Source organism: Sturnira hondurensis, unplaced genomic scaffold (assembly GCF_014824575.4).
Source record: "Sturnira hondurensis isolate 20B ecotype Veracruz unplaced genomic scaffold, ASM1482457v3 Scaffold0021143, whole genome shotgun sequence".
Lineage (NCBI taxonomy): Eukaryota > Metazoa > Chordata > Mammalia > Chiroptera > Phyllostomidae > Sturnira > Sturnira hondurensis.
Window position 1 is genome coordinate 6,793,864 of NW_028093774.1, and position 142,491 is coordinate 6,936,354.

Consider the following 142,491-nt stretch of genomic DNA (forward strand, 5'->3'; position numbering starts at 1 on the left):
AATAAGAAATGTATTAAAAATGGCAGACCCAGAGATGGTTAAAAAACACATCACAAAATTTGAAATTGCTCTTATCCTTTAAAGTTTAGAGGTGGTCTGAGAACAACAAAAATACTGGGTGTGACTAAAAAAAACTTGTTTCTCAAAGGGTGAGTAAAGTTGAAAATGTAAATACTTTAAAAAAGGGGTTTTAAATAAATTCCCAGAGGACAAATACATCTTGTATTGCTAATGCCTACTGAAGAACTGTGAGCATTGAACGGCCTCATGACCAAGGTCAGAATGTCTGCATTCTAGTCCTGGCTTGCCTACTTGTTAATGCTAGGTGTATGCCCCTGGGCAAAGGACTGGATATTTCGAAGCCTGTCCCGACTACGGCTAAGGGTAGTTTTGACGTTCAAAAGAAGCTTTGTATTTACCAGTTTTGAGAACTAGAAGAAGCTCATCTCTGTAAATATGTTTTTGTTATTGCATCGCTGAAGTTTTCGCAAACTTCCAAACAAGAGCTATCCAGGTTAGAGTAATTTGGCTCTTCCACTGGCCACTGTGGGCTCGCCTTGGTTCTTGTCCTCCCCCGTTTATGAGGTTGTCTTGTTAAGAAAAAAAATTTGTGTCTTCAAGATTTTGTTTAACTAGCAAGGTAGTACCTGTAAAAGTACCATGTAGACAGGGCTTAAGATAAACTGCCAAACACCAAGTATGAAGACGAGACGGAAGCAGTCTCGTCTTCAAGGTTGAAGCATTGTGAGCGATCAATCAGGTCCCCGACCGCCCAATGGAAACACGAATTGAACTAGTGGTCTGGGAACGTAGTTATTATAATTCCATTCTGATATGATTTGTCACCATTTCAGGGAATAAGCACGATGGTACAATGAACTTTAAACTCTGAGCACCCAGCGCCCCAGTCCCAGGCGTGGAGGGTGAATAATGCGCTCGCACTCGGTTCCTACGACTCCCGGTGCCGCGAACGCGCCTTCCCAGCTGGCTGGTGCACGAACCACCGCTGGCCCACGTGATCCCGGGCGCGTCGACGCGGGAGAGGGCGGGTGGTCGGGCCGGCTCTGCAGCGCTGCGCAGGCGCCATGGGGCCGCACCAAGCTGAGCCCCGCCTGCTCCCTGTAGGAGTTAAAATGGCGGCGAGGGGAACCTGGAGTAGTCCCGGAGCCTGAGCCTCTGACAGGAGCGGAGAGGGCGGCGGCGGCCGCAGGAGAAGGAGGATGGCAGGGGGTGCCGGCGCCCGTGCGGACAGCGGTGCTGGCGGTGGCAGCGGCGGGGGCGACGGCCGGGGTCCCAGCAGCAGCAGCGGCAGGAGGAGCCTCCAGGGTGAGTGTCCCTCGGTGTCTCCGAGACTGTGAGCCGAGGCTGTGCCCGGCACGGGGCATCCTAGAGAGGAAGGGGCTGTGCTTGGACGGAGAGGCGGCCGTTCTGCGGCCGGGCCACCGCAGAAGGCACCGGGCCGCCGGCGGGGCAGTGGCAGTGGCAGTGGTCGGTCCGGGTTTGGGGCAACCAAACCTCAGAGGACTGGCCGGTCCCCGGTCCCCGTGCACTCCGAGGGCGGGCTTGGCTGTTCGCCGCTGTCCCGGGGGCAGAGGCTCGAGGCGTGGCACTCGGGGCGGGGAGAGAGCCCTAGGTGGCCGTGGCGGCAGCCCGGCGGGCTCCGAGCTCCAGGCTCTGGGCTCCGAGGGGCGGGACCCGCCGCTCCCGGGACGCCAGGACGGCGCTGCCGAGAGTCAGGCGCGGGTTTACCGGCTGCGGGGCTGCGACCGCGCCGGGGTGGACGTGAGACAGACCGGCTGGAATTGAAGAGGGAGCAGGCCGGGGAGCGCCGCGCCCGGGGGAGAAGTTGGATGGTGTAGGTAAGTTTGTATCTCGGGATCGGGATCGGAGTGGCACTGCGCTTTGACAGGTTGGAAGGGAAACAATACCAAGTGTTTGATAAAGGAGTCTGTGCTTGGAGAACTTGAATGGCCAAAAGCGTGCCTTTTTCTGTGTGTTATCATTTGCACAACTGTTTACTGCCCTTACCCCGGGCATGAGAACTTTCTCACCATTGTTTTCTTTCTTTTTTTTTGGGGGGGGGGGAACCTGTGAGTGTTGCTTCTCTGCTTTGAACTACAGCAACACGTCTGCACACCCCAGCACAGATAAGAAGTGCTCAGGGTTAGGCCTAATTTGCAGCGGTCTTGGGTGTCTTCACCGGGGCACTGTTCGCGCTGCGAAAACGTCCTGCTGCACTGAGGACAGAGGCATTTTCACGGGCTTGCTTAGTTTTTTCAGCTAACAAAATCTTTTGTCGTTGACTAGCATCCATTTCTTTGGAATTGCTGAAATAAATTACTCTCTTCAGGAAATGCGGAAGAAAGAGTTGAAGTTGTAAGAATCATACATGTGAGTGGCAGCTGTGGTTGAACCTGTCTTGGATTTTTGAGTCAGGAAAACCTTTAGGGATGTGGTGGGGCTTGCTTTAGAGCTGGGACACTAGGCGCAGGGAGGTAAGTGCAGCTGGTCAGGGATTGGACCCAAACAGGGCCTGGGTTTCGGGAGCCCTTCGCTGCTCTCCTGATTCTTACTCATGGATCGCATCCTGAGCGCTGATACCATCCCCGGGCCTTTGTGTAGTCAAGTTGAAGAACCTTGCTCTGATTCTGACAGCTGCCATCAGTTACCATAAGTAACTAATGATTTCCCCCCCCTAATCTGAATTTCATAAAAACTGACGTTTAAAGTTTTCACAGGCTTGGGACTACTTTTTTGCCCTATTACAGCATGCGTGGCTCATTCTTCCATGCATTCAGTAAAACTCAAAAGTCAACGTTCTGCCCCACAACCTAACTACTGTGTATTATTCTGTGTCCCAATACCAGCTTTTAAACAAGTTTTTTTTGCATCAGATTCTAATTTAGGATTCAAAACACCTGTTTTGTGTTTGCCGCGTTATAACACCTAGTTTTCATGTGTCTGGTTGAGTCACAGCAATTTTCTTTCTTGTGTCACAGGTTAACCTTTAGAAATACAATAACATTGAATGATTCTGATTTCATAATCTAGACAGTGAAATGCACACGTCCCAAGTTGTACCTTGTGTTCAGTTAAACAGGTGATCTTCGTTGTGTTTTGCGTCATGCTGCAGGAAAAAAGAAAAGAGTGGAACAAGTGGAATGTATAGACTTTACCCTCAGGAAATAAGATGTACCCGTATGAGTCTAGAAGACAATCCAGTAAGTTCCTCCAATGCAAAGAATGCTGTGGGTGTTCTGGTCAGAGGGAGATAAAGGAGGCCTCAGGAGTCTAAAGAACTTCCTGGAATGCTTGGGACCTGAGCTAGCCTCTGAGGGTTTAGATTTACAGAGAGATTGGAGCAATTACTTTTTGAGGTAAAGGCCAGAGTAGAAGGTGGAGATTCGCTTGGGGGAGGGGTATAGAGGGGAAGTAGGATGAGCTGGCTACTACATTTGGAGGATACTAAAAGGAAAACGTTAGATAGTTGGGAGATACTGGTCTGCATAAGAGATTGAGTACTGGATTGAGGAGATTTCGATTTTTTAAATTGAATGTATTGGGGTGATATTGGTTAATAAAATTATATGGGTTTAAGGTATACTGTTCTATAATACCTCATCTATAAATTGTACTGTGTGTCCACTACCCCAAGTCAAGTCTCCTTCCATCACCGTTTATCCTTTACTCTCTTCTACCTCTCCCACCCCCTTTCCCTCTGGTCATCATCACGCTGTTGCCTGTAATGGTTTTTGGTTTGTTTCCTTTAATCCCTTTACCTTTTTCACCCAGCCCTCCTACCCTCTCCCCTTTGACACCTTTGAGTCTGTTTTCCTTTCTTTAGTTTATTTTGTTCATTAAATCCCACATATAAGTGAAGTCTCATGGCATTTGTCTTTGACTGACTTACTTCATTAGATTTAGATTTGGGTCCTCTTTGCGAGTTACGGGGAGCCTTTGAAAGTTCGGAGGCCAGACGTTAATTAATATGGTAAACTAGTAAGGTGGACCTGTCAGTTATCTACAGATTGACTTAGACTGAGAAGAAACTGGGGTGAATAAACCCGGGCCGACAGTAGCTATAACAGCTGCCTGGGTATGAAGAGATGAGATCTTGGATTAGGGTAGAGTCAATAGGAAGGAGACATAGCAGGTGCTATTTTATTTTTATTGTAGTAAACACAACATAAAACTCCATTTTAACCTGATTTAAGTCTGTAGTTCTGCAGCATTAAGACGGTTGTGCAGCATCACCACCACGCGTCTCCAGAGCACTCGTCCTCTTCTCCCACGGACTCTGTGTGCCCATTAAACACTGACTCGCCGTTTCCCTTTACCCACGGCCCCGACAACCACCACTCTACCCTCTGTCTCTGATTTAAACTACTCTAGGAACCCCATGTAAGTGGGATCATACAGTGTTTCTCCCTAGGTGACGGGCTCATGTCACTTAGCATAATATCTTCAAGGTTCATCTGTCTTGTAGCATTTGTCAGAATCTCCTTCATTTTTAAGGCTGAATAATATTCCACCATATGTATATACTACATTTTGTTCATGTATTTATCTGTCGATAGATACTTGGTTTGCTTCCATTTTTTGGCTGTTGTGAATAGTGTTGCTTTGAGCCAGGGTGTACAGATATCTGAGTATGGGCTTTCATTTCTTTTAGGCATATATGTACCCATAAAATTTTACATTCCCACCAGCACTGTATAAGGGTTCCAGTTTTTACATATCCTCAGCACTTTTTTTAAATTTTTTTATTTATTTTAAATTTTATTTTTTTAAGATTTTATTTATTTATCTTTAGAGGGGAAGGAGAGAGGAAGAGAAACATCAATGTATGGTTGCCTTTCGTGCATCCCCTGCTGGGAGTTGGCCTGCAGGGAACCGGCCTGCAACCCAGGCATGTGCCCTGACTGGGAATCGAACCGTGATCCTCTGGTTCGCAGGCCTGTGCTCAATCCACTGAGCTACACCAGCCAGGGCAGCACTTTATTTTTATAATAGTCACCCTAATGGGTGTGAAGTGGCAACTCATTGTGTGTGTGTGTGTTTAATTGACTTTAGAGAGAGGAAAAAAAGCATACATTTGATTTGTTGTTCCACTTAGTTATGCATTCATTGGTTGATTCTTGTATCTGCCCTGACCTAGGATTGAACCCACAACCTTGACATATCAGAAGGATACTCTAACCAGCTGAGCTACCTGCCCAGGGCTCACTGTGATTTTGACTTGCATTTCACCGCTGATTAGTGATGTTCACATCTATGATGTTCACATCCTGTATGCTTATCAGCTGTTTGTATATCTTCTTTGGAGAAATATCTGTGTAAATTATTTAAATCAAGTTGCTTGTTTTGTTGTTGGTAGTTCTTTATAGGTCCTGGGTATCAGTTTCTTATCAGATGCATGATTTTCAGATAGTCTGTGCCATTCTGTGCATTGCCTTTTCACTCTGTTGAGTGTCCTTTGATGCACACAAGTTTTGAATTTTAATGAAGTCTAATTGATCAAACTTCTCCACTGTAAAAAGAAATAGGCAAGTGAGGGTTGTTTTAAATCTTTTTTTAATATTTTATTTATTTTTTAGAGAGAGGGGAAGGGAAGGAGAAAGAGTGGGAGAGAAACATGAATGTGTGGTTGCCTCTCACATACCCCATACTAGGGACCTGGCCTGCATCCCAGGCATGTGCCCTGACTTGGAATCAAACCAGTGACCCTTTGCTTCAACCCTTTGCTCAATCCACTGAACTACACCAGCCAGGGCACAAGTGAGTTTTTTAAAGAGGTATCTTTTTAAGAAATGAGGTAACGTTTTTCTTTTTAAGTTGATGCTCATGGAAAGAAGTTATCAGAATCCAAAATTTCAGAGAGGCATGATTTACTTTAGATTTATAATGCAATTCAGACATCCAGTACCTATTAATATTTGCAAAACAAGTTCAAAAATATTTAATGAGGTTTGTGGTTTTTAATTTTCTTGACAGTCTATAAATTTGACACTACAAATCATTTTTCGTAGCATCCTTACCACCTTAAATAATATAGACACTTAAAAGAAAACATATAATGTCAAGTTTTATAATTGGCGTTGAATTCATATAGTGAACCTTACATTAAGGTTGGAATAAATCGGAGTCATCTTATTCCAGTACACACAACATCCTTATCCTTTAAATCACAGAATTCAGAAAAAGGTCCCCTTTTTGGAGCATTGTTGGGAGTATTTATAGTTGTAATGTAATAGAACACTTGACTGGGATTCAAACCTCCATTCAGATTCTGACTTCTGTTTCTGTGAACTTAAGGAAGCCATTTAATCTGTCTGAGGCTTAATTTTCCTGATCTGTAAAACTAACCAAATAAAACATATGTATGTATTATGTATGCATAAGCAGTGTCTTACATAGCAGCTTTGCCACCTTGTAAGTATTTATTCCATTCTTTTCCTCCACGTTACCACTTCCTTACTAGTCTGGACTGCTTATTGACAGCATACCAATCAAGTCACTGCTAATTGTTCTCCAACTCTCCCGCTTTTTCTCTGGCCATTCTCTATGTTGCTACCATTCATACATTTCTAAAAAAACAAATTGGAGCATGTTACTTCCCTACAGACCTGTGTTAACTTTCTATTGTCTGTAGGACAAAGTACAAATTCATGAGTTTGAGATGGTGTCCATCCTTAGATTTCCCGTCATTCCAGCTATACCAAGCTGCTGCTTGTTTTCTGTGCTTCTGTTTTTCATGTTTATCCCAGTGTTTGTCATCCAGGAGACTGAGATGATTCATCACCCACCCCAGGGCGAGATTTTGATTACTCCAAGCCAGTCAGCTCAAGGCCTTTCTCTGCAATCTGATACTTGTCCCAGTGAGATTGAAAGGAAGGAGACATGCTGTTTCTGGGAAGAGGGTTTTTCCCATGTGACCCCAGTTGTTATCGGCATGATGAAGCATGCCCTAAGCATGGCAGAGCAGCAAGGTAGAAGGAACTTGGGTCCCTGACAGCATTATTTTAGACATGTATTGAATTGGGCCTGTGGCTTTCCCTACCATGGGACATCTCGTGACAGATAAATTTCTTATTGTTTATAAAGTCAATTCTTTGGAGTTACTTGCCATCAAAAGATCTCCTAATTGGTACAGTCCTCTTTATTCTTCTAGATCCACTTCAAACAGTACCTTTACCAGTAGTGATACACTCACTCCCTTAGTGTCTTGGACCCCTCTTCCATCCCTATTGCACTGTACTGTAATCATTTGCTTATATGTCTGACTTCTCCACATAGCTTTGTGTACTTTGAGCCAAAGCCTACAGTATATAGCAGTGTCTGGTACATTATAGATACTTAGTGAATGAATCGTTAGGATGAAATAATAACATGAAAACGTGCTTTCTAAACAATTTTTTAACAAACACGAGGTATGGTATTGTCTTTATACTAAAGTCAGTTAGACTAGACTTGTAAAGTGGTTTTTGCTTGTCCTTAATTATTTTCTAAAATTGTTCTCTTAGATCGAAAGGGTTTTTTAAATTTATTTAATTATTGTTCAAGTACAGTTTTCTGCCTTTTACTCCCATCCCATCCCAGCCCACCCCCTAAGTGGTCCCCACCTCCCTCCCATTTCCCCCCCTTCTTAGTTTTTGTCCATGTGTCCTTTATACTTGTTCCTGTGAATCCTTCCCCTTTTCCCCTGAAATTCTCTCCCCTTTCCCTTCTTGTCCCTGTCAGCCTGTTCTGTATTTCAGTGTCTTTGGTCATATTTTGCTTGCTTTTGTTTTGTTGTTTAGGTTCCTGTTAAAGGTGAGATCATATGGTATTTGTCTTTCACCGCCTGACTTATTTCACTTAGCATAATGCTTTCCAGTTCCATCCATGATGTTGCAAAGGGTAAGAGCTCCTTCTTTCTTTCTGCTGCATAGGATTCCATTGTGTAAATGTACCATAGTCTTTTGATCCATTCATTTACTGATGGGCACCTAGGTTGCTTCCAACTCTTGGCTATTGTAAATTGTGCTGCTATGAACATTGGGGTGCATAGGTTCTTTTGGATTGGTGCTTCAGGGTTCTTAGGATATACTCCTAACAGTGGAATTGCTGGGTCAAAAGGCACGTTCATTTTTAGTTTTCTGAGAAAATTCCATAGTGTTTTCCATAGTGGTTGTACCAGTCTGCAATCCCACCAACAGTGAACTAGGCTCCCTGTTTCCCCCCAACCTCTCCAACGTTTGTTGTTTGTTGCTTTGTTTATGGTGACCATTCTGACTGGTGTAAAGTGGTATTTCATTAGATCGAAAGTTTGACAGTCCCTTAAGTGTTACGAAAAAAATCTTACCTACTAAAGAGGAATCCTGGAAGGAGCAGTAAAGGAACTGTGTTGTTACTGTGTAAGCCCCACCCTCTCTTCCTTCTTTAGAAGGAGACTTGGATGCCAGAACTAACTTCAAGTATAATGTGTCTTTTTTCCCTTATATTTTGAAATTGTATTAAGCATGTTTTATCTGGGATTTATTTGTGAATTCTTTTTTAGAGGAAAATTCCATAATTTGCTTCATAAGACTTAGTTATTCTTGTCTTCAGACTTTCCCAAAATATTTTCTCCTTGCTTGAGACTAGACATGAGAATTTTCTGGTAAGCAAAAAATCTTTGTGGCAAAACAAGATGGATGAGTTTGTAGCAAATGTTAGTAAGAGTTTATGGCAAATCTCTTTTACACCTTTATTTATTAAGTCAGAGCTCCATCACGTGCTTCAGCAGTAAAGCCTGACAAAGGAAAGTTAAAATTCCCAATTCAAGAGATTGAAACCCATCAGCTGTGGTAAAATTATGAATGCATAAAATTGTTTTTAAAAAGCTTTCTGATTGCTCTGGCCTGTGCGGCTCAGCTGGTTGATGTGTCTTCCCGGAGACAGAAAGGTCCTGGATTTGATTCTCAACAGGGTACATTCCTAGGTAGCGGGTTCAATCCCTGTCAGGGCATGTAAGGGAAGCAACCAGTCAGTATTTCTCTTTCTCTCTTACCCTCTTCCTCTCTCTCAAAGTGATGATAAAAGTGATGGAAAAATGTCCTCAGGTGAGGAAATACTTACACACATACATACATACAAGCTTGCTGATCATCTTTAGAGGATGCTGGGAAGTTACTTGTTTTGAAAATCAGTAAATAAAAGTAAAGAATCATTCACTTATTCTGCCTTTTCTCTACAAACCATACAACAAACAAATATTGAGTTTCTCTTAGAGAAGTGTTCCAGTTAGTGAATAAAGAAGAAATAATACAATATCTCCATGTTGCAACCCTTAATGAATTAATGACTCTAGTTGGTGACCATTGGTAATTGCTAACATCCCAGACTGAGTAGATATTTTGTACCCGTTGTTGGGAATGCACACCCTACCTGTGAAGCAGTCTTGCCAAAATGAACTTTAAAAATACAGCAGTGATCCTGAATCTAATAAAGTCACTGGGTCTAATTATCAATTAGAGGAAGTAACAGGAGTCAGGAGGACATTTAAACTATATCATGGTGATGCATTTGCCAAAATCCAGACTATGAAAAAACTATGGATAGCCTGACTTCTTCAACAAAATTACAAGAGGGAAAAGGAGGGACATGAGAGGAACCTGTTGAAGATTTAAGAGACATAGTCATCCAGCCACAATGAACCTTATTTGGGTTCTGATTCAAAACAAAACTAAGGAAAAAAGTGAAACAATTGGGAAAATGTGAAACCCTGTCTGGGAACTTCTTAAGATAGTATTAGCCCTGGCTGGTGTGGCTCAGTGGATGGAGCACTGGCCTGCGAACCTAAGGATCGCCCTGGTTCGATTCCCCGGCTAGGGCACATGCCTGGGTTGTGGGCCAGGTCCTCAGTAGGGTGTGTGTGAGAGACAACCACACACTGATTTTTCTCGCCCTCTCTTTCTCCTCCCCTTCCCCTCTGTCTAAAAATAAATAAATAAAACCTTTTTTAAAAAAGGCATTGTTTTTTATTTTAGGTGTGATAATGGTTATTGTAGTTTTTTTTACATCCTTTCTTGCAGAGAAGCATAAGAAACTATTGACAGATGGAATAATATGTTATCTAGGACTTGTTTCAGAATAATTTAAATGGGCCCTGGTTGGTGTGACTCAGTTGGGTGCCCTCCTGCAATGTAAAAGGTGCCGGTTTGATTCCTGGTCAGGGCTCATGCCTAGGTTGTGTGTTCAGTCCCCCAGTTGGGGTTGGGTGACAATAGATCAATGTTTCTCTCTTGCATCGATGTTTCTCTTCTTTTTCTCTCTCCCTCCCCCCTCTCTAAAAAAATAAAAACAAAATAATCCAGAGGAATTAGATAGATAGTGGATTGTGGGGGTTGGTTTTACCATTCTCTTTACATTTGTATGTATTTTTTCTTCATTACAGAAATTACAAAAGTATCTTCTGTGAAGGAGGGGAAAACAAGTAATAGGAAGGAGTGAAAATAGAGAAGCATAGTCATAATTGTCTTTGCTGTTTAGATGCCAGGAGGTTGAATATAATTCACAACCCAGAAGCTTACTGTTCACCAGTGGTGCGGAGCACTAGGGATTACTTTAAGATCTGTCCTTTAGTGTTAGATGGGGCTGATAGAGTGGAAGCTGGCAGTTTAAGACTTGAGTAGCAGTCAGCAGTGCTGTAGGCATATAGAGTGAGAGAAGGAAGACATGGCTGTTCTCTTCAGAAAGGTTGGTGTAAGACTGGATACTTGTGAGATGCTTTCTTGTTTAGGACAGAAAACACTAAATTAGGGAATCAGAATACCTGAGATCTAGTTATAAAGTTTTGCCATTTTACCGTATCTATTTTACCTCGGATAAGTCATTTCACATTCTACCTTAACGACCTCATTCAGAGATATGAGAATGAAGCCTGTCCTGCTTACACTGAAGATTTAATGTGAGAATAAAATGACAAGGTGTGAAAAAGCATGTGAACTATATGTCCCTTTATAAGATACTTGCCCTACAATCATTAAAAGACTGTAAAAAAGGGAAGACGTGTCATTGCTTTTCTGTCTGTTTTAGTGAGGTTTTAAGGTTACAGTTCAAAACACACAACATAAAATTTACCATTTTAACCAGTTTTAAGTGTATAGTCCTATGGCTTTAATTTCATTGTGCAACCATCACCACCCTCTATCCCCAGAACTTTATCTTCCCCATCTGAAGCTCTGTGACCATTACATACTAACCGCCCACCCACTAGCAACTGTCACACTACTTTCTGTCTCTGATTCTGACTATGCTGGGTACCTCATATAAGTAAACACATATGATATTTATTTTTTTAAGATTTTTAAAAATTTATTTGTCTTTAGAGGGGAAGGGAAGGAGAAAGGGAGAAAAATATCAATGTATGGTTGCCTCTCATGCATCCCTTGCTGGGAACTGGCCTGCAACCCAGGCATGTGCCCTGACTGGGAATTGAAGCACAATCCTTTGGTTGGCAGGCCCGCGCTCAATCCAATGAGCTACATTAGCCAGGGTTGATATTTATCTTTCTGTGATTTGCTTTTTTCACTTAACATAATGTCCTAAAGACTTATCCATGTTTAGCATGTATCAGAATTTCCTTCCTTTTTTAAGACCTAAAAATATGCCCTTGTATATTTCACATTTTGTTCATTAGTTTACCTGTTGAAGGATGCTGAGTTTGTTTCCACCTTTTGGCTATTGTGAATAATGTGGCCATGTGCGTTCAGATATCTGAGTCCTTGTTTTTATTTTTAGAGGGTATATAGCCAGAGTTAGAATTGCTGGATTGTGTGTTGTGTTTAATTTTTCGAAGAATTTGTATTTTTTTAAATAATCACTTTATTGCAACCGAGACATGTGCCCTGACCAGGGATAAAACCAACGACCTTTCGCTTTGGGAAATGGCTCCCAGCACACTGAGCCACACCTGTCAGGGCTGCCCTTGTATATGTTTTAACATTTGCTAAATATGTTTGTGTCAGGAAATGTGATTTTTTTTGTTTTGAACGAATTTATGAGAAATTTCAGTTTTTTAAGTTCAATTTCTGTTCGTCTATTGTGTTTCTGTTTCTCTCTTCAAATCCTCTGAAATGCAGATCTAGACTCGGGTTTCTCACTGCCTTCCCTAAAACACCCAAAGTCACTTTTCTACACACCTCTAAGCCAACAGTAGAAACAGCTGTCCCAGTTAGAACAATGATTTCATTTATTCACTCACATACTGTGTGCCTGGCTTAAAAGTAGTCTCTGTCCTGAACCACATGGCCCCATTCCCTGTACGACAGTCGATCGGGCAGGTTCTGCAGTCTGTCCTGGAGGGCCTCGGTCATTCCCACCCGCGTCTGTCCGCCCGTCTTCTTGGCTCTTGGAGAAGATTGTTTTGACCCTCTCAGCTCTGTCTCGCTTTGGGGGACCTGGCTGCTGTGAGGAGAAGACAGCTGCTTAGGGCTGGGAGAGGCAGGGCCAGGCAGCCCCTGCTCCCGCTGCTGTGTTCGTCCAGGTGCAGCCCAGGCTTTCCCAGCAGTCTCAGCACTGCCAGAGGCCCGGACTGGGGGTGGGGGGGTGTGTGGGGGGTGGGGGGGTTAGCAAGGCCCAGGAGCTGAGAGTTAGGCTTTGCACCTTTCCAGCTCTCTGATCCCATTTTTTCTTACCTGTCACTTTGGGAAGATCTTAGTGAGCTGTGTGGTAAAAGTGGCAGAGTAAGAGGTCTGTGCATGTCTCTATAATGTAGCTGCATAGGTCCTTTACCCACTACTTTCCAGTAATTTGTTCTCAGCTTTAAGTGTCTAGAAACTGAGTTTTTCAAAATACTTGTACATCTCTAATATATTTCATCCAGGCCAGGTCAGACCTGGCACAAGACTGGGTTCCTCATGACATCCCTTCTCTTGTGATGAACCACTTCTGCTTTCCAGTGTTGGTCTATGTTTATCATCTTATTTTTTTAAAGATTTTTTAAATTTATTTATCTTTAGAGAGGAAGGGAAGGAGAGAAGGGGAGAAACATCAATGTATGGTTGCCTCTCATGAGTTCCCTGCTGGGAACTGGCCTGCAACCCAGGCATGTGCCCTGACTGGGAATCGAACCGTAATTGTGTGTTTCGCAGGCCCTTGCTCAATCCACTGAGCCACACCAGCCAGGGCATCATCTTATTTAACTCTTAAAACAACCTCGTAAGTAGGTGATTTGAGAATCACCCCCTCATTTTAGAGATCAGGAGAGTCTAGTCCTTATTAACACGTTCGTGGACTGTGGTAAAAATCCTCGAGTAGGTCTTCCTGCATCAAGTATCTTCTACCTTGAAGCCATTTAATAATCTTTTGGAAGCACAAATATAATGATGCTTCTTTCCTGTTCTGTGCTTTGATCCAGTAGTTCTTCTATGTGTTCTGGGTTTTTTTTTTAAGTTTTTATTGAATTTATTGGGGTGACATTGGTTAATAAAATTATATAGGTTTCAAGTGTATAGTTCTGTAATACATCATGAGTATGGCGTATTATGTGTTCACTCCATTGTGTTCTGAATGAAGGCCCAGTGCCTTAGTGTGGGATTTGAGGGTTTTTGATCCACCTCTGACCCCTACATTTAGACATGCACTCCTTAGGCCTTAGACACATTTTTTATCAATATTCATGTTACTCAAATAACTGTGTGTCTACTTTGTGTTCTGTGGTGGATGGCAAGGATCTAAGATAAATAGACTGAGTATCTACCCTCAGGAAACTTAACGGTGCAGTGTATACATACTTGTACTGCAATATTAATAGGTAATAGAGGTATAGGGTTATGAGAACTGGAAGTGGGGCGTTGACTCATTTATTTTTTCACTGTGTATCTAATAACTTAAATGACCTTTTCATTTTTACTCAGTGCACTCCTGTTCTTGAAGATCTGGATCTAAACTAGGAAGTTAAAACAGCAGTCTTTAAAAAAAATTTCCTAAGAGATCTCATTCAGGACAGAGTCGCTGGCTGCTATATTCCCAGGGCCTCACTGCCTAGCAGATGGTAGATGCTCAGAATTGGATGGATGAGTGAGTGTGTGAATGGGTGGATGATCAAGCATAGAAAAGTGTCATCCTGCCATCAAGGAACATGTAGTCTAGCTATAAATATTCAGAAAGCACTTTTGCTTTGATTTCATGAGCCATCCTTTCAGTTAAGTCATTTTTTGCTTAACACGAAAGATCCTTTTAAGTAACAAAAGTCACACTGTTAGGTGTGTACTCACTTCCCAATTCTGGAATGGAACTATATTTGTCTGCTCCGGAAATTTTTTCTCAAACATTTAGGGGGAAAAATTGCAAAGATAACATTGTTTATAAGAGCCTGAATGCCAAGAGTGGTTTTGTAATTTACCAGCTCTGTGACCTTGGTTGAGTAAAGTAAAGCCTTCCATGCCTCATTTTCCTAACTTCCCAGTCTCTTCTTGTGTGAAATGCGGATAAACCCTGGCCAGGTAGCCCAGTTGGTTAGAGTGTTGTCCTGAAATGCCAAGGTTGCAGGTTCAGTTCCTGGTCAGGGCACATACAAGGAGCAACCAAGTGAATGTATAAATAAATGGAAGAGCAAATTTATGTTTCTCTCTCTCTGTCTCTGTCTCTCTTTTAAAAATAAAATTGTTTTAAAAATTACTTCCTTTAAAAAATTAGCTGGGAAAGTGGGGATACTAGTAGACCGACTCCTCACATTATGGAGAAAATTAAAGGAGTTAATCCATGTAAATGGCTGAAAAATAGTTGGCTCATAGTATTCAACTGATGGGTGCTACAATAATCAAGTATTGTAATCACAGTATATATGTCTCTCTAGATTTTTATTCCTGTGAGAAGCTGGTAACATTTAAATGCTAGCTATAAGTTTTACACATCAAATTTAAGCATGTATTTTTTAAATATATTTTATTGATTATGCCATTACAATTGTCCCATTCCCCCCTTCACTCCTCTCCACCCTGCACACCCCTCCCCCACCATTCCCCCCCTTTCATCCATGTGTCAAAAGTTCTTTAGATTCTTGGGAATACACATTCCCACAGTATTCCTGCCCTCCCCACTTCTATTTTCTACCTACCGTCTATGCTACTTATTCTCTGTACCTTCTCCCCCCTTCTCCTCCTCCCACTGTTGCTAACCCTCCATGTGATCTCCATTTCTATGTTTCCGCTCCTGATCTAGCTATCCTCTTAGTTTGCTTTTGTTTTAGGTGTGGTTGTTAATAACTGTGAGTTTGCTGTCCTTTCACTGTTCATATTTTTTATCTTCTTTTTCTTAGATAAGTCCCTTTAACATTTCATATAATAGGGGCTTGGTGATGTTGAACTCCTTGAATTTGACCTTATCTGAGAAGCACTTTATCTGCCCTTCCATTCTAAATAAAAGCTTTGCTGGATAGAGCAATCTTGGCTGTAGGTCTTTGGATTTCATGACTTGGAATACTTCTTTCCAGCCCCTTCTTGCCTGTAAGGTTTCTTTTGAGAAATCTGCTGACAGTCTGATGGGCACTCCTTTGTAGGTAACTGTCCCCTTATCTCTCGCTGCTTCTAGAATTCTCTCCTTCATTTTCATCTTGGCTAATGTAATTATGATGTGCCTTGGTGTGTTCCTTCTTGGGTCCAACTTCTCTGGCACTCTCTGAGCTTCCTGGATTTCCTGGAAGTCTATTGCCTTTGCCAGACTGGGGAAGTTCTTCTTTATTATTTGTTCAAATAAGTTTTCTACTTGTTGCTCTTCCTCTTCTCCTTCTGGTACCCCTATAATTCGGATGTTGGAATGTTTAGAGATGTCCTGGAGGTTCCTAAACCTCTCCTCATTTTTTTTTGAATTCTTCTTTCTTTATTTTTTTCTTTTTGGTTGTTTCTTCCTTCTGGTTCACTCCCTTGATTTGAATCCCAGTTTCCTTTCCATCACTATTGGTTTTCTGTGCATTTCCCTTCATTTCAATCAGTTTAGCCTTCATATGTTCCTCTAATTTGTGGCTAAAATCAACCAATTCTGTGAGCATCCTGATCACCAGTGTTTTGAACTGTGCATCTGAAAGTTTGGCTATTTTTTTTTTGTCACTTAGATTTATAGGCTCTGGGGCTTTGAGCTGTTCTTGAGTCATAATGTTTGGTTTGTTCGCACCTATTATATATGAGGGGCAGAGCCTTAGGTGTTCACCAGGGCGGGGCGACCCAGTTGCTGGGTTGTGACACCGTATGTGGGGGCGGGGTCAGAGAGGGGAAAAAATGGCACTTTGCTCCTCTCCGCTCTCTCCCAGATCTTCATCCCCTCTGCGGCCTCCCACAAGCAAATTGGGTCCCTCTGGTGCTGGTTCCCGGGTGTGTGGGCCCGTGTACTCTCCAGCACCCTGTGCGTCTCTCCAACGAACTCTCTGTGAGCCTGGGAGCCTCTCCTGACCCCTCGACCCGGAGAAAGTCTTTCCAGTTAGTGATTTCAGGTTCTAATTCCCATTGCTGGGGCCCTAACCTGAGCGGTCTGTCTCACTGTTCACTCCTTCGCTTGGTTTATCTGCATGCAAATGTGCGACCGCAGTCAGCCAACCGCCCTGTGCCCCCACTGGGTCCACCTGTCACCACCCCACACCTGGGATCCACCAACCGCCTCTGGTTCTGGTCCTGGGTCGGTCAGACCGATCTTTCCAGCCTGACCCCACTCTGCCGCTGACTCCGCCCATCTTACCAGTCTGCCTGAGTGGTTCGTTATTGTTGGACTTCTGTACAGTTCAATTTTTACTGTTTTAGCTGTGTTTTTGTTTTTAAAACTTCGCTGTCTTTAAATTTAGTTGTGGGAGGGGGCACATTGTTTCCATCTATGCCTCCATCTTGGCCGGAAGTACTAAATTTAAGCATTTAAATATAAGCCAAAACAATTTTGATAATTCTGGAATCTGGGTAATGGAGGTTTGGTAGCTCAGTATACTATTACTCTCTTTTGTGTATTTTTGAAATTTTTTATGATACATTTTAAAATTAGAAATGTGATGATTTGAAAAAGATGATGCTAAGCAGTTCTAAAGTAAAGAAACTTATTAGGCTGTATTTAATTTTATATTTTTCAAAAATTTGGGAAGACTCCGGAAATGCTGGTCCAGGGTTTTTTTTGAGGGGAGAGTTTCTTTTTTGTTTTTTAAAAAATTGTCATGGGGTTGTTGATTCTCTCTGTCACATTCAACGTGATCCCCACCCCACCCTAGTTAGGTCTGCTACAGTCACTTATTTTAAGCCAGTTACAGTGTATCATCTGATTGAGAATGGTGAAACTAGAAAAGTAATTTACCAGCTTTCTAGGGCCATTGCATCCTGTGGGCCTTTTCTAGTCTCATAGGCCCTCTTTCTTATCATCCAAAAATTGGATTTCGTACTGTTTCGCTTAGGAGACAGGCAAAACTTGCCTGTAATGAAAACATCTCTGGAGAGATTAGACCATGATTAACTCAGTTCTAGCATGTAAAGGCAGCAGATTAGATTAATAAATAAATGACATAATATAGGATTTTGTTTGCCTAAAAAATAAATTGAGTTTGTTCCCTGAAATTTTTGAGAAATACAGCTTTAGCACTAGACCTGCACAGTCAAGGTTACCCCAGGGTTTGGAACTAGGCACGCAGGGTGCACTCAATGGTTATGTCGGATCCAGAAAAGTCCCCCCCGCCAAGTCTTTCCGAGGCCTGCCTTTCTTTTGGTGTCAGAGCTCCAGTGGGAGATGTGAATGTCACCCAGATCAGTCCATCTTGAAGGGGATTCCCATGGACTCAAAGCTACCGGGAAGAGACTCTATACCTAAGTCCCCAAAACACTTTTATTTCAAGCCACCCCTCCATGTCGAGACCCTGGCTGCCCCTGTGGTGCTTGTTATGGTGGCAAATGGCCAAAGCATCCTCATGGCAGCCTGTGACTTCCCTAGTCCTTGCTAGCTCTTCTTGTGTCTCCAGTAGGACTAATGATGTCTTGTAACCCTTTTGACTGCTTTAGATTATCTAATTGTGCTCCTCATAAAATTGAGTTTTCTTTTTTTTTTCTTTTAAGGTATTTTTGATGAGATTTAAATCTCTAATGGACCAATGTAAGTGTTTTGTGTTCCTACAAATCTTACAGATTTCTCAGGTGAAAATAATTCTCGTGTGTGTGTGCATGTGCCCACATAATGTGGTGAAGTGAAGTGAGAGTGAAAACTCAGTCTGCTGCAGTGGACACTGATTTTCCTTCGTCTGGAAGCAAGGCTCCATCCTTCCTTCTTCTGTGTCAGCAGCGTACTTTGTGCTATGTTAGTGAGTTTTTCCGCAGTCAGTAGAAATTACAAAGAAAACAAGGAAGTAGTATGGAACTTCAAGAATGAGGAAAGACGAAAAGGAGAAGAGGAAAGGAGAAGAGGACGGACGGCCACGGGAGTGACCCGGGAACACCTCACCAGCACTCTGCGTGTCCGCCGATACTTCCAGACTCACACTCCTCTTTTAAATATTGTTTTCTCATTCTTGGTATAGACTTTTGTTTTTCATAATGTTTTTATTCTGGATCATTTTTAAAATATTTCAAATCTGAGAAGGGATTATCTCTGCCATTTTTATGGTTTAAGTGTGAATCTTTAGTGACCGAAAATAGGATTTGACTTGTAAATGAGGCCACAGAGGCTTCCCAGGACCCTAATTTCTGTAGAAGAAGCCCGAACAATGCCTGAAAGAACCTTGAAACTTTTAAGGAGCTCCGTTTGAAAATAAAGATTTATTAGACTAACTTTTTAAACAAGTTTGAACTGAAATTAACCCGTGCAGATTTAGTTTCTTCTTTACAGGACTGGACAATGAAAATGAATTACAAAGGAAGGCAGCCTTTTCTGTATTTCTAGTATATAAGAATAGAAGACTGAGTTTACACTAAGCATCCCACTTTAAGAAAACTAATTTTGCTGGAAGAAGTAATTTTCTTAGACCATTTAACACTTACAAAATAGTCAGTATGTTAAACTCCCAGATTAATGAACTTGCTGGGTAGTTCTTAAAGAACGCACCGTCACGTCTCTGATGACGCATAGCCTTTCTGACTTCAGTAGCATGCACTAAAGTGAAAAGTCTCGTGTGCTCTGTTTTCCTGGATGGGCAGACACATTTCAACTAAGAAATTTGCTTGTATGGGTATGCAGTTTGATTGAAGATACTGCTACTTTGCATAATGTCTAATCAGTGGAAAGTTTCCCAGCCTTTTCTTGGACACTATAGGTAGATAAGTCTGTGCTTAAATAAATAAATTTTCGTGTACATTTTAGAAAAGGATTGAAGGAAAGCACAATGTTAATACTGATTTTCTTAAACTTGAATTCCGAAGGTTATGCTGTGTCAGTAATACTGGAAACCAAGTTCCAAGATCTTGGCACAGTTCTGTTTCCAGCAGGATTTTCTGTGATTGTGTGTTTGTGTTTTACTATGTTTGTTAAAGCACTTCATCCTTCCTTATGAAGCTAGATTAACTGCCTCCTTGTTGGTTACCTAACAGCTTTAATGATAGATTTTAAATTGTGTTTTCTCTTAAACTAGTACCTTTTTTAGTGAGATAAATTTTATATATCCAGATGCTGTAAACATTTAGAAGTATTCCTGTTACCGCTGTTCTCTCTGAGTTTCCACTCTGTGCATGTGTGGACCTCCTGCTGGCAGTTCTGAAAGTTAGGGTTTTAGAGTATAGAATTTACTCTGTAATTGTTAAATTATTTCTTACTGGTACTCCTTTGTCCATGCTAGGTCAGAATAGCAAGTAATAGAAAGAGTGTTTAACTTCCTTAAAGGCCATGGAACAAGTAACCTAAAGACACAGTGGTACCTACATCATTCCAGAGCTCATGACGAGTGCCAGAACCAACGAGAACCAAACGTCGAGGCATTTTCCCTCACAGGGCAGCGTTGTAGCTTGTACAAGTTCTAGCAAGTGCAACGAGTCCTGAGGCCCGAGCAAGCGCCAAGTGCTACAACATTTTTTCTTGTCAAAATGTGACCGGTACAGGGTTCCATGAGTTCTAAAGCTGTTGAGTACGGAGGTCTGACTACCTGGTTTCAGCCGCTCATCATTCCTCCCCCTCTTTCAGTAAAATGCCCAATTTTACAGATTAAAAATCAATTTAAGTAGTTTTACCTAAGGTAGAAAAACAATAAACCTATCATTTAATTAAATCTGCTTTTGTATATATGTACTGGTATCAGCCTCCTAAGTGTTTAAAAATTGTTTTGAATATTAGATTATAATAACTGGTGGCTGCTTCTAAGGACTAAAAAAAAATGAAAATTTTTTTCTAGTCTAAATACTTTTTTTGTGATTCTTTCCCCTGTAATTTGAATCACTTTCTATAACTGTATATTTACATTAGTCTGATATGTTGCTTTTTACTGTCAGAAAGTATAAAATTGGTATATTTTATGGCTCAAAATTACACCTAATTCTGATTCATAATTGGTGTTTAACTGTTTACATTTTCTGAAATTTTTACATGTGAATTTGACAGCATGTCATTATTTGCAAATAAATGCAGTTTTCAGTAGCTTGCTTTCTTTTACCGTGTAATTTGGGATACATTTGAAAGTATGAATAAAATTATTTTTGTTTCATGTCAAGAAATGGATGAAAAGAGGCTGCTGGATCCAGGGTTGATAGTTCATAAAGGCCTCTGGGATTACACTCTGAAGAATCAGCGGATGGAGTGCCTGAGTGACTGAAGAAAATGGGTGCTAATGCATCTAACTATCCTCATTCATGTTCCCCAAGGGTAGGGGGAAATTCTCAAGCCCAACAGACTTTTATAGGTAACTGTTTCAGTGTTTTCTAACTTTATTTTCTTTAGTGAATATAAATGGAATTGTGTTTTCAGTGGTCTTTTTGAATGAAAAGAGGATTGAGCTATGAAAAGTTGTTATAGATAATAATTCTATAGCATCCAGGGTTTTTTCCCCACAAATGTAAATTTGCTCTGTTTGCCCTATTCCTTATTTAATATAAAAATGAGTTATTTGAACTTGTATTTTTATAAAAGCAAAATCAGGGTTTTTAAAAAATGGTTCAGAAATGTCTATAAAATTTTTTAGCATGAAATATATGTTAAAGTGAATGTTGAAAATGAATGTTAAAAAAAGAAACATTTTCATTTGTTTGATTTCCTTCTTAGGGACATCATCCTATTCTCAGCAAGGCTATGGTTGTGAATCAAAATTGTATAGCCTTGACCACGGCCATGAAAAACCACAAGACAAAAAAAAGAGAACCTCTGGCCTTGCCACCCTCAAAAAGAAGTTTATTAAGCGTCGAAAATCTAATAGGTCTGCTGATCATGCCAAGCAGATGCGAGAACTCCTGTCCGGGTGGGATGTGAGAGATGTCAATGCATTAGTAGAAGAATATGAGGGAACTTCAGCCTTAAAGGAGCTTTCTCTACAAGCCAGTTTGGCTAGACCAGAAGCTCGGACATTGCAGAAAGATATGGCCGATCTTTATGAGTATAAGTATTGTACTGATGTAGACTTAATATTTCAAGAAACTTGTTTTCCTGTTCATCGTGCCATTCTGGCAGCAAGGTGTCCATTTTTTAAAACACTGCTTTCTTCCTCACCCGAGTATGGGGCAGAGATCATAATGGACATCAATACAGCTGGTATAGATATGCCTATGTTTTCTGCGTTGTTACACTACCTTTATACTGGAGAGTTTGGAATGGAGGACTCGAGGTTTCAAAATGTCGATATCCTGGTTCAGCTTAGTGAAGAATTTGGAACACCAAATTCCCTTGATGTAGATATGCGTGGACTTTTTGATTACATGTGTTATTATGATGTTGTCCTTAGTTTTTCTTCAGACTCTGAACTGGTTGAAGCTTTTGGTGGAAATCAGAACTGTTTGGATGAAGAGCTCAAAGCTCACAAGGCTGTCATTTCAGCACGGTCCCCATTTTTTCGAAATTTATTACAAAGGAGGATACGAACTGGTGAAGAAATCACAGATCGAACTTTGAGGACTCCCACAAGAATTATATTAGATGAGTCCATTATACCAAAAAAATATGCAAAAGTTATATTACACTGTATGTATACTGACGTGGTGGACCTCTCCGTTTTGCACTGTAGCCCCTCTGTGGGGAGTCTCGGTGAAGTTCAGGCTCTCGTTGCAGGGAAACCAAACATGACCAGGGCAGAAGAAGCCATGGAACTGTACCACATAGCACTGTTCTTGGAATTTAACATGCTTGCACAAGGTACGAAATTCTGATTTTTAACTTTGCTTTCTAAAATTACCCATTTGTCTTCCAAAATGAAAACATAACCAGTACATTCCATGATTTCAGTGTTTGGAGTGTGAAAGGGCCAGTTTATTTCAAATGTAGAGTTATGACATCTAAGACAGAATTAAGGGTTAGTATTAATGTGTCACTTCATTTAGTATTAAAAACAAGCATTCAAAACTAGTGACTAAGAGCAGTCAATACGTGAGACTTAAGGCTCCTTCTTCCCTAATGTAAGATGATAGGTATGGGATATATAATTACCCAGTTACCATCCACCTACACCCTGTCTGCACCCAAGTTTCGTACAGGCCATGTTTCTGGATTTCAAGGTTATACTTGATCTAGGACTTCTTGGATAACTTACTTTGTCTTATTTACACTTGGTGTCTTATAGATGCTGAAGCGTTTAGAATAAGAATGAAAGTTCATAACAACAATGAATATAGTCACAATTGGGTATATTCAAATTTATTGACTCAGAATTAGGCAGGATTTCTGATTTAAATTTTAAAATATTCTGTACCTTTTCAAGCTCAGCTTGGACTTAAAACAGCAGCTTACAGCTTGTGTGGCATGTAAAGTACAGTTAGTGCTAGATTCATGTGCCTTCTTCATTTAATTTAAGCTAAAATTTCCAAGTTAGGGCAGCACATTTTTTACTGTAGCCAAATTAATATGTGGCATTACATTAAAATAAACGCATCTGTTGGTAAACATTAGAATCTTAACATTTCCAGGCTGAAAAGAGACCCTCCGTGGGAGAGCAAAGGGTAATTGCTGACTTGACAGAGTATTCTTAGCTTTCTGTGGCCACATATTAAAAGAAAACAGGTTATATGACATGAAATTACCTGAGAAGTGTAGCTAATGAGTATTTGCTAAAAGAACATTAGAAGTTGCCAATCAGAAGAGAATGTTAATGGTTTCGGTAAAAGACCAATTTAATAAGAAAAGCTAAGCACATTTTTCTAACTTGAAAATAATGTGTATTGTATGGCAAAATTAACAAGCTAATAGGACTTTGAGAACGAAAAAATAAAATGAAGCCCCAGTTAAATAACATGTCAGGAATAAAATGAGAAGAATTATATAGAAGATAATGATAAATGTAAATGAAAAGTTGAGATTTCTACTACATAAAGAATTTTTTTTAAGATCTTATTTCACCATTGTCTTTTTAGTAATGGTACTAATCTTGTTTCTGTACTACAGTCAAAGTGTCATTAAAAGATTTTCCTATTGGTCATTATATTAATAATAGTAGACCATTTAGATGTCAGACTATGGGAATATAGTCTGACAAAAAATAGCCTATCAGCAGTGTGGCTGGGTTGCTCAGTTGGGTAGAGAATCTTCCTAATATGCCCAGGTTGTGGGTTTGATCCCTGGTCCCACATAAATGAATCAACCAGTGAAGGCATTAATAAGTGGGGAAAGCACATTGATGTTTCTCTTTCTCTCCTTCCCTTTCTCCCTAAAAAATCAGTAAATTTAGAAAAATTAAACATTAAAAGCAGAGATTTTAAAAAAAACCTAGGAGCTTGACCTTTTATTCCTTTATTGTGTAAAACCAAATTTGTCAGAAATTTCTTCTACAGAAAAATTTGATGGTTGCAACATTACCATCATACCATTATACCAAAAAGGTATAAATAATATGGTTTTATTTTTGACATGCTTAAAAAATAAGAAACTGAAGTGTATTTTACATATTTTACTATTTTTAAAAATGGGACGGGCCTGCGAACCACACAATCGCCGTTCGATTCCCAGTCAGGGCACATGCCCTGGGTTGCAGTCCCCAGCAGGCCAGCTCCCAGCAGGGGACTCACAAGAGGCAACCATACATTGATATTTCTCTCCTTCTCTCCTTCCCTTCCCCTCTAAAGATAAATAAATAAAATCTTTAAAAAAAAATGGGAAAGCATCTTTTAAATATAGATATTTTTGTTGTTTCAAGTTTTGAATGAAAAGTAAAATTGTGAGCCAGCTCTTGGATTTTAGGTAATGGTTGATCTAGAGTTCTTTTATAATAAGTGAGATAATTTTTTTAATCACCCAGCTAGAAATTTTATTATTATTATTTGGGGGGTATACACTGAGTAAACAGCTCTGAAAATGTGAGAATATACCATGGTTTTAAAATTTTTTGAGTAAAAATCCACTCTTTAGGAGAACTATAGTTTTCTCATGAACTTTAACAGCCTAATAATGGGCCTGCTGTGAGAATTTGTTGTCTTGTCACAGAATACTGTTGACCTCAAAACAAAATAGCCCAGAAATGGCACCGACATCTACATGCATATTCCATTATAGGACATTTTACAGTAGTACCCTTTAAACTGCAGACTTAATTTTTTTGTCTTAATCAAAAGGAGTTTTCTTGCAGGAGGTTGGGGGGTGAAGGTGGAAGAGGATATAAGGGCGATAAATGGTGATGGAAAAACTAATTTTAAAAAGGAAAGAAAAGGCATAGTTTCCAATCTTTGGAATATGAAATTGATAATTTTATTTCCCAAATGGACTATAATGCATTGTCCATATTTTTAGTCATAATACATATGATTATATTGAATTAAAAATCTAACAAACAACTGAAAGCAGTGACCTAATTTTTCCCCCTAGCAACTTGGTTAGATTCCAAGAGTGAGTGACCTGAAACAAATGGCAAAGACCAGCCGTCCTCACCACCTCCTCAGTTCCTCCGTCCCGACCGTCCTCTCCATTGTTCCCGGGTCAGCTCTCTTCCTCTGTCTTAGTTCGTTTGTGCTGGCAGTTCGTTTCACTTCTTCTGTAATTGTTTCCTCTTCAGCAGATTATCCCGGCTATACTTCCTAGAGAATAATGGAGCTAAGTTAGAGACGATTATCAGCAGATCAGAGTAGTAAGTATAAGTTTCAGTTAAGCATGCACTTTAGATGGGGAATTAATCTGTTTCAGGAATGGCAGTTCAAATTACTCTCAAGTTATACATCTCAAATAATGAAATTTAGCACTTATTTTTTTTACACAAAGTTATGACTAGGGTTGTAAAGTGTAATATTTAATTACATGTTTTATTTTAGAACCTGAACTGTTTTTCATGTAGATAACAGATGTTCCACTACTTTCCTTTGTCTTGAAATATTTTTGCCTTTGATCTTTAAATGGCCAAATTCTACCCTACTCTTTAAAATCAGACTTACAGCTTTCCTTGTATTGTTCTAGGCATTCCAAATTAAAGTATTTTTTACTTCCTGCAAACTTCTGAAACCCTTTCTTTTAGACTTTCTCATCTTCTGACCTGTGTTACCTGTCTTATTTCCCCTCCCTACCAGTGTGTTATATACTCTTAACTATGAAGACAAGGTCAGAGTTTTTCTCATCCTTGAATCACCCTGAGATCCTAATACAGTGTTCTGCTCTTTCAGTTACGTATTTTGAATTATCTTTCATGCCTGTGAAAAACAGGTAACTTTTCTTCTTTTAAAAAATGGAGGAATGTAATCATTGTTTAACCTTAGAAGTTTCAAATAAAAGGAAAGCACTAAACCTCAATCTAGGGGATAAAATATAAAGTATTACTTATGAAAGTAAGTTTAGATGTAGTCTAAATGGTGTATAACTCTCTACCATTAAACTTGGTTTTAAGTTAAATTTCAAATAAAATTATGTCATCAAGTCTTTACTTTTTGGGTCCATTGATATGAAATAGAATATCAGTTGGATTTAAAATATTCATAGACGATAGCCAAAGATTGATCAAGCAAACAGAAGTGATAAAGAGAAAGAACTCACAGTTACAGCAGCAGTGTGGTGATTGAGGGGTACAGGGTTATAGAGGCTGGGAGAGGGTGCAGGGGAGATAAAGGGTAATGGGGAAACGTGTGATACAACACAGGTAAGTAAGAGTTAACCAACAAAAAAGGTTCATCCAAGGTCAGTCAGTCCTTTTCTAACTTATAATTTAAATTAAAAAACTAATCATGTATCTAAAATTTCAATAATAAAAATGTGTTTATAATAACAAAACAAATATAATTTAGAATGTTAAAGTAACTTGGAAATTGTTCTAAATTAGTCATTTTTTAAACTTTTTTGTCATGTTTAATTTATTAAGGAAATATAGCATTGTAAAGGGTTGCCATTGATTCTTGTCTGTTGAAGGTAGAGTATGAATTCACCCTTATGTGAAAATTTAAAAGGCAGTGAGTGTAAATTAATATTACATCTTGTTATATGACTTTGTAAATGTCAGTGTTTATTAGGCACTTTGTAGGCATAGCCAAGAAGTGTTATTTCTAGGTACAGTTCATCTACAGTAAAGTCTATCACATGTTTTCTATTTCTTTTTATTTAATTAGAAACCTTTTCTCAGCAATAAGCAAAACCTTTTCTCTGTGATACCGAAATTCTAAGGGTGCCACAGTGGAGGGAAATGGTGAAATTGCAGAGAACTTTCAACCTCAGACGGCAAAACAGGGCCGTAGAAAAGGGTCCACAGGGCTTTCCTGCGGTGGTGGGTTCTTCGGCCCAAAGTCCCACTTTGATTCAGTTATAGTCCTTTTCTCTTAGAAACACTGACAGATGGCTTAATTGCTGCCTTTGCCTAAAGCCCCAACTTATTTTTATTTTTCTGACTCTACCATCGTGAAACCTTGAATATTCGTTTACCTTTCATTGCCAAGAAGTACAAAAACTATGCAATCCAAGAAGCAGGTTATTTGGTATAAGGAAAATAGAATCGGGGGAGGACATGAGTGATGGAGCAGGGAAATACCCGGGCTTTTTGAACTCAGTATTGAGATAGATAAAGTTTCTGCCTTAAAAATAGGTATTGTAGTTAGCTCCTAAAGTTTCAAAGTGGAAGGACTCTGAGCAGACAAAAGTCTGTCTACTTTTGGCTTTGGATGAGGCTAAAATAAAGTATTCTAAGTTAGATAGATTAGAATGACGTTATTTAGCTGTTGCTGTGTGCAGAACTCTGGGCTAAACTCTCTGTAGAACACCTCACTTAATCTTTACAGTAACCTACATAGTAGCTGCTGTCATTTTTTCCATTTTTGAGATGAGGAAACAAAATCCTTCAGTTGTTACTTCCCCAAGGTCACTTCTAGTGATCAAAGGATGGACTTCAAAACAAGAACTTACACTCAGTAGCTAAGTTTCCTATATACTTTGCATTTGTAAATAAACCATCTGCCATAGCAACTTTAAATTTGGATGATTTATTTCAAAAGCAGTTCATGTGCATCGTTGAAGAAAAGGTGTGATACAGAAACACAGCCTAAGGTATATTTCACCCACTACTACTTCTTTCCCCAAACTCTTAACTTTGAACAGTTAGGAGTTTTCTTTCCTTTTCTTTTCTTTTCTTTTTTTTTAATTTCTTAAATTTTTTTTTTTTTAGAGAGAGGGGAAGGGAAGAAGAAAGAGAGGGAGAGAAACATCAATGTGTGGTTTCCTCTCACATGGCCGCCACTGGGGACTGGGCCCACAACCCCAGGCATGTGCCCTGACTGGGAATCGAACCGTGACCCTTTGGTTCACAGCCCGCGCTCAAACCACTGAGCTACACCAGCCAAGGCCAGGAGTTTTCTTACAAACCTTTATATGTGCAGGAATGTATGTGTGTGTTTCATGTGCATATCTTATTCTGTTGTATTGGGTTGGCCAAAACATCTGTATGGTTTTTTCCATAAAAGACGCATTTTTCATTTTCACTAGTAACGTTACTAATTTGGATATTTTGAGTGTGTCTCTCGCTATCTCCCTTGAGGTATAGTGTTGATTGTTCTCCATTAATATTTTGATTTGATCCTGTCACTTCAACTGGTCTGCCCAACCATGGAGCCTCACCCAGCCAGAAATCTCCAGCAGGAAACTTCGCAAACCACTTTTGACACATTCGATCAGTCACAGCACCTTCTCCATACACTGCACAAATCATTTTTTGTGTTTCAGTTGCATTTTTACCTTTCTTGAAAAATAAAGTATGATATGCCAGAACTGTTGCATATTTTCTTCCATCTTTGGAATAAAATTTCTCCCATTCCTTCCATTAAAATGGCTACACAAAAATTTGCCAGTTTTGGTAAGTTTTTTTTTCAATGCACATTGGTGTGACAGCTGTCACAATACAATCTAACAAAATTGTTTCAAATAAAATTGAAGACACCTAAGCACTAACTAACTACTAGAGCCATCGTCTGGAAAAAACAAACATTTTGGCCAACCCAGTACAAAGAGCACCACACTATACACTTTATTATTTGTTGCTTTTGCTTTTATAAATACCTCCTAAAGGCCAGATCATAATTTGGAGTGTATTTATATGGAATCACTAAAACAGTGAATATAAGCTATTCTGACAGTTCCTTGCCTCCAACTATTTTTTTCATGTATTTTGATGAAAAGGAATATCAATTTCTGTTATAAATTAACATGGGCTAACCTCACTATGTCTCCATGAAGGGGATGCCTGATGCACTGAATGATTTTGAGCTCTGTTTTGGCATTTCTGCTAAAATTTTTTTGTGTACCTCATATTAGCATTGACATGTCTATAAAACTTATGATAAATGCTTTGTATGCCATGTCACTTGAAGGCGAAATATCCACCCATGTGAAAATAGTGCCAGGAAATGGAAAACACAGTTGGTGTGCTTAAATGTCTATTTCTAACCATAGTCCTCTTCAACCATGATAGAATTGGCCTATTTCAAAGTGGATTGGTTTCAAATTTACATTTCCACTGTCAGTGTTCTTCCTAATTGAAATTTTCATTCAAGAACATTGTAGAATTTTGATGTTGATTCGTGAAAATATTTCAAGAAAATGACATGGGTTTACTAAACCTGCTGATACCAGAGCTTGTAGCTGAGGTTTAGAAAACGTTCTAAGCTAAATTTTGTACTTAATAGTTTCTTTGTTATTCTTACAGCTCATATTAAATTCTGGATTGATAGGTTTTAAAGTGAAACAGTAGAAAGACCGTGTTTAAAGTCTTCCATGGTATGAACTGCTCTCCTAAACTACATTTTGGTATGAGATGTGTTGTTTTAAGGGAGCGCACGATCATATTTAAGAGATAACTAACCAGTAGATACCAAAAAATACCACTGACTTTATTTTCTGAGAATCATAACATGTTTTTACACATAAGAGCTTTGGATCTTCCTTTCACTACGATGGAATTAAAGTGCCAGCTGACGTTTTGTCACTGGTGGGAAGATGGTTTTGGGGTGGCAAACAGGTGGGGGTGTAGATGGGTATTTTTTGGTTTTAGATAAGGAGCTGTGAACCTCTGAGTTTTTCACATGCTGAGTGCTAGGGCTGTTTTTATTTAGCAGTGTAATAAATGATCTTTGAGGGGAAATTGCACGGTTGTCAGTGTTTGCTGGTCTCTGACTGCTCTTCCCTCTTTAGACCACACTCCCTTCTTAACCCCCCATCCCTCGCACGTGCCAGGCCTCGCTTCGGGGTTTGGTGCTTCAGTGCAGTGGGGCCTCACTGAGGAAATAATGACAGTGGTAGCTGAAACCGTAAGTTGAAACAGTGTACTATGTTATGAGTATATTATTCTATTTGACCCTAAAAGTAATCTGATGAAGTAAATTTTGAGGATTGGAAAACATTTTTCAGATGAGGAAATGTGAAAAATTTTACACATCACACAGTTGTGGGGAACAGGGATCTGGCCTGGTCAGTCTGACTCCAGATGTGTATTTTGCATCTGTCCTCCAGCAAGGTGCCTGCACAGGACAGCCTGTGCTCACTTTCAAGGGTTCAGGCACCCTGTAGGTCCGGTTGGAGCCCCTGCATTACACTGTAGCAGAGGCTTATTTGCGATGCCGTTGCCAGAGAAACAACATCCTATGAATACCTTTCCTTTTCGTTATGCCATTCTCACTTACCTCCCCAAACACTTAAACAGAAGTGTTAAAAGTGTGTTAGGGCCCTGGCTGGTGTGGTTCAGTGGATTGATTGCTGGCTTGCGAACCAAAGGGTCACCGGTTTGATTGCTGGTTCAATTCCCAGTCAGGGCCCAAGCCTGGGTTATGGGCCAGGTCCCCAGTAGGGAGTGCACAAGAGGAAACCAGACAGTGATGTTTCTCTCCCTCACTTTCTCCCTTCCCCTCTAAAAATGAATAAATAAAATCTTTTTAAAAAATATGTTAGGGAACATTATAAAGTAAGCATTAAAAATATATAAATCTATTTAATTAAGAATCTTAAGGGTTCTTAAATTTAGTTTTTTTGTTTCCTTTTATGGCTTAAAGAGAAATCTTCACTCTTTATCAGTGGTTGTGTGGTGTGTTTTGGCCTTCTCCTCTATTTACTAAGTTAAAGGTTATTCCCTAGAAGTTTTCAGCTTCTTTCCCATCTTTGTCTGCATTTCCCTCTCGCACAACTTGGCAAAAGCTGTAAGAATAGAGTGCAAGCACTTGGCGCACGTTTTCACACAGAGAACGCGAATCTCACTGCCGCTTTCTCATCGAAAGGGAGTCATGTTCTCAGAGTAGAGAAAATTCTCATTTCCTTTACACTATTTGCTGGATTTTGTGGTCAGTGGTTAATATTATACTGAGCCCTGAGGGAAGGAACACCCAACAACTTTCATAGTCTGATGAGTGCTTTTTGTTTTTCTTTTCTAGTAATTTGACTTTTTGAACAGGTACATTCACATGAAACAGTATTCAAAAGGTAAGAAAAAGGGATTCATTGACGAGTCCCCTGTCCTTCCAACTTTTTGTCTCCCAAACCACTCAGGTTCCCTTCACAGAGGCAAACAGTGATAGTAGTTTCTTGTGTTTTCATCCATCCAGAGAATGTCTCAGAACATACCTTTTAAAGTATATTGAAAGGAGCATAAAAAGATATTTAGAATAGGTCTATAATGTTAGTGATGCTTTCTGGCATCTAGCTATTGCAAGAGAATATTGTAACTATTAAAAGAGTCAGACACTTTAAAAAGATATACTTCCATGTAGGTAACTATGCTACACTTCGACTCTGCTTCTGTATTGCACCTCTCTACCCAACAGAGACAACCAAATTGTGAACATTGGCCAAAAGGGTTTGAGAAATAAAACCCAGAAAAACTCAGCCTACTGTTCTTTTGTAGCAAAGAGATTTAATCTAGATTTTTTCCAGCTCTATTGAGATGTAATTAACATAATATTGTGTAAGTTTACGGTGTACAGTATATTGATTTGATACATGTATGGATTGCAAGATGTTTCCCGTAAAATTCACACATCTTTTACCTCACATAATTAACATTTTGTTGTTATGGTGAGAACATTAAAGTTGTCTGCTCATAGCAGCTCTCAGATTTGCAGCGCACTGCTGTTACCTATAATCGCCACGCTGCTGTACATTAGATCCCTGGGCTGCAACCAGCCTGTAACTGGAAGTCTGCAGCCTTCGACCAGTGCCTCCCTTCCCCCGCTCTGCAGCTCCTGCAAAGCACCCTTCTCCTGCTTCTGAGTTTGACGCTTTAGATTTCACATACTCGTGAGATCGTGCACTAGTTGTCTTGCTCTGTCTGGCTTATTTCACTTAAAATAATGCAGCCAGCGTTCATTCACATTGTCACAAATGTCAGGAGTTTCTGTTTGTGGCTGAGTAATACTCCATTTTATATATGCAGGGTGAGGCGAAAGTAGGTTTACAGTTGTTTGTAAGGAAAATAATAAAATGATAATACAAAAATAAACTGTTTTTGTGTGCTCACAACTGTAAACCTACTTTTGCTCCTCCCTGTATAACACACTTTTCTTCATCCGTTCATCTGTTGGACACTTGCATCGTTTCCATGGATTGATCGGCTGCAGTGAACGTGAGAGTGCGGGTGTCTCTCCGAGGCAGTGGTTTCATCGTCTTCAGATGTGTTTACCTGTAAAGGGACCACCAGGGCACATGGTAGTTTTATTTTTAATTTTTGGGGGGACCTTTGTACGGTTTTCTGTAGTGTCTGTGTCAGTGTCTGTTTCCACTAGCAGTGCCCCAGGGTTCCCTCTTCTCCACATCCTCGCCGACACTGTCCTTTGCCTTTTTTATAATAGCCATTCCAACAGGTGAGATTATATCTCATCATAGTTTTGATTCACTTCCCCTAATGATTAGTGATGTTGAGCACCTTTTCATGTATTTGTTGGCCATTAGTGTGCCTTTGGCAAAATGTCTTTTCAAGCCTTTGGTCCATGTTTATTCAGATTGTTTGCTATTGAGTTGTATCGGTTTCTTTTTTTTATATTAACCCCTTATCAGATACATGATTTGCAAATATTTTCTCCCATTCTGTAAGTTGCCTTTCATTTTGCTGATTGTTTCTTTTTGTGTACAGAAGCTTTTTTAGTTTGATGTGGTTCCACTGGTTGATTTTTGCTTTTTAATGTCATACCCAAAAAGTCATCACCAAGACCAATTTCAAAAAGCTTTTTTCCAAAGTTTTCTTCTAAGAGTTTTACAGTTTTGGGTGCATTTAAGTTCTTACTCCATTTTGAGTTAATTTTTATGAGTGATTTAAGATAGCGGTCCAATTTCAGTGTAGGGGACAGGTTTAAAATAAAAATAGAACGATCAGCTATCGATGGTATCTTGGATATGGGCTTTGGGAAAGGGAATCAATAATAGTACTCAGGTTTGGTGACTGAGGAGATGAGATAATTCTTCTTTAAAACAGATTAGAAATGGGGTAAATAGATTTCTCAGAGAATGACTTCTGAGTTTAAGATGTCTGCAGATATCTGTGTAGAACTCTCCACTGGGAAGTTTGCGAAGTGAGTCTGGGAGTCGGCTGCGAGCTGTGGGCCAGAACTGTAGGCCTGAAAGTCATAAGGACGCAATGCGAGTTATGGGAGCGTGGAGACAGATGACGTCACCCAAGAAAGGGTGCACTGCTGGAGTCCTGTCTTCACAGGGCTCGGCCAGTAGCAGAGCATTGGAACGAACGAAGGGTTTCAAGAGTACAGTCTCATCTAACCTCCTAGCAACTCTGAGTTAGGAGTCTGATTCCAGTTTTACAAATGAGAACATTCAGGCTCAGAGGAGTTAAAAGTGAGTTAACTCTCAAAGGAGTTAAAAGTAGCATCATATCATTTTACTGAAAGTGACCCAGCTGCTAAGTGGTCAGAGTGGGATTTCAAATCCAATCTGTATGATTTCAAAGCCCTTTTTTTTCTTACCATGTCTTACTTCTTTGTAAACCTCAAGTTTAAATAGTATGGTGTTATCATTATTTTTTTCCTTCTGCCAGTATTCTGGTTTAGTAAGATTGTGGTACGTCCTTTTAAATAACCTTTTTTTTTTCTGATTTCCCCTGCTTCATCCCTGAACACATCTATCAGATTACCTTTTCTGTGAGGTTGACACATGGTACTCACCCTCCAGTCCAGTGCCTGCTTTAAAACCATGGCCTTGACAGCGGTCCTCTGCTGGCTCCCGAGAGAGGCCTGTCAGCCTGGCGTGCGAGGCTCCCCACAGACTCACGAGGACTGTTCAGAGCCTTTCCGCATTTCCTGGTTCTCATCAGTGCTTATTCATGTATTTGGATGTTGTTTACATGCAGATTTCGTTGCGATGATCTCGGTGTTCTTTATAAGGGCTTCATTTTAATGTTTAAATTAAATTTTAATCTTTAGGTTATAGTACTCTCATGTTTACTCTGTTATCATTTTTCTTTAAATGACTATCTTTGTGTTGGAAGCATCTTAAATGCCGTCTGACATGAGTCCCACATCCATTGTGGGGCTTTCTGTCCACTCATTTCTAATGTGATAAGCCAGTCTTTGCTCCTACATTTTTCTAGAAGGATCCTTTTTTTTTCCTCTTTTTTTGAGAGGAGGAGAGGAGAGCAATTCTAATCATTAGAAGTTTAAAATTAGAAATATTCTTAATATTGAGTCAGGCTCCTCCTTTTAACAGTCTGTTTCCAGGACCTGCCCCAGGAACAGCACGGAGGCTGAGTCTGGTCCTCTCTCCTTTGCCTCGTGAAGTGTCATCAGACATTTCAAGACAGTTCTCAGTCTCTCCTTAGAGACGTAAGCCAAATAATCCTATTTGCTTGGACCTTTTCTCCTATGACAGCTCTTAAATTTTCTCCTGAGGATTCTGGAGTTTTGTCGGTGCCCCATCTCAAAACATGGGTGCCGGAACACAGCACCCGACAGGAGAGCATACAATGTTCTTCCTTTGATTAGGGCCCTATGCTTGTATCTTAAAAGCCTGCGATTTCTTCAGCTTTATAGCAGCCATGTTACACTGTACATTCATTCACTTAAAATACCCGGATGTGATTTTTACACAGGTGGTGGTTACACTAGCTCTCCCCTCTCATCTACTGTGCAGTTGATTTTCTTTAACCTAGAGAACTTTCCTGCTTTCCTACTTCCCTAGGAATGTTTCCTCTTCATTTTGAACCATCATTTTAGCCAAGTATGATCATGTTATCCAGCGTGTTGTTAACCATGTTTCCCAGTTTTAGGGCATCTGGAGACTTCGAGGCATACGTTCCACGTCTCCTTTCAAGTTCTTAATAAATATCAAAAACAGAGACCCTCCGGTTCATCCGCCAAGTTAGTCAGTGCTACTTAGAATGGTTCTGTGAACCACTTTTCTGCCATCCGTCTTCATCTCCTCATCATATCTGCAAAGGTCTCATTTGTAAATTCGACAGTTTTATTTGGTACCTACCATGTGCAGAGAGATGCTAGGGAGACCGTGAAGACAGCAGTCCCTGTTCTGTGGAGCTAACAATCTAGAGAGAGCAGGAGGTATTTTGTTAAATGTTCTGCAGAAATTGGTTTATATAATTCCCTAAGATATTCTCTTTATTTGGTACCATATCAGAAAAGGAAATAATGAATCATTACTTTTTGCAGACTTTATATTGACTGCTAACGATCTGTCACCTGAAACTGGGATTCATTTCCTTTTTCTTTTCACCTTTCATGGTTTCACAGTAGTTTTCAACTCTGGAAGTCTTTGGAGTTTGGCTGGATCTTTCCAAGCCCGGAGCTCAGTCGAGAGCAGCCTGTTCAGCCACGTTTTTGTTGTTGGCTATATGAACATCTCATTTTTTCTACCCATTTTATCTGGGTCCATTTTTATTTTTTAGTAAACTTAGTTATGAAGAATTTCTGTTCAACTTTAGTCATTTTTTCTTCTACAATTTTTGTCATTCAGATTTTATATTTTTCTTTATATTTTGAAATGATTTTTCCTAAGGAGATTAACTGTTCGTAGTCTCAAATTTTCTTTTTTTTCTTTGATCTCTTAAAGTGCCATAGCCACTTTCTCCAGGATCCCGGTTCTTTTCACTTAAACTATTTATTTCTTTTTAATTCACCAGAATTAATCCCAGAAAGTTTCAAAACTGCAAAATTTTATCTCTGTTCCAAGGGATTAAACTATCAAAGTGCAAGTTCTTTTTTATTAGAGTGATATAAAGAGCAGATGTCCTCATAGTTTGTAGAAGATAGCCCACCTGTCTTCTTCGCAAGTATGGATTTTCATCATCGTTCAAGTGCCATCCGTATCTTTCTTCCGGCCAATTCCCACCATCATATCATTTACCCACTCTGTCCCCTTTGGTCCAGGATCTTCCACTACAGTGGGAGATACTCAGATTGTGGGGTTTTCATATAGATATATATATATTTTTTTAAAAGATTTTATTTATTTATCTTTAGAGAGGAAGGGAAGGAGAGAAATATCAATGTATGGTTGCCTCTAGTGAGTCCCCTGCTGGGCGGGCACTGGCCTGCAACCCAGGCATGTGCCCCGACTGGTAATCAAACCACAATCGTGTGGTTCGAAGGCCTGTGCTCAATCCACTGAGCTACGCCAGCCAGGGCAGATATATATTTTCTTAAATAATTGTAAGGATTTTCTGCCTTTTTGTATAGATCTGTCTATGAAACAGCAGAGTTCCTGTAGAGGTTAGTCCATTGTTGCTGCCCATCCCACCAAGCCTTGGTGATTTCCATGAGATTTTATCTCCTTGTTCTTTTTACTATTGCTGCTTTTAAGTGTCATGTCTAACACACTGATGTTCAATAAGTAATATTTATGATTAACCTCACAAAGTATTTGCCCTCTCTTTTAGGCTGTGAGGATATCATTGCTGAGAGCATCTCATTAGATACCTTAATTGCCATCCTCAAGTGGAGCTCTCATCCGTATGGCTCTAAATGGGTGCACCGACAAGCTTTACATTTCCTCTGTGAGGAATTTTCCCACATCATGACCTCGGATGTTTTTTATGAACTCAGCAAAGACCACCTGCTTACTGCTATCCAGTCTGACTACCTGCAGGTAATTATTTATACACTTCCCAAATTCATTGTCGTTCATATGTGCACCAAGAAACTTATCCGTACTCTATTATTCTCACATCTAGGGAGGTCAGCGCTCTTCACATTGGTACAACAAAGCCTTCTAGCTCTGGCCCTTCGTGCACTCTGGTACTATGACTCGACATTGTGAGCCATCCGTGTCCTGACTGACCACACCAGAGGGGTTGAGACAGTAGGCAGGGTCAGAAGCACGTCCCAACAGTGGTTTCCCTGGCTTCCACTAATAGTGAATTCACTATACCAGTGTCTTACTTTTGGTGGGATGTTAGGTACTTGGACTGTAGGCAGTAGCTTAAGTAGCACACATAAGAATAATAATTTCTGGTCCACTCAAATGCTCATTAAAACTCTGTATATGTGTACTGCCAATATAATGTTTATACTACGTAATGTTTTCAACTAATTTTTAATCAGAAGCAGTTTTTAGCAAATTCTGTGTTCTTGATTTATATATTCATCTAATTTGATAATTAAAACTAACAGTAGATTTTAAATATTGCAAAAATTTTCAGGTAAAGTATGTTCAAGCTTAATTTTCTTTTGCATTGGTTTTATGAATTTTATGCTGAAAATTGTACAGCAGTTTTAGTGTTATGAAAACACAAAAACCCAGTGATCCATTTCTTATTTTTTATTGTTGTGCTTGAGAAGTTATAAAATGCTTCAATCTTTGTCAGAAATTCAGTAAAGAATAAAATAACCCACTTAGCATCTGTGCTTTGATTGCAGTACAAATGTTGTCATCTTGGGTTTGGTTTTGGGGTCTGTGTCTGTTGGCTTGTTTGACTGTCCTGATCCAGACCCTGTGCATTATTGGGAGTTAGGGTTTGCCAATGTTCTCAGATTATTGTCTTTAGAAGCTTTGTGTTTCTTCTTAGAAAGTAAAAACCTTGGAGAACAGCCTAGATTTACTTTAAATTTTTAGATGAAATACAAAGAAATGAGGGACACGTGCCATTTCACAGATTATGCTTAACGAGTCTTTCACCCATCAGTAGAGTACCTTGTAGGGATTGCTCTTACAGGAGATAGTGGTCACTGTGTATCCATATGCTTATAATTTTATTTATTTATGCCCATGCTGTCCCCCCCAAAATTCAAGGCATCTGTATAAAGACTACAGAGTAAGATAAAATAAAATAGGTGAAGAGAACAAGATAAAGGAAAAAATAAAGATGGAAATAATAATTAAAAATTTAGTTAAAGCCCAGAGTGAAGTAACTGGACAAAGCCCGTGTAGTACAGGCTTGTGTTGTGTGTTTACTGTTCATGGACCACAAGTGTTAACTTAAACATGTTAGACAGCCAGTGGATAGAGTGAAATATGGTAGGGAAGTTGTACACTGTATTTACTTTATGACCTAGAAAAAGTCATTAATGAAATTAACCATTTACCTAATTTCAACAAAATAAGTGTAAACCATTTTTTTATTGTAGGCAAGTGAACAAGATATCCTTAAATATCTGGTTAAATGGGGTGAGCACCAACTGATGAAAAGAATAGCAGACAGAGGTAAGCTCAGAAAATTAGATTGCACTGTTTTTCCCCAAAGCCCCCAAATGTGAAGCTACATGTCAGTCTTGACAGTAGCCATTGTTGCCTGGTGAAAATAAAAATTTTTATAAGTGGAAAGGGTGTGCCTTGTTGGAAATAAATATACTAAAAAATAATATTTTATAGTTTTAAAAGTATACTTTTAATGTTATTTGTCTGTGTTCTTAATATTAAATGTTGACTGATTTATAGAAGTAGTAGAATGAAAATTTTAATTTAACGATTAAAGTATTACAATGCATATCGTTGATGAAAATGTCCTAAATTAGATAGTGATGATGGCTGCACAATGTAGTAAATGGATTAAAAGCCATTGACTTCTTCTGCACTTTCAAATGATGAGTTTTATGTTATGTGGATTTTACCTGAATGAAAAAATATATGACCCCTGGCTGGTGTAGCTCAGTGGATTGAGCGCAGGCCTGCGAACCAGAGGATTGCAGTTCGATTCCCAGTCAGGGCACATGCGTGGGTTGCAGGCGGGTTCCCTGCAGGCCAACTCCCAGCAGGGGACGCACGAAAGGCAACCATACATTGATGTTTCTCTCCCTCTCTCTTTCCCCTCTAAAGATAGATAGATCACAAAAGGCAACCATACATTGATGTTTCTCTCCCTCTCTCTTTCCCCTCTAAAGATAGATAGATAGATAGATAGATAGATAGATAGATAAATAAATAAATAAAATATATGACTATCCCCCCAAAAGCATATTGCTGTTTATTTTTAAATTTGTGGAGGTCAAGGAGAAGTGGTTTTGAGTGGTCTCCAACGGGGGGTGCTCCAGAAAGGATGGAGGCATCATATGTAGGAGGTTGGCTTTCAACTTTGGAAGCTTATGATTCTTTTATTTATAACTAGAGTCAGTCTACCTACCTATACTCTTTCTCTCATGGATATTTCATGCCTGTATAATGAACTGAAAACAAAAAACTTTTAAAAAAATTTTGTATTCTTTTTTTTAAAGATTTTATTTATCTTTAGAGAGGAAGGGAAGAGAGAAGGAGAGAAATATCCATGTATGGTTGCCTCTCATGTGTCCCCTTTTGGGAACTGACCTGCAACCCAGGCATGTGCCCTGACTGGGAATCGAACCGCGATCATGTGGTTCACAGGCCCGCGCTCAATCCACTGAGCTACACCAGCCAGGGCCGAAAACAAAAAACTTTAATTAGAAAATTCAAATACAGATTTTCCTTCCCTGTTATTTTTCAACACCTTTATTTATCTTTAATTTTTTAAAGTTTAAAGTCAGAGCTTTATTAGTGAAGCAGTGATACAGAGAGTACCTATCCCAGAGGCAGAGCAGATAGCTCAGCGGCTTTAGACACAATTTACAGACCACAGGGTCCGACTCCCTCCGGAGTTCACGTCTTCTAGTAGTAAGTTGATGGAGTTGTTCTGCCACGGGTTTTTTCCCCCAAATTTTTTTATTTAATTATTTTTCAAGTACAGTTTTCTGTCTATTACTCCCATCCCATCCCACCCCCCGTGCTCCCCCCTCCCTCCCATTTCCACCCTTCTCAGTTGTTGTCCATGTATCCATTATATATGTTCCTCTCTGTCACGTTTTTAAATATATAAAGACACCAAGCTAAACTGCCTTTAAACCTTTTAATATATCCCATTAACACACTACTATGCAAGTACTAGGGAACAAAAGCAGTTTTCCTATTTGATTTTTCCCAATTTATTTCTCTGTGGCCTGCAGAAGCCTTTAGCAGTTCTTAGGTTTGAATTTTTAAATGTAACAACCACCATTAACTTGGGGCATTTCTGAAATGGCAGTCAGTACGCAGTTTGTCCTCCGTACCCACAGACTGTGTTTGCACACTCGCCCACTTGCTGGAATTTCTTTTCAGTCCCCAAATCTGAAAATCTCTTAGCACTTCCGTGGGCATTTGCCGACACGTGCAGAAAGACAAAAATTTGATTCCTTTGATGCTCATGTTCCAGCTTAAGGTGATACTCTGCCTTCCTGTTTCTGCTCTCGTAGTATAAACATGTGTCCAGTGTTAAGTTTGCACACTCTTAACGGGGCCTGGGGGGGGGGGCGGTGATCTCCTCCTTTAAATGGCCTCCAGTGTTCCTAAGCACAGGAAGACTGTGATATGTCCCACAGAGAAAAGGTGTGTTAGGTGAGCTTTGTTCAGGTATGAGTTACAGTGCTAATAAATCAGTGTATATATTTAAAAGGTGTCTCTAAACAGCAGCATACATAAAACAAAATTATATCTTGACCAGTTGTCAAAATGTTGTGACCAGAGGCTCACAGCAGTTTACCCCTGTGTTTCCCAGGGGAGCAGTTCAATATTTGCTAATTAGTTGTTCTTGGTGACTTTGTAGAACAGAACTACCCCACATAAAAGAATTGGGTGTATGTCATGTTCATAGGCCATAGTTTTTTTTTTTCATTGATGTGAGGTTGGTAATATCGTATTTATTTTGGGCAGATAATGAGCATCCTTGATAACATTTCCCTGGGTTAGAATGTCAGGCTCTTTGACAGGGTTGAGAAGGAAGCCAGGCGAACTAGGCTGCACTTGTTTCAGTCAACTTCGTAGATGAGGGCGCTGCCCTTTCTTGTCACGTATTTGGGAGTTTAATATAAGATTTCATTTGAAAACAAGATGCCACTAATAAAATTTTAAAAAGTAATGCCTTGTATAGGTATGAAGCCAAATCATAGCAAGCTGAGGACAAAAACTTCATTTTTTACATACTTGCAGCAAGTTTATTTCATGCCACTCCAGTAAAAGCTTAGCTTCTCAAAAACAGTCTTTTTACCTTTCCATCACTTGCCCATTTAAGGGAAATACCAGTTTGCCTATAGACTTTGCAAAATTTAGCATTTATATTTGGAAATAGTAAAGATCTTTTTTTTTAAATATAGCCCTGCAGATTAAAGACATGATAAAGATTCCCAAAATTTATGTAAATGTTTCCTACTTCAATATAATAAGCATATAAATACTTCAAATCTTCCCCTTTCACTAATACCCAACAAGGAAAACTTTTGTCCTCTGCTCTGGACAATGGAAATATATTACATGTCAGAGATCAGAGGCTTCACTTACAAAGGTCTGTCAAGAAAGTCTCCAGCCATGTAACAGAAAAAATAGGGACATTTATTGAAGAATATACAAGAAACATTGGCACCTTGGGTCCTCACACAGTTCTCCTAGTTGCCATCAGCTGCCCCATCATATTTTCCTGAATCTCATCAACAGTCTGAAATCTCTTCCCTTTCAAAGGTGGTTTTAGTCTCAGGGCGCCAAATCTGGGCTCTAGGGGGGCAGAGTCACCTGGGTGATACGATGTTTCACCAAAAAACTCTGCACAAGACGTGATGCATGAGTGGGCACATTATCGTGATGAAGCTGCCAATCACCAGTTGCCCATAGCTGTGGCCTTCTGAATTGTCCCAGTGGTTTCTGTGGAGGAATGTTCAAACTTAACACAAAATTGCATGCGGATCTGTTGCTCTACCTGTGCAGTCACTTTGAATGTGATGGCCACACAGTGCACATGCTCACTCAGTGGCTTCTATGACCCCCATTGACTAGTACAGTGAAGTCATCATTGTTCACACATGTACATTCCAGTCCACTCTCCTTGGCTTCTTGGTTACATTGGTGTCATGCAACCATTCTCATTGTATTATCAATGACTGGATTTTTCGGGACAGACCTTGTATGCACTAATGCTCCCATGTTACGGAAACTTAGGAGACTATCATAAAAATCTTAGAATGCCCTTTATTTTGCTGCTCGAGATCCCAGGGGATTAGCATCTTAAGTTGCTGTTAAACAAGTGGTAGCCTAGTGAGCCTATCTTTAAGCTACAGTGACCAGAAGTAGCACTTGCCTGCAGGATCCTAAAAACAGTCACAAAAGTACAAAAGCTTAAGAAAAAGCTCTGGGCCAAACTAGATTTTAATAGATTGTCACCTTTTTTCCTTTGAGTTAGTATGTGGGAAAGAATTCTTTATTCTTTAGTGCAGAACAATCGTAAAGGCATGTTGCTGCACTTTGGACACCATGGTTTTTTCTCTGTCCAGGAACATCTCTGTGACTAACTCCGTAAAACACAAACCTAATTCATAGCCCTTCTTAAGGCAGGTGCACCTAAGTACAAAGAGTGGTACTCAGTGTGCTAGGGAAGAAGAAAGCCTGTCCCTGAGAATTTGGAATCGGTTGAAGACTCTTTTTCTGTCTCGCAGAGCCAAACTTGCTGAGCGGCACTGCTCACAGTGTGAACAAACGAGGTGTGAAAAGACGAGACCTGGACATTGAAGAGCTTCGAGAGATTCTTTCTCCTCTCTTACCTTTTGTGCGAATTGAACACATTTTACCTATAAACAGTGAAGTCCTAGGTGATGCAGTAAGTCTGTCCTCATTGATCCCTTTCATGAAAAGAAAATGCACTAAAAATGTACGGACTTATCTTTGTTTCTCATTGTATATAGTTTCTGTTACTAATGAAGTAGTGTGAAAGTATAAGTTCCATGAGATCAGAGACAGATGTCTGCTTTGTGCTGTGTTGTACCCCTGTGTCTGGCACTAAAACAGGGTAGAAATGACCCTTGGAGACCCTTCAAGAGCCAGCAATAAATTAGCGAACAGGAGGGAGGAGAATGAATGGTTCTAATGGATGCTAAAAAGGATGAATAAATAGTGGTATCTTATAGTGGTATTTCAGTTAAAAATTAATGTGCTAATTTTATAAGTTTTAAGTGAATTTTTAAAATAATAGAATTGTTCAAATTAATGAATGGGAAAATAAATATAAATAATAGTTCCTCATGCATTGGTTTATAACTTTATTGTAATGCTGTAAACATAAGTTTTTAAAAGTTCTCTAAAAAGAACATAGGGATAACTCTTCCCCAATGTAAAATATATGTTAAAACTCTCATGTAATATTTAATCTGTGATGCTAGCATAGCAGGCAAGACAAAATAGTCTAGAAGAAGATCCTAATTAATAAAAGAATTAAGCGTAAACAAACTGTCACAGATCAGTGTGATATTAGACTAACTGATGAATGGGGAAGAGAGGAAAGAAATGTGTTTAAAATTGAATCCTCATTTCATTTGCACACAAAATCCCTCTTAGATTGAAAAATTAAATACTGAATTAAAACATAACACACTAGAAAAAAATTAAATATTTATGGAATCTGATTAGATAAAATATTCAGTCTCACTAGTAATCACATGCCCCAAAGAAAGCAAAATAGAGCAATGCTATTATTCTTTTCGCCTATTAGATCAGTAATTTTTGAAATAATATAACTATCCTATAGGAGAGGTATAGCTAGAAATAGCCTAAATATCTAAGAACAGGAAAAGTAAGTAAATTATACTGTAACTACTCAACAGAATATTTTGCTTCCCTGAACAGTGGTTATAATTACTAATATAGCAACATGGATATTGCTGATAATAGCATATAATTTTAGAAAGGATATAAAATTTTGTGTATTCTAGAATACAGTTATGTTAAAATTCATTTTTAAAAAAAGAAAATATAGTGACATTATTACAGTTGTGATAGAGTTGACTTTTCTCTCTTTTGTAAACACTAATTCTACATGTTATTAAAAATCATTTGAACTAATACAGCTATTAGACATTTATTATGTTTAACAAGAGTAATATTAGAGAAACAATGTTTGGTTTTGTTTAAAATCTAGGATTCAAACCAAGTTGAACCTTGAATTTTAGAAGGCTGTTTTTGTTTTAGAAACTTTGGTTTAGTAGACTTAGAAAAAATGTATCGCTGCTGTTAATTCCATGGATACTGCATAATAAGTCCCCAGTAGAAGTTTGCTCATAATGGCTGTTAATTGGAAGTGCTAAGTGCTGTGCCTCATTTAACCCTCACAGCCGCCTTACGATTTGTGGGTGCTTGGTTTGTATTCTTCTAGCACAAATGAGGGAACAACAGGGCCACGCACATAGTTGTGAGGTGCCCCATCAGCAGGGCCATTTAGGAGCCCTGGTAAAAGGAGGTGGCCACGGTCACCTGGCTGTTTAATGGGGTTAAGGTTTGAGCCAAGCCCACCTCTCCCTAGGGTCCCTCCCCGTAGGCGCCATGCCCACTGCCTGCATCCTTGTACTGTAGCTGCAAGGCCCTCTAGTTCCTGTTTTGTCTTGCAGGGGAGGAGGTTGGGTTGGGGATGGAATCAGTTTCTAGATGAGTAAGGAAAAAGAAATAAAAATTGGTTTTCATTAAGAATTCCAAAAGCAAGTCTAATTTATTACGTTTTTAATTAAGATAGTTCATTTTTAAAACATCATTCCTCTGTGTAGAGAAAAATGGGAAATTGTGTGACCTTTTATTGCTGAGTCCTTTAAATAGTGTTAAACGTTTGAGTATTTAAATTTTACATAGATTCCTAAATTTTTTTACAAATGGTAAGTTTGAACATTTTGATTTATAGGTATAATTATTTTATCTTAGTGTTGTAGTGATACTCAAATCTTATTGTTAAAAAATAATTTTTTTTCAAGACGAAAAGAGGCTTGATTAGTACTCCTCCATCAGATATGCTTCCCGCGTCAGAAGGTGGAAAGTCAAATGCCTGGTTACGGCAAAAAAATGCTGGAATATATGTTCGTCCTCGACTGTTCTCTCCCTATGTTGATGAAGCAAAGGTAATGAAAAACATTTCCAGATATTAGAACACCTCATTACAAAATACAAGCTCAGAGATATTTATTGCAGCATTATATAAATATTTGGAAATGGCCTAAATGTTCAACAATCAGAAAAGCAAACATAAATTCTAGTGTGACTCCTCTGCAGAATACTTTTCTGAAATGCTTAATTATCAAGCATATTTTTTTATAACTTAGGCCATGTTAAATTGCATTTTATATTTTTTTCATCTTAGTTATCTTCAAAAATGTTAACTTGAGAAGGAAGTCTTATTTCCCTGAAATGGTTGTCAGTATTCTGTGATCTTTAGGGGGGAAAATGTCCTGAAAGCAGATTGCACACACTTGTCTTCCTTCCTAAACTAAAGAGATGCCGTGACTTCTTGTAATGGCTATTTCTGTGACTGCTGACAGTTGGAAATTGTGTTTAGTCTTCAAATAAGTACACGTACAAAGAATGAATTTCAGGTATATTAAGTAAGTAGTTGGCATTATGATACCAATTCTTCTAGAAAATATGGTAATGTAAAAATGAAATATGATAATTTTGTTCAGATGTATTTCAGCCATAAGAACTTCGGGGTGGCCTGTTGAGGAATGGACAGACTTTGAAAGGCAGAAATCACCATTAAGCTTTATGAAATAAATTAACAGGCAGAATAATGTGTGTTTTGGTACAGAATAGATTTATCTTAAAATTTTCTTGCTTTTATTATAGGAGTTTCTAGTTTAAGATGCAGGAAAGGATTTGTGAGAAGTTTACTTTGTTGACTTTTAAATAGGTTGACAGCCTACCTCTTTCCGACTAGTTGACATTTTAAATAGTTCTGAAACGGGGTGAAGGCAGAATGGTTGTGCCTTGTCTGAACTGAATTCAGTCCTTAAACTCACTGAGGCAGCTGAGGCCTGTGCAGAAGGTTGAGTCTGGCTGTGAAAGCTCTGTAGGAAACCGGACCTGCCCTCCGTTCTCCTCTGCCTCAGACGCTGAGCCCAGCCGCAGTCCTCCCAGTTTCCCAGAGGACTGCGCCTGTGAAGAGGTAGAGAGTCGCCCCAGGAAATGGGGAGAATGTCTGCGCAGTGTGTCATTTTCATGCTGCAGTGTCGTGAAACAGAGTCATCTGAAGCTAATGTTAACAGTGGGTTTGTTTGTAGTTGAGTTTGTTTACTCAACTAGTTTGTTAACAATGAGTTTGTTTGTCTGTTGAGTTTCTTACCATTCTGTATTATTTTGTCTTTTGAGCATTTCTTTTTGGATGTGGTATTTAGCCCATGTATACATGTTTTCTTTTTAGTAACTTTATGTGTAATTTACTTCTGGTTAATTTTATATCTTTCTTCAAATTTTAAATACTTCAGTTAAAAGGAAACTTTTCAGATAATTTTTTTCCAAAGACACTCCAAAAGAGCCTTTAAAATGAAAGAGGTAGGGGTACTTCCTCTTTTTACCACTAATTGTAAACTTCGTACACTGAAAACTAAGTAATTTTGTTTTTACGTGATGGAGGTAATCATTTTTTTCCAAATGCGATTTACCAGAAATGAAAGATCGACTGATCCTGTTAATACTGAATTGTTATTGCAGTCGGTGCTAGACGAGATGATGGTGGAGCAAACAGACCTTGTGCGTCTGCGGATGGTTAGAATGTCCAATGTGCCAGACACACTTTACATGGTCGGGAACGCCGTGCCGCAGTGCTGCCACGCGGTCAGCCACCAGCAGATGGGCAGCAGCCAGGCAAGCCCCCCTTCGGTGGTAGCCAACGAAATTCCAGGTAAGGCAGGAACCTTGTATTAGGCATTTATATTTAAACAAGTAATCTGATCTTTTTGTCATTCCTTTCTATATGCTAATTATCTCCCTGTTCTAATACCCAGTGTGCATTGTTCTCCTCAAAGAATAAATACTTATAAGCTAAGTTTTTTTGTTTCAAATTTTATTTTATAGCAACAGGGATATACAGAGTTCAGTTTTGCCCAGGGTTATTCAACCTTGACCCTCTTGACAGTTAGGGCTGGGTAATTCTTTGTTGTGGGGACTGCCCTGTGCATTGTGTAGGGTGCTTAGCGGCACCCTGACCTGGACTCACTGGACACCAGGAGCATGCATGCACATACTCCCATTTATCATCTTTTGGAAACATTTTTACATTTCTAGACATTGCCAAGCGCATGCACGTGGCAGGGTCCAATTGCCTCCTGTTGAGAACCGCTGGTTAGAGGAATTTGGACGTTGTATCACGTGGGGTATTTCTCATGTTATAAGACCTGTTGGGAAGAGTATTATAGAGTTATCACTTGAGTCTACATATGCCCCCCAAATATGTGGTCAGCATTGGTTTTCTGGACGTCCAGTTTCTGAAGATCTGGTCTGTGAACTTCTCTGTAGTGCAATCTTGGTCTTACGATTCAGGAAAATGGCCACAGGTAGAGGTATAGCTGTCAGTGTCCAAAAACTGAACATCTCTTAATGTTCACTTTAACCAAGGGGCTCTAATGTCATTTTCTAAAATAGGGAATCAGCATTGCAGATGGGGTCACAAACTTTTTTAAATTTAGCAAACTATAGCATTTGGAAACTATAGCATATGGAAAAGTCACCGTTCATTTTCTGCTCATAAATGTCTGCTTCAGGTAAGGCTAACTAAAAGACATAATGACAACCTTTAATTGAATGTATGCATTATGTTCTGGTACTGGTATCTGACCAGTTGTCACCTTATCAGATTTGTCTGCCACATGTTATTTAAAGTAACGTTGGATAACAGTATGAAGCAAAATATTTCTGTAGCTGATTTGTGCAGATCTTGAAGCTTTCATAATTAGCAATGTTTTTTATCATTTTGAGTTAATACTTGAATGGCAACATAATTTAAGTTTAGAAATGAATGTCAAAAGCCCGAACGTTTACAATTAAGTATGTTTAGTTAGAAAAGTAAGACTTGTCTTTCTGTTGTTTAGTTATTTTCTGTTGTTTAACCCTATTCCGGTGTCATCTAGTTCTAACTTGCTCACCACACTCTAGTGAAAGGCCCTCTCGCTCATTGGAGAAGACGTGTGGGCTCATATCCCAGCTCCGCCACTTCATCTGTGTGACTTTGGAAGGGCTGTCTCCTTCCCTGCATGTTAATTTCCTTGTCTGCAGAATGGGGTATCTCATTTCGAGGGTTGTGAAGACTTAAGGAAGCACCATAAGTGATATTTTTAGGAGTTTGCCTGGCACAAAGCAAGAGCTGATTAATAGCTCCCTTTGGGCACCAGACAATAATCAGTTTGGCTCATGATGTTTGTAGATTCCGTCCCTTCTTGCCCAGCCCTCTGCTACAGACTTACTCCAGGTTCCCCACCCATGGTCCTGCTCTGACCTCACTCACTCCCCTTAAGGACTTTACACCACAGCTCAGCGTAGTTTTTCTGGGATGTGCTGGATAGTAAACATTTAGGCTCATGGGTTATGCAGTTTCTGTCACAGCTACTCAATTTTGTTCAACTCTGCTGTTATAGGCCAAAAGCAGCCAGAGACGGGACCTAAACAGATGGGTGTGGCAGTAAAACTTTATTACAAAAACAAGCAGCTGGCCTGATGTGGCCTACAGGCCATAGTTTGCCAGGCCTTTCTTGACGCTACTCTCAGAGTACACTTAACTACATCCCAGCTCTGACCTTGTCATTCCCTTGTACAAGTGGCTGCCTGTTGTATTCAAGGTACAGTTCAGTCCCCTTATTCTGACACGCAGGACCATTCATGATCTATCGCACCCATCTTTCTAGCTTTCTCTCTTAATGCTCTTCTTGCGTATACTTTCGAACCCCACCTTTAGCCGTGCCAGGGCCTGTGCCACACTCTCAGTTGCATGTTTTACACACGCCTGCTCCTTCCGCTCCCATACTTGGCCGCCTGGTTTTCTCCCGTTCTTCAGGATTGCACTCAGGGTTCCCTTTGTCCAGGAGGCCTTTCCTGCCTGCCTCTAGTCCCGGTTGGGGGCCCCTTCCTCCACGTCCCCCCATAACTTTTGCATGTTTCTCTCCATAACTATTTGTGGTCCTATACTCTACTAGTTTGTTTGGTTTACTTTACTAAAACCAGAGCTATTTGAAGACAGGGAGCTATTTATTCTGCACATCCTAATACTTGAGTCCAATCCCTGGTGTTGAGAATGAATACATTGTAAAAACCTAGGAAATAACGCTGAGATTCAGAAGACAATGTACTAAAGTAAAATTTTATTTAGGCTGGGAACTAATAATACAGCTCAGGAGCTGTGTGGTATTATCAAGAGCCTTTTGGGCACAGTGAAATTTTAATTAGAAGTATATTCAGTACTAAGTTGCCAGGAAATTAAAATATTACCAAAAATCTGTAAGAAGGTTCTGATGTAAAACACGTGCCTCTTTTTCCTGTGCCTGGTGAGCGTCTTTTGTGTAGCTCAGGTGTTTGCCTACAGACAGTTCTCCCTCTTCCAGTCCCTTGCCTCCTCACTTTGAAAGACATGGTCCGACGCCTGCAGGAGCTCCGGCACACCGAGCAGGTGCAGAGAGCCTACGCGCTGAACTGCGGAGAGGGCGCCACGGTCAGCTACGAAATCCAGATTCGAGTGCTGAGGGAGTTTGGTCTCGCTGATGCTGCTGCAGAGCTCTTGCAGGTGGGGCCCCGAACTACGCTGTTCAAGATGGGGAGCCTGGGCTGTTACTGGGGGACATGGACAGGAGCTCGCACGGCACGGCTTTCTCCCTCAGTTCGTGCTGCTTCACTGCCCCTGGTGTGGTGGCCGACCTCGAGAGGCAGAGGGGGCGTGGCACGGGCTCTGGGGGCAGAACTGGTGTACATCCCAGCTCTGCTGCTTCCCAGCCGGTTCATTGGAGGAGTTCCTTCACCGCTCTGAGCACCGGTTAACTGTGTGTCCGGGGTTGTTGTGAAGGTAAGCGGTGTGGTATTATGGCGCAGCTATGTCTCTCCTGTGTGACAAGCCTAGAAATGGTGGCTGCTGACAGTTGGTGGTGTGTGTGCCCAGCAGAACTGAAAGACGAAGTAGACAAGCCTGGCCCTTCACTGCCGTCACTTCCTGGTTTGGTCACTAGAGTTCAGGTTGTGGCCGCTGTCATGCTCATACTCCTTTCAGATGCCCCCTTTTTTCCTGTCCCCCCTGATTATAGGGAGTGTTTTGCATGATGGTTCAAACCCTAAAAGCTCTGGAATCAAAAAATGAGTTTTTGGGTTTTGGGGTTTTTTTTTTAAGATTTTATATATTTATCTTTAGAGGGGAAGGGAAGGAGATGGGGAGAAATATCAATGTGTGGTTGCCTCTCATGCGTCCCCTGCCAGGAACTGTCCTGCAACCCAGGCATGTGCCCTGACTGGGAATCGAACTGGCATCCTTTGGTTCACAGGCCCAGCCAGGAAGAAATGAGTTTTTTTTTTAACTAGCCAGGAAAAAACTCATTTCTAGTTATTATTAGGTACAAAAGCAATGGCATTGGTTTTTCAGTGAAGCTAGAATTTGTGAAGTGTAGTAGTTCACTCCCTTCCACAGGGGACACATTCCGAGACCCTCCGTGGATGCGTGAAACCACAGGTAGTACCAGACGAGCCCTTTACATTCTGTTTTCTCCTGTGCATACCACGCTGTGGTGGTTTCATTCATAAATTAGGCACAGTAAGAGATTAAAACAATAATGCTAAAACAGAACAAGCATAGCAGTACACAGTACTGTAATACAGGTTGTGTGAAAGTGGTCTCTCAAAGTATCCTTTTGTACAGTATGCACAGCATAGAGAGGCTGGAGAAAGGGAAGATTCATGTCCCAGGTAGGACCAGGCGGGATGATGGGAGGTTTCTATTCAGTATGGCTCACAATTTAAAACCTAAAATTCATTTATTTCTGGAATTTTTCATGTAGTATTTTTGGACCTTGGTTGACTGTGGGTAATTGAAACCACAGAAAATGAAACCTCTGTCCAAGGGACACTACTGTAGTTTACTCACAGCCACTAAATCAGAACCTAAAGTAAAATCTGATTTCATCTAATCAAGTGATTGGATTGTTTTCTCGCCACAGACTCCAAACCCCTTTAGTGGCCTGGGTCTCCCAGGGAACCCAGTGTGGTGTTCGTAGGCAGGACAGCAGGCCATTGGTGGTTCCAGATTTTGTTTGCCAGGGTTTCCGTCCCTGCAGGAGGCTCGTTTTAATTCACGTCCCTTTCCTTTGCCATTCCAAATTGTATGTGAATTTTATGTCTTCAATTATATAAAAGTTTTATGAGGCATTCCCTTAGAATGTTTAAACAGCGCTTTTTGGTAGCTATATGTGGGCTGCCCAGGCTACCCTCTCTCTGTACTATTACGGTCATTTTTTCTGGGAAGCTTCTGGCCTAGAAAATATTTACACCTTTTATTCTTGCCGAATGTGATTTTTTTAGGTCCTCACTTAACTCTCTCAGCCTGTGAGTTTTCATCTATAAAATCTGCTAATCTCTCTTTTTCTTTTTAATCTTTCTTAGAATCCTCACAAGTTCTTTCCCGATGAACGTTTTGGGGATGAAAGTCCGCTCTTGACAATGAGACAGTCTGGGAGATGTCGAGTTAACAGTACCCCTGCTGCAGAAACCATGTTTACAGATCTGGACTCTTTCGTGGCCTTCCACCCACCCCTCCCTCCCCCACCGCCTCCGTACCAGCCCCCAGCTACCCCCATTCATAACCAACTCAAAGCGGCCTGGAAGCAAAGACCTCCCAGTCAGCATCCTTCTCGTTCACTTTCTTATCCCTGTAATCATTCACTGTTTCACTCGAGAACGGCTTCAAAAGCTGCCCCTGCCCCAGTCTATCTGCCAGGTGTTAAAGCTGCCGCCCCTGATTGTACCAGCTCCGCAGGACTGGGGAGACCCACGGTAGCCACTGCCTCAGCCTCAGCAGCGACAGCATCTGATAAGCAAGCGGTAAGTTAGCAATTCGGGAACTTACCTAATTAAAAAGTTGGTGGAATATCAGAAGCAATTCCCCCGGCTCCTAGAGCCCTGCTGGGACTCAGCAATGCCTGGAACTAGCACTGACAACCTGAAAGCATAGACCTGAGTGGTGCAGGAGAGCAAGAGAGAGAGAGCGAGAGCGGAAGGACAAGAGAGCCTGGAGGCACACGTGGGGGTGCAGTCAAGTGCCCCCTTGTCTGTTCGCCTTGGGGAGCGTGTGGGGTTATGGGGCAGCACAGACAGCTGTTACCAATCGTGAGTGCTCTCTGCAAGCTGCCTGTCTCTGCCTCTGTCACTGACTTTCTTATTCCATAGAACTGAGCATTTTGCCACACACTTTGATGGGGCAGGAAGTGTCCCATCAGGGCCCATGTGGCAGGCCACCCCCCATATTGAAGCGCAGCCTCAACCCTGTCTGCCTCCGGCAGGCTGTTCACAGGCTGTTCGGCAGAGCGTGTCTTTGGGAACCACAGTAGCTAGTAAATTAAGCCAGTGTTCTTTGCTCGGTTTTACACTGCTTTAGAGGTTGAATTTGTTGTATATAATACATTTAGAAAAAACGGTTATGCTTTAAAGTCTTTCTGCTGACATACTCAGTAGCATCAGTGTAGAGAGAAACAAAAGCTGCATGTTTTAGGTCAGAAAATCTTCATTAAAATGGGATTTTTTTCAACTCTAAGGACTAGCATGCACTTTGGGTCAGTTGTGATCCTTCCTCACCTTATAACCCTTCAACCCACCCCCCTGCTGTGCCTCTGAACCCCCTTCCAAAAAAAGAGGAAGCAGCAAAGGTTGGTAGTGTTTAAAAACCAAATCCCCATCCTATTGGCCTGGCCTGAGCCTCAGTTCTAAAATTACAAAAGTTCTACTACTTTATATTTTCTATTATTTCTTTTTCTTTTTCATTGTTCAGTTATAGCTACTACTTTATATTTTAAATAAAACTCCCTTTAAGGGTAGTTTATTGTATGTTCATTGTAGTTTAGTTTATAATAATTAAGAATTGGCCCTGGCTGGGTTTCTCAGTTGGTGGAGCATCGTCCTGTACATCCAAAGGTGGCGGGATCGATTCCCAGTCAGGGCACATTCCTGGGTTGCGGGTGGAATCCCCAGTCAGAGTGCATGTGGGAAGCAGCCAGTCGGTTGATGTTTCTCTCTCACATCAATGTCTCTCTCTCTCTCTCTCCTTCCTTCCTCTCTCCCCACCTCCTCCCTCACCACCCCCCAAAATCAGTAAGCATATCTTCAAGCAAGGATTTTTTTAAAAAGATCTGGAAAGAAAAAAAGAATTGGAAACAGTCTTAATGTCCAACAGTGGGAGAATGGTTAGGTCAGTCATTGACACAACGCACTGTTACACAGTAATTTAAATAGTAATCTCAAAGAAAATCTGGTGACAGAATTTATGTATACACTAAGTTTCATGATAATTAATGTATGTACAAAAAGAAAACGGTGAGAGAAACACCTCAGAATGCTAACAAGTGGTTACCGTATTTTGCTGTGTATAATGTGCTCCTGTGTGTGCATCTGCACGGGACTGTTACACCCTTGGTGTGGAATCATCATACCCATGTGTGACGCACACCCTTATCATTCCGTCAAATTTGGGCAAAAACAGTGTGCGTTATACATGGCAAAATATGGTGTCTCAGGGAAGGTTAAGATTATTACTATATTTTGCCTTTAGTTTTCTCTTTCTTAAAAATAAGCACGTATTTTATACTAAGAAAACAAAATCCGTGAACACCATTTGTACAAAGGCGTCCTGGGCTGTTCTCTGTTAACCCATCCCCCCTTCTCGCTTCTGTTTGCAGTGTGCACAGCCTGTACTAAATGACCTAATGCCAGACATTGCCATGGGTGTGTCCACACTGTCACTCAAGGACAGGAGGCTTCCAGAACTTGCTGTAGACACAGAATTAAGCCAGTCAGTTTCCGAAGCAGGACCAGGGCCTCCCCAGCATCTGTCATGTATTCCACAGAGGCATACACACACGTCTCGGAAGAAACACACACTAGAGCAAAAGCCAGATGCTCGAGAAAATCAGCAGGAATATCCAGATTTCTATGACTTCTCAAGTGCTGCTTGCAGACCTTCTACTCCCGCTCCTGGCAGACGTACCCCCTCCCCCTCGCAAGGTGGATATTTTGGTCCTGATTTGTATAGCCACAATAAGGCATCACCAAGTGGCTTGAAGTCAGCCTACCTACCTGGCCAGACCTCTCCTAAGAAGCAGGAAGAAGCTAGGAGAGAATATCCACTTTCTCCCGATGGGCATCTGCACAAACAAAAGAACGAGCCAATACACCTCGACATTGTTGAGCAACCTCCCCAGCGGTCAGACTTTCCTCTGGCAGCCCCAGAAAACGCTGGCAGCGGCCCAGCGCATGTCAGGGGGCGAACAGCAGTAGAAACTGACTTGACTTTCGGGCTTACTCCTAACAGACCTTCACATTCTGCAGGTAACTCTGAAGCTCCAGAGGAGAGATCCGGTAGAAGACTAGCAGACAGCGAGCGCCTGGGCCGCGGAGCCCAGCGAAACCCAGATTTGGAAAGGGAAGATTCAGTGAACAGAGGAAGGAGGTCACCAAGCAAACCAGACTTCCTCTACAAAAAGTCTGCCCTCTGAGCGCAACCTCCAAGTCGTCTGTGCCTGAGATGTGAAACATCCATTCTATGATGTAACCCAGTTACTTAAGAGACCAGTTTCTTGATGCCAGCTGATAACTCAGTTTCACATTATTTTATTCTGGGTTTTGTACATACATGTTTATTAGACGTGGCATGCTGAGAGGGTTGTTTTGAATGCTGCATTTGTCTGTTTTGTGTTGGAGTAATTGTGTGGGGAAGCATTTTTAAGAGCAAGCAAGCTGGCACTTTCTTTTCTTCTTTACAGATGATGGAATTTTTTTGCACTTGTACATTTATTTTATCTGTATTGATTTTGTATCAGTATGTTAAACTTTATTGCCACATTTAAAGGACTGTATTTTCATACTTTTTGCATTTTACTGCTCATCTACCAATTTCCACGTGCATTGGAGTGCACACCAAGATGTATTTTCTTATGAAATAGTTCTGTTTATTTTTTAATTATAGAAATTCCAAAGAACAGCACATCAAAATGCTCCTCTCTTCTCAGTAATCGTTTTGGTTCAGAAACCTCCCTGCGCAGCCTCTGTAGTGTCGTCATTCTCTCTGAATCAGTCCTGGGAGCTGGGCGTCTTTCCTCCAGCGGGAGTCCGGTCAGGACCCTGAGGTTTTCTGGTTCCGTGGAGAACAGGAAGGAGAAAAGCCTTTTGTTCCCAGGCTGGAAAGCTGTCGCCGTGTTCACGGTGTGGACGCTAACAGACCCGCTGCAGGTTCTGGTGGTGTGGGCTAGAGAACCCGCCGACGGGAGTCTGACAGCATCGGATTTCTCTCTGTGGGCAGAGTGATAAAGCGTGCGGAGAGTGGAGTACCCTACGGTCTGCACTGTGGGATTTCCGGTTCTGAGCGTCGTGGGCTCTCCAGCCACGATGGGGAAGTGACTGCTTACTGCCTTCAGCTGTCTTGCTCTCTGTGGGGAAAAACAAAGACACAAACTAAAGGGCTTCAGTCTTACGGATGTCATTTGGTGTTTGTAAGCATATGTTTTCTTATAAATGTTTTTTAAAGTGTGTCTGAATTTTGGTGTCCGGTAAAAAGTTGTATAATCATAATGCTTTGTCACCAAAAGAGAAAACCCATTGTTTTCCAGTGGAACACAACACGTCCTACTTGAACTCCACTCGGGACGCTGGTTTGGGAGTTTTCTGAACCGCTGAGCACATGGGATCTTGTAAGGTCCTCTCCCTTGGAAGGGCAATGTGTGAGCTAAGGACTTTTTTCTTACTCTCCAATGTAAATATATTAGTATTTGAGTTTTTAAATCACTTCAGCATTGTTTGAGCTTTCACTTTGTATTTTTATAGACACATAACACACAGCCGTGGCAATTAGAAGAAAAGAGACTTTCTGCACATTCCCTCATGTGAGGGTGCTTGGGGGCCTCTTTTCTGTGTGTGTGTGTGTGTGTATATATATAAATATATATAAATATATAAACTACGAATCACTGACACTCTAAAACTATGCAGGGCTAGGGAGCCTTTACAAGCTACCATATAAATTAATTACATGCACTTTTAAGTCAGTAGGTTTCTCTTGGGTATCAACAACTCTGATTTCTCCTGAAACTGTAGATTCTCTTACAGTCTTTTCATACTTTACCCTGTGGATATACACTCAGGAATAATCTGACATTTTAAAAAATCCTACCAGTAGATTGTCTCAAAGATGGGAAACATCAGTGTATCTGTGCGTGGGCCCGCTGCCGCTGCCTCACATCCTGCCACCCAGTGCGGCAGCCGAGGCCAGTGCGCTGTCACGGTGGTGGTGGTAGTGGTGGCGGCGGCGGCGGTGGCGTCGCATCCGGAGCGCCAGAGCAGCAGAGCTCACGCCGACATCGCCTCTGAGGCTCCCTTTTTTAAAGATAGAAAAACACAGGACTCTGTTCTCCTTTCTAGGAGGTTTGACCCTTACACGATGGTGTCTTTTGAATCCAGTCTCAGTCTGTCTCTCAGAAACAGAAATTATTAAGTCCATTATGTTCCTTAATATGTGTTTAATTATTTTGATGTAGTTTTAATGTCTGTTCTGATTCAGTGCCGTGCCGCTACTACAAATTAGGGTGGCAAAAACTCTTGTTTGGGACCTTTTAAAAAATATATTAGTCAAGAGCTATTTATGCCATACGTTCATTTTTCTGAAAATTTAGTAAACATTCATCGATATCTCTAAAGTGTAATTATAAAAATAGCCACTGTTCATAATTTTAATTTATGAAATTTGCTTTTAGTAATTTAGTAGCTTACCTAGCTGAACTCTGTGTAAAGAGAAACTTGCTCTAACCTAAGGGGTTGGGGACTGACACGACGTGCAGGGGGTAAGCAGGTGGTGGCTGTGTGTTCGGGTCGGTGTCGGTGGGCGTCGTGTGTCTTGTGAAGTAGGGTCACTAATAGGCTGAGGAGCTCTGTGCCTCTGCTGTTTGAACCCATCTATATTCAGTCTTTTTTAATGCTTACGTAAGCATTACAATCTTTTAATGCTGTGCTAAGATAAATGTGAAGTCTGAGTAGGATTGCTCTCAGAAAAAAAAAAAAGGGTGTACAATAAAATTGGGCCACAGGACCTGGCGTTGCCTCAGTGTAGACGTTTCCCAGAACCACATCTCAGACCCCCGGCCCTCAGTGCGAGGCCCTGGACAATCAGGCCGGAGACAATCACCGCCCTGGGTGCCTGCCTTGTTGAGTTCAGAGACCTGCCGCTTAGATCCTGGGCCGAGACGAGATCCAGGTTTCTTCAGGATGCTGCTGGTCTTATCTTTCTTTCAGTTTTGTGATTTTGACGACTAATTTAAGGTCAAAGTCACCTGTGACTCCTAAGGGGGAAAAGTAGCATAAAAGGCAAAAATTACTCCTGAAGAACAGCTGTGCGCCTTTTCTGCACACCACGCCCTTGCTTTTTCCGGGCCAGGTCCCTAGGCCTCCTGAGCTCTCCCGACAGTTCCATGAGCAGTTAGATTTTCAGGATTCTTAACGAGGTCCGTTATTTTAGTCTCTTTGTAGAACTCTGAGATGTGACCTAATTCTTGTTTTTTGCTTTCTCAAAATCTGTTTTTACTAGTTGCCATCCTTTATTAGGTTTTCTTTTGTTGTTAAGGTTCTAGCAACAGGCAGGGTGTGTCCCTTTGAATCGTCACAGTGATGATACGGTGATGACAGGCTGGGAGGGGAACAGCGTGTGCGGCAGCAAGGCCTGCACGTGCCCGTCTCCGGAGAGGAGGTGACATTTCTCAACAGCTCAGCAGAATCCGTATTTTTGTAAGGTTTAATCCACTTTTAGAGGGAAATGCATTTTCATCAAACATTTGTAAGATACTGGGTTGGCAATCTTAAGGCATTCTCATTTTTGTCCTCAGACTCAAAGGGATGGTTAATAGACTTTTAAAAAATTAGTTGATTTTCAACTTGCTATTGAAAGTTACTATAAAAGCAGCAGTGGTGGGTGCTGTTCTGAATTCTGCAGTGGTTTACTTTGGCTACTAAGTAAACTTACTTTCAAACCTCATTACAGATCCTTATTGAAGAGTTACCATCACACACTAAAAGGTATTTTAGTTTACAGTTTCCCATTAACACTCTTGAATCAACATATTATGAATATTCAGTTGTCTTTTTGTCTGATAAATTGCAATAGCTGTTATGTAATTGTACTGGCAAGTCTTTATTTTTTCCTTTAAAAATTCTCAGACCGTGTGTCAATCTTCCATATTTTGAATACCATAATGCCGTGGCCATTTCTATAGAAAGATTACTTGCAAGTGTGTCTTGAAAATAACCTCTGGTGTTCATGTGTTGACGTGGGTTCTCAGAGGTGGGGTGAGCTCCGGAAGCCTCGCCGTGCACCCGCACGCAGCTGAGCCGCAGGGGCAGGTGGCCGGGAGCCCTGCTCTTAGGCGGGGAGGCTGGAAGGCAGGGGTTCCTGAGCTCCACTTTCTGTTCATGTGCCACGTCTAGACTTCGCAGAGGTGGCAACACTGCATTTCTTGTGGTTGTGTTGTTGTTACCAGTATAAAGTCAAGTGCCTTCAAATGCTAAAGGCTCAGAAATTTTTCTTAAACTGATTTCATGTCCTATGCAAGTGTTTTCTACAACCTGCATAACCAGTACTTTGTAAAACTTGTTTACGCTTCTTCAATTGTACATAGTGTTTTTTAAGGAAATATATAGTATTTTTATTTAGGTACCTTCAAACTTGAATTTGTCTGTGTGAAGCATTGTAAAACGATACATTTCTCTTTTGAGCATCATTACAGTTGTACAAAGGTTTTCACTGGTTCTATTTTTCTACTGTTACTGATGCGCATGTAACACTGACTTTATCCTACATATAGTTGGCATTTCAAATAAATGGCTTGTATAGAACCTGCTGAGTTGGATGCAGTCTGTTACAGTGGTGTAGCCTGCCATCCTCAATTCCAGAAGCGACTGTATGTACACACACCCCTCTCGGGTAGAATCATGCGGTTTTCTACATGAACTTCCCATTTCCAGGATTTCCGTTTTTCAGAGACTTTTTTTTAACCTATTGTGGTTTTCTTGGAAATACCTTTTCATCTGAATCAAGGTCATTTTATTTTCTACTTTTTTCATTGGGGCATTTGAGTGGTTTTATTTTATAAATTTGAGAAAAAGTTCCTTGCACAGGGCTCTCCAGAGGAAGCACAACATTCCGAGCGGTGGCCCTGCACCTACATCGTGCCCGGTGCTGTGGTCAGAGACCCAGGCAGACCCTGAGATTCACAGGCCTCCAGGTGTCCAAGGCTTGGTTTAGATGCTGAGGTTTTTTTCTTTTTCGAACTCAGGCTTAACTAGTATTTTTCAACTTGGAAGGGAAGTCAAGTCGTGACCTAGAGTCCACATTTCTGAGAGAAACGTGCAAAAACAGTTCTCTAATTTCCAGTTTTAATTGCCATAAAATAGCTGTTTAAATTTATTTTAACCATTTTACTAACTAGTTCCATCTTTCATGCCTCACTAAGGCAGTTCTTTGTATTTTGTAACCATCTCAGGTTTAACTGGAGTAACAATGAAATACCAGGTCTTTGTGAGTGACCATTAGAATTCTGAAAGGGACGTTCCTGTCCATACTTGAGGGGTGCCCTGGAAGAGGACGCTCAGTGGGGGCTTTCCTCACCACCCCACTGTAGGCCCTATTTCCCCTCGGAGCACTGGGGAATGTTTGAGTCCACTTTTCCCAGGGACTGGGAATACGGAGCAGCTGCCGAAAAGCAGACAGGATACTTTTTCTCAGAAACTTTCCAGTGTGGTTGGAGATGACATTTGTCCTAGGAACAATCAGAACAAAACGTAGCAGTAGGAGGAGGCTCCTGGCTGAGCAGAAGCCCGGCTCAACATGGCCCAGGAATGAATGCGAGGAGAAATATGCTTGTTTGAGTACCGTTTTCTTGAATCCCTCATTAATGACACACTACTTTTAGTTCCACTTTCCGAGTGAGGAAGCCGAAGCATGGAGCTACAGAGTAACTGGTCCAAGGCCATGTGGCTGGTAAACGGGCCGAGCATGGGCGCCAGCCCTTAAGTGTGGCGGCCCAGGCAGAGGGAGCACATTGTGCAGGGGTCAGGGGGAGGCACAACTGTGGCATTCGTTCATTCAGCCAACATTCATTCATCAGGTACGCAGCTTCTACCTGTCAGACACTGCTAGGGCCTGAGGTGACAGTAACAAGACAGTCACAGTCCTGCCTGTAACAATTTTAGGGTCTTGGGGAGGAAAAGCTATTGGACAATTACAGAGGTAATGCCCAGTGCGTCAGGGGGACAAGTGCAGGACCAGTACAGCTTTGGCCCAGTGCCAGATGCCCGATGCTCACTCAGTCCAAGGCTTGTGTCTGGCAGCTGCTTGGAGGTGACCCAACTGGGAGGCAGCCCCAGCTGACTCGTGGGAGCTCTGTGGGGTTTGTTTCCTGCCCTTCCCACACTCCCGGAACACTCTCCTTCCACAGGGAGCTGAACCAGGCCACTGCCAAGGTCCAACAGCCACTCGGGCTGCTTTCAACTTCCTTAAGTTGCACGAGGGACCTTTGGGGGAGCCGGGAGAACTGCAGTTTTCTTGGGGCTGATGATTACATAAACCTGCGTTTTCAGACAGGTGAGCACTTCATTCACCTGAGCGTAACTCACAGGGGCGATGACCGCAAGTCTGAGCAGTGTCCAAGGGAGTGGGAGCTGGGGAAGGCCAAGGATGGGCCTCTGCCTTGGCTTTTCGGTTTGCTTTCCATTTACTTCCAAAATAACGGCTACCATGCAGGTGGACCACAGCTTTTCCCTAGAGGTTGGCTCCTAGCTAGCCCTTCTGCACCTGAACAGATTGCGATTGCTCACAACGCAAGCCCATTTCTTTGTTCTGCTCATCTACGTATGTCCCAAAAGGATTACAGAACTCCCTCCCAGGTGTTGTACACCCAAGGACCTTGGGTCAGGCCCTGTCTTATGAAACAGCAGGAGACAAACCAGCCCCCTGCCTGGGACCAGACAGGACCAGACAAGACCCCAGGGCAATAACCGCTATTGGGGTGTACGCGCACTCATTTTCACATAGACGGCAATGGGAGGCTTGTATGTATTTGAATGACTACAAGTAATCAAAGCCACTATTTTGAATTGGTTTTATTTAATTTTACAGAAACCTGATTGAAGTTTAGTATGCAATTATAAGTCCAGTAACAATTCTACAAAAATGGACAATGCCAGAATTCCTTAAAAGCAACTAATATCCTCTTCTTTTGCATAAAACATGCATTAACCACCACATGTTGGCCAAAATCAGTCTCTACAAGAAGAGACGGTCCCATACAGTCAATAAGAAAACTAGTCATGAACAAAAGGTAAAAAAAGAGGTTTTCTGGTTAATGTAAAAGAAGGAACAGTACCTTTCACATAAAACAAGCCCTTCAGCACCAGGTGATTGGCACTGTGGCACAGCAGTGCATCACCTCTGAGACCCAGGCCTGACCTGTCCTAGGAAGGAACTTCTGGTGGTCAAACGTCTGAGAAGATACACACACCGTCAGGCCACAACGATCTACTACTTGAGCAACCTTGCAGGGGGGTTGGGGGCATGGAAGTGCAGAAATCCTGACTTCGGAGGAGTTCCCAAGTGGAGACAACACGTCAAGGACGCCCTGACCTCCAACCCAGGCGGTTGACCCTTTCTCTACAAGGCCAGCCAAAGGCATGCATCTCCTGTGGCTGTAGGACTTCCAGCTCCACGAGGCCCTTCATGCAGACCTGTGATTAGCTGTGACACAGAAAAGGATGGGAGACTGTAGTTCTCGTTCATCTCATTCGGGGATCAGCGGGTACTTGTCTAAGTGGCTGCTGAACACACAAAGGAGTATTTTAAACACTCGTGGCCCCAGAGTCTCGGACACTTGTCACCACACACCTCCAAGAATCATCTATTGCCAAGAAAGTCCTCCTCCCTCTAGAGGGAGAGCGCAACTGTATCAAAAAGCATTTTCCACATTGCCTGAGGGACTTTAAGATTTCAAACCAGCTGAAAGGACTTCCCTTCAAATATGGGGTTTTAAACATTCCATAAGGTTCTTCGAAAGATCCCCCAGTCATTAGGGAACCAGCTATGGGCATTAACACTTATATACATAAAGCTCATCATCCGTGCAGCCTAGGGTCTCGCCTGGAATCTTCCACACACCCCGCCTCTTCCAAAACAGGGCATGCGCTGCCCTGCTCACTACAAATAGCTAAGCCAGTATCTTTTTTCCTTCAGCACAATCTAAAGGGAAAAATAATTTATTGGGGTTCTAATAACATTTTTATAACAGAACAGTATCAAAATAGGTTTGTTTTTAATATATGCTTAGAGTATCCCTGACAATATAAAGAAACCCAGAGGCCTCTGTAAACCACCAAGGTCTCCCAGGGAGTGCCGGTCTGGTTTCTAGGCAGAGGCCCCTGTGCTGGCGCGCGTTCTCAGGAAGCCCCGTGAGCACGGCAGTACTGAATCCGATATGCTAGTGCCAGCAGAACTGTGAATGAGATGGTCACTTCAAATTTATTAGTAAAATTCCTATCAAAGGCTGGCTTCCTCAGTCCTGCCGTCAGTCAGTCTCCTCGCCTGTAACAGACATCCAGGCCACAAACCCAGCAGTCCTGGCTACTCCAGAGGATGGGCCCAGAGGAGACAAGTTTCGAGATCCTTCTAAGCAGTGACCACGCCTCAGAAAGGAGGCTTGTGAGAAAAGGAGCACATCAGGCTTGAGGAAGCTGTGACCCAAGGCACCACGATCACAGGGGTGAGGGGACCTCAGAGGTTCTCACCGACAGGAATACGCCCCCAAAGCAGGTCCTGGAAGATAACAGCTCTGTGGCAGAGTAGATACATTCCGGAGTTAAACACCAAAAATTTAGAAGAGAAACTAGTTTACTTTCTCAAAACGAAATGAAACTTCTTAAAAGTTAAAAGCAAATAACCCTGGGTAGACACGGGAGTGGTGGGGGCTGAAGTCTGTGGAATGAGCTGCTTCTGGCTGAGTCAGGAGAAGGCTGGTTGTGAAATCAGCACAAACGTTGTGGCCACTGCAGCCGAGGAGGAGGGAGGGATCTCAGGGTCAGGGGGGGGGCCTCTCCAAAGAGACGGGAAGAGGAGCGAATGTGAAACAGGCCTCTTTTATTCCTGGAACAGTAGGTGGCGCTGTCCCCGGCCTGGGTGAGGGCGCATGCTCCGCTCAGCTGCAATAGTACTGCATCCCATCCACTCTTCGTCTCTTTTTGGACTGAAATTCTTCAAAGAACTGCTGGATGTCCTCTCTCTTTACAACCTGTTGATGAAACGCAAAGGTTAGGGAAGGGAACTCTATCACAATAGCAATAAGCAGTCACAACATTCACAAGGCAAACAATATTGCTGGTAAGAATTATTTTAATGGGTAATTAGTTAGACTACCTCCATTTCAGAGTTCACTCGGGCTCAGAGTGACCTGCTCAGAGCCCATGGGGGCGGAGGGGGGGCAGAGCAGCGCGTGGCGCTGAGCATAGGCCCCGCCACCTCACTCGGTTCCGTCATGCACCGTGCGGTAAAGGCAGCACCTACTGACGGGGTCACTTGAAGAGACGAGAAACAATGTCTGCAGAACACTCCTGGCACACAGTGAGTTCTCAATAAATATGAAGGAGAAGAGATCCCTGGCTGGTGTGGCTGGGCAGGCTGGGCGGCGTCCTGCGACCAGAAAGGCCTCCAGGTCAGGGCACACGGCTGGGTTGTGGGCCAGGTCCCCGGTTGGGGGTGTGTGAGAGGCAACCGATTGATGTTTCTCTCCCTCCCTTCCCCTCTCTAAAAATAAATAAATAAAGTCTTAAAAAAAAGTGTCAGAACCAGAGCAAAAACTGAGTACTCAAAGGTCTCCTACACAAGTGCGCGCTCTCATTCCACAGCTGTCTTCTGTGAATGTCCTTCGGCTCCACCTAAGCACTCACAAAAAACAAACAAAAAATAAGCTTTTCGTTTTAAGATTTGTGCTTTCTTCTTTCCTGGAAAAAAAAGGAACCTGAAAACTTTTCTCTCTTCAAGAGTCAAAAATTAAAGATGCTTGTATATTAATAATAATAATAATAATAATAGTAATTGGTAAAAACTATAGAAGCACTACTCTTAGGAAATGGATATCCATTTTACGTGATAAAAATGAAAAATTTATATTCCACTGTATTGGAAAAAGGATTGGAGCATGATACAAAGGTGCTCACGATATAATCAAAACAATATTAAAAGAAAGTAAGACGAGGGAAAACATGCACGAAAATTAAACTAGGACAGCCCAGGAGTCCCTGCTCACCCCAAGAGCCAGTCTGGCCAGCGATCCGATCTAAAGCTATCTAACGGCCATCAGGAGACAGGTCTAATTACTTTTTAACTATGAAGGTAATACGTGCTATTGTTATGAAGAAATTAAGATGGGGCAGGAAAGAGAGAGGAAGCAGTAAATGCTTGTGAGCAAGAGGGAGATAGGTAGGAGGACAATTACATGGGAATGAAATGAAAAGCTCCAGCTCTCCCTCCCCAGGGGTCAGTGCTGCTGGCACATGCAAATAGCATGCTAACTTGGAGAACTTTCTGGGGTTGAACATGATTACCCTTAGTTCTAGTGAGAGCAACAGCGTGAGCCTACGTTAACCAGAGAGCCTTCGCAACAGAAGTAATAACTCTGTAAAACTCAGTTACAACACAGACACCATTTTTAATGCTACATGCAAAGTTGGTTCTCCAGTTCTTCCCAATCTCATATATTGTAAGGTCAACATGAAGTTGTTACTGAAATTCAGTATCTGAAAAAAAAGAAGAAATTAACAAGCAAAAAAAAAAAAAAACCAAAAACCACAAGGACTTCAGAACTTTTGGGAAGCAGGAAGGTGCTTTCAGTGATGGTGAAGAACATACTCTGAAAAGTGAGAAAACTATTTAAGAGAAGGTTCTCTCAACTCCCGAGTGTACTGTTCATTTTGCAGAGAGGCAGCACTGCGACCCTGCCCAGACAATAGGCAGCTGCACGTCCTTCTCATGTTTGTGAAAAAGAGGAAAGGACCTGATGTAGCCTGCTGCAGACTCCTCCCCGGAGACCCACGTCTGACTGGATTTGCACGTCTGGCTGTAACAGAGGAAAACATACACTGTCCCTGAGGATAAACCTTGGGCCACAAAAAGAAAAGGTAAATTTTGTTTTATACCTGCCTTAGGAAGAGAGAAAAGTAGCTAAGGAAAAATTCATCGCAGACACACGCAAAGGGCTGGGAAGTGCTTGTACATTCGCCTGGACAATTTAAAGCATTTCACATGGCAGAGGCAGCGACCCCCTTACGAGTACACAGATTTTCTTGCTGGCAAGAGAAATGTTTTAGCCCCTGATCATAAAGTTCTTTTACTTTATAGAACCCAGAATCCCCAAAATGGGGCCTGGCTTTAAATTTGTCCTGCCTGGTCAGTTTTCTTTCCTCTTCCAAGGACCCTTACTCGAATGAGGGTCAGGCCAGCAGAATCTGTGTGGCTGATCCGGCAGCCTCCTCCTCAGCTATAGCTCCTCTCTCCAGACCCTGGGTGACGGCTCTGCCCTGCATTCCGTCCAGCCCGGGGCTGGGAAGGACAGGGAGTGTGGCCAGTCTGTGGGTGTTCACCACCTCTTACTGACATCCGTTAGCTCTGCCTCATTAAACTCTCAAGTATCCGGTTTATTTTATTATTTTTTTAAAGATTTTATTTCTATTTAGAGAGACAGAAAGGAAGGGAGATACATCAATTGGTTGCCTCTTGAGGGAGCCCCCTACTGGGGACCTGGCCCGCAACGCAGGCATGTGCCCTGGCTGGGACTCAAACTGGCGGCCCTTCGGTTCACGAGCCAGCATTCAGTCCACTGAGCCACACCAGCCAGCGCTAAGATGCATATTTTTTTCAACAAAGAAAATAAAGTTTATTCAAAACATGCAAGGCTATGATTAAATTCTTTAACTCAACTTACTGTTCCTTCATCAGCAAATCTCTTGAGATAGTCTTTCAGTTCAGTCTTCAAGTCATTATACTCTAAACCAAAACAGCAAAATGGGTAAGCCAGCTGCTTTTAGAAACAATTTTACCACTAACATTTAAATATGTAGTTTAAATTTTAGTTAATAATTTAGTTTTTTTAGTTAATAGTTCCAATTTTTCTTTAAGTGAAACCTGCAAGGGAATCTTTTTCCCAGTTTCTCCCAAATTCCTTCATTTTGATATCAAAAATGATATTTTTAACTTTTTTTGTTAAAACAATTAAAAAACCAGAGAAAGAAAACCTCACTTCAAAAGAGATTACCTAAGGACTTCCTATCTCTCTGGGATGCTAATATTTGAAATCACCTCAGACTTGGCGAACAATAAGTTTTAAAATTTGTTCAGCCACTCGACAATTTGTATTATTTCTGAAGCACCTCGAGGGTTACAAAAATCATTTATATGCAGCCAACACCCTTGAAAAGCTTTCAGTCTAATAAAGGCCACAGGACGTTTATCAAATAGTTACAAATGAAAGACGATGCCCTAAAAGGGGCACAAAGGAGCGGCATCCCCGTAGACGCTGCGGGGCGAGCAGTCACTGGAACGAGTGGCGGGCGCCGGGGATGAAAGCCTGCAGTGAGAGTGTAGGGCACCTTTCCCCCAGGGGTCTGCCCGCTGCAGCGACCTCCAGAACTGTCGGAAAGGTAGCAGGAGACACTCGGTGCAAACTAGTTTTCATGGGATGAATAAAGAAATTCCTTCTCTAATACTGTTTACTCACACATCAACCCTTAATCAAAAAACTGCACATGCTGTGGTTTCTCAAGCATGTGATTATTCCCGCACGTAACTGATTCTACGGTACAGCAACTGCACACCCAGCAACACTTCCCTTAGGCAAGTGCAGCTGAAATCCACTACAAAACTCCCAATGTAAACTTCTTTGTCGGAATTTAAAACAATAGGTATTAGAGGTCCTCCTTACACATATATTTTTCAATAGCCAAAGCCACTTTCAAACTTCATGAATTTTCACACTCAAACAGAATTTACCACAAATAAGTTCCACTTGTTGGACTCTGTTCATGCTATTAAGGGTGTCCATTAAAGGGTCTGTCCTGTCCGCTGCCTGGTCAACCTTGCCCTTGTTTTCATAAGCCAGCACTGTGTCACATTCATCTGTCAGGAACAGGACATCGAGATCGCCATACATTTTCTTTAAAAAAATAAAACCAGTTTCCATTAGAGAGCATGTTAATCTCAGAGAGTCAGCCTCATGAGAATCATTAAAAATTTAGATATTTTTAAATTAACTGCAGAAAAACCTAAGCCTTTTAAGAGAATTGCTTGAGTGATTTACTTTTTGCCCAAATCTTTTAGAAATCTCCCAACTTCCTAGCAGATACTGTATAGTCTAAGAGATCTTTACTTAAAAACTAACGACTTACTGTAACTCTCAAATAATTTTTCAAGCAATTCTACAATCTAAAAAAAGCTAAGAATTGCTATTTTTCCACTGAAGATAATAAAAATAATGCATACTTCTTCATTTCTTCCACAAGCATTTCTACTGCAAATACTACTTCATAAATTTGCTTAACACAAAATTTTCAAACTCGTCTACACTCCTAACATCAATCTCATAAATACACTTTTCAGATGTGCTTATTTTCGGCATTAGTCCACAAAACACACTAACACTGCATTCGCTCAGGCACTTACCACACAGTCTTTGCAGGTACACAGCTTCCTGCGCCAGTTCAGGGGCCAATAGGTGGCAGTGTCTTTCTTCATAAAATGCTTTGCTTTAAGCTCCTGAAGTTCGCAGCCAGGCTGTGATTCTGGGCTGAGACACTGATTCTTAAACACTGTCTGAAATAAAATGAAGTTTTAAAGTATTTTTTTAACCTATCATAGTTTATATTTGTAAGAAGATTTCTTTAGGCAAAGTATATAATTGAAATCCAAAGCTATACAGCTTACAAACTTAATTTTGGTTAAGTTTAATTTTTTTATGGCTCCTACTTTATTACCTGGAGATTAGATTCAGAACTAGAGCTGGTACATGGTTCATTTGTCTGCTCTGTTTTAACTTCCTTGACAGCATCCTTTGCATGTTCTGGAACATCCTCTTTAAGGATACTCTCCTGATGACCTCCATTTTCAGGTTTGATAACATCCTGATCACCTACTCCATCGACATTCAGAGCCAACCCATCATCCTCAGCAGACAGTTTGGTTACTGTAGGTTCAATAAAAAAACACCACCACACACATACACATTTATCCACAGACCTATTAGGCAATGAAACCACTTCACCTGATTAGAAGATATCTCAACCCTGGCTGGTGTGGCTCAGTGGACTAAGCACCAGCTACAAACTGAAGGGTCCCTGGTCTGATTCCGAGTCAGGGCACATGCCTGGCTTGCAGGCCAGTCCCCAGTTGGCAGTGTGCAAGAAGCAGCCGACTGATAACATCTCTCACACATTAATGTTTCTCTCCCTCTCTCCCTCCCTTCCCTAAAATAAATAAAATCTTTAAACAAAACTCTGGACTGAACACATAAATTCGACAAGAACGAGTTTGGGGCACACCAGCCTGCAGAGACACCCACCTGCCAGCTGTGCTGCGTAGGCCCACAGGAAAGAGCAGCGCCCCATGCAGGCCCGGCACACCATCTCCTGGAAATCCCCGCTCTCAGGGGGCGCGGCTCCAAGATGCTATGAGTACAGAAGACTGAGTTATTTCCCTTGTGACCCCCAAGCTATCCAAAATGCTCACTGTCTTCTAGACAAGTATTGCAAAAGGACACTGATCATATCTTCATTATGTATTTTTAGGAGAGCAACTATAATGTAAAATATAACACAATTCAAAAAGAAAAGACCTTTTCTGCTTTTGTGAGGACAATGGCCTTAAGAGGCAAGCACTCTCCTTACCCTCCCATGGAACCAGTCTTCACAGACCACACACTGGATCATCTCGTCTGGCACCTAATGTGGAAGAGCAGTTTGAATGTTAGTGATCACACTGAATCCGGGCCACGGCAGTCAACCTGGCACACTGAATTAGATAGGAACTGCTTCTCTACTCATTCTGTGAGACCACTGCCCGCGGGGGTATCCAAGGGAAAGCCAGCAGATCCAGGGACCGAGGGAGGCTCCCTCTATGTGAACTGGGGCTACAGAAGAGTTATGGGGTGATAAGCAATTTGCAAACAAAATGTCAAAGCTCTTTCACGAGTTACTTAATACCGGATTCTCACAAAACTTTATAAGTAACATATCCTCATTTATATAGAAACCCAGGCTCAGAGAGGTAATAGGAACTAACCAATACGGAATATGACAACTGGGACTTTTTACCACATCATGTTGTCAAGTTACTGAAAAATAAATGTTACAATTTCTTGATAATATGGACAGCAACATTATATACCATGGGCATCAAATATGCTTAGAATGGTTTTCCTTTTATTCCCAGGCTTTCATAGCTATTGATTAACATTCCAATGTTATTCTGTCTGTTCTCTATTACTGGTATCTTACAGGAAAAAAATCCATATATATGTGTACATATATACATATATATACAAAAATCAGCCTTATTCTTTCTTTTGCCTTGATCAATTTATTTATGTTTTTTAAATCCTCAACTGAGGATATGTTTATTGATGAGAGAGAGAGACAGACAGACACTAATGTGAGAGAGAAAACATCAACACGTTGCCTCCTGTATGTGCCCCACCTGGAGATTGAACCTGAAGCCTAAGTGTATGCCCTAACTGGGAATCAAACCTGCAACCTTTTGGCGTATGAGACAATGCTCCAGTCAGCCGAGCCAGGTGGCCAGGGCTGTCTTCGTTTTTACTGTTTACACTATTACAGATGTCCCTACTCCACCCTCCCTTTGCCCATCTCCACCCAGCCCTCCTCCTCAGCCCATCACCATGCTTTCGTCCATGTCCATGGGTCACGTACATGTCCTTTGACCAACCCCTTCACCCTCTTTCATCCAGGTCCCTCCTGCCCCCTCCCATCTGACAGCTGTCAGTCTGTTCCATGCATTCATGTCTGTTCCTGTTTTGTTCATCGGTTTATTTTGCTCATTATATTCCACATGTAAATGAGATCATGTGGTATTTGTCTTTCACTGACCCAATCAATTTACTGACTCAAAAAAAGTGTTATAAAACTTTATGCCATACCCTAAAATGTTAAATTTTAAGGTTTTATCTTTGTTAACTTACAGATCTTTAATTTTTCCTCTAAATAATTTGGTTCAATAATTAAAATTCCAAGACAAAAGAAGATGGCAAAAAACTAATTTATCTAATTAAAAAGACTCCTTTCAAATCAATAAATATATAAACAAAATCCAACAGTATGGGTCAGATGTGAAAGTACAATTCAGATAGAAGGTTATTACAAATTTCCAATAAACTCGTGAAAAGATGCATAATCTCACTCATGATCAAGGAAAGAAAATTTTTTAAAGATAATATTCATCTATTAGAATGGCAAAATTTTAAAACACTGGTAATATATAAGGATGACAAGACTGTTGGTGAAAAACACTATCACATACTACTGGTAGTTAAACCCTTTTCACAGACATGATCACAATTATATATATATATATATATTTAAAGATTTCATTTATTTATTTTTAGAGAGAGGGAGGGAGAAAGAGAGGGAGGGAAACACCAATGTGTAGTTGCCTCTCATGCACCCCCACTGGGGACCTGGGCTGCAACCCAGGCATGTGCCCTGACTGGGAATTGAATCGATGACCCTTTGGTTCATAGGCCGGCAATTGATCCACTGAGCCACACCAACCAGGGCTGATCACAATTTTAAATACAGACATCCTTTCATCCATCAATTCGGCCTCTAGGTATCCAATTCTACATAAATCCTGTAGGAGTTCACTCATTTATATTACTGTATAAGTATGTTCACTACAGTAGCCTTCTTTGTAATACTAAAAAGAAAAATGTCGTTCTGCTATACAATACTTAGGTAACTAACTAATGGCTTGTTAAAGATTACTGATAAGTAAGAAAAATTGCAGAAGTGAATGTATAGAATTTTCACTTTTGTTAAGAGAAAAGGAAACAATAAACTGAAACACACATTCACTCACTTATATGTGCACAGAAAGACGTCTAAGATATATGCACCCAAAAAGTGTTAACAGTGGTTATGTCTGGGAGAAAGAAGATACAGGTGTGAGGAAGAACTTTTTAAATTTTGTGTGTATTTCTTTTTTTGATTATAGAGAGAGAGAGGCAGGAAGAGAAATATCAATTTGTTATTCCACTTATTTACACATTCACTGGTTGCTTCTTGCACATAATAAAAAAAAACCTGACTGATAATTGAACCCACAACCTTGGCATATTGGAACGATGCTCTAACCAACTGAACTACCCAGCCAGGGCAAATTTTGTGTATACTGAGAACTGAAAAATTTAAAAGGATCATTTAAATACACTCTTTCCTTCCAGGGAGGCAAGAAACTGAAGGTCCTTTTTTGGGACATGTTTTGGGGAACAGAACAAGCAGGCAGGCAGGCGGAGGAAGGAGCAAGGTCCTGGCTTTGGGAAAGTCCTATTCAGCACTGCATTCTCATGATAAAAGAATGAGAATAGTTGATATCTGTACCAGTAATAAGCCCAGCCCAGATTCATCAAAAGGGATAAATCCAGAATCCTTCACAATCCCCAAATTTCCCCTAAATAGCTACAGAGGCCCAGATACACCAGGAGGCTGAGGAGTGAAGGCTAAAGACGATACAGCCCCAAATGTTAACTCCAGTTCTCCTACCTCATCTTCAGGATCAGGATAAGGTCTCTTGCAAATGCAATATAACCCAAAAAAGTTGTCATTGTACTTATTGCCAGGATTTATCTTTGCTTTGTCCTGAAAAATATTAATTTCAAAACAATAGTTTCTAATATTAACTGTAATTTCATATATCATGACATTCCTGCATTCAACAAATTTCTGCATTAAATATACAAAGAAAAAGCATTCACTCCTATTAAAGGGACACTTTTTCCAGGACACAGGAGACAAAGAATATTCATTTTTGTACCTTCTTTGTAGTAACTGGGGGAAAAGTAATATACTCATTTAATAAAAGTTAATCATAAGTATTAATTACCAATCTATATAAAATGACATTGGCCTAGAATTTCAAAGTACTTCTTAACAGCCAGCTGTAACAGCTAAAGTCCCCAGTTCACTAGGAGGTAAAAATAAAAACAGACAAGAAAAGTGACTAAAAATAACCTTTAAAGGAGAGAAAAGCATAATAGTTTTGACAATTATGACTGAATAATATAAAATCCCTTTCTTTCATTTGTTATTTCACTAAGTTATTGCATGAGCATAGTTTTTATTAGCCAAAAAGCAGTAAATACCTCTTGTGTGCATCTAGCCCACACTCACTATCACCAAGGTCTATTTGACCCAAGATTTTAGAGTTATAGCTTTTGCTGTGAAAGCATTAGAGCATGAGCACAACCAACATAATCAAACCTGAATCACTGCAAAGAACATCCCCCCAAACGTTTCATGTTAATTACAACCTATGCTGTAGGCTCTGAACAGCTTACTTAGTTCTCCAATAGGATAAAAAATGCAGTCTAATATTGATTTGCCCATTTGCAAAGAATAAGCACAAGAACTTCCTTTTCAGAAAATGTTTGGTTTTTATCCATTCTGTCAAATATCAGTTTCAGCTATTTTCAGTGCATTTACAGTTATAGTGCTTACTTACAGGAAATAATTTGCATTCCAAATTTTTAAACTTGCTGTTTCCACAATCGCAACGAAAATTTCTGAAACAAAGGAGGAAGAGCCTATTTTAATTTTTCTTTTAAATCTAATGACTTTTTTAAAGTTCATATCATAGCCTCGTCCCTTTCAAATCATTTCTAGGATCTAAAAAGTGGCCTTGGTTGCTGCTCATTTGTCCCAATTCAGAATTTCTCCAAAACCGAATTTCTTCAGAATTCCATGTAATAAAAGATTTAATAATTCTAGAAATTAACATGCAGAGATAATCATCAATATAACATCCAGAGACATAAGCAAATTAATGGCAGAGAATGCTGAGTAGTTTGAGTTTGTATCAAAATTATATTTTTAAAAGGCCCTCTAGAAAAGCTATTTCTCAAATAATATTATATAAAACAACTATAATAAATTTTACCAGTGCACAGCTACTTTGACTGAAAAAGCAAGATTAAGAAAAAAGCATGGCTGGGAAGGAATCTAAACATTTAAAAAGCATTCAGCACCAACCTCACTATCTTTACCTTTTTGTGTACAGCTCGAAGAGTTTGTGACTTCCGTGACATTCGTAACTGCAAGCGAGGCAAATGCCTGCTGGTTCTTCTCCCTCTGGGGTACAGGTACTGCAGGCATACAGTGCTTGTCTCTTCACAAAGCCCTAAAAGACAGCCCCAAGATTGGAAAAGAGAATTAATGAGATACGGCATAGCTACCTAATGCCCTACTGTGACCTGAGAAATAACTGAAATCAGATCATCTGTGGTCAGGATCTTCCTGCAAAACCAGTAATAAAAAAGCGTATACAAGAGTACCAAGCACTGTTGGATGTTTCTTATCACCAATGTATTTTCTTTCTTCCTTTTTTTATTTATTGACTTTACAGAGAGAGGAAGGCAGGGAGGAAGGGAGGAGAGAGAAACATTAATCACTTACACACTCAATGGTTGATTCTGGTGTGTGCCCTCACTGGGCTCCAAACACAACAGTGTATGGGGACAATGCTCTAACCAAATGAGCTGCCTGGCCAGGAACTTCCTAGTGCTTGTTTTCATATAATTTTTCTTAAAATGATGGAAAGTTCTGCCCTGCCTGTGTGGCTCAGTAGATTGAACACAGGCCTGTGAATCAAAAAGTCACTGGTTTGATTCCCACTCAGGGCACATGCCTGGGTTGCAGGTCAGGTCCCTCTAATGTTTCTTTTCCTCTCTTTCTCCCTCTCTCTAAAATTAAAGAACTTTAAAAAATAAATAAACAAGGCCCTGGCTGGTGTAGCTCAGTGGATTGAGCACGGGCCTGTGAACCACACGATTGTGGTTCAATTCCCAGTCAGGGCACATGCCTGGGTTGCAGGCCAGTTCCCAGCAGGGGGCTCACGAGAGGCAACCATACAGTGGTATTTCTCTCCTCTCCTTCCCTTCCTCTCTAAAGATAAATAAATAAAATATTTAATAAATAAATAAATACAGCGATAGAAAGCTTAATATCTTCAATCAGCTATGAATAAGCTGGTCTGCTTCATCATTTTAACAACGTGAAAATGGAGGAGAATGTGTGTAGGTTTATGTAATATCACCCTTCAGCTGTGGAAAATGCTTGTGATTCCACCAGAGAAAATCAACACATTAAAAAACAATCCCCCCCTTTTTAAAGAGATGCATGTTGAAACATTTAGAGGTGCAGTGTGGTGACATCTGCAACTTATTTTCAAATGGTTCATCACAAAACAAAAAAAGTGTATTATAAAGAAGAACAGAAAGGTAAATGTAAAATGTTAAAAATGAGTATGTTAGAGAAACCCAAGTGTTCATATTATTCTTTCAACTTATTTGTAGATTAAAAATGTTTTGAAATAAAAAGCTTAAGAGAACAACAGGCAAAACCTTTACAAATCTTGATGACCACCCTCCTGCAGGAAGGAGGGGGACTCAGAAGCTCTCCAGGGAGCTTCTGAGATGCAGCAACCTTCTACTTTGAGCTCTGTGGGGGGCGGGGGCAGGGGGGTAGGCACCCACATCCGCGTGTTTGTTTTCAAACCCTACAAATGATTGTACAATTTTCTACATATTTTACTACAATAAAAAGAACAGTTTAAGTTCCTTTTATAAAGCTAACTACATTTCAAAAATAGCTTATGTTCAGACTTTTATTTTTTTTTAAGACAAGCAGAGGAAAAGGTGTTCTAGTGGAGACGGAAGGTCTCCAGCCAACATCCGGGACAGCCTCTGGATACCTGGGATATTTCAAAGTCTAACCCCTTCGCAGCGTAAACTCAACTGGTCAAAGGCGACAACTGGTAATGGGACCTCGGCCCACACCACGGAAAGACCCCAGGACCCTTTCCTCACTCTCCAGTGTTCCCTCCCACTGCCGTGGAAAGCAACCTCTTCACCCTCCCCATTCTCATCCTCCGTTAGTTTTCTTCTACCACCTCAATCCATTTTTGTACCTAGAAATACACAGGATGAGTCACGCAACACCACATCACACCCCCTCAAATCCTTGTTCACGTCTTCCAAACGCCGAATTTCCTCTTCAAGCTGATCTTTCTCTCCCTCCTACCCCCTTGTCAGTGCCATCTGCTCTTCTGGTTCCTGTCCCCATGGGGGGTAGATTGCAGAACGACACAGTACTTGTTTCGTCTCCCCCCAAAAACGACTCGCTAAACTAAACTGCAAAGGAACCGACCGTCGAGGAGCCCAGCCCACCGGGGAGATTTTCAAATCCAGGGCTCTCGCCTTTAACCCGGCTTTGACTCTCCCATTCGGGTCCCAATAAATACTCTAGGGTGGGAAAAGTAGGGACGAAGCAATGAAAGGTCACGGGAATGGTTGCGTGAAAAGCAGCCGGGCACCGACAAGAGACAGGGAGGAAGACAAGCGCAATTACTCCAGGGCCAAAGCCTGGAGGGCCGAGGGCAGTTGGACATAGGCTGAAGGTAAAAGGGCAGTTGGGCCTGGGATGGGGAAGCCTACGACGAACGGCGGCTCCAGTCCACCACGGGTAAGACAGCCGCGGTTGGCGGGAACCGAACAAGACCTGCCGGGAAGAGAAGGTTCCGCGGGAGCCCGAGGGAGGCAAGGCCCCCGCCGCGCGCCCACCTGCGAGTAGGAACACTTCTCGGAGTCACTGCCGCCCAGCACGGCGCACGCCTCATTCTCCAACTCCTCGTCCTCCTCAAGGACATCGACCAGCGATACCACGGGCTCCAGTTCCGACTGCCGCCCACCGGGACCCTCAGCTCCGGCCATCCTCAACTGTCACAGGACCACAGCTTTGCCCTGGCGGAGGCGGGAAAAGCGACCACGAGAGGCGTGGCCGGAGAAGGCGGGTCCTGAGTGCCAGGCACCAATCCTAAAAAAAGGAAGCCACGGAAGGGGAGGAGCGACTTTCAACAAACGGAAGTCGCTCCTCTCCTTGCTCCCGCCTGCTCCCGCTGGGAGCTGGTTTCCGCTTCCGGGTGGTACTCTCTTATGGCGCGTTCTGGAAGCACAGTGGTTGCCATGGAGGTACTGGGCGAGTACGTTGGTTTGGACGGGCAGCGGCAGCAGCTACGGGTGCCCTGTGAGGCGCCGGGCGACGCGGACCCTTTCCGGGGCCTTTTGTCTGGCGTGGCCCAGATGAGAGAGCTAGTGGCCGAGCTCTTGGGCCCCCTGGAACAGCGGGAAGCGCGGAACAGGGTGGCGGCGGCTCCAGAGGAGGCTTTGGACGGTGAGCTCTAAGAGGGTGGAGGGGGAAGAGGAGCTCGGGAAAAATCTGTTTAGGGAGTCCGTGTAAAGTATCGAACTTGAAGAAAGTGAGGCTCGAGAGGGTAAAAAATCCACCTAAAAATTGTTGACACCTTCTGCCGAATCTGGGCGGGATCTGGCCTGATTTTTCTGGGCTGCTTCTACCTAAACGTTTTCACGACTCTGTTTCTCTTCATTTATATATATCACTCACATTCACACACACGTGCTGAACTGCCTACTTTGTGCCAGGCACTGGGCTGAGTTTTGGAGAAAGAATGAGGCGAATGCGACTCCGTTACTCTTCCTGTGGACCCGAGTGGTGCGGGGTTAGGTAATAGAGAGTGGAAGTATGACCCCAGGACCGTCTGTATCTGCAAATCGAGAGAACCCGGGAGGGCTTCAGAGAGGGCAAGACTTGAGCTGAGTGTTGAAGGGTGAAAGGGAGTTTTACAAGGTGTGAAACTGCAGACGTGTGGAAGATAGCCATCTGTTTAAAAAACAGGAACAGGTTTTGAAGGTTGAGATAGATTTCGGTTTAATTAACAAGTGTTTTTTTTTAAGATTTTTAATTTATTTGTTTTTAGAGGGGAAGGGAAGGAGAGAGGGAGAGAAACATCAATGTATGGTTGCCTCTCATGGGTCCCCTTCTGGGAACTGGCCCGCAACCCAGGCGTGTGCCCCGACTGGGGATCGAACCGCGATCCCTTGGTTCGCAGGCCGGCGCCCAGTCCACTGAGCTACACCAGCCAGGGCTAATTAAGTTTTAAGACTCCCAGGCACTGTTCTCCCATATTCCAGTTTTTGAGGTGCAGTTTGAAAGTAGAAACGTGAAATTTAACTGCTTTAATTTTTTTTTTTAAATCTTGTCTTGAAGTAGGTACCTTTTGACTACCCTGAAGAACCTAAATTTGGGAGTCAGGGCTTAACTCCTCTGTAGCAGAGCGAAAACTCTGTACTTTCCTTCTCCATCTTGATTACTTCTTAATAGTTCCAAATAATGTGAAGAAGACAGTTTGGAACATTACCCTGAGTTCACATAATAGATTGTTTTTGAGTCACATGCATCTAGGATAAAAAGTCCTGTTTCGAGGTTCCAGAATTACCTCTCTAATCTGCTGAAAATGTCGTTGACATAAGGACAAGAGTATGGCTAGAGTCATTTTTCAAAATCTGTCATTACTATTGGAAAAATAACTGCCATCTGTTCTATTAATGGTGGGTCAGTAATCTATGAACATGTTTTTCTATTATTTGCTTAATGAAATCCCCATAAAGCTTGGGTTTGAATTACCTCTGTTAAATAAAGCAATAAAGATAAAATGGTGAATTTCATGTTACATGAATTACATCTCAACAAGTAACATGCAAAATAAAAAATTATAAGTATTAAAGAAAAGTGATAGAACTTAACACTAAAAGTACAAATAATCCAATTACCAAATATACAAAGGATTTGAGTAGACAGTCCTTCCAATATGTGAGGCCAATAAGCGCATGAAAAGATGTTCAGCATCATTGGCCATCAGGGAAATGCAAATCAAAACCACAATGAGATGCCATGACATGCCTACTAGAATGGTTATAATCAAAAAAGAACAGTAACAAGTGTTGGCTAGGATATGAAGAAATTGGAGCCCTCATACATTGCCGGTGAAACTGTAAAATGGCCTACTTCTTTGGAAAAGAGCTTGGCAGTTCCTCAAAAAATTAAATACAAAGTTACCATCTGACCCAGCAATTCTACTCCTAGTTCAACCAAGAGAATTGGAAACATGTTCACACAGAAACTTATACAGGAATGGCCATAACAGCATTGTTCGTAATAGCTAAACAGTGGAAACAGCACAGACACTCTACTGATGAGTGGATAAACCAACTGTGATATATCCATATAGTGGAATATGGTTCAGCAGTAAACAGGAATGAAGTGCAGATGCATGCTACAATGGGAATGAACACTCAGCATGAAAACATGCTGAGTGAAGGAAGCCAGATTCAGAAGGCCATTCAACCTATTGAATGATTCCATCTTTGTGAAATGTCCAGAATGGACAAATCTATAGAGATAGAAAGTAAGTGAGTGGTTGCCGAGGACTGGAGGAAATGGGCAATGAATGCTTACGGGTGTGGGAGTTCTTTCTGGAATGACAAAAGTGTTTTAGCATTAAATATTGGTGGCAATTTCACAGTCTTGTGAATATAGTAAAAATCAATAAGCTGTTAAAAGAGCGAATTTTATGGTTATGTGAATCTTCAAAAAAAAGTGATAGAAAAGGTTTTAAACACCAAAATAACTGAAATCTCTTTAATGATATACACTTCAAATCTGGAATATGCCTCATTTTATTAATCCTAAACTAAAATAGTCTCGTTTTCAACCATTTTAATTATATTTCTTTCAACCACTGAACATATTGTCATACAACAAATGTTTATTTTAAAAGGTGATGATGAAGATGATGCAGAAGATGAAAATAACATTGATAACAGAACTAACTCAGATGGACCATCTGCAAAACGGCCAAAACCACCATCTTAACAGTAGCTTTGATGAGTGTTAACAGACTGCTGTCACGCTCGCTTCAGCAGCGCGTACTCTAGATGGGAACAGCGCTTAGAGGATTGGCCTGGCCGCTGTGCACCCAAATGTGTCAAGCGTTCCCCAAAAAAGACTGCAACTCTGTCTTAGTTACCACTGGCATTCAAGGAAGACTTCTATTCTCATTTGTTTTGTTTCTCTGTGACACTTTTGTTAAAGAAAAGCAAACTTTATTCTGTTTCCAGCCAAGAAAGATATGATAAATGTTTAGAAATCAATCTGTTTTCTTGAATAAGAAATTTCAGACCATGGAAATAATAGAGAACACTTTATAATGTATAAAATCTTCTAAGTTGGCAACTGAATTTGCGATATTGTCTACTTTTAAAATGACCATTGAATTAATTTGTTTGATGTCTACATCTTTTAACTTTGGTTTCTGTTATAAAAAGTAATATCATGATTCGTGGCCAAAAATATTTCAAAGAACTGACATGTGCAAGTGATGAAATTGGGTAGTGAGTATAAGAATGGCAGTCTGTATCATAGGATTGTACACTTGAAACCTATGTAATTAACCAGTGTCACCTCAGTAAATTTAATTTTTTTAAAAATGGCAGTTTAAGTAGAAGAGAACTACTGAAGGAAGATAAAGAGCTGTTGAAAGTAACCCAAGGCAACCTCGAGTTCATGCTCACACCCAATATCCAGACGTCCAGAGATGATGCAACTCTGAACACACAGGCAGGCCAGCTGTCGGTTCGCAGTTACGAGTGTGCAAAGCTGAGTTTATTCTTGTATTATTATTTGTTAATTGTATTTTCCATACATACAACACTAAACCTACTGTTGCCCCATCCTGTATGTTTAACTTGTACCTTAAGAGCACCAAATGGGTGCTCTTTATACTGTGATTATGTCACATACACACACATACACACATACAGCCTTCAGGTGTGTCTATGTGGACTATAATTTAGATGCGTCCTGTCAGCCTGTAGCCATACTGATTTTGCTTAACAAAGGGCTATTTTAAAGCCTTGAAGTGTTGTTCCTTCTTGTCGGTGGGACTAAGGCATATTTTATTTACTGTGTATGTTTCCTGATTCATTTAGATAACTAAAATGCAGAGAAATTAAGTAGCTATACCTAATGAGATGCAAATAGGCATTGATTTTTATAGTTGGAAGTAACCTTGAATAAGTGTTCTATGATTATTTCAGAGATAAATTGAATCTTAGAATCTGTGTTTGCCCTGAGTTACAGAACTATTGGCAGAGCTGGGTCATACACATAGCCTTAAAAAGATTACCATAGTACTGTCCCAGTTACAGATTCTGAAACCTATAGCTTACAAAGTACATGCTACATAGGAAACGGATTTACATAGCTTTCCATGTTTTTAAGGTACTGTTTTACTTGGGACATTAACCTTCCACTGAGTACTCTCACGTAACCAAAACATTGCCAGGTAGGAAGTTGTATACAGATGCTCTTTGACTTATGTTGGGCTTTATATCCCAATAAACTCATTATTATTTGAAAATGTAAGTTGGAAATGTATAACACATTTACCCAGCAGCTCAGCCTGGTCCACCTTAAACATGCTCAGAACACTTCTGTTAGCCTATAGTTGGGCAAAACCATCTCACTTCCACCACCCAGCACAGAAGAGGAATGCACACGTGTTGCTAGTCTGGGAGAAGATCAAAATTCAAAATTTGAAGTAAGGTTTCTACTGAAAGCATTTTGCTTTCACACATTCATAAAGTCAAAAAAATCGTAAGTTCAACCATTCTAAATCGGAGACTGTAAATGATCAGAAACTACCTTGTTTGTTCTGTTTGTTATGTCTCTAATATTGGTACCTCAACTTAATGACTTAAAATGATCTTTTATCTTTTTAGGATATAATTTGTAAAAATAGCATACTTGTGTAATTAAAATAGTTCATATTTTTAAATTAATAGCTTAACTTTGCTTCTGAATATTTTGTTTCCTTCTTTGTTTAGTAAATATGTTTATAAAGAAGAAATTTCAAGATATCCACACTTGGGATTCAGTGTTTTATGGCCTGGGTTGTAGTTTTTATTGAGCTTTTCCTTTAGTACTGATTTTAATTCTAATACTGTCTTCTTCATAAGAGAGTCATATATCTGGCAAAAAAAAAGTCAGTTTAAAGGACCAGCATAGAAGAACAGCTGGGCCCCCACATCTTGCCTGGCTTTCTAATCTGCCTTGTACGGGTGCAGACGTTAGCCACAAGCAAGCAGAACGTAGTCTAGTTGCCTTTTGAATCCTGGGCAAAGTGACTTTTGCCTGTCTACTCTTCTCATCCTGTAGGTTTCAATGTAAAATTTTCCTCCAATAGACATTCCTGGCTTCCTGGACAATGTTAGGTCCTCGTGCTGTGTGGGTCTGTGCATCTAGCACCCTGTATCTCCCCCTAATAATACAGATGTACTATAAAAGCATTATTGCTTCAGCTACTCAGAATTTGTTTAACTTTTATTAAGAAGGCTTGGACTTTTAAAGGAAATAAAGGTTATGGTTTCTTCCAAATGAGAAAACCAGTTGGACATCTGTGGCCCTCAGTTTATGATGCTCCTTTTACCTAGTTCCTGTCCTAGTCTGTTAAAGATACACCTGTCAGTGGAATTGTTCAATCTGTATAAGTACAGACTATTTCTTGTTTTGTTTTTTTAAATTTTTATTGATTTAAGAGAGAGAGAAAAAATGTCGATTTGCCGTTCCATTTATTTATGCATTCATTGGTTGACTCTTGTGGATGCCCTAACCAGGGATTGAACCTGCAACCTTGGTGTGTGGAGATGACACTCTAACCAACTGAGCACCCAGTCAGTGCTAAACTTTTATGAGTTTATTTGAGCCAAACTGATGACATGGCAGGAAACCCGATCTTAAATGCTCCAGAATATCATTTGTTATATGGCAGTAAGAGCTATACCCAAGACAACCTAAAAACCTAGGTTTTGTAACTCAGTTGTCAGTCACCATGTGGTAATAAAATGTTTACAAGAAATTCCTGTTTGCCCTGGCTGGTGTGGCTCAGTGGAGTGAGTGCTGACCTATGAACGGAAGGGTCAGTGGTTCAGTTCCCAGTCAGCACATGCCTGGGGTGCAGGACATGTTTCTGGGTTGGGGGCATGGGAGAGGCAACCAGTTGATGTATCTCTCACATGCATCATTGTTTCTCTCCCTCTCCTTCTCCCTCCCTTCCCATCTCTCTAAAAATAAATAGTCTTTTAAAAAAAATTCCTGTTTGAATTGTGTTTGAGCACTGCAAAGTTCAAAGCTGTATTACCATAAACGCAGCTAGTGATAGCTTCAGATAAAATCAACATTAACTAAATTATACTGCAGTCATTCTTGAGAGCATTTTTCTTGGATATCTAAGTATATAGTAAGCCGAGTATGAAATTCTTACCAAACTTGAAGAATACAGGGATAGGCAAAAGTAGGTTTACAGTTGAGCCCTGACTGGTGTAGCTCAGGGAGTTGGGTATCACCCGGCAGACCAAAAGGTCACCAGTTTGCTTCCTGCTCAGGTCACGCCTGAGTTGGAGGCCGGTTGCCTGATTCGGGGCATGCTGCGGGTATGCGAGAGGCAACCGATTGATGATTCTCTCCCTCTCTTTTTCTTCTGTCTTCCCCTCTCCCTAAATAAAATATTTTTTTTAAGTAGGTGAACAGTTGAGTATGCAAAATGCTGTTTATTCTTGTATTATTTATTTCTGTATTATTAATATAACTGGAAACCTACTTTTGCCCACCCTTGTATTTGTAAAATAACACTCAGTTTTATTTTAACAAATGAGAAATAAATTGGTTTTTGTGATGAAGTTGGGTCTTTTCTCACTACTTAGAATGTGATATTGGTCTGGCCAAAAAGTCCATTATGTTTTTCCATTTCCACCAATAACTATTGATTTGGATATTTTGAGTGTGTTGGCTCTCTCCCACTCGGCTTCTAGTGGGTAGAGGCCAGGGGTGCTGATAAACATCTTCCAGTGCATAAGGCAGCCCCACAGCAAAGAATTATTTGGCCAAAATGTCAATAGTGCCAAGAAACTTTGCAAACCACTTTTGACATATTCGATCAGTCACACCACCTTCTCTATCCACTGCACAAATCCTTTTTTGCATTTCAGTTGCATTCGTGTTTTTCTTGAACTAATAAAGCACCAAAAATGTTGCATATCTTCTTCCATCTTCAATATTAAAATGGCTGCACAAGAATTCACCAATTTTGGTAAGCTTTTAAAAATGCATGCTGATAGGACAGCTGTCACAATACAATATACCAAAATTGTTTCGAATAAGTTAAAGACAACTCACGGCTACTAGAGCCATCTTATGGGAAAAAAAAAAACAATGGACTTTTTGGCCAACCCAATAAATTTCAGGTAGATTGAAGAATTTTAGTGTAAAGAACAAAACCATAAAAGTACTAAAAGAAAATGAATAGTTTTTATAATTCCAGAGTGAGAAAGTTTTCCTAACCAGGGTTTTTGAAAATCTAAAAGCCGTAATAAAAAAAGATTAGCAAATATGATTATATAATGTTTCTGAACTTTCTGTAAGGTTAAAAATCAAAGGGAAAAGTATTTCATATTTTCAGCACAGATGACTAAGAATTAATTCCTTTTATGAATCTCACATGTATCAGAAAGAATAGAAATAGGCAAAGGAAAAGAACAGCAAGATCACAAGAAGTATACATGGCTTTTCAATTAAAAAAATGTGCCACTTCCAGAAAATGAACATTAAAATACAATGCAATACCATTTTTCACTTTTCAGACTGAAAGATCAAAAGTTCTGATGCAGTATTGAGCTGGAAAGGATGTGAAGGTCTGTAATATATTGATGTTGAGTGTAAATTGGTATAAGCTCTTTGAAAGTTAAGTTGATAATTCTGTTCAAATGTTAAATATATGTCCTCTTAGACTCAGCAATTTCACTTGTAGAAATTAATCCTGTAGATAATGGCAACATGTGCACAGATCTGTTACAAAACCATTTACTGCAGCCTTATTCTTAGTAACAAAAGGCAGTCAGAAGACCCTGTTAAGTAAAAATAATATATTTGCTACATTAGAACATTTGTGCAGGCATCAAAATGACCAAGGCATAGCTCTACATGTTGTTAAAGATCAGTCTCTAGGATATAATGTTAAATGAAAACTAGCGAACTATAGAAACAGTGTGTAGAATGCTATTATTAAAGACTATTGGCTGGATATGCTTATCATTTCTCTGAAAGGATAATCAAACTGCTTGTAGAGAGAGTAGGGGTCAGGAGGGAGAGAGAGAGATTTTTCATCATATAGTCTTTTTTCATTTAAGAAAATCATGTTGCATCTTTTTATACACAAATACAGAAACAGTTATTGTCGAATCTGCCACCGCAGCTGCCGTGACCTGCCAGGACAGCTGTGTGGCCGAGCATCCCCAAGCATCACATTAGAAGTTGCTGACCATTCTCTCCAGCCCTTGCCAAGTACGTCTCACTCCCCACACAGCCAGCGTGAGATCCCTGCAGGTACAAGGTGGGCACCATGGCCGAGAACATGAACTGCCACCACTGCAATGACCCCCTGCCGGGGAAGAGCTACGTGGAGAAGGATGGCCACCGCTGCTGCTTGAACTGCTTTGACAAGTTCTGTGCCAACACCTGTGTGGAATGCCACAAGCGCATCAGTGCGGACTCCAAGGAGGTGTGCTACAAGAACAACTACTGGCACAGCGCCTGCTTCTACTGTGCCAAGTGCCTGCACCCCTTGGTCAACGAGACCTTTGTGGCCAAAAACGACGAGATCCTGTGCAACAAGTGCAGCATGCTGGAGGACTCCTCGATGTGCAAGGGCTGCTCAAAGCCCATTGTGGCAAGCGATCAGAATGTGGAGTACAAGGGGACTGTCTGGCACCGAGACTGCTTCACCTGCAGCAGCTGCAAGCAAGTCATCGGGACTGGGAGCTTCTTCCCTAAAGGGGAGGACTTCTACTGCGTGGCTTGCCATGAGGCCAAATTTGCCAAGCAGTGCGTGAAATGCAACAAGGCCATCACATCAGGAGGGGTCATGTACCAGGATCGGCCCTGGCATTCCGAGTGCTTTGTGTGTGCTAACTGCTCTAAGAAGCTGGCTGGGCAGCGTTTCACCACTGTGGAGGACCAGTATTACTGTGTGGATTGCTACAAGAACTTTGTGGCCAAGAAGTGTGCTGGGTGCAAGAACCCCATCACTGGGTTTGGTAAAGGCTCCAGTGTGGTGGCCTATGAAGGGCAATCCTGGCACGACTACTGCTTCCACTGCAAAAATTGCTCCGAGAATCTGGCCAACAAGCGCTTCGTTTTCTACCAGGAGCAAGTGTATTGCCCTGACTGTGCCAAAAAAGTTGCAAAGTGACAGGATCTCCTGTCCTGTAAAATGGAACTGAGTTTCGTTCCTTGTGTCCTCACCCTCTGCCCTGCACCATCCATGGGAAAAGAGCAGCCTTTGACCTCTTTAAAGTTGTTCCTTCTGTCTTTTCTCCCATTTTATAGTATTAAATAAGGGCACACAGTGATCAATCATTAGAATTTAGCAAAAAGCAGCTCTGCAGCAAAGTTGGTTTTGTGATGGCTGCAGTCAGAAAGTGAACACTTAGATTGACCCTTCTGCATGTTTAACATAGAGCAGAAAAGTGCTAATCATTTAGCTGTTTAGTGATGTAAGTGGGAAGCCTTAAAGTCCCCAGAGGTGCCCTTCCTGGCTCAGCTGGGCCACCACATCTTCACACAACACAGAACAGGTGTAGCGGCTGCCCAGCTCACTGCTCACCGTGTCCTGGGAGGAGAAAGAAAACTTACCAAAATGCATGGTTTAACTCCCTCATCAAAACCTTTTTTCTGGTCTTTTGTGCTTTTCAGTTCTTTTTGTGCATTCGTATTCCCTAATATGAATTTCCAGAGAATTAACATTTGAACTCAGCTGTAATTCTAGTATTTTATTTTTTGACCGAGAGGGGAAGAGAGGGAGACAAATGCCGATGTAAGAGAGACCCATCAATTGGTTGCCTCTCATACACACCCCAACCAGGGACCAAACCCGCAACCCAGGCATGTGTGCTGAGTGACCTTCACTTTGCGGGATGACAGCCAACCAACGGGAGCCACGCTGGTCAGGGCCTTAGCCGCAACTCTAAGCTGACCTTTTCCCTGGGCTACTGTTTGAGTTCCCCGTGTGCCCTGTTTTCTGAACGTTCCTAACTTTCGAGCATGGAATGTGCAGGCCATTTGGGACGTGTAAACAGATCTGAGAGAACAAGGCTTTTGCAGAAGAACATCATCCCAGCGAGTACTTCCGGAAACCGAACCAAACTAACCCAGCTGTCCTTTTTTTCCCCCCAACAATTATTTTTGTTTTAATTAATAGCAGCATAGTTAGGTCTGGAGACTTGCATGGAAGTATTTTGGGACCCCCACATGTTCCTACAGTTTTGAAATCATCCCACAGAAGTAACCACAAAACTCTACAGGGGCAGCTGAGCAGGTGCCAAGACTGTTGCGACAGGGATGTGGCAAGTTGACTCCCCTGTAACACAGCCGTCGGCTCTTTGTCCCTGTGTTAAGGAGGCCCTCCAGCACAGCACCCCTTCTCTTGTGATCGCTGGGACTGTTCCTCAAGAGCAGAGCTGCACCTCTGAGGGAGTGGGAGCTTGCCATCCTCACAGGCAGATTCCCACGTAGTGCTTACCTGAGAGGCGGGAGCCCCTGCCCTACTGCATTCCAGTTGCGCTGTTCTGTTACACTGTAGAGTGAGACGATCTCAAAGGGAACGTGTAATGACAATGCACGTATTAACACTCTCACAGCAGTGGGTAGAGAAGCCAGCGCCTCAGTCCTACACTTTGTCGTCCGCTGTGATCATTTCATGTTTCAGTGTGTCCTTGCACAAGTGAAACAGCGTAGAAAGAAACATGTCTGTGAAACTTTGTTTTTACTGTTTAAAAGTCGTGTTTTATTTATTTATTAATCCTTATCCAAGAATATTTTCATTGATTTTAGTGAGAAAGGGACATTGATGTGAGAGAGAAACATGGTTCAATTGCCTCCCATACACTCCCCAGTCAGGGATCAAATGCACAACCTAGGTATGTGCCCTGACCAGGAATCGAACCCACAACCTTTTGGTATATGAGGTGATGATGACAGTCCAGTCAACTGAGCCACATGGCCAGGCCCAAACGTCATATTAACAGTTTAAAGCATCACTGAGTAATTCAGGGCAAAAAAGAACCAATTCAGACTTTTTACCAAAAAATCCACATTTCCCATCCGACTACTACTGTGCCAGGATAGAGAATAGTTTGTGACTTCTAAAGAGGCGAGGAAAATTGGGCTAAATATGAGGTAGGATACCGGGGAAAAAGGTGGGAGATGTTTCTACAACTGACGCGCCTGGTGTTAACCTTGAAAAAATTGTCTTCTAGCCAGTGCATTCTTGAACTATTAAACAGATTTCAGTGTTGCTGCAAGTATTCCATTCTCGGGCGAACTTTGGCGTCAGAATTGCTGTTTAAAGACACGGCCCAGGAAACCGTGAGTGCTAGACAGTAACCACCTATGGAAATCTTTCAAAGGTAGTTCACATTGGCACTGTTGCAGTCCAGTTTTAAATGGAAATTTACTCTGGTGCCAAAAATTCTTCTGGAGATAGAAGCAACTTCTAGAAAAACATTACCAGTTGAAATGAGTGTTATGGGACTGAGGAATGGCCTAGAACCCCAGGGCACTGAACAGCTTGCTGGTGCTCTGAGAGTCATCATGACGCTTGGTGCGTGTGCTGGGCAATTAGGAAGCCATCATCACTGTTGTAACGAGAACTTCTCCGGGCTCTGGCCACTACCCAACACATACCGCTTGTTTGGGAATGTGTCATTTTTCTCTGCATCAGCGAAGAAAATCCCAAGACAGCCAGCATAACAAGAATTGTTGGCAATACATTGGGAGACTTGTTTTTTTTTTAAAGATTTTATTTGTTTATCTTTAGAGAGGAAAGGAAGGAGAGAAGGAGAGAAACATCAATGTATGGTTGCCTCTAGTGAGTCCCCTGCTGGGAACTGGCCTGCAACCCAGACATGTTCCCTGACTGGGAATCGAACCGTGATCATGTGGTTCGCAGGCCCGCACTCAATCCACTGAGCTACACCAGCCAGGGCTGGGAGACTTGTTTTGAATCTTAGCCTTGAAGCGAATCTATCAGTACATGCTGAAACCTCAAAAGAGTTTAATAACCAGACCTACCTAGTATGTGTGACAGTTTATACTCTGTGCTTGGTAAGTGTCAATTTGAACCTTCTATGTTGCAGGCACTGTTCTAGGCATGGGGTGTATAGCAGTGGACAAATACACAAAACCCCTCCCTGCTAGAGTTAGATCCTGACAAAACCTGTGTCTCGTGAAGTCGTGTGATGAGCACTGGAGAAAAACCGGGAGTGGGGCTGCTGCATTTTCAGTGGGGAGGTCGGAGGCAGCCTCACTCAGCCGACAGTGGAGCAGAGGTCTGACGAAAGTGCTGGAGCACCCTGGCAAAAAGCACCTGAGTGCAAAGGCCCTGAAACAGGTTTTCCTGGTGGGTTCTAGAATCAACAAAAAGAGCAGTGTGGCTGAAATGGAGTCAGGTTCTCCGAGGATTAGAAAATGAACTGAAGGTCAAGGGCCACTCATAATGACTGTATGACTCGTTAAGGACTCTGGCTTTTATTTGGAGGAGTGTTGAGAGGAGGAGCACTTTAAAAGGATCCCTCACCAGCTGTTGTTTGGCAGTAGTCTTTTTTTATTTATTTGGTTTTGTTTGTTTTTTTAAAATATATTTTATTGATTATACCATTACAGTTGTTCTATTCCCCCCCCTTCCCCTCCACCCGCACACTCCCTCCCCCACCATTCTCCCCCCTTTAGTTTATAACCACATGTCTCAATTTCTTTAGATTCTATATTTCCCCCACTATTCTCGCCCTCCCCCCTATTTTCTACCTACCATCTATGTTACCTTCTGTGCCTTCTCCCCCCTTCTCCTCCTCCCACCCCCCCGTTTCTAACCCTCCATGTGTTCTTCATTTCTATGGTTCCACTCCTGATCTAGCTGTCCTCTTGGTTTGCTTTTGTTTTAGGTGTGGTTGTTAATAACTGTGTGTTTGCTGCCCTTTCACTGTTCATATTTTTCATCATCTCTTTCTTATATAAGTCCCTTTAGCATTTCATATAATAAGGGCTTGGTGATGATGAACTCCTTGAACTTGACCTTATCTGAGAAGCACTTTATCTGTCCTTCCATTCTAAATGAAAGTTTTGCTGGATAAAGCAATCTTGGCTGTAGGTCTTTGGATTTCATGACTTGGAATACTTCTTTCCAGCCCCTTCTTGCCTGTAAGGTCTCTTTTGAGAAATCCGCTGACAGTCTGATGGGTACTCCTTTGTAGGTGACTGTCCCCTTATCTCTTGCTGCTTCTAGGATTCTCTCCTTCATTTTAGTCTTGGCTAATGTAATTATGATGTGCCTTGGTGTGTTCCTTCTTGGGTCCAACTTCTTTGGCACTCTCTGAGCTTCCTGGATTTCCTGGAAGTCTATTTCCTTTGCCAGACTGGGGAAGTTCTCCTTTATTATTTGTTCAAATACGTTTTCCACTCGTGGCTGTTTCTTTCCCCCTTCTGGTACCCCTATAATCTGGAAGTTGGAACGTTTAAAGATGTCCTGGAGGTTCCTAAGCCTCTCCTCATTGTTTTGAATTCTCATTTCTTCATTCCTTTCTGGTCGGATGTTTCGTTCTTCCTTCTGGTCCATTCCATTGATTTGAGTCCCAGTTTCCTTTCCATCGCTATTGGTTTCCTGGACATCTCCCTTCATTTCAATTAGTTTAGCCTTCATATGTTCCTCTAATTTGTGACTGTACTCTACCAATTCTGTGAGCATCCTGATAAATAGTGTCTTAAATTGGGCTTCTGAGAGGCTGGCAATCTGTTGGTCGCTTAGTTATTGGCTCTGGGACTTTGAGTTCTTCTTGTGCCATCTTTTGGGCTGTTCGTGCCTGTTAAGTAGCAAGATCGGAGCCCTAGGTTTTCACTGGAGCAGGGCAACTCAGTCGCTGGGTTGTGACGTTGTATGTGGGGGCGGGGTCAAAGAGGGACAATGGCTTCCCTCCGCCATCTGCTGCCTCAACCCCCACCGGCACCACAGCCACCACCGTCACCAGGCCCACGTGCCTCGCTCCACTGCACGCGAGTGTGCCACCGCCGTCAGCCCTCCACCACTGGGTTCGCCCCCTGGGGCCTGCATGGTCCGTCTCACTGCGTGCGAATGTGCAACCGCGGTCAGTCTGCCCCACACCCCGACTGGGTCTGGGCTGCCTGCGCTCCTAGGTCTGTCCTGCCCGACCCTGCTCCGCTGTTGGCTCCACCTCTCTTACCGTCCTCGTTGAACGGTTCGTAGCTGTCGGACTTCCGTATAATTCCGTTTTCTGGTCTCTGGGTGTGTCTTAGTTCTCCAAAACTTTTGTTGTATTGAAACTTGGTTGTGGGAGAAAGTACAGTGTTTCCACCTATGCCTCCATCTTGGCGGAAGTTGGCGGTAGTCTTAAGGAGCAGATTTTGGTGGCTGGAGAGACCTGCCACTCAGTTAGACAACTTAGTAAATACCAAGTTGGCAGTTGGATATTCAAGTCCGGAGCTCAGGAGATACAAGGTGGTGATATGTGAGCATTTAAAGCCGTGCAGCGGAAAGAGATGACCAAAGGAGTGAGGAGAGAAGATGGAGCTGTGGCAGATCCCCGAGGGAGACCCAGCGAAGGCGACAGGAGAAGCTGGTGAGGAAGAGGAAAAGCCAGGACAGTATCTAGAACTGGGCTAATACATAGTAGCTACCAGTCACTTGCGGCTATTTAAGTTATAATTGACATTTTAAATCCAGTTCCTCAGTCACATTAGACATATCTCAAGGCTCATGTGGCTAGTGGCTACTGAATTGGGCAGCACAGATACAGAACATTTCCACCCCCACTAAAGTTCTGTTGGGTGGTACTGGTCCCGAAGCCAACAGAAGAAATATCTTGAGAGGAAATATGTCAAAAACTGCTAACAAGTAATTTGAGGACTGAGACTTGACCAACAGATTTAGTTTTGTGTAAGTTACTAGCCACCACTTGACCAGAAAGCAGTTTTGGGGGGCAGGCAGCAAAAACCTGTTAAAATTATATTCAGAATAAACTGGAGAAGAGGAATTGGAATCAGAAAATATAGACACCTCGGTGTAATGGAGCTAGGAGATAAATGTCACCTTTCCCTCTTTACCAGAAGAGTGCTTTTAACTATTAAATAGTCATAGACAAAATAGGAATAATCAAACTTGGGTAATTAATTCCTAAATAATAAAAAAAGCCATTAACTCTGCAATCATTACATTTGGAAATAATGCATTACTCCTACTGTAATTACTTTTTTATACTACCAAGGCAATAGTATCTTGAAAGATAGGAATGAACTGAGCATGTATTTACCAAACCTCAAAATACTAGAATCTGGCCCTGGCTGGTGTGGCTTAGTGGATAGAGGGCCGGACTGCAAAGGAAAGGGTCACTGGTTCAATTCCCAATCAGGGCACATGTGGGCCAGGTCCCCTGTAGGGGGCGCTCAAGAGGCAACCACACATGGATGTTTCCCCCTCTCCCTCTGAAAATAAATAAGATCTTTAAAAAATACTAGAATCTGAAGCATAAGAGATAATCTACTTCAACAAAAAGGAATTACTACAAGTGACAAATTCACAAACCTTGCATTACATCAAACATTTGTAAAAAAGTAACAATTTTCTTAAATCATTTCCAAACCAAATCAAGAAACTGCTCAGTGATTTCCCTCAAATTATCCTTTTTTTTTTTTTGAGAAGCAGTGTAGTGGAATGATAGAGCCAGAGGTCTGAAGCCAGACATCCTGGGTTCAAATCCTGGCTCTTCCACTTATTTGCTGTGTGACCACCAGCAAGTTATTAATTCTTATGTGCTCATTTTCATTTTCCTCTTCTGTAAAATGGCACTAGTACCAGTACATACCTGCCTCACGGGGCTATTGTGAAGATGAATGTAAATCACTCAAAGCAGTGCCTGCAGCATGCGTACTACAATGCTCCCTGACTTACAGTGGTTACAGCTCAAACCCATCACGAATTGGAAATAGAAGTCCACCCCTGGCTGGTGTGGCTCAGTGGATTCCATGCCAGCCTACAAACTGAAAGGTAGCGGTTCAGCTCCCAGTCAGGGCACATGCCTGGGTTGCAGGCCAGGTCCCAGAGTTGGGGTGTGCAAGAGGCAAACATGTTTCTCTCCTTCCCTTCCCCTCTCTAAACATAAATAAAAATCTTTTTAAAGAAAATGTGAGCGGGCCTGCGAACCAGAGGATCGCGGTTCGATTCCCAGTCAGGGCACATGCCTGGGTTGCAGGCCACTTCCCGGCAGGGGACACACGATACATTGTGTGTCCTCAGCAGAGGCAACCATACATTGATACTTCTCTCCCTCTCTCCTTTCCTTCCCCTCTAAAGACAAATAAATAAAATATTTAAAAAAAAAAAAAAAAGAAAATGTGAGTCAAAAATGCACTTAACACACCTAACCTACTGAACCTCAGAGCTTAGCCTAGCCTACCTTAAACGTGCTCTGCACACATCAGCCTACAGTTGGGCAAAGTCACCTTGCTGCCCGCTGCCCAGCATCACGAGAATTGGAGTGTATAATGCTAGCCCAGAAAAAGGTGAAAACTCAAAGTACAGTTTCTACTGATCATATTGCTTTCACACCATCAGAAAGTAGAAAACTCTTGTCGAACCATGGTAAGTTAGGGAATGTCTATAATTAGTTAATACTCAAAAGATTCGAGTGATTGGGCTGTCTGACCCTCACAGAAACAGGTATTTCAAACCACCGCTTAGTTCGAAGATTCCATGTACTGTAGCAGAAGGTAAGTCATTTCTGGAACTATACCTATGGAAGTAGTAAAAGAAGGAAATGAGACTAATTAGAGAAGAATCTGAGCTTGCTGCTTTTGAGTTGCAAACGTACCTGCTTTATCTTTCATGTAAGATTGTTGCGCAATGTGCGGCCTTCCACTGTGTTCAAATTCATCTTGTTGAAGTTTGAGGTTGCTAGAAACTTTTAGATTTTCAGTAGTTCATAAAAATTGAGGAAAACCTTTCTCAGCCCTGACCAGTGTGGCTCAGTTGGTTGAGTGCTGGCCTGCAGACAGCAGGGTCACCCGTTCCAATTCCCAGTCAGGGCACATGTCTGGGTTGCAGGCAGTTGGGGGCCTGCGAGAGGTAACTACACATCCAATGTTTCTCTCTATCCCTCTTTCTCCCTCCCTTCCCCTCTCTCTAAAAATAAATAAAATCTTTTTTTTAAAAAAAAGGCATCATGCCTGGCTATACCTCTGGCTATGCCACCTACCAGCTGTGAACTTTGGCAAATAACTCCCACCTCGGTGTTCTCACTTGTAAAACCTAGATAATTATTAGCTCATAGGGTTGTTACATTAAGTGGCTTAATTCACGTAAAGTTCTTAGAACAGGGCCCAACAGAGTAAGCACCAAAAAATGTTGATTATTAAAATCTATCAGTGAAACATTTCCCTGGTATTAATGACATAACTGTATAAAAATATATCTTGATCTCACCCAGAAAAAAAGAAAAACTCCTAAAATCTAGTATTTCCATTTTTAGTTATTTGTATTGGTACCAGACATGAGGTAGTAAGTACAGGTGCACAGGAGGAAGTACAAGGGTCACATCTTCATGCAACTAACCTATCGCCTGAGGACCAGCCCTCAGGCTATAAAAGAATATCTGGATGATGACTTGATAGCATCCTTCAGAGGCTATCACACAGCGGACAGGCACTGGACCAAATATTTTCATTGCACACCTTGTTTCCATATTCTATGTGTAAGATTTCTCAACATTCCAATATTTAGACTCTTCCCAAGATTTTTTTTAAAAATCAGTACCATTAATAATGGTAGTTAATTAATAATGCCAGTAGCATTACCAAAAGGGGGAACAAATCCTACATATCAAGAGCGCAATCACCTCAGTAATTTTACACCAATTTCTCACAAGCATAAATAGTTGGCTTACAAAAGGATGAACTGGTATTTTACTTTGAAGAATTTTAGAGCAAGCAAAGTAACTATAAAATTTAAATTTTATGACCATGTTTGGACCTGCTTACGTGTTAAACACAATAGAAATGTTCATATTCATTTTTCCCCCAAAAGAAAAAATTTCTGAACCATCACTATGTTTCACAGTAGAATAAAAATAACAGACATGATTTTACTTCCAAAATCTGAAGTCATCAACATGATTTTGTAGTACTGTATCTCAGGCTTTACCTCAACTTCCCTTGTTATTCAGTTAAAGATAGCCCCCTAGTCACATTTTTTTCCCTAGTCACATTTTTTTAAAACCCTCTGCCCCACCACAACTTCCTGAGATCTGTGGAAAAACTGCAGTCTTGTGATCAGGTTCCCCAATGTACTGGCAGTTCTGTAATCAAGAGGAAAAAACGGTGACTGATTTTATGTCTCAATCAGTTGTAGTCTGCTGATCTGATTAGAAGCCTTGACAAATGCCTGATGGCGATTGCAAATAACTGCCAAGCATATGGGGATAATACAGTAGCCCACGGTTTTGGGGTCAGCTCTTGTACAAGAATAGAGGAACAAAAACATCTGTAAGTAAGGTATCAGAAAAATAATTGTCCAAAACCAAAATGGCAGGGAGAGTAACCGAGCTTTCAAGGAGTGTGTCCACGTGGTCCCTTCAAGGGGCTCATCTGGGTGCTGTTGAATGTGTTCCAAGGCCAGTCTGTTGTAAGTCTCATTGATTTCAAACACGTAGTAAAATGCGGCTGCACTTGCTAACAGATACAATCCCACTCCAATCCATCCCATCCGCTGTCGGAAATTCATCATTCTCCATGCTCTGTGCCTTCAAAGTTAAAAAATTAGAAGATACAGTTAAGTTCTAGTAATGCTGCAACGGCAACCATTCCAAATGTACTTCCTTTATTCCTATACTGCCACATTTACAGTTTAAGACAAAAATCACATTTATTAAGACATGTAAACAACGCACAGGTTGTTTTACGTAATAGTTACGAGGAATTATAAAAAGTTTCGGTAAATACTGACTCTGCCTTTACGTCAATCCCACAGAATAAATCACTACGATCTGGTTTACAAAGATCCAGGTACGCCTTCCATTAAAAGACGGGAATTAAAGTGGCTTCCTACGGAACATTTCACTTTTACAGTTCAAATGCTTTCTGACTTAAGCGTATTGCTTCAGACGTGAACACTTGGTTCCACAAGTCAGAGCAATGTCGGGGGCCCCCAAATCAAGACAGTAACTCTTAAACACTTACAATGGTCCCGAGAATCTTCCTGTTCCCACGGCAAGCGTTAAAGAGTCACTCAGTTCCGAATAATCGGGTAGCTTTGGCATGTCAGATAAAGCCACCATAAAAGAAATCCCCGGGATCACCGGCTGGGAGAACAAGCTAATTGTGATTAAGCACGGCGTGACTGCGGCGGGTCTCGCGGCGGATCGGCCCCGGAGCTGCTCCCGGAGCCCCCAGCCTCTGTCACCCGGCCCAGCCGGGAGATTCCCTAGCCGGCCCCGCCCCCTGTCACGCTGCAGCACCCGCGGGCCGCGACCAGGGCTGCTCAGGCGGCGTCAGACCCCGGCCTCTCTGCCTTGCAGCACCGGGATCCCAGTGCCGGGCAGCGGCCACTGGCCGAGCCTGCAGAACTGGGCAGGCCCGGGATCTCACCTTCCTGTCCGGGTTGGCCCGCCCGCTCGCCGTCCCGGATGCTGCCAGAGTCGGGGCTTCCGGCTCGGCCCGGAAGCACGCTGGCCCCGCCCCGGGGAGTCCGCCCCCGTGACGACAGGGTGTGTCCGCCCCTCCCCCTGGCACCGCCTCCTCGAGAACTCCACCCACAGCTCCAGGTGGGACGGGGGCTGTGGCTGGGGCTGTGGCTGTGGCGTGTCTGGGGATGGGGCGCCCGTTCAGGTGGGCAGCTGTCGGCGTCAGGCCGCCCGTGGGCTCCCGTGGGCTCCCGTGGGCTCCTCGGCCTCGCAGTGAGTGCCTCGCTCGGAACTCTGATCACCCCATCGCCCCTCGCTGCGGGGAGAACCGCACCGAAGAGGCGGTCCGCTATTCCCTCTTCGCGCCTCTACAGTCTCCGGTAGCCCTCTCCTGCGCCCGAGTGGAGGAGTGGTAGCCCTCCCGCTCCTCAGGCCTGGCGTCCCGGGAAGCATCGGGAGACTGGCCCTGGCGCCTCAGCCGCTGGCGGTGGACACAGCCGTGGGCCCCTAGATAACGGTGGGGCGCCCGAGGCCGAGGAGGGGGTTAAGATGGCTGCTTGCCGCCGTGGGGACGCCCTGGCGTCGCCAACCGCTTAGGGTGCGTGTGGCTTCCCAAGCCCTGGCTGGGCCCCTTTGACACCTTCAACTGACCTGACAACTTTGTCCTCACTGGCTGTGGAACTCGGGACGTCAACGGGACATATCTGGGATACTCTGAAGGAATACTGTGGATTGCGGTGGATGTACCCAGCAAATTAGAATTTAAATATATTGTTTGGGGCACCATGATGCTGAGGCCCTTGGAAGACCTGTGTAGGGGGATGGATATGAACCCTCGGAAAGCGCTGTTGATTGCCCGTGTCCCCCAGACCTGTACTGAGGCTGTACGAGCCAGTTTGGCTCCCTTAGGTGAGGACAGATTGACCAGGAGATTCCGGAGGGATGGAAATAGGATTGTGGCCTTAATAGGGCTTGCTGAAGAAACTAGTTTTGCTCTGGTCCCAAAGGGGGACCAGATACCTGGAAAAGGGGGTGTCTGGAGAGTGATCTTTAAGCCCCCTGTCCCAGATAATGAATTTTTAAGCAGATTAACTGAATTTTTAGAAGAGGGCGTAAGATGGGTTGAGTTTACCTGAGCTTTGGGGTATGGAAACGACCCTTTTGGCCCAGACCAGGACATGACCCCAGAAATGAGGGCCCACGTGTTTGCGCAGACATTAGATGAGGCTCTTCAGCCTGCCCCGCGATACCTGAAATACAAGACGCTGAGGGTATTCTCTGGCAGTGATCCTCCAGAATCTGAAGAAGAAGAATTTAAATCCTGGCTGATTCATAATTCTCAAATGATGAAGATGTGGCAGGTGTCAGATGCAGAGAGAAGAACACAATTGCCAGAGAGCCTTAGAGGCCCAGCATATGATGTCATTTGTGTCCTCAAGTTAAACAGTCCTTTATTTTCAGTTCCTGAATGTCTGCAGGCTCTTGAGCAGTTTTGGGGGGTTACTGATAATCCTAGGGGTGTGCAGGTCAAATATCTGACCACTTACGAGAAAGATGAAGAAAAATTGTGTCCACACTAAGGCTGGTAGAGAGAGGAGCAGTTGAGAGAAGCAGTGAATCAGGCCGCCTGGACCAAATCATTGCAGGAGCAGCCAGAGGGTGGGCTGGCCCCTGGCTTGTTGGAGTTGCTGGTGCTGATAAGGGATGAAGATGCAGTTGAGAATGAGGCCCTTCTCCAGGCAGGACTGGCGTGGCATTTCACCTGAACGTTAGGAACGCAGAAAGGGACAGTGACAATAAGCAGAGCGTGGGGGTAGAGCAGTCCATATACTTTAGTGATAGGCATTAACCAAGCCCTACCTTGTAATGCTAAGCAGGTAACTAATTTTTGTACAGTTCTCAGTGTAAGTCCATTGTCACTTCTGTGTGGGCCATGGACTAGGAAGTCCTCAGTTCGGCACTGGTATGTATATATTTAAATGCACTCCTGTGGACTTTTTATCATACAGAGTTGTTCAGGTGGTCTGTCACTGCATGTGTAGTGCTGGGAGAGGGGTGCGGGGTCAGGCGCCCCTGCCGATCTGTCTGTGGGGATGTCGGCCTGTGTGGTAACAGGTGTAGGTGCAGCCTGTCAGGTGTGTGTATCATGGTTTTTAGGAGTGTATTGCCCTTGATTTATCGGGAAGACTGGGAGCAGTGGTTAAGATAGTTTCTGTGTGAATTGATTGTGTGCAGTCAAAACGAGGCAGAGCCAAATGCTGAGGTTAACTTTGCAGCGGCCATCTCTAGCCCCCAATTCCTGATGTGTGTCATCAAAACATTTAGTTCTGAGCATCATTTTGCTGAGTGGTATAAGATTACAGGTATGGACTTGAAAATAAAGGAATGCTGATCAAGTGAACTCTTTCATCCGTTTGGTTTATATCAAATTTCCAAAAGACTTTATTGGACCAAAGGGATCCAAACGCTTCAATCTGAAAAGAACTGAATTCACTCGAGCTTAGTCCCTGAGTGAGATTGCTGGAGGGAGCTACTGAAGCACACGGAGTGAAACAAGGCCGCATGCGATTCATGTCCCAAGTCGGTGAAGACACCGATGCATCAGCACATTGATTAGATGGCTTTCCCAGCTAGTAAGTGCAGGGGCTGGATTTACACTCAGGCAGTCTATTTCCAAAGTCCTTGCCCTTTGTCCCTTCTCTGATGCCTTCTTAAGTTCTCAGAAACCTGCGAGAAACAACATCATAGCTCCTGTTGTGCAGATGAAGATTTGAGGCTCAGAGAGCCTGAGCCAAGTGCAAGGGCACATGGTCTGACTCACAGGAGCTTTTCTCAAGGTGTTCTGACACGTGTGTCTGATAGCCACGACATCATGGTCAAAGTGGCGGTTGTGTTTATGAAGTCCTGTGAAGTAATAATCTATGTTTAAAAGCTATGTTTGAGCACAAACAACAAAACCCAAAAATACTGTAACTAAGTTGTGTTGGAGTGATGGGATTATAAGGGTGCTTCGGGGTTTCTTTTTGATTCCTAAATATGTTTTTTAAATATATATTTTTAAAGATTTTTAGTTATTATTTAGAGAGGAGGGAAAGGAGAGAGAGAAACACCAGTGTGTGGTTACCTCTCACGTGCCCTTTACTGGGGACCTGGCCCACAACCAAAGCATGTGCCCTGACTGGGAATCGAACCAGAGACGCCCTGGTTTGCAAATCAGCACTCAATCCACTGAGCCATACCAGCCAGGGCCCTAACTGTGCTTTAAAAAATAAATATGCAAAGGAAGTGCTCAAAAAGCAAAAAGAAGTTGGCATTTCAAAAGCACACGGGAAGCAGCCTGAAAGAGCTCCCACTGACGAAATCTACACTTAGCAACAAAATTGGATTATAATCCAAAATATAAATGTCGACAAGTTCATGCAGATAAAAATAAATGAATAAATAAGTACAGGAGAAGAGTCAAATTTTACTCACAGGAGAGTTTCAAATCATTTATGTGGATACTGTCCCCTTTGGAACGTGGAGTTGATTCCCTTCCACCCTTCAGTGTGGTCTGAATTTAAGAATAGTGTGTGGGTTTGGCACTGGCAGCTGGGAACCGGAAGTCACAGAGGAAGAGCTGCTGGGCACCCAGTGCACGCACTCGACCCTTTGTGGGCTGTCTGGCAGTTGGGCCTTGGCAGGGCACACTGAAGGGCCCAGCCAAGACCTCTGCACTCCCTGGGGAGTGGAGGGGCTCCTGGCCGTGTTCCCTGTCCTGGGAGCTGTGGGGGAAGCAAGTAGTTCGAACCAGTTGTTGGTCTGTGACCCGAGAGAAGCGGGTGTTATCATACCGGCCTGAGTCAAGAAGAAGAAAAAAAAGAATTGGTGTGAATAGGAATTGAATATGGAAAGGAAAAGCAATAACTTTTCAATGGAGGAACCCAGCAAGGGCTAGCGTGGCTAGGTGGCCAGGGTTAATTTAACATCAGTGATCGGTCATGTGGACAGCATCTCTCCCTGGTACCATATGATGACAGGGGCACTTCACCTCTGTTGTTCTTCCTCAAAACCTGGAGCCCAGTCTAATTGTGAGAAAAACAGGCAAACCCAGACTGAGAGACGTCTTACAGAACACCTGACCAATGCTCCTGAAGACCATGAAAACGAGAAAAGACCGAGAGCCCAGCACAGACCAGAGCAGACTAAGCACAGAAGGTGACCAAATGTGGTGTGGCATCCTGGAAGGGATTTGGGGGCAGATAAAGGATCTTAGTGAAAAAATGGGATCTGAATATAGTCTGGACTTCAGTTGACAGTAACACATCAATGTTGGTTTCTTGGAGGTGACAAATGTACCTTGGTAATCTAAATGCTGTGGGGCAATTAGGTGAGTATACAACAACTCTACTATCTTTGTAACTTTCCTGTACATATAAAACTATCCTAAAATGAAATATCCGCTGAGAGAAGTACATAGCTACTCAGATACACGTGCAGGATGCTGGTCAGTGAAGTGAGTAGGGAGTGAGTGACGAGGGCCGGGCTTTCCTAAACATGGTTCTTCATCTGCACGCCACTAGGTGGCGGTAGGCACTCAAGGCCGGCCTCGGCCGGGCCAAAGCAGGGAAAAGGATTATTTCTTATGTAAGTGGCGTCATTCCTGCCCCCCCCTCAAAGACTGGAAAATTTTCTTAAGCCTTTATGTGGAAAAATATTTAAGTACTCGCTCAGTGAAGGGCAGTGACTTCCTCTCTCGGTCTGTGACACTCCTAGAATCTTGTAATTAGCTTGTCAGGGACGCCTGGCCTTGGCCAACGGACTGATCTGCCTATACAAGTGAGAACATTCTTAGCAATTCTGTTTCACTCCCTGCCAGAGGATTTCATAACACTGGAAACTAGATGGTCTTAGAGATTAGCTCCTGAAAGCCTGTTATTTGGAAGAGAATGACATTTAGGTAGAAAGTACTCTTCAGCCATCTTGGGTTTCCCACACACCCTCCTGCCTCTGCTAACCAGCCTAACTCTGCTTTTAGAGGTGTTTGTTTTCTTTTCTTTCTTTATAAAAAAAAGCATTTTATTTATTTATTTTTAGGGGAGGATGGAGGGAGAAAGAGAGGGAGAGAAACATTGATATTCAAGAGAAATAGCGATCGGTTGCCTTTTGCATGTCCCCTACCTGGGACCTGACCCACAACCCAGGCACATGCCCTGACCCGACCAGAACCAGCACCTTTCGGTTTGCGGGGTGGTGCCCAGCCCACTGAGCCACACTGGCCAGGGCTGAGGTGTTCGTTTGCATATGTACTTGTGGATTACCATATAAACTGGACCAGTTTATTAAATAATTTAATTCAATGTCAAGTAGGGTTTCTTAGTCACGACCTTGAGCTGGGAGTCAGAAAGGTGGTCTGAATTAATGCAGTATTGCAGAGGAGACAAGCGAGGCTCAGAGAAGGTGAGTGGCTTGCTCAGGACACACAGCCAGTTGGTGACAGAGCCCAACTTGAACCCAAACCGGAGTCTGCCTATTGCTCGCTCTGTGACATGAAGTAAAGGCACTCCTTCCTCTTGGACTTCAGTGTATTTATCTACAAAATCTGTGGTCTCTTTTAGCTTTAAAACTGTGTGACTCAAAAGATCTGTCTTTATTTGAATATCCTTAGTTTAAAAACTGACTCTAAGTTCCTAACATGCCTGATATCTGTCACTTAACATGTGTTCCCAGATATTATCAGGATCTCTTCAGATGCGTGTGCTTTCTAACTAGATTCTGTTCCCCGTGATAGCAAGGTATATTATATCCCTGTATAAGCCCAACCTGGTGTTCTACACTTGAAAGGTAATAGATATTTCTTAACTAATTAGTAGTACTCTGGTGTGCCTTATTATATATAATAATAATCATGGCTATCATTTGTTAAGCTCTTCCTATGTGTCAGGCGTGTTGCTAAATGCTTTACATATATTACTTCATTTAACCTTAACTGCAAGCCTGGTGGGTGTATCACTATTCCTAATTTCAAGTAAGGAAACAGACCTCAGACAGGGAGAGTGGCTTGCCTGGAGTCATGGGCTGGAAGCAACAAAGTGCTGTCTGCTCCCAGTAGCCTGTGCCTGACAGCCTCTGGACAGACTGCTCCGAGGGTGGGTCTGAGGGTGGGTCTGAGGGTGGGTCTGAGGACGCGGACACAGTCATTGCCCAGCTAGTGCCTGACCATAAAACCTGAAGCCCTATCTGTCACCACGCCCTGCTGTCTCCCTCCACAAGTAAATAACACAACCCGGACTGTGCTGCCCACGCTGTCAGCCCCCACCTAACAACTGTGGCCCTCTTCCTCCTTGGTGTCTAAAGCCACATTTGTTCACCCATTTTACAGAACTGTGAATTTCACGGGAAACCCAGCCCCTGCCGGAAGTAAGTGTTATAAATCTTGATTAGCTTAAGGTGATTCTGTACCCTGTCCAAATCACTTGTTTGAAGCATGGGCAAGTTACACAGTTCTATCCAGTGAAATTTAAGCAGCTATTTTTTTAAATCTTTGTTTGTGTGGGCAGTTTCTGCTGCTAGAATGTCTCAGTTCAGATCCCAGCCTCACCATTTTCTACCTCTGTCGTCCCACAAGTTTATTAGCCCTTCCTGGGCTTCAGTCTCTTCTACCGAAAATGGAGATAATAATGGCACTTCCTAGTAGGGACATTGGGAAAACCAAATGAATGAATCATGTCAAGTTCGGAGAACTGTACCTCCTACCTACTAAGTACTCGACAAGCAGCTATTGTATTTGATCTCTATTGATGCACAGCAAATTACCATGAAACTTAGTGGCTGGAAACAAACAGTCATTATGGCTCAGTTCCTTGGAATCAAAAACTGGAGATGAACCGAACCGGGAGGCTCTGGCTCTCTGACAGACGGCAACAGAGGTGCCGGCCGGGCTGTGGCCACTCGAGGAGTTCTTCCAAGCTCACCCACGAGGCCTTGGCCCTGGGCTGCCTCAAGCCAGGGAGCTGATTTCCACCGGAAATAAGCAATCGGAGAGAAAGGAGAGAACACCCAAGCCGGAAGCCAAGGTCTTTTTATACTCTTATCTCAAAGGTGACATCCCATTACTTCTGTCCTATTCTACTCATTAGAAGCAAGTCAATAAATCCTGCCGAAGAAAAGGAGATTGCACCAGGGTGTGAATTACAGGTGAGAATCTCTGGAGGCTTGAGAATATTTGGATCCCATCTGGGAAGCTGCCCATGCCAGCCAGCTATTTTATGTAGAGCTAAAACAAGTCTATAGTTTTGTTACTTCTACCTGATATTTAAGTAATAAAATTCCTTTATTAACCCTGGCCGGTGTGGCTCAGTGGATTGAGCCCTGGCCTACAAACAAAAGGGTCACAGTTCCAATTCTTAGTCAGGGCACATGCGTGGGCTGCAGGCCAGTTCCCAGTACGAGGGACCCAGTAGGAGGTGTTCTAAAGGCAACCGCACACTGATGTTTCTCCCCATCTCTTTCTCCCTCCCTTCCCCTGTGTCTTAAAATAAATAAGATCCTTTTTTAGAAAAAAGTAAACAGTTTTTTTAAATTCCTCTATTAGATCCAGGTTAAACTCCATGTATCACAGGGTTTTGTCCATTTCACCGGCTGCCATGGGCCCTGGTAGATTTTACGACCAGCTCACGTTCAGCTCTTTAGACTACGGGCATAATTACCTCCTCAGCCTCCCTCTACTCCAGCAGTAAACGCCCAGCTGCTTCTTGGTTTCCAGTTCCCTTCTGATCTTGCCTCCCTCCCCTCGGAGTGCCCTTTAAGGAGAAGCAATAACCCACAGCCCCCGACACGCCCCTCCTCCTGCAGGAGAAAGACTTACCTCCTACCAACCAGCTCTGGCTTCTCAGGAACTATATACCTTCAGTGTGCAAAAAAGCTTTTAAAATGTGCCCTTTTTTTTTTTTTTTTTTTTTAAATTTTATTTATTTTTTTATTTAATTATTTAGAGGGGAAGGGAAGGAGAGAGGGAGAGAAACGTCAATGTATGGTTGCCTTTCGTGCATCCCCTGCTGGGAGTTGGCCTGCAGGGAACTGGCCTGCAACCCAGGCATGTGCCCTGACTGGGAATCAAACCGCGATCGTGTGGATCACAGGCCCGTGCTCAATCCACTGAGCTACACCAGCCAGGGCTAAAATGTGCCTTTCTTTTATCTCACGTATGCCATTTATAGAAATGTATTCTAAGAACTAAGTAAGATATTCACAAAGAATGAGCTAAAAGAGATTTCCTTGCAATACTTTTTATCATTGTGGAAAAAAATGGTAACTTTATAAATGCCTAACAGTAAGTGATAGATTGAGTAAACTGTGCCATGCCCAAAGGGCTATGTAAACTTTGTAGTCACTAAAACAAAATCGTATTGGGTGAAACGATATGTGCTTGCCGTTTTGGTAGGTCAAACTAGGTGCATTTTGGTGATTTCATGTGGTTTGGCCGAACAGAAGGACATCTTTCGGCATATAAACAGGTTTCCAGCCTGCGGGTGAGCGAGCGAGAAGAGCAGAGCACAGCAGTGTTTGTGGAACGATCTCATTTTCGTGTTTACTAGTGCCCATAAATATGTTTGTAAAGAAAAAGCCTGGAAAAACCTACACCAAATGTTATCAGTAGTTATCTTTGGGTGGCAGAAGTATGAGCAATTTTATCCTTTTTTAAAAAAATGAAGTTTCTGCTCTTCTCCAGTGAATACTTCCTATTGGTATGTTTACAGATTCTTAAATAAAAATAAAACAAACCATAAGAGATAAATTACAAGAGACAAACCCTAGTCTCTTATTTTTTATTAGTAATTTATAATTCATAAGCAAAACAGGGGCTAAGCAGCTTCTCCGGAGTCCATGTCTCAGTGGAGCTTGTGGGAGGGGTCCGTCCTGGACCAGGAGACTGGCCCCGCCTGGGACGCTCAAAAGACAGACTTTCTGAGGACTGATCCCCATTGGAGACGGGTTGAGACCAGAGCAAGTAAAGACATGTGCACACTCTCCGGGATGTCTGACTAGACACTTGCCTTTCTCCCCAGCACCCATTCTGCCTACTTCTTGCAATACCCATTCTCATGTGGGTATTCTCTCCCCCATAGCTTAGCCATAGTTTGGGATGGATCGATGACCCAGGCCTAAAGAAAGCAGTGAGTCACGAGGTGGGCACCACACAGGATCGAAGCTGCTGAAGCCCCATTCTAGGCTCCCTCCTCCAGCCTTTCTGTTGGATTTTGTTTTTTTATTGATTTTTTTTTTTTAGAGAAAGAGAGAAAGAAGAAAAAACATCAATTTGTTCCACTTACTTATGCATTCATTGGTTGATTCTTGTATGTGCCCTGACTAGGGATCGAACCCACAACCTTGGCTTATCAGGAGAAGACTCTAATCAACTGAGTTACCTGACCGGATCCTCTGTTGAATTTTAAATTGTTATACTTTTATGTTCGGAGCACTCATTCGTGTTGTGATTATTACATTTTTATTAGTTTTCACTCTTGGCTGTATGACTGTTACTACCCATTAACTATTACTGCCTAACTAAGTACCCCACAACAAAGTGGTTTAAAACAACAGTAATCGTTTATTATCTCCCACGATGTCTGTGGGTCAGGAATTCAGGCAGGGCTTGGTGGGAATGGCTTGCCTGTGACATGCTGCCTGGGGCCTCAGCTAGGAGACTCTAAGGCAGCAAAGCTAGGACTGCCGGTAGCCTGGTCCCACACTTGTTTGCCATTGGTGCTGGGCTCAGCTCAGGGCCTAGCTGGGGGCTGCCTGCCAGAAAGCAGCATTTTGTCTGCCAGGCCTTTCATGTGGCCTGGACTTCCTTGCAACACAGCGGAGGAGCTCCAAGGGCAAACATGCCGAGGGTCAGGCAGATGCTGGGTCTTTTTTTATGACCTAGCTCCAGAAGTCACACAGCATCGCTCTCGCCACTCCCGCCACTCCCCCGCTCTCCAGCCAGGCAGGCACAGCCCCGCCCCCACCCCGATTTAAGGAAAGACTTGCACAGGCCCCACGGCAGGCAACCCACTGTGAGAAGAGCACGTGGACTGGGACACACATATAATTGGAAAAGGCAGCCTGTCTCAGTGGTGCATTTTCCTTTCTGACCACTCTCAGGGTATCGATTCCAGCTTTTTCGTCCATTTGATTTTACTTTGCGGTTTTACTTTCCTATTGTTTCCTCCCTGCCTGTTGCTCTTCCCTCCAGTCTGGCCCATCCCTTGGGTGAGGCACCTGGGTGGCTGTCTGAGCCCCTCACCCGAGGGGAAGCCATTGGGCCCGTCTCTTCGGATGCTCCTGTCCCCTCGGTAGGTCGCCCCATGTCCAACTTTCCTTTTTTCTGTTTGTTTTGTTCTCTCTTTCCTTTTTTTTCTTTATATTCTCATTTGTTTGTTCTCTCTTTCCTGTTAAACACTTTTCTCAAGTGACTGTGAGAAAATGTGTTGTGGATTCTCAAAAGTGTGGGGCTCCTTAGCTACCAATTATCATCTTTCTCTCTCTCTCTTTTTTTAATAGAGAGGGAAAGGGAAGGAGAGAGAAGAGGAGAAACATTGATGTAAATATCGGTCGGGTGCCTCTTTCACACGTGACCGGGGACCAAACCCGAAGCCCAGTCACGTGCCCTGACCAGGAATTGAACCAGCTTTGGTTTGTGAAACAATGTCCAACTCACTGAGCTACACGGGTCAGGGCTCAGCTCTCATCTTAACGCAGGGAGTAAACTAGCTGTTAGAACTCGAGTTGTCTTGGGTGGGGCTGGAGGCCTCACCACAGGATGACAGAACAGCAGCTCAGCTTTTCGGATGGGAGACCCCTAATGTCAGTCGCGAAGCTCTTCTTTCTCACATGGTTCATTTTCTGTGGGGAATGGCCCTTTTGTCTCCTGCCCCGGGGATGAGCCTGACTATAGCCATTTTAGGAGCCACATGGGAGACAGGCCCTGGGTGGCTCATGTAGACTCTCCTTGCTTGTCAGGAGCCTCACCTACACCCCACACTGTGTCTCACATCCCTGAGTCAGGGGCCTCTCTGGTTCAAGTTCAGCTTGTCCAAAGACTAGCCCTGCTATCTCCTGCCAAGGTGGGCAGCTGGGGCTGGGGTGGGGCTCCAGGCGTCTGTGCTCCATCTATTTGACTTTCAGTCAAACTCCCCACATGTCCCCTGGGGCCACTGTAACAAAGTACCGCAGACGTGATGGCTTACAACAATAAAAACTTACCTCCTCACAAGTCTGGGCACCCGAAGCCCAAAACTGGCCCCAAATCAGAGTGTGGGCAGGACGCACTCCCTCTGGGGGCTCGGAGGGAAAACTCGTCTCTTGCCTCCGCAGCTGTGTTGGCTGCTGGCATTCCTTGGCTTGTGGTCTCGTCAGTCCAATCTTTCAGGCCACCGTTTGTAGATCTCCCGCTGCCCCATTTTTCACCTGGCCTTTTCCTGTGCACCTGAGTCAAGTCCCCCTCCACCTTCCTTTTCTAAGGGTACGTGATTACATTTCAGACCCATCCGGATAATCCAGGATAATCTCTCCTTCTCAAGATGCATAATCACATCTGCAAAGTCCCCTTTTCCCAGTAAAGTTGCGTTCACAGTTTCCAGGGATTAGCACCTGGTATCTTTGGGGTCATTATGCAACTGTTACATCCCCCCTTCAGTCCCAGGGCCTGGCCTTGCCTGCTGGTCTCCAGTGCCTGGCACACCATCTGGAAACTCTGAGAAGGGTGCAGACTTGCTTTCACTTGCCCCCGTCTTCAGGACTTTACAGCGTTGCCTCCTCTGCTCTCCTAGGGTCAGTACCGGTCCTTCAAAGCTTCTCCATGATCCAAAACTGTGTTGACCCAAAGGTGGTGGCATTAGGAGATGGGGCCACTGGGAGACAATTAAATCAGAAGGGTAAAGCCCCAATAAGAGGGGTCAGTGCCCTTGTGAAAGGAACCCCAGAGAGACCCCCCAGCCCTTTTCACCACGTGGGGATATGGGGAGTCTTTGCCCCAGAAGAGGTACCTCACCCGATCACACTGACACCCTGATCTTGGGCTTCTGGCCTGGGAAACAATGAGAAACACCTTCCTGTTGTTTACCCCGCCCGCCCCCCCCCCCCCTGTGGCGTTTTGCTGTGCTGCCCAGCCATACCGAGACACATCTCTCTTCGAGCGTCGGTGCAGCCCCTTCTTAGAAGGCTTCCGTTCTTTTTTTAAAATATTTTATTTATTTATTTTTAGAGAGAGGGGAAGGGAAGGAGAAAGAGTGGGAGAGAAACATCAATGTGTGGTTGCCTCTCATGTGTCCCCCACTGGGGACCTGGCCTGCAACCCAGGCATGTGCCCTGACTGGGAATCGAACTGGCGACCCTTTGCTTCACAGGCTGAGCTCAATCCACTGAGCTATACCAGCCAGGGCCATTTGCTTCTGTTCTTGACTGTCATTTTGGATGAGTCTCATGTGGAAATAGAGATAAACATGTGTCTTTAACAGACAGTGTTTAACCAAATATCTCTCCATGCGTTTTAAATATTTTTACAAATAATTTCATTGCTTCTTTCACTTGTTAACAATATTATATGCATGTTTTAAAAATAGTCGCGTACTAAGAACAAGCAGATAGGCCACTGGAACTCACACTGCTTACCTAAAGGCGATGGTCAAAATTTGAGTCTACCATTGTAATATATTTTTTTAATGTGTGGACATATTTTTTTCCTCTTATTGATTCTACAGAGAGGAAAAAGGAGGGAGAAGGAGAGGGAGTGAAACATTAATCAGTTGCCTCTTGCACACATCCCAACCAAGAACCAAAACCACAACCCAGGCATGTCCCCTGGTGGGGAATCGAACTGGGGGCCTTCTGGTTTGCAGGACAATACCCAACCAACTAAGCCACATGGGCCAGGGCACCCTTATATTTTTAAAGCATATCCCAAACATTATGATATTTATCTCTACATACTTCAGTACCTATCTCTTAAAAATAGCCCCGTTCCACCCCAGCTGGGTAGCTCAGTTGGAGGTAGGAGGGATGGCGGAGTACCCCACTCCATGCTCTGGAACTGGGACTCTGAAAACCACACTCCAGATTCCTGGGCCAGACCATCTAGAGAAAGACAGGGAGGAAGAGGGAAGGGACACCTTCCCTGCTGCTGGGCGCTCTTGTCCGCGTGTCTCAGCAACAGTGGTCAGCTCCAGCCTCCAGATTCCTTCAGCACCTGGAACACGCTCTGTTGTGCCCTCTCACACGGACCAGCAGCCATGTCTCCCCAGTAGGGCGTCTCCAGTGACTGTGCCAGGTTGGGGGCCTCCAGCTGCGAGACCTCCTCCCACCCTGGCTGCTGGGTGGCCAGGCGTGCCCTTTGGCCCTCAGGGGTCCTGGAGCAGTTCAGAGAGGTGTCCTCACACTGAATAGTCACAGCAGGACAGAACAGTCGTGTGGCATCACGGAGTGCTGTCCCTGCTGGGCAGTCCCTGGTGAGTCCCTGGCTCCACCCTGTGTGCAGAGGACAGAGGTGTCTGTATTTAGAGTGTCTGGGAAGAAGCTGGAGGGAGTCCAGCACAGCCCGGGCCCCTCTGTCTCCCGCTTAGCGCCCCCGCGCCAACCCCTCTGCACAAAAGCCCTGCTCTTTTTCTTCCTGGTGGACCCATGGGCCCATCATACTGGACATGAAATCACTACCCATCAAACAACTGGTTTCTCTGGCTCTGAGGGCTGGAGGGACTCTTTCCCCATCTGCTACGGGGAAGAGGAGGAAACATTTGGGAATATTTGCACAGGGGTATGTGTTCCCTCCCTGGTTTGGGCTGAATCCTTCCAAGGCAGAGAAAAAAGGGAGAAAAACAAAGCTGTTGAATTTCCATATTTAAAAAGTTCATATGCTGCCTCAGCTTTTAAACAAAAATAAACTGAAAACCACAAACAGAAAGTCATGAACTTCAAATTTCCACCTTCAGTCAACCTGATGGATGAAACTAAGTCACTGGGAGTCACTGGTGTGTGGTTTAAAAAGAGAAGGATGTAGTCCCAACATTTTTGTTTTGGGGGGATGAAAATGGACCATTATTTGGGCCACAGATATTATCATTGTTAATTTTTTATTTTTACTAATAAACTCCTCTTTAAGTACCTGTCCATTTTCTAACAAGCCAAATAATTTAATCATGCACCCCCAAACATAATACAGGAAACTTTAAAGTCATATTTAGTGAAACTTCTTTATTGTTTATTTATACCACACTTCCTGCTAATACCTCTTGTTGTGAGTTGGATGGGAAGGAGGCGGGGGATGTGAAATCCGTCATCTCGCACAACTGCACAGTTCCCTCGCCTTCCTCCTCTACTTGAACTCTGGCGGGGTGCTCGCCTTGGACGATACTGCGCGCTGATTCACCTGTCGTGAGCGTGGGAAGTTTCATCCAAATGGGAAAGCAGGTTTTAAAACTGCGACACAGCACTTGGTTCTGGGTGATCGTCCAGATGATCCAAAAATGAAAACACAACATTTAAAACTTATGATAGAACTCATAGACCCTCGGGAATCTGCCTATGTACCTGACCCCAAAAATCGCCTCCCTGAGTTATGTGGGGAGAGGATTAGAAAGCAAAAAGAGATTGCTCAGTGGCCACATGCGTGGGGCCTGGAGGTATCCAAGCTGACCTACAGAAACAGTGCGGGAAGACTCCAACAGATGGAAGGAAGGACGGGTGAATTTCCAAGCACAAGTGTAGACACCTCCTCCAGGAAGCCTGATATAGTCCTGTCCACAGTGGGACTCCGGGAAGTTAACAACATAAGATTGCCTCTCCACAGTGTTTCCTTGAAACTTGAGGTGCAAACTTCTCAAAAAAGGTTAAAAATGAGTGCAGTGTGAAAACAATGCTTTCCTCTGGAAAGTGGGAAGGAAGCAGTCACGGAACTTCCTTTGCACCCTAGTACGCTCATGGATTGTTAACATGGGCATGTATAATTTATTTTAGAATTCACTCTGTTAAATAATGAAGAGTGCCGCACTCTCTACGGCCGACACTGTGCAGAACAAATGGCAGCTACGAATCTTGGATTTTCTGACTCAGCATCCAAGTCTGTTCCTTTGGTGAAGTGTTGTCTCCCCTGATTATGTGTCAGATTCATCACAGAAAATTCAGAAAACACACTTGAATGGGTAGGAACCAAAGAAATTCTCACCACTCAGACATGATCACCATTAACTTTTTTAAAGAATTAGTTCAATTTGCCCTGGCTGGTGTGGCTCAGTGGATTGAGTGCTGGCCTGTGAACCAAAGGGTCACCGGTTTGATTCTCAGTCAGGGCGCGTGCCTGGGTTGCGGGCCAGGTCCCCAGTTGGGCCGCGCCAGAGGCAATCATGTATTGATGTTTCTCTCCCTCTCCTTCTCTTTTTGCGCTCTCTAAAAATAAATACATAAAATCTTTAAAAAAGAGAATTAGTTCAATTCTATTTTTTTAGAATTAGTTGATTCACTGTCACTGTAAATGACAGAATAGCCCTGACCGGTGTGGCTCAGTTGGTTGGGTGTCATCCCGCAAAGTGAAAGGTTTGATCCCCCGGCAGGGCACATGCCTGGGTTGCAGATTCAGACCCCAGGAGGGACACATATGAGAGGCAACCACTCGATGTTCCTCTCTCGCATCAGTGTTTCTCTCCCTCGCTTTCTCCCTTCCTTCTCCTCTCTCTAAAAATAAAAAATAAAATAAAATCTTTAAAACAGAGTAATATTAGCACTTAAAGTGTTTTTCACAGTAATGATGCAAAATTCTTAATTTCTGTCGGTCTTTCACTATTTAATTTTATTTGTTTAATTTTTTCAATTGCAGCTTATATTCAATATCACTCTGTATTGGTTTCAGATGCACCGGATAGCGGTTACAGAATCATGTACTTTGACCGTTAACTTTGGGATTTCTCTACACTTCTCTGACAGGTAAATTTCCTTCGTGGGAGACAGCTGTAAGCACACTTGGACTGAAACTCACTAGTTCTTTTCTTCGAGTGACATTAGGACATGAGCATTTCCCTGTCACCCAGCAAAGTCCAGGTGAACACTGACGTGGGAAAATATGTTTCAAGGGGAGGTAGAGGAGGGCAAAGGGGGTCAATTAAATCGTGATGGAAGGAGACTTGACTTTGGGTGGTGGACACCCACTGCAAAATACAGATGATGGATTATATATACAGCTGTACACTTGAAACCTATATATGCTTAATAACCAATGTCACCCAGGTAAATTTAATAAAATTGAAAAATAAATTGCAAAATGTAACCTTTATGCCATTAACTTTTTTAACGTAATATTTTTAAATTCTATTTTATTGATTATGCTATTAAAGCTATCCTTATTCTTCCCCTTTGCCCCCCTCCACCCAGGGTCCCCCACTCCCTCAGGCACTCCCCCCACCATTGTTCATGTCCATGGTTCATGCGTGTAAGTTCTTTGGCTGCTCTATTTCCTATCTGTACTTCACAACCCCATGGCCATTCTGTAACTGCCTATTTGTACTTCTTAATCCCTTCACCTCTTCACCCATTCTCCCCACACCCTGCTCCTCCTACCTGACAACCGTCAAAACACTCTCTGTGTCCATGATTCTGTCTCTATTCTTCTTGTTGTTTGTTTTTTAGATTTAACTGTTGATAGATATGTATTTATTGCCATTTCATTGTTCATAGTTTTGATCTTCTTTTTCTTAAATAAGTCCCTCTAACATTTCATATAATAATGGTTTGGTGATGATGAACTACTTTATTTTTTTCTTGTCTGCAAAGCTCTTTGTCTGCCCTTTGATTCTAAATGAGAGCTTTGCTGGGTAGAGCAATCTCTGTTGTAGGTCCTTGCTTTTCATTACTTTGAATATTTCTTTTTTTGAAATATATTTTATTGATTATGCCATTACAGTTGTCCCATTTCCCCCCTTCATTCCCCTCCACCCTGCATACCCCCTCCCCCCACCCCGCATTACCCCCCTTTAGTTCATGTTCATGTGTCACAAATTCTTTAGCTTCTACATTTCCCATACTACTCTTGCCCTCCCCCTACTTTTTCTCCACTGTCTATGCTACTTATTCTCTGTACCTTTTCTTCCCCTCTCCTCCTCCCACTCCCCTGATGCTAACCATTCATGTGGTCTCTATTTCTGTGGCTCCACTCCTGATCTAGCTGTCCTCTTGGTTTGCTTTTGTTTTAGGTGTGGTTGTTAATAACTATGAGTTTGCTGTCCTTTCACTGTTCATATTTTTTAACTCCTTTTTCTTAGATAAGTCCCTTTAACATTTCATATAATAAGGGCTTGGTGATGATGAACTCCTTGAACTTGACCTTATCTGAGAAGCACTTTATCTGCCCTTCCATTCTAAATGACAGCTTTGCTGGATAGAGCAATTTTGGCTGTAGGTCTTTGGATTTCATGACTTGGAATACTTCTTTCCAGCTCCTTCTTGCCTGTAAAGTCTCTTTTGAGAAATGAGCTGACAGTTTGATGGGAACTCCTTTGTAGGTGACTGTCCTCTTATCTCTTGCTGCTTCTAGGATTCTCTCCTTCATTTTGGTCTTGGCTAATGTAATGATGATGTGCCTTGGTGTGTTCCTCCTTGGGTCCCACTTCTTTGGGACTCTGAGCTTCCTGGATTTCCTGGAAGTCTATTTCCTTTGCCAGATTGGGGAAGTTCTCCTTTATTATTTGGTCAGATAACTTTTCCACTTGTTGCTCTTCCTCTTCCCCTTCTGGTACCCCTAAATTCAGATGTCAGAATGTTTAAAGATTTCCTGGAGGTTCCTAAGCCTCTCCTCATTTTTTTTGAATTCTTGTTTCTTCATTCTTTTCTGTTTGGTCATTTTTTTTCTTCCTTCTGGTCCACTCCCTTGATTTGAGTCCCAGTTTCCTTCCCATCACTTTGGTTCCCTGTACATTTTCCTTTATTTCACTTAGCATAGCCTTCATTTTTTCATCTAATTTGCAACCAAATTCAACCAGTTCTGTGAGCATCCTGATCACCAGTGTTTTGAACTGCTCATCTGATAGGTTGGCTGTCTCTTTATTGCTTTGTTGTATTTTTTTCTAGAGCTTTGGTCTGTTCTTTCATTTGGGCCATTTATTTTTCTTGATGCACCTATTAGGTAGTGAGGGGTGGAGCCTTAGGTGTGGGACAACCCATGTTGCTGGGTTGTGACGCTCTATGTGAGGGAGAGTCCCAGAGGGAACCATGGCACTTGCTCTCCTCTCTGCTGGCTCTCCGTCACTTCCCCTGCTTCCCACAGGCAAATTGGGCCCTTCTGGTGCTGATTCCTGTGTGGGTGGGTCTGCGTACATTCTAGGACCCTGTGGGTCTCTCCAACAAACTTCTGTGAGGCTGGGAGTTTCTCCCATTACCACCACAACCCCCACAGGTGTTTTTAATCGGTGGTTTGAGTCTTTATTTCCTGGTGCTGCGGCCTGGGGTGCACAGTCTGTCTCACTCCCCAATTGTTCCTCCCGGTTTAGCTGCAGGTGGATGTGGGACCACCCAATCCACAATCTGCCACCTTGCCGGGTCCGCCAGCTGCCACCTTCCCTCGAGTCCTCTCCACCTGGCTGCCCATCTCTGTCCCTCCTACCTGTCTGGATGAATGTGTCTTCTTTAACTCCTTGGTTGTCGGATTTCCATACAGTTTGGTTTTCTGTCAGTTCTGGTTGGTTTTGTTTTTAAATTGTTGTTGTCCTTCTCTTGGTTGTGTGAGGAGGTACAGTGTGTCTACCTTCGCCTCCATCTTAGCCGGAAGTCCTGTTTTTTTGCTTCCTTATGTTCCAAATTATTGATTTAAATCTCGGCTTCATCTGCTCTACTGTTATTTCCCTGTAAATTGTCCTTTATTTCAGTGAGTGAATCCTTCATTTCTGACTGGATCTTTTTTATGCTGCTGAAGTCCTCACTAAGTTCCTTGAGCAAACTTATAACCAGTGTTTTGAACTCTGCATCTGATGGATTGCTTATCTCCATTTTGTTTAGTTCTTTGTCTGGAGTTTAGATCTGCTTTTTAATATGGGCCATGTTTCTTTGTCTCCGAGTTTTGGCAGCCTCCCTGTGTTTGTTTCTGTGTATTAGGTAGATCTGCTATGATCCCCTGTCTTGGTAGCATGGCCTAATATAGTAGGTATCCTGTGGGGTCCAGTGGCCCAGCCTCCCTTATCACCCTCGAGGTGCACCCTTCATGAGCGCTGAGAACACTCTCCTCTTGTAGTTGAGCCTTGGTTGCTGTTGGCAGGTCAATGGAGGATTTACTCAGGTCAGTCAGCTGCAAGGACTGGCTTTGACCACTGACTACCAAATCCCACCCGCCATGGAGGATCAGCTGTGCAGGGGCAGGGTGGTGGTGCTCTGACATGGTCTATAGCCGTCCACCGGGTATGCAGGCCCTGGAGTTTCCCTGGTGGTGCAGGCCAAGGTCAGCTCTGACCTGCATTCTGCCTGGATTCACCCTGCCTAAGGTATAATCTGAAATGGCTGCTACTTGTGCTGGGCTTGGAGATTCCCAGATGAAGCCAAGCCGTTGAATCTAGGCTGGCTGCTGCTAGTGCTGGGCCTGGGGGCTCGCTGAGACCAGCTGTTGCTTGTTTGAGAGGATTTAGAAAGTTGTGAATCATGAGCTAAGACCAGCCATTTATATGGAAAAGCAGAAGGGTGAGCCCATAAGTTGGGTGGGGCGGAGTCTCTGGGGATCTCCTAGGCGAGTCAAACAGTGCAAGCCTGATTGATGGAGTCTCATCAGTCTCAAGCACCAGCTTGATGGCTCTGTGGGAGGAGGGTTTAGCAAAGGGACAAGGCCTCTGCTCACCTTGATGCCACACACTTCAGTTCCCCGCCATGTACCACTGATGCTTTTCAAGCTGCTACCCTGGTGCTGGAGCTCAGAGGCAGAGCATCTGAGTAGTGGGTTCTTGTGTGGGTTCTCTTTTTTTTAATTATGTCTTATTGATTATGGTATTAAAGTTGTCCTTATTTTCCCCTCTTTGTTCTTCTCCACCCAGGCCCTCTACTCCTCAGGCAATTGCTCCACCATTGTTCATGTCCATGGGTCATGCATAGACGTTCTTTGGCTATTCCATTTTCTATGTTGTACTTTACATCCTCATGGCTACTTTGTAACTACTTATTTGTGCTTCTTAATCCCCTGACCCCCTCACCCAATCTCCCCCTATCCCCTTGCATCTGGCAACCTTCCGGTAACTAACTTCTTTTCTCTTGCTTTTTTCTTTATCTTTACCCTGTGGCCTTTTAATAATGGTGTGTCTTGGAGTGGGCCTCTTTGCATCCGTCATAATTGGGATTCTCTGTGCTCCCTGGACTTGCATGTCTATTTCTTCCCAGTGTGGGTTCTTTAAGAAGAATTGCTTGGGGCTCCAGCAGTTTCTTCCACCGACTCAATCCCTGCTGGTTTTTGCAGCCAGAAGTTGTAGGCACTTGGCTTCCTGGCACTGGCACCGTGGGCTGGGGGGCCTGCTGTGGGGCTTGGACTCCTGGCTCCCGAGATTTCCCTCCCGAATTTTTATCCACCACGTGTGAATATGGGACCAGCCTGTTTCACGTCTGCGGCCCTCCCACCAGTCTGGATGGATTCTTTAATTCCACAGTTGTCAGACTTCCATTCAACTCGATTTCTGACAGTTCTGAGTGATGGTTGTTTTACATTTTAGTTGTAGTTTTGATGTGGTTGCGCAGAGAGGCGAGCCATGTTCACCTACCACCATTAACTTTTCAGAAGGAAGAGATACTGAATTTACAGTAAATGCAAACACATTTTAATGACCTGGTTATCCTTCTGGGTGTGTTCCATGAATAAGCACCTCATTTAATTAGGAGAATAGATTTTTTAAAAATAAAGAAAATACATTTTGGAGACTGTCTTTATCAAAATTTTAAAAAGTCTTTTTGTTTGAAGACCATCAGTCCCACAGGAAGTTGTCACCATAGCACAGAGCCTCCCGTGTACTCTTCACCAGCGTCCCCTAATGGTGACATCGGATGTCACAAAGGACAGTATCGCAACCAGGAAACCAACATGGGGACCTTCTACAGACCTTATTCGGATTTCACCAGTTTTTTCATGCACTGGTAAGGGCGACGACCTCAGACCTCAGTTTAATCGGTAGAGAAATGTAGGGCTCGGATTGGTTCAGGGTCGACCCAAGCTGCAAGCCTGGTGGAACTGGTGAAGGAGCCCACGTCCGTCTGTCTAGAAGGCCGTACTTGTCTTCCTCTCCGAGGGGTGGAAGGAGCAGCGGGACACAAAAAGTAGGAAATGACTACTGAAACGTGGAACATCTAAACTGCAACGCTGTCTGGGAACTGGTTGTAGTAACCAGGAGAGCCACACCCAGTCCTGACACTAACGACGGGAGGTTGGACAAACTGTTCAGTTTCTATTGGCTTCAGAGTCCTATTCATAAAAGGGGGGTGACCCGCACAGCCCCCACAACCCCAGCCAAGGCTATTGTAATATAGACACAGTGCCCACGGAAAGAAAAGTTCATCTTACACACTTGCGCGCGCACGCGCATTATCTTAACCCCAACCTCTAGTAGCTCTCCAAGAAATGTTCCTGTTGGGAAAAGGAATAAAACCCTCTGGGTCTGGAGTTCAAAGATTGAAGTTAATCAAGAACAGTGCAATTACGTCTTATGTCGATTTGAATTGTGGAGATCTGAAATTTCCTAAATAAAGCCTCATGTTATGCCCCATGATTGATATAGAGAACCCCACCCAACTGAAAAATTAGTCAGGAATCCCTCAGTGTCACGACCCGTGGGACTGAGGATTGTACTCCGTTCATCACATTGCCACAGGGTGGCGCCAGGGTCTCGGGTAAATGAAGAGGTACCTGAGAAGACAGACCTCTGGGACCATGGGTTGTTTAGTGGGTGCGAGGGGACTCCTGAGTTCCGGAGGCCTTGGAAGCGCTGGGGCTGAAAAACGCGGCAATGCGGTCTAATCACGCAGGAAGGGCAGCTGATATGAAGTGCTGGAGGGAAGCCGGTCGCGGGGACGGCGGTGATGTGGATTTCCGTGTGAGCCTTCGGCGGAGTGACAGAGTCACAGCTGCGTGGTAGCACCGCGCCACAGTCGTTGGGCGTGGTGCTCTGAGAAGCGCAGTTCCAGCTTTAGAGTTTCTCTCCTGGGTAAATCATTCTTGAGTTACCGAATTTTAAATGATGCAAGTCTCTGGAAACCCATCATCCTTGTTGAGTGTGAGCCGTGGGATCTGATGCCTCATAGATCAGCTCTGCGGGAAAGCGAGCCCTCTGGCCTGTCCCAGAAAACCAGTTTGCTCCGGGATACAAGAGAAGAAATGAACAGTTGCTTTCAAAGTTATATTTTGTGAGTTGTGCTATTACAGTTGTCCTGATTTTTACCCCTTGGCCCCCTCCACCCTGCACCCCCTATTTCTTCAGGCAATTCCCCCCCATTGTTCATGTCCATGGGTCAGGTGTGTAAGGAAACAAACAGTTCTTTAAGGTCCCCTTTGTGCTGGGTTGTGCTGGGTTGTGCCCTCTCTCATTTAACCCCCACAGCTCTAAGTACCGGGTTCTGTTACTTAGCCGTCCACTCCCATAGCTGACCTTTTATCAGTGCCTTTCTTTCAACAGATGAGGAAACAGCCTCGGAGAGGTAAAGTAATTGGCCCAAGACCCCACAGCTGGCAGTCTGTGGAGCTGGGATTTGAACCTGGGTCAGCTTGACACCAAGAGCTGCTTAGTCCCTGTGTACCAGGGCACCCCTGAGCTATGCTCCTGCTGGTATTTCTGCCATCAGAAGTTCAGCAGGAATAAGCAGATGTCTGTCTGTGATGACGGTGGAGGGAAGGTATTTCTCAATGAAGTATCGTTGCTCTTTCACAAACTGCTTCAATTTTTGGATGGGATGATTTTGAAGATTGTTTAGGTGGATGCAGTCACACCTTTTCTCCAGACATAATGTCACCGCCCGTGGCTCACGCAGCCGAGGCATGCCCGTCAGCGAACGCCTCCACCGGTGATTCACTTGTGAAATTTTATTTTAGCTGAGTCCACAGCCTTTTCATTTCATGGAGTCAAGGAGAGGTTGATGTAGCCAGGATAGAAAAAGAAGTTGCCTCCCAGTTGTCTGGGAGATTGAAATGCCATTTCTTCACCCGATCTCCCAACACAGACGAGGAGCTACAGGCACGAGGTCCTGGGTGATTTACCCACGGCCACATAACAGGCCAGCACCTGCCTTGTAGAACAGTGTCATTCTGAAAGTAGAGTGGCTGTGCTCTTGATTAAAATGGAAATAGAAATGCAATTCAACTTCCCGTGTATGATTTTAGAGGACACGCATACCATGTTTTTCTTTGCAAAATGTTTTTACATCTGTTATCTAATTTCTCTGTGCACAACCTCCGTGTCTTGAACAAATGTTTATTATAGCTCTTACGCTCTGTGGTTAATGTTTATTGTGTGTGTGTCTCTCTCTCCTGCCAGTTTATGTCTTTCTGTTCAGGGAAGAGACCCTGCCACATTTTAAGCATCTATAAAACTCTAGCATTCAACAAGGTATTGATTGGCCAGGGCTTGTTTCCTTGTGAAAAATAGAAACCCACTAGATGCAATTTAAGCGAAAAGGGGGCTTTGTTTCCAGGAGCCCCAGGGCAGGGGTGCAGCTATGTCTTGGAGGAACAGAGATCAAGTTCTCTCTCGGCTCCACATCTCTTGCATCTGTCCCTTCGACACCTCCTTTCTGTGCAGTGCCTTCCACTGCTCCCTGGCCCTCTAGGCTGAAACCCTGGCTGTCAGCATCTCCTAATGGAACCTGCAACTTGTCCAGCCCTGTGCTGAAAGCTTTATCATGCTCTTGGTCCCAATCTGCCCAGTCTCCAGGGATCAAGACTCTGATTGGTCCAGCCTTGGTGAGGTGTTCACCGCTAATCCAATCAACTGTGGCCAGTGGGGTGTGCTCCAACGGTAGATAGAGGTTGTTCCTATGGTAACTGCAAGGTGCTGGCTGGAAGGAAGAAGGACAGTTCCCTGAGAAAAGGGGGAAGGGATGGGGCAACCAATGCAATTGGGGCTGTGTCCTTGTATATACTTGGTGCTCCATAAATGCTTACTGATCTGCCTTTCTCTAAATGCTGGAGGATACTGATCTTCTTATACTTCCCAAACACACTCCCATCTACTGTCTTCTCTTCCTGGGGGCTCTTCCCCACCTGCACCCCCTCCACCCAGCTAACTCTCCCTTCAGGTCTACAATTGGATTCACCACCTTTCCAGATGGCCTTTCTTGACCGCCTTCCAGAATGTCCTGCTCTGTTTCTTCAAAAGAGTCACCGCTGGGTAGTTATTTGCTTCATTCTGGTCTTCTTCCCCAAATACTGTAAGTTCTAGTGTTCCCAAAGTCTCAATGAGCCATGTGGACAACTTGGAGACAGTTTGGGGAGTTATCCCCCTTAGGCAAAACTTTAAGCAACTGGGAGGTGTGGCAAGCGACCATTTCTCACCCTGCTTCCCTCCTCGGACTGTCCTGAGATGAACTCAAGGCAGCTTTTGTGAGGAGGGCCCTGCCAGGTGGAGCATCCTCAGGTTGACAGTGGCTCCTCCCCCTCCCCTTCCCTGTCTCTCATTTCTGCCCGTGGGGATCACACTCCCTTATAAAGTAGTAGCAAATAGGCCTTTGCCCCAGGTCTCCCTTTTTGGCAGACCCCAGCAAAGGGAGCAACTAGCTGGCATACATAAAAATGAAGAGTAGGGGCCTTTGGGCAGTCGCGGTGTTTAAACAATGTCAGAAACCCCACCTGCCTCCAACTCCGGGCTCTGCTTTCCTCCACTCTGCCTCCATTCTCATTCAGCCTTTCCCTGAATGGAGGCAAGGTGCCCCCAGTGGCCCCAGAATGCCTCTTTCTGGCTGGTTTCAGCCAAAAAGCAGCTGTAGCGTGTGGGGTCTTGACTTCATGCAGGAAATGTTTCACAACACAAGTCCAGGTGACTATGAGGGTCCGTTTAGTAAAGCTGGGGACAGTGACATAAGGAAGGCCTCAGCGTACAGGAAGCAACGGGAGAGCCTGGGCTGGGCTGCCTTAGCTCCCTGGGAAGTCGGAGAAAAGGGGGCCTTGGAGGCAGGCTCAGGGGATCCACCTGGGACCAGCTGCCAGCTGCACATTGCCGGAGAGTCTAGGAGACCCGTGCCTGTGAAGAAAGAAGTGGGGTGGGGGTGGGCAGAAGAAAGGAAAGGGAGTGCTCTGGCTACTCCCCAGAGGGAAGCACTTGCCCTGGGTCCTTTCTCTGGAGGTTTTCCCTCTCTCTTGCTGCAGGGAATCTTAGGGGAGGTGGGAGAGGGTGGATCCCAGTAGAATACGCATCCATTCCCCAGGTGTGCCCTTTCAGGGTCACGGTCTGCTCTGATTGGTCAGCGCCAGGGCAGTCACTACAGTTGTTCCTGGCGTCACCCACCTGGTTTTGCTGCTTTTCTGGGCCTGGAGCCGAAATGCACCTGAGATGCAACTAGATGCCTTCTCTAGGGAGGAAAGGCCAGGGGACAAGAGGTTGCCCTGGGGGCGAGGTCCTTGTTTTCCCAGCTTTGCCCCCTGCCGGGCCCTCAGGCCTTCCAGCCACCCTGGTCACCCTCTGCCCCAGCTGTGAATCACTCACCCACTGTGTTCGGCTATTTGTCTCGGCTTCCCTATTCCACTTGCCAAGGAATTTCCCCAGCTTCTCCCTGTCCTGTCTCAACAAAATTAACAGTCCTCAGCCCTTCTCCTGCCTGGCCCGTCTGTACGGCCATATGCTGTCTCCTCCTGGCCAGCTCAAGTCCAGGCCACACAGAGCTCCGTTCCCCACTCATGTCCTGCACTTTCCAGTCTATGGAAAGTAGACCAGAGTGTGTCACACACACTCTGCATGTGACACTGCCAGAATGACCTGCTTTGTGCGCCTTTCTTCGTCTCTGCTTGGTGAGTTCATCTTTTGAGATGCACCTTGAACATCACCTGTGCTAGTCATCTCTGGCTGTGTCACAAATTACCCCCAAACTTTGTGGTTTAAATCAGCATATATTTATTACCGCTCACATTTGTGAGGGTCAATGATCTATGTGTGGCCTCGATGGGTGGTTCTGACTCAGGGTCTCTCAGGAGGTTGCTCTCGAGCAGGCAGGCCTGCCGTGTGTCTCATCTGAAGGCTTGACTGGGGCTAGAGGGTCCATTTTCAAGCTCACGCACTTGGCTGTTGGCAGAAGGCTTCAGTTCTCTGCCATGTGGGCCTTTTCATAGGGCTGCTCATGATACGGCAGCTGGCTTCCTCCAGAGTACGTGGTTCAAGAGACTGAACCACCACCACCCCACTACCACCACCATTAAAAAAAGAAGAAAAGAGAGAGAGAGAGAATGAGTATACTCAAGATGGAAGCTTCAGTTTTTTATACCCTAATTTCAGAACTTTCATATCATCCACACAAACCAACAAACCAACGCTGGTGCACTGTGGGAGGGACGGCACGGGCATATGAATGCCAGCAGGTAAGAGGCACTGGGGCCACCTTGGAGGCTGCGACCACATGTCCCCAAGGCGGCCCTCAGGGCATCAGTACTCTGTACGTGCTTCTTACAAGGCTTTTTTTAAAAATATTTTATTTATTTATTTTCAGAGAGAGAGGAAGGGAAGGAGAGAGGGAGAGAAATATCAATGTGTGGTTGCCTCTCATGTGTCCCCCACTGGGAACTGGCCTGCAACCCAGGCAATGTGCCCTGACTAGGAATCGAACCTCAATCCTTTGCTTCACAGGCCCGTGCTCAATCCACTGAGCTATGCCAGCCAGGGCTCTTACAAGGCCTTTTCCATTTGCATTATGGATGCCTTATCTCAATCCCAGATTACAAACTCTGAGGGCAGTGACTAAATCTTACTCACCTTTCCCTTTGGTTTTAGCCCTGCGTGGTGTCTAATGCAGACACTAGATTCCATAAATGTCAAATTAAGACTTGGAGCCCTGGCTGGTGTAGTTCAGTGGATTGAGCGCGGGCCTGCAAACCAGAGTATTGCGGTTCGATTCCCAGTCAGGACACATGCCTGGGTTGTAGGCCAGTTCCTGGCGGGGGATGAATGAGAGGCAACCATACATTGATATTGCTCTCCCTCTCTCCTTCCCTTCCCCTCCAAAGATAAATAAATAAAATATTTTTTAAAAAGTTTTAAAAAATACTTGGGGTAGTAAACACACAATATGATATACAGATGATGTATTGTAGAACTGTACACCTGAAACCTATATAATTTTATTAACCAATGTCACCCCAATCAATTCAATAAAAAAGAAAAATACTGAGTGCATGAATAAATACTTGAATGAATTAGTGGCTGATTCAGTGGGTCAGTGGATAGTTCAAAAGACAAGACAAGATAACACGGACTATTCTATGATTAATTTCCCTGATTTTCTGCTGGCTAAGATACCTAAGGAGTTGGTTACTCAGACCCTGCTTCCTTTTTCTCTGGCTACTTCTCCTTCCCCGCCACCGAGTGCAGTTACAGCATCAGGGAACTTGGTTGCTATCTTGGTATAACGAAATCCTATTCTCTTGTCACAGCTGATTGGACCAGGGCTAGGCACCTGATCCAAGCTGAGCCAATTGGACTTCTTCTCCAGGGAGTCAGAAATTGGAACTAAAAGAGACCAAGCTGCAGTCTGGCTGCTTTCTTGTCAAGAGAGAGACAAGCAACTGGAAGCTGTTGGCAACAGCAATTCTTTGCTGCAGGCCTGGGGAGCAGAGGAAGTCCATCTGCCACAACAAAGGAAGAGAATGCAGAAGAATGAATGAAGAGGGAGAGGCAGGGCAGTTGCAAAAGCGTGATCCGAGAGCCAGTTGCACCTCCAGCTGGGTCCCCATGAAGTACCTGTATGTTCTTATGACAACTGGAGTTTATGCAACGGAGCCAGGGAGCTGGCTCACCCTGGTTCATGAAAACCAATTATATATATTTCATCAACGACACCACATTAGTATCTTGAAATAAGCCATGGTGGTTATATTTACACCATAGAAATTGGCCAAAGCTACAAACCAGGGACCCCCACTGAGAGCTGGTTATTAAACGTCTGCAAGACTGAAACATCTGCTGGACTAACACCCACTCATGCTCCGTAGCCGAGGACCACCCATGTGAGAAGCCTCCGCTGGTGTTTGCGGGAAGCTAGTTTTCTGTGTGCTCAAGGTGCCTAGGAGACCCCATGTGACAATCCAGAATTCTGAGGGTTACGGGACATAAGTCAAGGGTGAACTAGACACCCCAACTAGACAACAACTGCCATTTGCCCCAGGGTGAAGTCTAGGCTAGCTGACATGGCAGGTAGCCCCCCACCCCCCCATCTCCAGGCTCCTTACTGCCAGCTCCTCCCCTCAACCCTCTTCCCACACAATCCCCACACCCTGACCTCCTCAACCTCTAGCCCAGAGGCTCTGTCTGCCTCACAGCTGTCAGTCAGCCCCAGAATCCGATAAACATCACTGACCTGCTCCAGAGAAGAACCACACCCAGATACAGAAACATTTGTGTCAGATTCACCACCAAATATCTTCTTTTCTCTAGAGACTTTCTGACCTCCACATCCCGTGCGCCCCTGCTTTCCCCCAAACATTCTCTATCTCAGTACCTTCAGCACTTTCAAATTGAGGTTTTTTTCCAAGCCTACAGCACCCGGTATTCCCAGGCTGCCTCCCATCCAAGTTCCAACCAGACCCGACCCCACTTAGCTTCCGACGGGATTGGGCGCGTTCAGGGTGGTAGGGCCGTGGGCAATTTTTGAGTCTTTTGCTCCACTGGGAGTTTCTCTGGGGACGCACCTAGCATGGTCGTATTCCTGAGTGCATGGGTGACAGTGAACTGACTGGGCGTGTTCTGACACCCAGGTTCTAATCGTGAGATCAGGGCGTAGCTGCAGACACCGCCTGTGTCTAAGCACAGAACCATCACTGAGGATGACGTCAACACTGTTGAAAGGAGAAGATGCCACCCAAGGACGGGCCACAACACACACAAACGCAGCGCAGGGATCACCGTACGTTCCCAGCACCAATTATGAGTGGTGGCCAGCAGAGTGGAGAGGTGCCTCAGGTGTGGCACCATGGACAGAAGAGGAACTTGGGGGTCCTAGGAATCGAGGTTCAGAGTCTAGCTCTGTCCCTGATGGCCTGTGACTGTGAGCAAGTAGCTTTGCCTCTCTGAGGCTCAGCTTTCACACCTGTCAAAACCGATTTATTGAGTCACCGTTAAGGTTCAAAGAGACAAAACAATAGAAAAAAAGAAAGAAAGTTTAAAAGAGGCAGTGTTGGGACGAAGGAGATGGTCAATATAGATTCATTTCCCCCTTTCCTGCTGGTCACACACAACAGAACTCGACTCTCTGTTCAACCAAAGCAAAATGAGCAATTTATTTCTAAGAGTGGCAGAGCCTGCTTGATGTCCCCCAGTTTCCATGAGTCTCTTTCTTACATGGTAAAATAATTTTTACCTAGGTGCATAGTTGCTCAGCTAATACTACATTTTTCTCCCCAGCCACCCTTGCAAATTGGTGCAGCCTGGTGACTATGTTCTAGAGGGTGGGGATGTGACCAGAAGTGATATGTACAACTTCTAGGTCATGTCCTAAGAGGAAGGCGCATACTCACCACTCCCTTCTTTTCTCCTGTCCTGGCTGGAACAGCGACTTGCAGGCAGGAGGTACAGCAGCCACATTGGTCTATGAGGTAAGGAAGATTGGCTTTGTAGAGAAACGAGACAGAGAAAGCCTGGCTCTGGCTGGTGTGGCTCAGTGGATTGAGTGCCAGCCTAGGAACCAGAGGGTTCGATTCCCTGTCAGGGCACAGGCCTGAGTTGAGGCCAGGTCCCCAGTTGGGGGCGTGTGAGAGGTAACTGACTGATGTTTCCCTCGTTCTCTTTCTCCGTCCATTCCCCTCTCTGAAAATAAATAAATAAAATCTTAAAAAAAAACAGAGAAAGTCTGGGGCACTAATGACTTAGCAGAGGAGAGGCACTACACTGGCCTGAAAACTCAGAGTTTGAAGTGCAAGAGAATTAAACTTGTATTTGTTTAGTCACTGTCAGTATTTGGGCTTTCTTGTGGCAGCCACACCTGTACTCTGATGCTCAAGGCTACAGACCGAATGTCTGTGTCCCCCTAGAATTCCTGTGTTCCCTCCTAACTCTAACAGATGGCAATAGAGGCAGGGCCTTTGGGAGGTGATTGGGTTGTGAGCGTTCACAAATGGGATTAGTGCCCTGACAAACGTGACCCAAGAGAGCCCCCTCGCCCCTTCCACCGTGTGAGGACTCTGTGAGGGCAAGGCAAGGGAGCACTGGCCAGGAACAGAATCCTGGTACCTTCCTCTTATACTTCCCAACCTCCAGAACTGTGAGAATATATTTCTGTTGCTCATAAGACACCCATTCTGTGGTGTTTTTGTTATAACGCCAAATAGACTAAGACACTTAGTAAACCATTAAGGAGCTCATAGCGTTAAAAAACAGCCAAACAAATGTTTAGATTGTCTTGGCCTTGACAATCCAGAGCTTGTTCAGTCGGCTCTTGTGTTGCTTGGATATACATGCATCATTTTGCTTTGCTTTTAATTTCTTTAAGTTGATTTTAGAGAAAGAGAAAGAGAGGATGGGGGAGATGGGGGGAAAGAGAGAGAGAGTGAGAGAGAGAGAGAGAGAAAGCATTGATTTGTTGTCCCACTTCATGCCTTCATTGGTTGATTTGTGTATGTGCCCTGACCGGGGATCAAACCTGCAACCTTGGGGTATCAGGATGACACTCTAACTAACTGAGCTACCTGGCCAGGGCCATCATTTTGTTTTTTGATTATTTCCTTACATTTGGCACAAATGTCCCAGGCTCATCTGGTCATTTCCATGGCCCAGTCTTGGAATCAGCCATTTCAAGAATGAGTTTTAGATTTTTAAAAATATATATTTTATTGATTATACCATTACAGTTGTTCTATTCCCTCCTTCATTCCCCTCCACTCTGCACACCCCCTCCCCCACCATTCCCCCCTTTAGTTTATGTCCATGTGTCTCAGGTTCTTTAGATTCTGTATTTCCCCTACTATTCTTGCCCTCCCCCTATCTATTTTCTACCTAATGTCTATGCTATTTTCTGTATCTTCTCCCCCCTTCTCCTCCTCCCACTCCCCTGTTGCTAACCCTCCATGTGATCTCCATTTCTATGGTTCCGCTCCTAATCTAGCTGTCCTCTTGGTTTGCTTTTGTTTTAGGTGTGGTTGTTAATAACTGTGAGTTTGCTGTCCTTTCACTGTTCATATTTTTTTATCTTCTTTTTCTTAGATAAGTCCCTTTAACATTTCATATAATAAGGGCTTGGTGCTGATGAACTCCTTGAATTTGATCTTATCTGAGAAGCACTTTATCTGCCCTTCCATTCTAAATGACAGCTTTGCTGGATAGAGCAATTTTGGCTGTAGGTCTTTGGATTTCATGACTTAGAATACTTCTTTCCAGCTCCTTCTTGCCTGTAAGGTCTCTTTTGAGAAATCCGCTGACAGTCTGATGGGTACTCCTTTGTAGGTGACTGTCCCCTTATCTCTTGCTGCTTCTAGAATTCTCTCCTTCATTTTGGTCTTGGCTAATGTAATTATGATGTGCCTTGGTGTGTTCCTTCTTGGGTCCAAGTTCTTTGGGACTCTCTGAGCTTCCTGGATTTCCTGGAAGTCTATTTCCTTTGCCAGATTGGGGAAGTTCTCCTTTATTATTTGTTCAAATAAGTTTTCCACTTGTGGCTGTTTCTTTTCCCCTTCTGGTACCCCTATAATTCAGATGTTGGAACGTTTAAAGATGTCCAGGGGGTTCCTAAGCCTCTCCTAATTTTTTTGAATTCTCATTTCTTCATTCTTTCCTGTTTGGTCATTTCTTTCTTCCTTCTGGTCCACCCCCTTGATTTGAGTCCCAGTTTCCTTTCCATCACTATTGGTTTCCTGTGCATTTCCCTTCATTTCAATTAGTTTAGCCTTCATATGTCCCTCTAATTTGTGACTGTAATCAACCAGTTCTGTGAGCATCCTGATCACCAGTGTTTTGAATTGTGCATCTGAGAGGTTTGCTATTTCTTTTTCGCTTAGAGTTATTGGCTCTGGGGCTTTGAGTTCTTCTTGAGCCATATTTTGGACTGTTTGTGCCTGTTATCTATGAGGAGCAGAGCCCTAGGTGTTCACCAGGGCCGGGCCACTCAGTTGCTGGGTTGTGACGCTGTATGTGGGGGCGGGGTCAAAGGAACGCAATGGCGTCCCCCTCTGCTGTCTTCCAGCGCCGCCGCCACCGGGGCCCGTGCGGTCTGTCCCACTGCTCACTCCTCTGCTGGTTTATCTGCATGCGAATGTGTGACCACAGCCAGCCCACTGCCCTGCACCTTCACTGGGTCTGCCCGACCCGGGGCTGCCTGGGTGCCTGGGGTCGGGGATCTTTCTTGCCTGACCCTGCTCCGCTGCTGGCTCCGCCCCTCTTTCCAGGGTTCGGTTGAATGGTTGGTTGTTGTCAGACTTCTGTATAGTTCAATTTTCTGTTCTTTGGCTGCATCTTTGTTCACCAAACCTTTGTTGTATTCAAACTTGGTTGTGGGAGAAGGCACAGTATTTCCACCTACGCCTCCATCTTGGCAGAAGTCTTGAGTTTTAGATTTTTTTAGTGGAGAAAGGGCATTAGAAACCACGGTCTGTGTGCTAGGTGTGCTACGGAGCTGCCACTGGGTCTAGGCTTCCCAGCCGACAGACCAGGAGATACATGTGTGTGTACATGCACATGTGAATGCACACGTGAGTTGGTGTGTATGGCTAAGCTATACGCGTAACATCATCTTCTGTATCTATATCTAAAACCAATAGTTTATACTAACGTCTCTAATTCTAATTCAACACAAAGGCTTTACTCCGGTCGTTCCCCATTTGCATAGGAAGTTACTCCCTCCTCTGGTGGTGAGACGCCACATCCCGTGTCCTCACTGTCTCCATGCTGTTCAGCCTCAGGTCCCTTCTCGAGGCTGGCCCTGCCATGTCCTCAGCCTGGCCAAGGGAAGCGGGAGACCAGAGGCACATTTTAAGATGCCCTGCTCACCACACAGCCCCTCCTTACAATCTGGCTTTGCATTTGTCTTGCTTACAGGCGCCAGGCAAACTGATCTCCTAGAGGAGGTATTTCCTCCTCATCCCTGGGCCGCAGGGAAGCGGGGGTGGACTCACCTTCTGCTTGAGGAGAGAAGGTGCTGGTTAAAGGGGCTAAACTGCAGGACACCTTCAAAAGAGGACACTGGAGGCAGGGTCCTAGGAGCTTGTGCAGCGCCAGCTCTGGGGGAGGGGTCCTGTCTCTACTGTGGAGCTGGACCTCGGGTAGCTGCTCTTCAGGAGCGTTAGCTGCCCCCTTCCTGTCCTCTGGTCCATCCTCAAGTACAACTGCACTGCCGCAAGGAAAGCAGCCTCTGTGCCAGGCGCTGAGCCGGGGGCTCTGCGTATATTGTCTCTTGTTCGTCTTCATGGCCATGTTGGCCAGGCAGCATTATGGTCCCCACTTTACAGATGAGGAAACGGAAGCTCAGAGAAGTGGCCAAACCTGCCTGAGGTCACATGATAAGCACCAAGTCCAAATCTTTTGGACCCTGGTCGACCAGCCACAGTGTCCTGCTTCAAGCCTTTGACCTTCACCTGTCAGTCTGAGGCTGCCACATGTGTTCTGGCTAGTTCTGGCTAGTTCTGGCTGTATCCTGGGCCCCCAAGAGATAACAGTGGCAAGCTTTTTAGAAATTGCTGTTATGTGATGATATTCAACATGTACAGAAGAAAATATGCAACATACCCATGCAAGTTACAAAGTATTGGGTTGGCCAAAAAGCTCATTCTGTCTGTTTTTTTCTCTAAAATAAAAGGTACATTTTTCATTTTCACCAATAGCTTGATTGATTTGGATATTTTCAGTATGTCACTATGTCCTGCTATTGGCTTCTAGTGGGAAGAGGCCAGGGGTGCTGCTAAACATCTTCCAATGCATAAGACAGCCCCACAGCAAAGAATTATTTGGGCAAAATCTCAGTAGTGCCAAGAAACTTAGCAAACCACTTTTGACACCTTTTCCATACCCCGCACAAGTCTTTTTTTGCATTTCAGTTGTGTTTTTACCTTTCTTGAAAAATAAGGTATAACATGCCAAAAATGATGCATATCTTCTTCCATCTTCAATAGTAATATGGCTGTACAAGAATTTACCAATTTGGGTAAGTTTTTTTTAATGCATGCTGATGTGACAGCTGTCACAATACAATATACTGAAATTGTTTTGAATGAAGTTAAAGACAACTCAGGGCTACTAGAGCCATCTTATGGAAAAAACTAAACAAACTTTTTGGCCATTGCAATATAATAAATAATAAAACAATGCCCATACTCTCCAACTTTAAAATACACTAACACATTTTTAAAATTAGGTTTAATCTTTTATACTTGTAGAGATTTGTTGTGTTTTCAAAATGCAAACCTTTCCCAATCTCACCTCCTCACTAGAAACCTCAATATTCCCGTGGGTCAGCCAGCTGTCTCCCTCTGTCTTCCTTTCTCTGAAGGTTGAGGCCTTGGCCTCTCTGTGTGGTTTTATTTCTTTTAATCACACATCAGCAATCCTGTGGGTTTCACCCTCAAAATGCATCTCCATCTGGTCTCCTAATTGCCCCCTCGGCTCATCTGAGCCACGGCCACGGCGGGACGGCTGCAGTAACTTCCCAGCCCCTCTCCAGGAGGAGACCACGGTGAGCTTTAAAAGCAGGTGCAAGGGGGTCAGACCATCAGAGTATGTTCCTCTCCTGCGTGGTCTTGGCCCCAGGGACGGCTTGTTCTGCTGCCACAGCCCTGAATCCTTAGCTCTGACCAAGGTGCAGGGCCAGAGTCCTGGGTCTTTACCATGGCAGACAGGGCCCTGTGGGCCGCTCTCCCTGGGTCTCCCTCCGCACTCCGACTTCCTCTGGCTCCCGCTCCTTCTGCCGGGAACACTCTCCCCATGTGCTCCGGCTCCCTCCTCTCTCTGGTGGGGTCTCTGTGCATTAGCACGTTTGCCCAAGTGCCCCTTGTACAACATTTTACGAGCATGAAATGAATTCACAGATAATAAAACCTACCTAAGTTCCCACTTTTAAAAAACCAACAGTATGTTCTAAATTCAAAAGAGAAATACAAAGGGAATTAATAGTAAGTAATTTAGTACGTACTTTCATGTATAAATGTTTTGGCAGCTGTCTGCTGTTATACCTAGAGTCAGACGGTAACAAAGATGGGATGTGTTGACTCAGATTCCACCACCTTGTGATTTCCTAAAACAGTGAACAGCTCTTGGTGGAATCCCACACCAAACAAAGTATAACTCTCTGTGTACATAGCTCTCGAATTCCTGAAAATGCAGCAAGTGATGAGAGATAAGTCTGTGTACCAAATAGCTTGTGTTTCACTATCAAACAAAGTTAGGTTTCAAGCTCACAGAATTAGAAGCAGATTTTTCACCTACATGGATGTCTGCTGGGACATTTCAAAGTCCCGTGAAGGGCACTCGTCTTCAGCCCGGCATCCCTGCATCTGTCTTGTGCGCGGCAGGATGTCTGCTGTCCCCCTGACACGGGCCAGCTGAACGCTTGGTGTGCCCCCCAATCAAGGTGACAACTAGAAAAAGCCCCGGGAAATTTCAAAAATGTCCTCTAGGTGGCGCTACCGTCCAGGGCGAGAACTTGAGCAGGGCTCTTCGTTTAGTTTCCTTCTTAGCACCCAGCACTTCCAGACACCGTGGTACATGACTTGTACCACGTTGTTTGCTGTGCATGACTTGTGTTCGGACGAATGTGAGCCGCAGAAGGCCAGGGCTTCGTTCCTTCCATGATGTATCCTCAATGCCCAGAACGTGCGCGGGCCGCAGTGGGCAAGTGGGTGAATGAGTGGTGCTCGGGACTGGCCTACTTTACAGCCCTGGAACCCGACATTACAGGGCCTGCAGAATTGTAGAGTAGAGGATGGAAGGTTGGGAAGCCGAAGTTGACTTACATCCAGCTCCCAGCTTTATACAGCTTTGATATTTTTGACCAGGGTGACCCATGGGATCCGTTTTGTTTTTCCTTCTGCTCAAATCACAGTTTAAGCCGTCCTTACAATGACAGCAGGTAGTGGCATCCACTAAATGCCACATGTCCAGCACTGGGACGAGGAACGTTTTAGGATCTTTCAATTCTCTGGCAAATCCCTCGAGTGAAGTGCTATCATAAACCCCATTTTACAAATGAGGAAACTGAGTCTCAGGAGAGAGGCTAAGACACATTCTCGGTATCACACGCATACCAAGTACAAGGTCGGGGTTTTGAATACCAGGCACTCACGGTCCACACACAGAGCCACTGGCCTATACGGCCCTCTTGATACTCTCTGGAGCCCTGGACCTGGGTTCACAGTATCATTCCGCCACCAACTTGCAGTGTGACAGTGGGCAGGCCATTTAGCCTCTGCCTCCTTATCTATGACGTGAAGGATTAGAGCTAGCCAAAAGAGCTAATTTGACCAGAGGCCACATAAAGCTACATATTGCGGTCTACTTCAAGAGAAGAGATTGGACTCTGCCTGGAAGCAGCCAGGTGGGCCTGGGGGGCCTGGAGCGGGCTCAGAGAGGAAGGCCCCCCACTGGAAGATGGGGCCATTCTGGCCTGGAGATAGAACACCAGCAGGTGGGTGAGGGTGGGACAGCTATTTTCTCCTCTCAAGGGCCATCGGAGGAGAGAAGAAGTTTGCTGGGTCTCCATGTGCCAGAGGCTCCTGGTGCTCCTGCCCTGTTGTGGGGGGGGGGGGGGGTCCAGGAAGGAAGTTAGAGGAAAGGGCTCCGCAGGGGGACCTCAGTCTTAGTTAAGTTAAATTCCACCTGAGGGACTGGGAGATTGGGCGAGCAAAAGACAGAACTTTCTGGAAGTCAGGATGTGGATGCAAGACGGGCTGCCCTGGATGAGCAGGGGCCAGTCAGTACAAGTTGTCTACTGAGCTCCCAGCAGGTCTTGAGTCAGACCTTCCACACTGAGATGTTGGGCACATGGTCCCTGAGGTCACTTTCAGCTTGACCCACCCCCACCCATGGCCCCCAACTGTCCACTTCTTTTTTTTTTAAATTGATTTGAGAGACGGAGGGAGAAAGAGAAACACTAGTTTGTTGTTTTACCTATTGATGCATTCATTGGTTGCTTCACATATGTGCCTTGACCGGGGTTACAACCTGCAACCTTGGCGTATTAGGATGACGCTATTACCAACTGACCTACCCAGCCAGGGCAACTGCTTCTTAAGGCTAAGATGCCCTTTTCTCTTCCCACTGAGAATCCTTGCAGGGCTTTCATCAGCGATGACATGGAGGAAGCTGCTCTGACCTATTCGACCAGCCCCTCTGGGCCCAGGGCTGCCCGGATATTTCTGGCTCTCCCAAAAGAAAACAAGCCTTTTCCCACTAATATAAGCAGGCAAGGTCTTCACCCAACAAAACAAACCAACCCAGCTCCTCCAGGACAAACCCAGCTTTCCTAATAGGGCATCACGGATTATACCCTTGGCATCCAACCAACACAGCAGTCTTACTCCCAGGAGAGGGGGCACCGACCGCAGGTGGCAGATGAAGGTCACATTCACATTGAGGTGACTTTGAATGTTGGATGGGTGCGCTCTTCCTCCCAGGAGCACACCTGCACCTTTCTCTTCCCTTCTTCTTCCCCCAGGTGCTCTACCTTTGCCTTCCTCTCTCCTGGGCTCCAGGGGCCCTCCGGCTGCCTCTGCAGCTTGCCTCCCCAGCCTCCGCAACCCAGCTGGCTCACTTGCACCACCTCTGCAGCTTTGTAAATAACCTCTCTCTTATAATTTGGAAACAAAAACAAAAACCAATGTTGGATGGCACTCTTCAGGGGTAGGGTTGCCAGATGAAATGCAGGAGGCCCAGTTCATTTGGAATCTCCCATAGACAAAGAGTACTTTTTAAAAAGTTCAAGCTCACCCCACAGTCCATTAGGGATATACTTCTACTAAAAAAAGTATTCATTGTATTCATTGTTTGTCGGAGATTCACATTGAACTGGCCTCCTGTATTTTTCTTTGCTCAATCTGGCAACATTTAGGGCTGCCTATAAATGTGGTAAACAGCTGTTGGGCAGGGTGCAGCTCACCCGTGTCCTTAAAGGCAGTGAGCACCTGCCAGGGAAGGGCAGCGCTGGCCAATCAGGGCTTCAGAACGATGCCATTTACACATGAAAACTCAGCTCCATTTTGTACTAAAAACAAGAGCGGCTGCTGCCCAGTAGGTATCACCATTTAAAAAGCTTCCTACTGGGAGGGTGAGGTCAGTTTCAGCCTTTGGGAAACACCTCCAATATTTTGTCCTTGAGGGAGCTGGAGCCCGGGATTCCCCTCCAAGGGGTCATTTGCAGGACAAACCTGTAAGGAAGCCTTAGGGCGGAAGGCATTCGTTCAGCACTTCCTATAGTTGCTGCTACCTCCCTAGACAGAGATGGAGAGAACAGAATCTGTGTAATCGCTAACGCTCACATGCAGCGCCGCAAGCAAATTGCTCAGTCCTCCCCAAAAGACGGAAAACCGGAGACTAACTCTGTCTGGTAGCAGGGTACTTGTTTAAATTTTATCATTTAAAAAAATTGAGAAGTTACCTGGAATCTTTCCTTTCTTCCCACGGATAAAAATAATATTTAATAAATGCCTCTTGTGTGCTAGGCACAGGCCCACAACAGAGCAGTTGGGACATGGAGTTGACAAACACACAAAGGCCTGTCCTCCAGGGCCCAGAGCCACAACACTTTTATGTAGCACCTGCTAATTAGCCCTTCTAGGGTCACCTCCAGGATGCCTTCCAGGATAACTTCTCTTTAGGGTCCTATACAGCTCTCTCTCCACTTACCTAATTTTCCCACTGGATCGTGTGCTCTTTAAGGACAAAAACTGTGCCTCTTTTCTCTGACTCCCTGGAGGGTATAAGTGGCCTCAAGAAACATTTTCTAGCCTGACCGGTGTGGCTCTGTTCGTTTGGCATTTTCCTGCAAAGCTAAAGGTCACCAGGTAGATTTCTGATAAGGCACATACCTAGGTTTCAGGTTCAGTCCCTGGCCAGGGCGTGTACCAGGCAACTGATCGACGTTTCTCTCCCTGTCTACCCCACCCCCACCCTCTAAAAATAAATAAATAAAATCTTTTTTTAAAAGAGATATTTGCTAAATGAATGCTTTCTACAAACCCATGGGGTAACTTGCGGGGGGGGGGGGTGTCCCTTACCCTCTTTGGTTTGTCATTTTGGTTTTCCTTCCTTTCTTTCTTGTCTTTTCCCAGTCTGGCCAGCCTCTAGGAGACTGGCAGTTGCCACACACACACACACACACACACACACACACACACGTGGAAGGCGAGACTTATGGCCTCTCACGCTGACCTCTCAGCGTGTTTGCATCCAGGGACTTGAGCTGACCCATGGGAAGTCTCAGACAAGCAACCACTGGTTCATTGTTAGGTGGCCCGATAAAAGCAACTTTATACATNTTTCCCAGTCTGGCCAACCTCTAGGAGACTGGCAGTTGCCACACACACACACACACACACACACACACACACACACGTGGAAGGCGAGACTTATGGCCTCTCACGCTGACCTCTCAGCGTGTTTGCATCCAGGGACTTGAGCTGACCCATGGGAAGTCTCAGACAAGCAACCACTGGTTCATTGTTAGGTGGCCCGATAAAAGCAACTTTATACATGCTGGAATTTAGCAATCTGAGAGCAAAAACAGGACTCCTCTAAGTGTTCAAAAGAAAGAAAAGTGGAGAATTTATAAGCAGTGTAACCGTTTCAAGCAGGGGTCAGCAAACTGTTTCTGGAAAGGGCCAGATGCAGACGTTTGGGGCCTTGCCGGCCATGCGGTCTCTGTCACAGTTGCTCGAGTCTGCCTGCCCCAGAGCGGGGACGGGGGGCAGGGGGGGGCGGGGGGGGGGCCGGGGGGCAGCCCCAGACAACTTGATTTGTGGATGCCAGAATCTGAATTTCATATAACTTTCACACGACATGAATTATTGTTCTTTGGATCCCCCCCCCCCCATTTAAAAATGGAAGAACCATTCTTAGCTTACTGGCTGCTTGAAAACCAGTGACATGCAGGGTTTGGCCTGGCTGTAGTTTGCTGACTCCCCATGACCAGCATGGGCTGGGGGTTGGGGGTCCCCTGCCTGAGATCAGCTCCAGCCTCACCAGCCATTCATTGGGACCTGGGGGGAGTACCCCAACCTCTCAGCCCTCTGGTTTCCTCAGGTGTAAAATGGGAGGAAATGGCTGTGGCCCCAGCAGAGGGTGTTGGAGAATCTAATGTGATGTTGTGTGCACATGGTAGGAGCTTTATAAATGCATGCATGATCGTGATTATTCAGTGGATTGAGTGCCGGCTTGCGCACCAAAAGGTCGCAGGTTCAATTCCCAGTTGGGGCGTGTGCCTGGGTGGCAGACTAGGTCCCCAGTTGGGGGCGTGCGAGAGGCAACTAACTAATGGATGTGTCTCTCGAACATCAATGTTTCTCTCCCTCTCTCCTTCCCTTTCCCTCTCTAAAAAGAAATAAATAAAATATTTTTAAAAAGAATATTGAGTACCCAATTATAAATGATGATGAGCCCTGGCTGGTGTAGCTCAGTGGATTGAGCGCGGGCCTGCGAACCAGACGATTGCGGTTCAATTCCCAGTCAGGGCACATGCTTAGGTTGCAGGCCAGTTTCCGGCAGGGGCCAGTTCCCTGCAGGGGATGCATGAGAGGCAACCATACATTGATGTTTCTTTCCTCTCTCCTTCCCTCCCCCTCTAAAAAGATAAATAAATAAAATATTTAAAAAAATGATGATGATAACTTTGTGGTTTATTTCTCCCCATGTATTGTATAGTGCAATAGCTCTCAATTCCCACATGCATCCAATATCTCGGGGAAGACTGTTTTTATTTCTTGCATTTTTTAGTGGATTTTTTTTTTAATTTTAGAGAAAGAGAAGAAGGGAGGGACAGAGAAACATCGATTTGTTGTTCCACTTTTTATGCATTCATAGTCTGCTTCTTGTGTGTGCCCTGATTGGGGATTGACCCCACAACCTTGGCGTATGGGGATGACGCTCTAACCAACTGAGCTACTGGCTGGGGCCTTATTTCTTGCATTTCTTTATGCTGATCTTGGAGGCAGAGGAATTTAAAAATTGTCCTTCCGTTTGTTGCACGTTTTCATCACTGGTGCATGCGAGGTGCCACCCTGGTTTACTTTCAGAATCTGATTTTTCCTCCACACACCTCCTTCCCCCCAGGAGTTCTGACCCATTGGTCTGCACGGGGCACTGACAGAGGTATTTGTTTTCAAAAGCTCTTCGGTGATTCTAATGCACAGCCAGGGGACGGCCGGACTAGTGTATGGTTAGAGTTTCTAGGATCTTCTGGCTCAGAGTGGCCCATGGGCTAGCAGCACGGGCACTGCCTGCTAGGATGCAGAGTCTCGGGCCCCACCCCAGGACCCTCAAGTCAGAACATGCACTTTTGCAGAGTCCAAGTGACCTGCGTGCTCACTCATGTGAGCTACAGAGGCACCCAGGTCTTGCGCTGGCGGGTGTACAGGCACTGATGCTCAAGACCTGCTGTTGTTGATGGATCTTGTTTTAGACCCAAAGAGTTTGGGGGAGGGGGCTGATAAAGAATCAACTGCTGAGACCCTGACTGCTGTGGCTCAGTTGGTTAGGCATCATCCCATAAAGCCAAAGGTTGCTGGTTCGATTCCCAGTCAGGGCACATGCCTGGGTTGTGGCTTCACTGCTCAGTCAGGGTGCTTACAAGAGGCAATCGGTGTTTCTCACATCAGTGTTTCTCTCCCTCCTTTTTCTCCCTCCGTTCCCCTCTCTCTAAAAATAAACTAAATCTTTTTTAAAATAAGCTGCTGAGGCACATGTACTGTGAGCTTGCTCTTTCCTTTCTTTTTAAATCTAGGGTTCTCATAAAGCGAGGTCACTCTACAGCTGTCTGGCACAGCCCAGAGGGCCGAGCTGTGCCAGGAAAAGCAATTTAGGAGTTAGGAAGCCACCCGGGCCTCTTTCCCCATGACCCCAGAGGGTGGACGTCACTGGGCCTCAGGGGGCTGCCAGGGGCAGGCTGTGGATGGCATTTCTTAATATAGTTAGTCAATAGCGTTGTTTTCCGAGTGCCACAGAGGACTGAAGGAATGTTATTACATGTCTGGAACGCAGGGAACCGATGGCTTTGAGAAGGACATTTCCCAGGCCTTGGAAGGAGAACAGATGTCATAGAAAGGGGCTAACATGGAGACACATCCCCATGCACAGGCCTGGTCAAGGCTTTTTCGCCGCTTTGACCTTGGACATGAATGTAATGGTGTGAGCAGAGAGCTAGTGCTGCCCAAGGAGAGAAGCTCTGTCTGGTCTTGCTGTCTGAGGAACCCGGGCCTGGCTGGCCACAGGCAGAGCTGGCTGCTGCTGGCTGCTGCCTCGGTTTACTGGCCTCTACAAAGGGCATGTTGCTGCAACTAGCTGCATTTTGAAACTCGATTGCACTGCCTTGTTTCTCTGTCCATTTCCTTCCTTTTTTCCCCTGGAGGTCTCGAAAAGAGCATTCCTGTCCCTGCCCGTCTTTGTCTCTTCCCACAGAAACAGAAAATGGTGGAAAAGCCCAGCACGAGGGGCCAGGCCCCGCTTGGCCATCAGCATGTGATCCTCAGCTGGGCACTTCACCCATGGGGGTCCTCAGCTGGCAGAATGGGGAGCGCACACCCTCCATTGCAGGGTGGCTGCAGAACTCCTTACAGCAACGTATTAAGAAGTTCTCTGAAAACCAGGTTCAGGGGCTTGGTCGCTGTGTGAGATATTCATTCTAAATGAATATCTCTTGCATTGAACCATCCTTCTCCCAGTAAATCTGCAATGTCCATTTAAATCTCTTCTGTCCCACCTTTTCTGGGGATGACAGCTGACTTTAGAGTCTGATCGATTTCATAACCTCCAGAGAAATCACGAATTCAGGCCAGATTATCCGTTGGCATTAAAACCAAAGGAGGTAGGTCTATTAGTATATTCATCTAATGAAATAAGATAATAATGGGGGAAAACCTTGATACACACAACAATATGTTTGTATCACTGATAATACTGAGTGCAAGAATTCTTCTTTTAAAATTCCAGCTAGCCCTGGCTGGGTGGCTCAGTTGGTTAGAGCGTTGTCCACATATGCCAAGGTTGTAGGTTCGATCCCCGGTCTGGGCACAGACAACAATCAACCAATGAATGCATCAACAAGTAAAGCAACAAATCGACGTCTCTCTCTTTCTCTTCTCTCTCTAAAAAAATCAATAAACATATCCTCGAGTGAGGATTAAAAAAACTTCTCCATAGGTTTGGATATTCTTATGTGGACCCAGCCTACCATTCATACTGTATTTTTTGGTAAGTTATTTATTTACTTACTTAATCATTATTGTATTCTTTGCATTACCATTTAGCCCCCCCTTCCTCCCATTCATAGTGTTTTGCACTTGAGTGTTTTGACTTACTATGTCTGACTCTTCCACATTTGCTCTTACCAAGGCCACCAATGATCTGCCTGGTTGTCAGATGTAAGGTCACCTGTCAGCCCTCTTCTTACTCCATCAGCTGGTTGCTCCTTCTGCTGGAACCTTCCCTGGTATGGCTTTTGGGGCTAGTACTCTCCTGGTTCTCCCCTACCTCCTCTTCAGCTCTCTTGGTGGTTCCTCCACTCCTCCCTCACCTCCGAACCTTGCCACTGGGACCCGTCCTTGAACTTTTCTGTCTAGACCTGCACCCTTGCTAATCTCATCTGGTCTTTAGTATTAAATTCTATCTCCAGGGTGATAACTCCTGGTTTTATTATATCTCTAGATTCAGGGCCCTCAATTCCGGATTCTTAGATCAAATTGCCTACTTGACTCTCCACTCAGACGTCAGATGTTTCCATTCTAACCTGTCCGAGACAGAACTCCTGACTTAAGTTCCCAATCCTTTACCCCCTGCCGTCTCCCCATTTTCCCAGTTGCTCAGGTGCAGAGCCTCAGTCAGCGTGACCTCTCCCTCGCCCTCAAACCCCACATCCCACCTAGCAGCAAATCCTATCCACTCTTCCCCTTCCAGCTGTCCCCAGAATCTGACCACTTCTTGCTGCTTTCACTGCTCTGGCTCTGGGCTCACCTCCTCTCCTCCTCTCCCCTTTTGGCTCATTCAGCTCCAGCCAGTCTGGTTTCCTTACTAGGCTGGTTTCCTTACTAGGCTGGTTTCCTTGTCAACACAAGGCCGGAACCTACCTTAGCGCCTTTACTGTGCCTTTGCCCCAAAGCTCTTAAACCAGATACCTATTGATTTGCAGGACTTGCTTGCTCATCTTTGTCATCTTTTCTCTCAAATGTCACCTTCCAGTAGGATCTCCTCTGAGCACTGGATTAAGATTGCAGCCCTGGGGCCAAATATATGGTGATGGAAGGAGACTTGACTTTGGGTGGTGAAAACACAATGCAATATACCACTGACGTATTATAGAGCTGTACACTTGAAACATATCTTATTAACCAATGTCACCCCAATACATTTAATCAAATGTTTAATAAATTATACTAAAAGAAAAAAGACTGCAACCTTCTTCACGTCTTCTTTGGCATGCTTGCTTTTTTGAGCATGTATCACTAATATGCTATATAATATATTTACTTATTTTGTATATTTTTGTCTACCTGGCCAATGTAAGAAACACCCAAACCTGGAGAGAATTTTGTAGTTTATTTGCATCAAACAGAGGATACAGCTGGAAAGCAAGACCTCAACAGACTGGGAAAAATGCTTTCAAGCAATGGGTTTGCAGCTCCCTTTATGCATTTGGAGTTGAGAGGAGAAGGAAGGAAGAGGACCTGAAGGTGGGAGGAGGCCAGGGGGGGTTTGGATCACAGGGCAGTTAACGAGATTACCCCTCCCTTGTAGGGGTCAGGCTCTCGAGACTAGGGGTCTGAAAAGAGTCACTTCAAGGGTGTGTTAACCTGGACGAACAGAAACAATGGACAGGGCTTGCTTAAGGCAAAGATTAACCTTTCACTAAAGAAGTTACAGGCCTGGGACAAGACTACCCGCTGTGACCTGCCCAGTTAGGAATTTATGATCGGATCAGCCTGCGAGGTTGCTTTCCATACACCCTTTCTTCCTCCGAGGCCCCGTGGGAATATGAATTCCAAGAGCACAGAGATTTGGTAGTTTTCGTGACTGAGGTATACCTAGTTCCCAGCATATTGCCTGGCACATATAGTAGCACTTCATAAACATTTAGTGAATGAATGAATGAACAGATATCATCATATTGATTATTTTATTTTAAGATCTTATTTACTTATTTATCTTTAGAGGGGAAGGGGAGAGGGAGAGAAACATCAATGTATGGTTGCCTCTTGTGAGTCCCCTGCTGGGAACTGGCCTGCAATCCAGGCATGTGCCCTGCCTGGGAATCGAACCGCGATCCTCTGGTTCGCAGGCCTCTGCTCAAACCACTGAGCTACACCAGCCAGGGCTCATATTGATTATTTTACAGGTGAGCAGGGGTCTGTTGTATGGATGAGGTAGTAACAGCGGTGGTTAACACTCATAAGGAGTGTCTGGTACAGCCCTTTGTGATTTAGTTCCTTCACAAATTCCCAGTCCTTTACAAATTTAAAGTTCTTTATGAATTTACATTTGTTTAAATGGCTCAGCAATCGTATGAGCTGGGTTTGGGAGTCACTCCCATTTAATAGATTATAAAGCCAAGATTCCAACAGAGCTATTAACGCTCCCGCAGTCACACTGACGATGACGGGGTTATGTCCATCTGCCTGCATCTCAAACTAGCACACTTAACTGCTTGTGCCAAACTGGTGCCGGATGGGCATGTCACGATTTACTTATTCAGTCTCCTACTAATAGACATCATCTTGTGGTTCTCAGATGAGACAAGTAAGGCTCAGAAAGGTTAAGACACTTGTTGGAAATCACACAGCTAGGATTCAAGTCCATCAGCTGAATCTGAGGTCTGAATTCTTGATCACTGCATTGGCTCACCTGCCAAAGCCTCCTTCTCTCCCCGGAGGACTACGGTTAGGAGGGCTTTCTGGGTGGGCCCACTTCTTCCCCTTGGCAACATCCTTCTTCCCTGAGGCCCTCCCCTTACCAGAGTTCCTCTCCCAAGTGCCCCCAGCCATGCCCTCTTTACCTACTAATGGCTCACCTGGCTCCCAGAGCAGAGGTAGATGTTTCCAGGTTGCTGTCCCCACCTCTTCACCTCTTGTGTCAGACAGGTCAGGGTCCCCTGGGGGACATACCTGACATTCATTTATTCAGTCCCTGTTATCAAGCACTTCCACCTGCTGGCACTATGAGAGGGCATGTGGCTTCATCGGAATCCAGACAGAACCCAGACTGGCCACCAGTATATCTACTCCCGTCCCGGCGGACAC

The 142,491-nt window shown here is 43.6% G+C and overlaps 5 protein-coding genes and 1 long non-coding RNA gene across 16 annotated transcripts; 4 read left to right on the top strand and 2 right to left on the bottom strand.

The window, feature by feature from the left end:
• Positions 1-1,104: 1,104 nt before the first annotated feature.
• Positions 1,105-58,803, top strand: BTBD7 (BTB domain containing 7). 10 transcript variants are annotated; one of them, XM_037031091.1, is made up of 13 exons: positions 1,105-1,326; positions 3,093-3,221; positions 18,039-18,075; positions 20,613-20,800; positions 21,160-22,239; positions 36,362-36,570; positions 38,049-38,124; positions 42,387-42,598; positions 44,682-44,825; positions 46,411-46,600; positions 49,290-49,468; positions 51,325-51,762; positions 53,610-58,803. In XM_037031091.1, the coding sequence occupies exons 4-13, from the start codon at positions 20,719-20,721 to the stop codon at positions 54,423-54,425; spliced, it is 3,426 nt and encodes a 1,141-aa protein (XP_036886986.1). In that variant the 5' UTR covers positions 1,105-1,326; positions 3,093-3,221; positions 18,039-18,075; positions 20,613-20,718; the 3' UTR covers positions 54,426-58,803. The 10 variants fall into 10 exon arrangements, with proteins under 10 accessions (XP_036886986.1, XP_036886989.1, XP_036886995.1 ...); XM_037031094.1 differs by having other exon boundaries at positions 3,134-3,221; XM_037031100.1 differs by having other exon boundaries at positions 54,259-54,394.
• A 2,250-nt stretch (positions 58,804-61,053) lies between these two features.
• On the bottom strand, positions 61,054-76,062 carry UBR7 (ubiquitin protein ligase E3 component n-recognin 7). Its single transcript, XM_037031111.1, has 11 exons — positions 75,846-76,062; positions 73,272-73,405; positions 72,731-72,791; positions 71,773-71,868; positions 68,884-68,937; positions 68,559-68,664; positions 67,975-68,183; positions 67,664-67,813; positions 66,995-67,157; positions 65,931-65,992; positions 61,054-63,242 (listed from the first exon to the last, which is right to left on the bottom strand). The coding sequence occupies exons 1-11, from the start codon at positions 75,993-75,995 to the stop codon at positions 63,150-63,152; spliced, it is 1,278 nt and encodes a 425-aa protein (XP_036887006.1). The 5' UTR covers positions 75,996-76,062; the 3' UTR covers positions 61,054-63,149.
• Positions 76,063-76,189: 127 nt separating this feature from the next.
• Positions 76,190-81,736, top strand: GON7 (GON7 subunit of KEOPS complex). Its single transcript, XM_037031113.1, has 2 exons — positions 76,190-76,455; positions 78,920-81,736. Exons 1-2 carry the CDS (start codon positions 76,218-76,220, stop codon positions 79,012-79,014), a joined length of 333 nt encoding a protein of 110 aa, XP_036887008.1. The 5' UTR covers positions 76,190-76,217; the 3' UTR covers positions 79,015-81,736.
• On the top strand, positions 76,371-87,010 carry LOC118976578 (four and a half LIM domains protein 1-like). Its single transcript, XM_037031112.1, has 3 exons — positions 76,371-76,455; positions 83,838-83,888; positions 84,449-87,010. The coding sequence occupies exon 3, from the start codon at positions 84,596-84,598 to the stop codon at positions 85,442-85,444; it is 849 nt and encodes a 282-aa protein (XP_036887007.1). The 5' UTR covers positions 76,371-76,455; positions 83,838-83,888; positions 84,449-84,595; the 3' UTR covers positions 85,445-87,010.
• A 104-nt stretch (positions 87,011-87,114) lies between these two features.
• On the top strand, positions 87,115-88,671 carry LOC118976694 (uncharacterized). Its single transcript, XR_005064334.1, has 2 exons — positions 87,115-88,033; positions 88,245-88,671. It is a non-coding gene; the product is annotated as an uncharacterized LOC118976694 (long non-coding RNA).
• A 5,094-nt stretch (positions 88,672-93,765) lies between these two features.
• On the bottom strand, positions 93,766-95,982 carry LYSET (lysosomal enzyme trafficking factor). 2 transcript variants are annotated; one of them, XM_037031443.1, is made up of 2 exons: positions 95,899-95,982; positions 93,766-95,054 (listed from the first exon to the last, which is right to left on the bottom strand). In XM_037031443.1, the coding sequence occupies exon 2, from the start codon at positions 95,036-95,038 to the stop codon at positions 94,643-94,645; it is 396 nt and encodes a 131-aa protein (XP_036887338.1). In that variant the 5' UTR covers positions 95,039-95,054; positions 95,899-95,982; the 3' UTR covers positions 93,766-94,642. The 2 variants fall into 2 exon arrangements, with proteins under 2 accessions (XP_036887338.1, XP_036887337.1); XM_037031442.1 differs by lacking the exon at positions 95,899-95,982 and adding an exon at positions 95,491-95,892.
• Positions 95,983-142,491: the final 46,509 nt, after the last annotated feature.

Excerpts from the sequence above, each read along its gene's own strand:
- GON7 (XM_037031113.1), top strand. The coding sequence starts at position 76,218 with ATGGCGCGTTCTGGAAGCACAGTGGTTGCCATGGAGGTACTGGGCGAG. Across the intron at positions 76,456-78,919 it reads TCCAGAGGAGGCTTTGGACG|GTGATGATGAAGATGATGCA; the intron begins GTGAGCTCTAAG and ends TTATTTTAAAAG.
- UBR7 (XM_037031111.1), bottom strand. The coding sequence starts at position 75,995 with ATGGCCGGAGCTGAGGGTCCCGGTGGGCGGCAGTCGGAACTGGAGCCC. Across the intron at positions 72,792-73,271 it reads TTCGAGCTGTACACAAAAAG|AAATTTTCGTTGCGATTGTG; the intron begins GTAAAGATAGTG and ends CCTTTGTTTCAG. Across the intron at positions 65,993-66,994 it reads ACAAGTGGAACTTATTTGTG|AGTATAATGACTTGAAGACT; the intron begins GTAAATTCTGTT and ends GTTTTGGTTTAG.
- LYSET (XM_037031442.1), bottom strand. The coding sequence starts at position 95,588 with ATGGTGGCTTTATCTGACATGCCAAAGCTACCCGATTATTCGGAACTG. Across the intron at positions 95,055-95,490 it reads GGAAGATTCTCGGGACCATT|GCACAGAGCATGGAGAATGA; the intron begins GTAAGTGTTTAA and ends TTAACTTTGAAG.
- BTBD7 (XM_037031091.1), top strand. The coding sequence starts at position 20,719 with ATGGGTGCTAATGCATCTAACTATCCTCATTCATGTTCCCCAAGGGTA. Across the intron at positions 20,801-21,159 it reads AGCCCAACAGACTTTTATAG|GGACATCATCCTATTCTCAG; the intron begins GTAACTGTTTCA and ends TTTCCTTCTTAG. Across the intron at positions 44,826-46,410 it reads CCTATGTTGATGAAGCAAAG|TCGGTGCTAGACGAGATGAT; the intron begins GTAATGAAAAAC and ends TTGTTATTGCAG.
- LOC118976578 (XM_037031112.1), top strand. The coding sequence starts at position 84,596 with ATGGCCGAGAACATGAACTGCCACCACTGCAATGACCCCCTGCCGGGG.